General features: G+C 52.2%; 5 protein-coding genes across 11 annotated transcripts; 4 read left to right on the top strand and 1 right to left on the bottom strand.

Annotated features, from left to right (window-relative positions):
- The first annotated feature begins 12,151 nt into the window (after positions 1–12,151).
- Positions 12,152–29,810, top strand: GOLM2 (golgi membrane protein 2). 4 transcript variants are annotated; one of them, XM_021541789.4, is made up of 10 exons: positions 12,152–12,806; positions 18,353–18,407; positions 19,394–19,496; positions 20,532–20,622; positions 21,449–21,593; positions 21,809–21,889; positions 22,228–22,326; positions 22,810–22,983; positions 25,702–25,869; positions 28,599–29,810. In XM_021541789.4, the coding sequence occupies exons 1-10, from the start codon at positions 12,480–12,482 to the stop codon at positions 28,670–28,672; spliced, it is 1,317 nt and encodes a 438-aa protein (XP_021397464.2). In that variant the 5' UTR covers positions 12,152–12,479; the 3' UTR covers positions 28,673–29,810. The 4 variants fall into 4 exon arrangements, with proteins under 4 accessions (XP_021397464.2, XP_021397463.2, XP_021397466.2 ...); XM_021541788.4 differs by having other exon boundaries at positions 21,446–21,593; XM_021541791.4 differs by lacking the exon at positions 25,702–25,869.
- Positions 29,811–34,488: 4,678 nt separating this feature from the next.
- On the top strand, positions 34,489–64,596 carry CTDSPL2 (CTD small phosphatase like 2). The gene is made up of 13 exons (XM_021541787.4): positions 34,489–34,605; positions 51,795–52,003; positions 53,487–53,625; positions 54,550–54,699; positions 55,136–55,348; positions 56,812–56,890; positions 57,168–57,279; positions 57,449–57,535; positions 58,746–58,808; positions 59,421–59,500; positions 61,799–61,925; positions 62,158–62,253; positions 62,699–64,596. The coding sequence occupies exons 2-13, from the start codon at positions 51,812–51,814 to the stop codon at positions 62,762–62,764; spliced, it is 1,404 nt and encodes a 467-aa protein (XP_021397462.3). The 5' UTR covers positions 34,489–34,605; positions 51,795–51,811; the 3' UTR covers positions 62,765–64,596.
- Positions 64,597–67,538: 2,942 nt separating this feature from the next.
- Positions 67,539–75,797, top strand: EIF3J (eukaryotic translation initiation factor 3 subunit J). The gene is made up of 8 exons (XM_077785973.2): positions 67,539–67,584; positions 67,670–67,770; positions 71,556–71,613; positions 71,867–71,958; positions 72,349–72,463; positions 73,276–73,434; positions 74,429–74,502; positions 74,800–75,797. The coding sequence occupies exons 1-8, from the start codon at positions 67,557–67,559 to the stop codon at positions 74,926–74,928; spliced, it is 756 nt and encodes a 251-aa protein (XP_077642099.2). The 5' UTR covers positions 67,539–67,556; the 3' UTR covers positions 74,929–75,797.
- Positions 75,798–76,234: 437 nt separating this feature from the next.
- SPG11 (SPG11 vesicle trafficking associated, spatacsin) lies at positions 76,235–108,755 on the bottom strand. 3 transcript variants are annotated; one of them, XM_085589074.1, is made up of 40 exons: positions 108,451–108,755; positions 106,710–106,894; positions 105,742–105,969; positions 104,663–104,849; positions 103,997–104,134; positions 102,852–103,318; positions 102,531–102,676; positions 101,742–101,874; positions 101,484–101,639; positions 100,854–101,032; positions 100,535–100,711; positions 99,425–99,496; positions 98,444–98,571; positions 97,462–97,634; positions 96,577–96,784; positions 95,910–96,113; positions 95,144–95,250; positions 94,278–94,423; positions 93,807–93,968; positions 93,389–93,455; positions 92,822–92,987; positions 91,062–91,240; positions 90,451–90,559; positions 89,676–89,835; positions 88,688–88,930; positions 88,370–88,570; positions 87,937–88,044; positions 87,419–87,578; positions 87,098–87,312; positions 85,830–86,697; positions 84,564–84,700; positions 83,604–83,802; positions 81,976–82,113; positions 81,364–81,497; positions 80,868–80,909; positions 80,193–80,361; positions 78,542–78,630; positions 77,815–77,970; positions 77,161–77,312; positions 76,235–76,599 (listed from the first exon to the last, which is right to left on the bottom strand). In XM_085589074.1, the coding sequence occupies exons 1-40, from the start codon at positions 108,648–108,650 to the stop codon at positions 76,419–76,421; spliced, it is 7,269 nt and encodes a 2,422-aa protein (XP_085445200.1). In that variant the 5' UTR covers positions 108,651–108,755; the 3' UTR covers positions 76,235–76,418. The 3 variants fall into 3 exon arrangements, with proteins under 3 accessions (XP_085445200.1, XP_077642098.2, XP_085445202.1); XM_077785972.2 differs by having other exon boundaries at positions 80,868–80,975; positions 108,451–108,754; XM_085589076.1 differs by lacking the exon at positions 88,688–88,930 and having other exon boundaries at positions 80,868–80,975; positions 108,451–108,753.
- A 2,158-nt stretch (positions 108,756–110,913) lies between these two features.
- On the top strand, positions 110,914–113,944 carry CIAO2A (cytosolic iron-sulfur assembly component 2A). 2 transcript variants are annotated; one of them, XM_021543438.3, is made up of 5 exons: positions 110,914–111,063; positions 111,332–111,496; positions 112,429–112,478; positions 112,780–112,825; positions 113,518–113,944. In XM_021543438.3, exons 1-5 carry the CDS (start codon positions 110,946–110,948, stop codon positions 113,613–113,615), a joined length of 477 nt encoding a protein of 158 aa, XP_021399113.1. In that variant the 5' UTR covers positions 110,914–110,945; the 3' UTR covers positions 113,616–113,944. The 2 variants fall into 2 exon arrangements, with proteins under 2 accessions (XP_021399113.1, XP_085445199.1); XM_085589073.1 differs by having other exon boundaries at positions 113,474–113,944.
- Positions 113,945–117,105: the final 3,161 nt, after the last annotated feature.

Here is a 117,105-nt window from a genome sequence, read left to right as displayed (position 1 = left end):
TTTTCACGAAGTGAAGCAGAGAAAGGACTGACGGAGCACTCCCTGCCCTGCCCCTGTGCCAACACAGGCCTTCAGAGGAACGCAGCTGGCACCACACTGGGCTGGGCTGGACTCTTAAGTCTCCACAGAGACTGTGCCAAGGGCTGGAACGTGCAGATCCCCAGCTGTCCTCCCCAGCACCCTGCCTGTGGACGAAACGAGTGCCATCGGGCACGAGCAGCCCTTGCTGTGGCTCTGGTCAGGGCAGCCAGGGCCAGCACCCACCCACCCACTGCACAGTGCCCGCAGCTGCTGCCCGGCTGCACGGGCAGGCAGGGGGGCAAAACAGATCCTCTCCCATCCGGGGATGGATCCACTCCACCAGGGACCCACCAGCGAGTGCTGGGCTCACTGAATTACCCACATTTACTCACAGCTTTATGGCTGCGGTTCGCTTTGTTTCCTGCATAACAAACACATTCCCAGAAAGAAGGAAAAAATCCTCTGAGGTAAGGAGCAATAGAGAGATAAGTCTGATTAGGAAGACAACTATTAATAGCAATTATACTTTAATTACTGTGCCTAATCTTTTTGAAGCAGCAGTTTCTAGCATGTCCTCTACCAAACAAGGAACTTAACACTTCTGACTCCATGTTCCATGAGCTGTAGGACGAATGTGTGTGGATGTGCTTCCAGTAGATTCACGAGCAGCTGGATATAAAATGGCTTTGAGGATATTTACATCAACTGGCCTGAGAGCAGATGCTATGAGAAAGGCAGGAGCTGCTCTGTGTGGGCACAACGCTGCACGAGAGCACAAACAACCCCAACGCTGCTCTTGTCTTGAAGGCTGTTTCTCCAGGGCAAGGGAATTATGCTCCCAGGCTGCTGCCATAAAGCTCTGGGCATAAAAAAGGCACTGAGAAGGACATGAAATAGTCTAGACAGAAAGAAGTACTTCAACAGTGCTGGAAGGGAACAGGGCCGTGGCTTGGAGCCATGGCTCAGGCAGCGCTGATGTTCTGCTGCCTGGCAGAGCAGGCACATGGTCCAGTATAGCCCAGTATAGCCCAGTATAGCCCAGCCCAGCCCAGCCCAGTATAGCCTGGCCCAGCCCAGCCTGGCCCAGCCCAGCCCAGCCCAGCCTGGCCCAGCCCAGCCAAGGAGGATGTTCAGCTCCTCTGCACACTGTAAAATTCCCCATTGAGAAATCACATTTTCCTGCATAATTTCATATGTCCAATACCACTTGGGAGCCTTTTCCCCCCTGTCTTTGGAGTAAATAATTTTTAAAGTCAAAGTTTAGTAGTGTTAATTTTTGAAAAATACAAAAGTATAGCAAAAGTAATTTGGTAAAACCTGCCTAATAGTACATGTCAAAGCACATGACAAAGGCTCTGGGAGGGAAGCATGCAGGCAGCCAGATGGTGCGACTGCAACGCTTCATCCTGGGGAAAACTGGGCTAAAAATGTAGATCACTGTAACAGACACAGTCTTGAGGTGCAGGCTTAAGAGGCTGCACTAAAACCATCTGAGGATGACCTTTGTCAAGAGGTCCCCAAGAATAATTACTCCTCTCTGGGCATCTGCTGCTTGCTCCTCCCTTTATCCAGGCAGGTTGATGGCCTTGGTGGCTGCGTTGGCTGAAGACACCTGGAGCTCCTCACAGGACCCTGCACAGCCCTGCCTGCACACAGCCCTGCTGCACATCTTCAACACCCTGACTGCTGGGCTGCTCTGAACTGAAGGGTTTGTTATGAAATCACTCACTCTGCAGTAACTGAATTATCCGAGCTTTAGCTGAACCAATTAACTGATATAATACATGGCTCTTGCTCTCTTAGATGAGGAGAAGCATCTTGCTTTCTGCTCATGCCTCACTGTGAAAGTGATTTTTTTAAACACTTTAATCTAATTAACTTGTTGAGACTGAGAATCTGTGGAAGGCTCTCAGGTGATGAGGATGGGATTGTTGCTGTGTGTGGTGCTAAGCGGGGAGAGAAACCTCAGTGAGAGGGAGGGGGCTTGGAAAAATGATGCTCTTAGGACACAGTTCAAAGTGCAGGAGGGCCTGCTGGCTGACCTGCTGTCCTGTTAAAATGCAGCTGGGAAAGGAAAGCAATCAGGAAGAAGCACTTCCAGAGTGCCCTGGCTGTGGTCTCCTCCAGAGAGCAAAGCTAAATAAAGCTAAATAAAGCTAAATAAAGGGGTGCATGTGACTGGGGCCTCAGAACAGCAGCTGAAACAAGGAAGCCAAGGATGCACATCGATGTGTTCAGCCAGGCCCATCCCTTCCCCACCCCAAACTCTTCCCCATGGAAGTTCAGCGTTCCCTCAGGGGTTTCCCTGCTTTGCAGTGATGCAGCACAAAGCTGTGCTGCCCACACAGGTGATTCATGCTGGAACTGGAACTGGAACGTGCCCAGCGTGCAGCTCGACGCTGCAGAGCCCTGCAGGAGCAGGGAGCAGCACCCTGGGGAGCCTGGCGTGAGCCAGCCCCAAGCAAGGAGCTCGCACTGCTTGGAAATCTCAGCAGTGCGGACACGGAGCAGCTCCCTGGAACCCACCAGCCCCTGGCTCCTGCAGCAGGAGGCCTGGAGGCAGCACTGCACCCAAAAGGGAAGGGACTGTGCTGACCCACCAGGCCAGGTGATAAGGAACATGGTCCAAAGTGGTAAAGAACACCTTGATTGAATGTAAATCATCTTCCAGGGTTTCTGTCTAGAAATGAATCAGAGGGAAGCATCACGGATTAATTCTGGTTGGCCTTTGCAATGCGACTATAAATGTTATACAGGATGAGGTACTATGAATGATACTCTAAATGAAATGAATAAAATATGATACAGATTAAGTTACACATTTGCCACTAATGTTTACAAACATGAACTGAATCTTCCAACCTACGCACTTTGGCTGAGTTTAAAATAGGACAAACTAAAGGTTTTCTTCTTTTCCTTTTTGTGGCATTTGAGCTCCTGTGGCTGCACGACGACACTGGTCGGAGCAGATTGCCTGGAGCAGCCTGGCTGACACTGCTGGTGGGGACAAGGAGCCACTGATGGAGGCCAGCCCAAGGTTTTGGAGGACACACACACACGTGATTCCCCTGAGCACCCATGCTGGAGATACGAACAATCTGAAGTGGATCTGAGGCTCTAAGCCCACAAACCTCCACCACAGCCCACAGAATCATGGAATGGGAAGGGACCTTAAAGCTTATCTCATTCCACCCCCTGCCATGGACAGAGACACCTTCCATGAGATGTGTCCTCAGAGATGACTTCACTCCTGCTCAGTCCTGTCCCACCCAATGCCTTGAAGAGGAGGAGAGGAAAGGAGAGGCATGAGGGGTGGTCACGCCAAATGCAGATGGAATTTTCTCTCCCCTGGGATCTGGAGACACTGTCTGGATGCAGGGATGAGATGAGGACATTGAGGGCAGCTCAGCTGCTGCATAAGCAGATTAACTTAACATGCAGCTGATCCATGGAGAAATGGATCGGCAGGAGTCCCTGACAGAGACAGATTTCTGCCCGACTCACATTCTGCTTGCTCACAGCAAACACACTGCACGATGTTATTTACGTGACCTCTCCTCTCTTCCCTGACTTGCATCACTTCCCTGCTCAACCTCCAGCCTGGGGTGCAGCCATCCCATTAAATGAGGCCCATTTCTGAAGCATCCCTGACAATCACTCCCCTTCCTGCTCTCTCTGTTCCCACAGGAATGCTCTTGATGCCAACCATTATCCTGTGGAGAAAGCATCTAGAAGGCAGGAAAGGAAACCAATTGCTGTGAAAAGCTCCATCACTGTGGTCTGCTTGACAAGGCTGGGGTTGGTCACAGGGTGCGCTCAGTGGTCTTGGAGGTCTTCTCCAACATCAGTGATCCCGGGACTCTGTGACACTGCGATGTCCCATGAGGATGTTCCCTGTGCCCGCCCAGCCTGCTCTTCCTCTCCCAGAGCCCCACGCGACAGCAGAACTGCCAAGGACACCCCGGGATGAGGCAGCCTGGCTGCCTCCCAGCTATCTCCTTCCTCATTCCCATGCAGTGCAGCAGCTCCCGTGGTAATGGACTGTCTTTGGTGCCCTCCTGAAGCTCTGGAGGTTTGAGTCAGCTCCCCCTGAGCTGCCCGGCGGAGCAGGTCTGCCCGGGCTCGTGGAAATGTACTGCAGCATTCCACAGAGCTACTCTGGGCTCGCTCCATGGAAGTGGGAGCACAATTGACCCCCTTGTTCTGCACGTCTTGGCTCCAAGGCCTCAATTAGACTCAACAGAAAAAATCGAGTGATGGGAGGGAAGCAATTTGGCACTTAGGGAACAACAAAAATTCTGTAGTGGGTGTGCAGCAGAGGACAAGGAGCAAAGGGAAGAAAGGGAAGAACCACAGTCAGGGGGACAAGGAAATACAAATTTTCTCTGGAAGCATTGTTTAAATGATTTGTAACTTAATTTAGCACATCAAGGCCTGCTCAGTTTTTGAGTGCCCTGGATGGACACAGTACTTAAGGCCATCTCTGACTTTCAAGGACACAAGTGCTTCCCTGGACTTAATGGAACCATTTGCTCTTGAAAACGTATCCCATTTCTGCCCTATGTCAGCTTTTCCTTAAGCTGGCTCGATATTCTCTTTGCCTTTGTGGGAGCATCTACACAATGTCTGCTTCCATTTCCTTTAAGGTTGGAGCCCAAGGTTTCACTGCAGCGATTCCTGGCTAACAGACCTGGAATGGACTTGGGAATTCACCCAGTCCACATGAAAGTACACTGTCCTGCTGAGGGAGGAGCCAGCACATCCAGGTTCTGGTTTCTGTAAGCCTGACCTGACCCACAGCCAGCACTGGACTGGGACACTGCTCAGGAAGCCTCCTTTCATCCCCCCTGTGCCCTGCACAGGCTGTCTGAGCTCTCAGCATTCTCTAGAAGGTTCCCAGAGAAGTCCCAGGCAAGATGATTCCTGCTGATGTGATGAGCATAATGGGAGTGGGGTTGGGTTCAGCTCTGTTCTGGAGAGCTCATAAATATCCGCTGCTCAATGGCTGCTGTTTCACTGACACCTAAATTGAATTAGAAATGCGCACTTTATATATCATTGAAACGATGCTAATGCACAATGCACACAGAGAGCTCTCCTAGTTCTCAGCTCAATCTGCTGCTTTTCCTACACTGAAATGACAATTCCTCTAGAGCAATAAAGGAAATCTGCCCAAATTGTGACCAGGAGTTTACTAATCAGATCCTGGGATTCTACTCTGAAGGCATAAAAAGACACGGGAGATTCCCAAGTATGATAAAAAATGCTTTTCAACCCCGGTGTTGGAATAATAATTTGTTTTCTTTTTTTTCTTCTTAAAATATACTTGGGAATACAAAAGCATGCTCCAAGCTCCTGTCAGGGTTAACACACCAGTTATCTCTGATACTCAATTTGTGGCTTTCTTAGTGTACAAGAGAAAAAACCAAAAGCCACCTAGGCCAGGAATCATAACTGTGACCGGACCAGTGGGCACAAACAGCAGAAGGAATTGGGCTATTGAGACAGCAGATTCCTGTACTCACATACAGAAATCATCATCACCTGCTTGCAACAAATTACTCGGCCTTTTAGAGCTCTTCCCACAGAATTGCCATTCCCAATTGTCTCCTGGAGCAAACGGCAGCAGCCATTTGTGTGTAAGCTGGGAAAAGCAGAAGAATCAGCTGGGCTCCAGCACCGCTGCTCACGGCCCAGTGAGCTCTCATTGAATCTCTCAATCCTTAATAAGCATTTGGCCTTAATTGCTGATTTTATCGTAGCCCAGTACTTATGCCATAATTGATGAACATTGTTTGCAGCGGAGTTTTATGGCTCTGCCTCGCTCCAGTGCCTCTGCAATTGGATCTGCCATTCCTCACCATGGCACGGCGGTGCCTGGCACCATCTAGTGCTGGGATGCCTGGCTGGGGCACGGCACGGGCACCCTGGCCTCAGATCATGGGATCTCAGGATATCCTGATGTGGAAGGGACCCCAAGGATCAGCAAATCCAGCTCCGAAATCATCTCTGCAGGAAGCAGCCGGTGCAATCAGAGCAGTGCTCAGCATCCAGAGTGAAAAGTCCCCTCCCAACTCCTGTCAAACTGCCCTGGTACAGCACGGGGTCCCTGGGGACAGGAATGTGGGGAGGGGGCCAGGCAAACCTCGCTCCAGCTTGACAGAAGGTTTAGGCTGTAAAATTCAGAATATTGTTTCCTGCAGGCTCCCCGAGGACTCAGCAAGGAGCACCTCTCCCAGGAGAAAAGGCTGACTGGGTGAAGTGCATTTCCCAGCCAGTCCCACTGGCCTGAGCTCTGACCCCACAAATATCCACCCCCTCCTTGTGGAAACATCTCACCCCTGAGGAGCAGAGTCCCTCAGCATGATGAGCTTTGCCTTGTTTCTTTAATGTGAGTTTGGGGGTATTTAATTATTAAAATAAAAACATCAGTTCCCAGCTGTGAATCCAGAGCACAACCAGGTCAAGGTGAGATTTTGTCCTGTGACACTGCCCATAAACCCTTATATATTATGGCAAAACTGTTGGGGTTTTTGGTGGATGGAGCAGAAAATTCCCTCATGGAGCTGGCAATGCTTAAATGCCTTAAAATCTTGGCCTCAAGCTGTTATCAAATTTAGAATAGGCAGCAACATAAAACTGCCACAATCCCTACCAGTTCAGAAATCAATTATTTTAGCAGCACTCACATTATCAAATTAAGGTTTTTAAAAAGACGTTTTGTGCAACCGATTCCCATTTATCAGAAAGTGTATCAGAATAATACCATGCACCAGACACAAATTTTTAAAATAAGGCATGTTTATTGGAGAATTGCCTACTACCAGTTTGACCTATGAAATGTAGTTAACTTAGATCTACTGTAACTGGCATCATGTGGCAGCTGGAGTCTTTATCACAAGGCAGTTTCAGCAACAAGAGTTGAGGAAGGGCTTCATTGTCCTGGGGAGAGTGAAAACACAGAGTATCTGAATGTGTATACTGTGCCCATAATCATCCGAGGAAAATGAGGCCAGACATACATTTTTAAACATTTTCTTTACATTTCAAGGGCATGATCTGCAAATTGTATCATCCTGGACTCCCTCTAATTCTCCCAAATAAATCCAGTAACAATCAGCACCACACAGATATACTTGGTGTGACTTCCAGAGCAATCCTATACACTCCTGGAGGCAATGGCTGTATTTGTGTTGCCTAAAAAAATGTTATAAAAATGCTTCCAACTAAGCTGTTCCAAGAATTTTATTGGCTGTAGTAGAGCCTCTGAAATCTGGCACAGCAACACCCCCTCAAGCTACAGAAGTCTTTTCTTTGTCCCAGGAAATCTCATGTATATTTAGCAGAGTTAAATTTAAATTATTATTTTCATCCTCTGCTTGTGCTCCCCAGCAACAAAGAAACAGTAATTGAGGTGGATGTTTTGTGAAACCACAACACGAGACAACAGAACCTCAACTCCCTGTGTAAAGACACTTTTCTGCACTGTGGCTGAGCTCCTTCCCAGCACACATAACCTTTCCTTCCAGGAGCAGGGAATCACCAAAGCTTCCTGCCCCACTCCGGGGCCATGGCTACCTCGTCTCCAGGGATATTTTTCTTTTTGCCCCACTTCTTGTTCCCCAGGCCCCCTTCTTCAGCAGCTGCTGTGAGGACCTGGCTGCAGCTCTGCTCCTCGGCAGCTCATCTCTTCCCAGGGAAATCCAAAGCAATGTCTTCCCCTTCCTGCAGCCACTCCTGCTGGAGGGAACTGGGAAATTTTCCTTCCCCCATGCCCACCCGGCATTCCCAGCCTGGTTTCATCCCCAGGAGCTCCGTGAGCCCTGAGCTGTCAGCTCCTCTCTGAATCTCAGACAAATCCATTCCCAGAGCACCATTCACTCTTCATTCCCTCACAGATGCTTCCCTGCAAGAATCACTCCAAAATCAATGCTTTGCCTTTTCAGTGATTATCCACAATAACCTATGGGAGCTCCTGCCAGCAGCTGTGGCTTTATCCTTGCTGGAAATGTCATTTGCTGTTACAGGAATTCCACCAGCTCCTCGGAGCTGCTACTAAAAATGAAAACAAACCTTCTTCCGTGGAATACTACTGAGAGAAAGCACCTTTTTTTCCAAAATGCCAGACTGCACTGAGCCTCCCCAGCTGCTGCCCAGGAACAGATGTGCTCCCTGCTCCCGGCCTGGGATGCAGCTTCAAGCCAGTCCCAATTCCCTGGATACAGGTCTGCTCTTCGGGCTGCCATTTGGTGAGCCAATCCCAGATGTGCCGGGCTTTGTTTTCATAACGCAACATGTTCCAAGAGATTGATTCTGATACCTCACTCCAAAGCACTTATTCTCACAAAGATTTGCAAGCCTCGAGTGCCCTCAAATAAACACAACCCCATTTCAGCTCCAAACCCCAGTTCTGATTCCATTCAAGCCCTTCTCCAGCTGCTCAAGAGCCACCTTCAGAGATGGCAAACATTTCGGAGATACAGCAAACATTCTCCTGAGAAGTCAGCGGGCCTTACCTGGCTTCTGCAGCCCAAGTTACATTTTATCAGAGATTGGGAGAGAGATCTCCTCAGAGCACTCAGGGCCACTCGTGGGTACTCATCAAATGTGCTGAAATGAAAAGGAATTATTTTTACCATTCTTCCTGCAAGTGAGCCCCCAGAGTGTTCACAGACACAGCCCTGGGTAAGGAGGTCCTGGACACCCTGCAGGACAACAGCACTTTAGGCATCAACCTCACCCACCAGTGCAACAACACATTCCAATAAAGCCCCTCCAATCCATCCCCCTGCTAGAGCTGTTTTCCCGCTTTAACTGGAGTTTTACAAATCTCCATGGAAATGCTGCTCATTTGGACAGTTGCTTGGCATACCAACAGATGGAGTATGTTAATCAGCTTTTAAGGATATGCTAAAAGTCTGGGATAATTTGAGTTCTGTGTTCAGAATGTTTGTAAAAAACCACAAATTTGTAATGGATTTTAAAAAAAGTTTATTCTGCTACAGTGCAAGGAAACAGAATCATAGAATCTTTAATCAGTGGCTTTTAAAATCACCAATTTTCTGTAATGCTGAATAGATTATTAAATCAGACTGTCTTCTTATCTTTGAGTTAAATTATGCATGAAAAATAAATATGGCTAAATTTATCTTTCATTTAAAAACCTGCTCTGGATTCTGAAGGGATCAAAATACTTGGCTGGAACAACACCTCAGAGTTTTTATTGCTTTAACTGATAGAAGTGCCATGGCAGTAACAATACAGCACTGGTTCTAAAAATACCACATGTGGGGCTCCTAAACTTTCTAATCTCACAGCAGGAAAAGAGAAAAAAAAATGAAGCAAATAATCAGCAATTCCTTTGCAAAGTGGAATGTCTGAATGGAAGAAGAAAATCAAATGTATATATGATGGATTTCATCAGCAAAACCAAGTCAGGAGGATGCCCTGTCCCGGGCTGTAACACTGCAAGGGTTGAAGCAGCAGTTTTTGATGTTCTTTTGCATGTTTTCTCTGCTGATAAAGGCTCTCATGCTGTTGCTGACACTCCTCTGCAGCACCACCAGTCCTGAGCATTCTTCCTTGGAAAACGTGAACACCTTCCAGAACCACTGTAATTTTATATTATCACACCTCTGCACATTTTTATGACATCCTGGTAATGCTAACAGAAAAGTCATTAAATTACATCAATTTTTGTTCTCTGTGATGTAGGAAAAAAGTCCATAAATGCTGGCCGGGTTACTTCTTCTTTATGACATTAGTGGATATAAGAGTATGTTGGTTTATTACTATTTTTGATTAAATTACCTTTGTGTATATTAATCTGGTTGGTGGCAGGCAAATGGAAAAGACCCATGGAAATATCTGGTGTTGTATCTGGTTTTGATACAACACCAAATGAACTTTCTTCTTTGGATCCTTCACTTTCTCCATGATAGGTACAGGGATTAAGGCTTGTTCTTGTGCTTGCCCTGTTTCAGGATGAAACACCGCGAGTGCCCCAGGGAGTGATCTCCCCATTCACACCGGATCGTGGGCAGAGAAGCTGAGGATCAGCCAAGATCCTGTCTGAGGCTGAGCTGAACATGCCATGGGATACATCATTCCAACACACAGAGAAAGCTTACAGCCAGGGAGATGCAGCAGGAACACCTTTTCAACCGGGAAAAGAACAGACTAGGATAGGATCACAGAGTGTGCAACACAGATGAAATGAAACGGCAAATTAACTGGAAAAAGAAAACTCCCTGGCATTGCCTCAGTTCCCAGATACACAAAGGAAATCACAAAAAAAAAAAAAAGTTCAAGGGCAAGTTCTAACCCTGAACTCTGAGGAGTGGGGAAATCAAACAAATTCCGACAGGAAGAGCTGAAACAGGAGAGGGGCCAGAACTACTGAGCACTACGTGGTGAGATTTTTGAGCTGACTCTTACATGTTAGTACAAAACCAAAATGTGTGAAACCTAGGCCTAGATTCAAAAAAATAAACCCAGGTATAGTTCTGAGCTCAAATCTGTCACATTTATATTGTATTTTCATTACTTAGACAAACATTTCCTGGCTTGCCGCGGTCAGGCTGGCACGGACTAAGTACAGCCAGAAGGAACAAGCTGAACAGGGCAGACATAAACCCTGAAACCATCCAGCCTCACAAGGAGGGAAAATCTGCAAGTTGGATTTGGAATGTGAATCTGCACTGCCATCTGCAGAGAGTAGGCTGACAAATTAATGGGCCATCAGCGTAGCAGCAATTAAATTGCCAAAGTGCAAATATTGGTATGTAAAGTATGGAATCAGGTGGGAAGGAGAAAGCTGTGACACCATTGTCACAGCTGACAATTCTGCACAATGTATGCTGTATCTCAGGAAGGTATTTTATACCTTTTTTCTTAAATATTGGTCTTTTTGCTTCTTTTAGGAGGAAAACTGATCCCGTTCTGTTTCTCCCACATCCTCCCCACACCATTTGCAGCTGGAGGTACTGGGATTGTGCCCAGAAACGCACTGTGACCCTCTGCTGCCCTGAGGTGCTTGGTCACAGCAGAACTCCTACTAAATCCCATCACAGGGAGTAAAACCAAGCCCAAAGTCTCTGTGTGGGTGAACACCTGCACACCTGACTTTGCTGGGATCTCTGTCCCCTCACACTGAGCCCTGATTTTGTGGGGATTTCTCTGTCCCCTCACACTGAGCCCTGACTTTGCTGGGATTTCTCTCTCCCCTCACACCAAACCCTGACTTTGCTGGGATTTCTCTCTCCCCTCACACCAAACCCTGACTTTGCTGGGATTTCTCTCCCCTCACACTGAACCCTGACTTTGCGGGGATTTCTCTCTCCCCTCACACCAAACCCTGACTTTCCTGGCCTCTTTCTCCCCTCACCGAGGGAGCGGCTGCAGCCACGGCCAGAGCTGGTTCCATGTTCCAGCCCAGCTGTGTCCCGTTCTCCCCTGTGAGAACCAGCAGCACAGCGACATTAACGGGCGGGAATCCGCCCGGGAATAAATGCGCTGAGTGTTTGTTAGGAAATGAGTGATCCACACCCTCACTTCATTCCGGGGGCACACTTTGCTCCCTCGGCAGACACCTCTCGGCTGTGGGGCTCAGAAGCCCACGATGTTCCTGCCGCAGCGTGCCCTGCCCCGGAGCCAGGGAGAGCCGGCGGTGTTCACCTGGAGAAGGGTCCAGAGACCTCAGAGCCCCTTCAGGAGCCGAGAGGGGCTCCAGAGAGCTGGCAAGGGACTCAGCACAAAGGCCTGGAGGGACAGGACAAGCCAGAAATGCTTCCCACTGCAGGGCTGGATGGGATATCGGGCAGGAACTGTTCCCTGTGAGGGCGGGCAGACCGCGGCACAGGTGCCCAGAGCAGCTGTGGCTGCCCGTGGATCGCTGGCAGTGCCCAAGGCCAGGCTGGACATTGGGGCAGTGATTGTGAAGCGTTTCCCCGCACGCGGCAGGGAAGCTTTTCATCTCATGTCCTTTGCAGCACGGAGGCTTTTCACGCCCTTCAGCCCAACGCCGCCGCGCCCCCTCAGGGCACGCGGCGCCTCAGGGCAGGCGGGACGCGGCTCTCGCGAGCGCTCCGCGGGCTCCTCTCGCGAGAGCCGCAAGGGGCGGGCGGCGGGCGGGGCGCCGCGGTGGCGGCTCGGCCGGTCGGTCCCGCACGGCTCGGCTGGCACCGCCACCGCCACCGGCACAGCCCTGCCGGCCACCGCCCGCTCCCCTCGGGCTCTTCCCTCCCGCCGTTCTCTCCCAGCTCCCCCTCAGCGCCTCTTCCCTTCTCTCAGCCCCCCCACTTCACCCCCCCCCCCATCCCCGCGGACCCCCCAGTTCCCCCCCGCTCATTCCCTCTCCCCCCCTCAGGATTCCCTTTCCCCTCACATTCCCCCGCACCCTCAGGGCTCCCTGAGCGCCTGCCCCGCCGCGCCCGAAGCCGCCGCCCTCGGCCTGCCCCATGGTGGGGTTCGGGGCGAACCGCCGGGGCGGCCGCCTGCCGTCGCTGGTGCTCGTGGCGCTGCTGGCCGTGATCGCCGTGCTGGCCCTGCACTGCTGGAACGCGGCGTCGCGGCAGGCCCTGCTGCGGGAGGAGCTGGCCGAGCTGCAGAGCCAGGCCCAGCGCACCGAGGTGGCGCGGGGCCGCCTGGAGCGCCGCAACTCCGACCTCCTGGGCAAGGTGGACTCGCACAGGAAGCAGCTGGAGCAGAAGGAGGCGGACTACAGCCAGCTGAGCAGCCAGCTGCAGGCCAGGGACGGCCAGGTGAAGAGGTGCGAGGACGGCAAGGTAAGGGCAGGGGGCGGCTCAGCCCGGGGCACTGTCTGTCCTCGCCTGTCCAAGGTGTCCCCGCAGCCTCTGCAGCCCGGGAGCGAACCGAGGCTCAGGTTTGGTGCTGCTGGGACAACTGCAGCGCTCTCTGTTCTCCGAAAACGTCCCTAAAAAGAGCTGGAGATGTCCTGTGAACAATGGAAATCCCGAGAGATCGCTCGTTTCCAGGCTGCTGTTTCAAATTTACTTATTGTTTTTTAGCTTTCTGTCTCTGCTGAGAATATTTGGTCTTTTGTGATCATTCAAGATCATTCAGACGCAAAAAACTACAGTTTCAAGGGAAATGAAACCAGTGTGGTGTTCAGTGGCACCCTGAGCTTGCCTCTTGGAATGCCTGGTACAGCACACTTTGATTTTTATGCTGCCAGCGTGTACTTGAGGGGAAAGAAACCAAACAACCCTGCTGCTGACTAACGTGTCATTTTCCTTGGCTTGGAGAAGCCAAGCTCATTGAAAATTCAATTGGCCCTTTCAGTGGGGGTGGCCTGGGGATTTCTTTTGTTGTGGAAGATGAGCGAGCGGTTCAACTTTCACTGTTGTGCTTTCATAACTGAACTGGGAAGTTCACGGAGCTCAGCGCACAAGTCCTGCTCAGGGGGCGTGTGGGGTGTATTTGCATGCAGGTCATCACTGTGCTCATTCAACAGTGTTCTTACAGTGGGATTTATGGAAATGTCACATCTTCAGGGTTGTTACTGGCTAGGTTTGTTTTCCTGGCCCTTTCTTATTGCACATAGGATGAGCAGCCTCAGAAAATGCACTGAGGTGTCACAGAAAAAGCCGAATATGTACGTCACATTCCAGAGTTAGATTCCCTCAAACTGATTAAGTTTGTATTAATGTTTCCTACTGAATCATTAAAATTAAGCCCTTTGTGTGTTCAGCAAACATATTTTAAATTTTTTTTCTCTTCTTAGACTGCAGTAAAAACTCAAATTGGATATGACATGGACTCCATGATCTTTAAGGTGTTTTTCAGCTTCAGTGATTCTAAGCAGTTGGGGTTTAGCCCAGATACTTCCCCTTCTGTCTGCAAAAGGGCAGTCAGCTTGTTTGGTGTGTTAGTGTCACTGCCTGTGGGTGTAAAACTCCCCTGGCAGGATTCAGGTAAGCTGTCAGGCACTGGAACTGCCCAGGGAGGTTTGGCGTCCCCATCCCTGGAGGTGTCCAGGGAATTCCTGGAGGTGGCACTCAGTGCTCTGGGTGGTGACAAGGTGTGGATCAGGCACAAGTTGGGCTGGATGGTCTGGGAGGGCTTTTCCAGCCTCGGGAATTCTGGGATCAGTTGCTGGGCTGCATGATAAGGGGTGCTTTTAATGCAAGGAGTTGGTATTATTTTGGAAATCTGTGCTGTGTTCCTGTAGGACAGCAGGGGAGGAGGTGTAGGTGTGAGCTGGGCAGTGCAGCTCTGGTTACTGGAACCGTGGGGCACAAACAGCTGCTGCTGGCTGCCCCTGCCTGCCCAGCCCTCTGCTGTTCCCCGAGATCTGCCTGGGCTTCTGATGCTCTGAGTGTGACACTGCACGGGGCAGCAAGAGAAACCTGCCCAGTTAGCCTGCCAGATTAAATTTACTGTTAATTGCCTGCACTGTGTGCCCTGAGTCTTCCTCCTTTGTTCCAGAAGCTGCCAGTTAAGGCTGTGGGAGCTCGTAGCTTTTGAACATCCTCTCTCTTGTGTTCCAAATGTTCAGAGTGCCCTAAGAGGCCAGAAGAGCAGGATTTTATCAAAAACCAGTCGCTGGCCTGTTTTCCTCCCATGTAAGCCACTGTCTTTTCTCAGTGGCAACAGTGCTTAATTTTTTTCTAAAACCCTTTAAGTGACTTTATTTAAGGACTATTGCTTCTCTCAGAGGAGAGAATAAAGCTTTGTTTTAGAGAATTAAAGTCTGTCATAAGGAAACAGTAGTAGATATAAAGTGTCTGACCAAAAAAGGCTTGAATGATAATTTTTTTCCTCTCAAAATTGAATTTGGCAAGTCTGTCTGACCAAACTGATCATCACCTGTGATCTTAGTCTGTTTGTGAAATGCAGGAGCTGAAATAAAACCCCAGTGTTGATATCAAGTGATCACAACAAATTCAGGCTCATTTTAAGGAAAACTCATTTGAAGAGTCTCAGTGTCAGTTCTGCTTTGTGCTCCTTTGTCCTCAGCTGAGGTTCTTTGCCTTGTGGTCACATAAATCAAGTGCCTTTCCCAGTGCTGAGGCAAGTCCAGTTTCTGCAGCAGCCTCCTCTTGGCTCAGGGATTTCTGGAGTCAAGACCAAACCCTTGGCTCTCCCCTCTGTCCCCTGCTTGTGGAATGAGCCCGTCACACTGCACCAGGGTGTTGTTTGTTCTGGTGAGCAAATATGGGAGTGTGACCCAGTGCCTTGTGTTTCAAAAGAAACAGGAAAACATAACTTCTTGGGAATTCTCCCTCCTGTGGTGAGCTCCTGAGGGTCTGTTGGACCTGGAGCAAGCAAGCAGGTCTCTTTTGAAAGAGCCTGTGAGAGGCAAGCAGGGGTAATGCCTACCTTGGAATTTGGGCAGGTGCTGCATGCACAGCTTCCCGAGTATTCCGTGGGTTTTTGGCAGCGTGCCGATGGGTTTTGGGGTTTTTCCGTAGCTTGGTGCATCCGTTTGCCGTAAGCGCAGTGAAACGTGGGACTGGCAGGAGCCCGTGGTGGAGAGGTTCCAGGTGGCAGGCGCCCAGCCTGCAGGGAGCACCTCTCATTGCCTACCTGCTGCTGGCCGTGCCAGGCGTGGAGCACTGCCCTGCCCTTCCTGCTGCCCAGAAATGCTCGGGATGAACTGTTTAGTCAAACATCCCCAGCAGCAGCTGGGTCTGTTCTTTGTTGCCAAAACTTGGTGACTCCCCAGTTTGCAAAGCTGTGGTTTGACAGCAGCTGTGTGGAGTTGTTACATGGCAAGATTCACAACTCGGGGTTCTCTGGAGGGTTGCCACATGACTGTGCATAGGATTTCTGGTGGGTTTTTCCCTGTGCAGGGCTTGTTGGGCTGCAGAGGATTTATGTTCTCCATCCCAAGTGCTTGGAAAGGCCCTGAGGAGCCCCTGAGAGCTCAGCAGTACAAACAGGTCTAGATCAAAGGAGGATGGGGCCCAGGAAGAGCTGGACCTGCGCCATGGCTCATGGATTGTGGGTTTTGCATGTGTGTAGGTGGAACAGATCCCATGAATCATAAAAAAGCTTCCTCCTTTTTTGTCCTTCAGATGAGGGACATTTGCTGTCAGCTGAGCTGGTTTGGATATAAATTCTGTCACTTCTCTTTGAAACTCCAAATCACCAAAGGGAAAGATTGTGTGATAAAAGTGCTGCATGTTCCCATGCAGCTCCTGCTCACAACAGCAGCCCTCCCCCAGCCAGGCACATGGGTTATAGGATAAGCAAGAGCAAATGGGAAGGATTTTTGTGTGAGGAATTCTCATAGATGACGGTCTGAAAACAGACCCCACTACTTCCCAGGATCTCCATTTTTCACAGATTTATTGGGTTCTGGGAAACAACTGCATTAGATTGGAGTACAGGAAAATATGATTATTGCCTGTAGTTTTGCAAAAGAGCGGGAGATACTTGTTCATTCACACAACAAATCTCTGGGTGTGCCTGCTCCCCTGTCCCCTGTGGGAGGGGCAGCTGGCACGGTGGGTGCCCAGTGGATGGAGAGGCTTGGTGGGGACTTGGGTCTCCTGCTTCCCTGTGTGTCCCCGCTGCAGGGCCAGGTGTGCATTTGGAGTGAAGCTCTGCAGGTCCTGCCCAGGCTGGCTCTGATGGGATGTTGCTTTGTGCATCCTGTAAGGGGGCCTTGAATGCCTCAGTGGGCAGAGCAGGAGACAAACGTGGCTCTGACATGCCAGGAGGCTCCTTGAGTGCCCCTGTGAGGAGTAATTTTGTCCCTCTTTCAGAACACTCTGGTCAGAGGGCTCAGGTTACCTAAAGATCACGTTCCTGGGGGAATTAATAAATGCTGACACTTTAGGTGTGAAGCTGGACTTTATGGTTATGTTCCTGGGTCTGGAGGAAATAGGTTCAAGGCTATTCTGTTTATTTTACTGGTTTTTCTGTTCTGTCCCTAGAATTTTCCAGTTCTGCTTGCTTTCTCTTTTTGGGAAAAGCCGTGTGAAGCAGTGTTGTGTCCTGGCATAGGTGGGAGCCATGGTGGTGCCTCTCCAGACCCTAGAACCCTCTTGGCTTTTGTTTTGGGCATGGGTCAGGATCTGCCTGCACCCCGTGTGCCCTGCTCCAGGGACAGCCAGGGTCCTGCAGGCTGGCACAAAAGCCCTGCTGCCCAGGGAACCTCTGCTGTGTGCCCGCAGCTGTGGGATGCTCCGTGTGCACTGTGCTGCAGGAAAGCTGCATCTCTGCATCTCTGCACTTCCTGCAGGGCTGAGGTCCCAAAGCAGGAATGCCTGATCGTACCCACACAGGACAAAGGGATCAGCCTGCTCAGAGTGCCTCTTGCAACAACAAAACCACGATGGGAAACACATTTAAAGAAGGAAGAATTTGATAAAAGGGAAGGCTCAGGTGCAGGGAGGAAGTCCTAAAATCAGGACAGGCAGATGTGTTTTGGGGTTTTCTGACAGGAAACAGAGGTGACTGACACAGACACTTCAGGGACTGTGGGGGGCACTGAAACAGCCCCTGTGTCCAGGTGTGTCCCTGCGTATGTCCCTGCACGTCCTGGCAGAGTGGCTGTGCTGGCGCTGCAGCGTGCTGCTCGAGAGGTGATGCTGACCTTGTCACCCACGTGTGACAGCCTGCTCAGCACCTTCCTGCAGTTACCCTTTGTATCACTGTGGAGCTGCAAGAGAAACAGCCACAGCCCCCGAGGTGCCCGAGGGCAGGCAGGGATTTTTATCTGCTTTTTCAGAATATTCCACACTTAGTCTTTTTCTTTATTCCTGCTGGTCTTTATGTAATGACAGAACAAAGCATCTTTACTTCAGGACTTTGTGTATGTGCATTTCTTACTTATTGTAACTGTTTTTTTTCCTTACTAAACATGCCAAATTAAAAGCTGTTGTTGTTTACTGGTGTGAGATTCCCTCTCAAAATAAAATGTGTGTTAGGATGTTAGATAGCAACATGTAAAAGATCTATTTAAATATAACAATTCTAGTATATCATATATCTTAGGTAAAAATTGGTTTTGCTGTTGATGCTGTATTTATTTTTATCTACCTGTGCTTTGACATTGGCCGTTTACTGTCCCTCTTGCAATATCAGGATGCAGCATGTTTATTTTAGTCGAGGCAATCTAGTTCTTTTGATATAAATATGTTCTGGAATTAAAATTTAAGCCTTTGTTAGCAAAGCCTGAACACAGTGTTTGGTTTGGTGATGTCACTTACACTCACTAAATATACATTTCTTAGATTTACAGGAACTTTGTGCACGTCACTCTGATAATCCTGTACATATGTTGCTTCACCAAACAAACAGACACACCTGAGTCTTCACAGCCCAAATCTGTATTTATCCAACCTTTTCTTCCTTCCAGATGAAGCTGCAGAACAACATCTCGTATCAGATGGCAGACATACATCGGCTAAAGGGTGAGGGCTTCATGGCCAAACTCATTTGGCAGGCTGAAGCTGTGCATTTTAACTGCCCAGTGCTGCAGAATGCAGTATAAATGAAGGATCTGGTGATGCTGGAACTCATAATGTGCATAATTTCTCGTAATGTGAAATCTGACTGTGTTTGTTACCTGGTGTGGGTAAGTGCAAAACTAGCTCTCATTTGCTGCAAGAGAGGATGTGTGTTCTGGCACTGCTGCATTACAAGACAGTAGAATCATTTTCATGGCCAAACATGCAGTTTAGCAGAGTTTGCTCAGAATCACTGTGATGGTTATGCTGGGTTAGAAAAGGTCCAGGACACATCTCTGCAGTTTTGTACAGACATGATTATAATGCCTGGGGTGTTGCTGTATTGAGAGCACTTCAGAGTGAGCGACAACGTGGTGAGGTGTGAACATGCCTGCACACAACACACATGGGTTCTGCCTGTATCTGTGTAGCTGCAGCTGAAAATAGTAGGGAATTTCATAATTCCTAGCCTGAGGGGCAGGGAGAACTTCTAGAGCAGTTGTGAAGACAGGAAATCCGTGTTGGCTTTACGGGTAGGGGGAAGGTGCCTCCTTTTGTACACTCACTACCACAAACAGTGCTTGAGCATCCTGCCTGGAGTAGCCTGGCAGCACTTCCTTGTTACCCAGGGTGACAGGAGTGTTCAGGAAATTATGGAGATTGCCAGCAGAGAAGTGAAGCAGCGTTGTGCAAGGTTTTTGAATGCAAAGGTGCAGAAACGTTTAGGGAGATTGGCATAGTATCAGAGGACTTTGTATCTAATTCGTATGCCATCTGGCATACATGAGTAAAGTGGCATCTTCTTCAAATTGCTTTAAGAATCTTTAATCTATGTCTAGACATGAAACTTGAGCAATTTCTCATACTTAACAATATTGGAAATTATATCTGCCATGGGGCATTTTTTCTTCTCTTTCTGTATTCATGTTGGTTTTGCTTTTTTGGCCTAGAACAACTGGCAGAGCTACGGCAGGAATTCATCCGCCAGGAAGATCAGCTGCATGAGTACAAGAAGAACAACACGTACCTGACAAGGAGGCTGGAATATGACAGGTATGTCCTCAAGAGTGTTGGTAGCTGCAGGTTGGTGTGTGTGAGGGGGACCTGTATTTACTAAAAAGTGCTAATTAATCTCGTGTCTGCTAGTCCTCAAACGCGAGTATGCTCACTTGGTGATGTACCTGAGCTGGCTGTTTGACTTTCAAGTTCTGTGTGGTGTTGTAGTCCTTCCCCCATCGTGAGATAGGAGCTAAGGAAAGTCTTGACTTAGTGGAATCGTTCTGCATTTTTAAGTCAATGTATTTTTTATAACATGGAGATTTAGTTCACTAACACATGAAGGAGTCTAAAGGACACAGTCCTGTGTCACCAGCATTGTTTAATACTGCCTTTCTAGCAGTGTAGTTTCATTTGTTTCAGCTGCAGCTGAAAGCATCTTGTGTAGATTGAAATTTTAAGTTGACTTTAGCCCTTTCAGTTGATGATAGAGAAACAGGGAGGACAAATACTCCTGCTTTGAGTTGGGAGGAAGACTTAACTCTTGAGAAAGTGTTTGAAACTTTTACACACATGAAGTTCTGTGCTGTGCTGGGAGCTTGTGGCACATGGGAGTTTTGGTGATTGGGCTGATGTTGTGGCTTGCTGGGGAAGTGGGGCAGCTGGCTGTGTATTCAGATGGTGTTATTTGAGTTGGGAGCAGTAACTGATAGTGGCACTTGTGCACCTTCTCTGTTGACAGCCAGGAGAGACACGTTGCTTTCCCAGAGGAATTAATATTTGTGGACAGATTAACTGTGGAGCTTGACCTTTTGGTTGCATTCCAGCTTCTGGAGGAAGTATATTCAACACCATTCTATTTATTTTACTGTTTTTTTGGCTCTGTGCCCATTTTTTTCCAGCTCTGCTTTCTAACTGTATTCAGTCTATTCCCACTCCATATACATGCCAGGGCCAGGCTTCTTGGACAGACTATTCTAGTTAGATCTCACATTTGGCTTTTTGTGTCCCTTCATATTTTTCCCCTTATTTTATTTGTGGAAGAGCAGATCCAACTAATGAAATGGAACTAATGGTGTGTTTCTCCTCAAGCCTGCAGTGTGGGCAGCAGATCAAGGAAATGAGAATGCAGCATGAAGAGAGCATCAAGAAATTAATGGACCAGCTTGCACGGGAGCAAAAGGTAATGCCAAAGAAGTTTGTGTTGAATGAGAAGAGCCCAGAGCCTGCTGTTTGCCCCAGAGATGTGGAGGTCTGGGACATTGCTTCCCTGGCTTTGTGTTTGGTATCCCCCTGAGCAGCCCCAAGTGGGTGTTAGTGTAAGAAATCTGCCTGCTGTCTCACCCAGTGGACTGAGCTCAAAGCTGAGGCCAAATTCGTTGCTGTGCTCCAGCACATCCCCATGATGTCATTGCTGAGGATTTCAGCTGTCTGTAACATGGATATCGCTGTTCAGCTCTCCAGGTGGGATCTGTGTTCTCACAGCCTTCCCCAGGTTACTGCAGAGGGAGCCTGAGCTCTGCAAGGCATGAGGTGTTAACGTGATGCAAATCATGTACTGGAATGGTATCAAGGGTGTGATTACATCAAGCAGGCTGCCAGAATTTGGGCCTCTTTCCTGCAAACAGATGCTTAAAATCTTGTTTCCTTACTTCATCTATAAAATAATAGACTGAGAACAAGTTTGTCACATCTTCTCTTACAGTCTAAAATTGTTTCAAGGCTCTGACCTTAAGGCTGATGTTATCTTAACCTGTTTTGCTTAGCACCTGTGTTTGGCAGCAGACATGTCATGTACCTGTGCTGTGTTGAACATTTTCTGTCCAGTTGTGTTTCCAGGTCCCCAGGGTCCAGCTTTTGTGCATAGAGTGCTCTGCTCTTTGTTTTGGTGATCATTGAATTCATAAATGCAGTTTTGCTGACCAAAAGTAATCTTGAATTTGAGGATGTGTTTTTTTTTGTAATTTCCAGGGAAGTGTTTAATGTTGTCTCCTTATTTTTTCTAGCAGGCCACACAAAAAGTTCAGTCTAGTAAAGACACTGCAGTCAGCCCCAGCAATGGTGACCAGGCAGTACCTGAGACTGCTGCAGAGTTGGAAGATAAAGACATAGTGAAAAATGAGGAGCCTTCAGAACATGTTGCAAATGGCAAAGGTATTTCCTTTTTTGGGCATTTGTGATAGAGAATGGGCCAGTTGGGTTGCCAGCCTCCAGACTGTGCTTATCTCTGAAGCAGAAGAAGGAATTGTTTGGCTCAGGTACACTGATTAGCTGCAGTGATTGTTCTAAGTTAGAGCATTCCACAGGAGGGAAATTCACAGTTCAGACTGAAGTGTAGTAAGGCAGAATATCCTTTTCTTCTCTTGCAGAGAAAATCAAACCAGGAGGAGATGCAGGCATGCCTGAAATAGAAGATAATGACCCTGCTAAAGCTGAAGATACTCCCACTGGTTAGGAGAAATACTCTTCATTCTTTCACATTTGGGTCTTGGTGATGTAGATGTTGTGTGTGAACACCATGTGGTTCACAGTGAATGCAGGCTTTTAAAACCCCTCAGTGGTAATAAAATTCAAGTGAGGTGTAAAATCAGATCATTTCTAGTGTTCCTTAGAGATTTGCATTCTCAAAATGGAATGTTTTGGATAATGCCCCTCCTGAAATCTTACCTTTTATATTTTCATTAAGGAAATTATGAAAAAATAGAAGTTTACAGGATTGTTAGAGCAAGAGCGGGTAAATAGTGTGTTTGTTTCATGTTAATGCTTTTGTCCCTGTGTTCTGTTTTAGCTTTAAAGAGGCCACTTATTTCAGCTCCTAAAAGTGAAGGTCACCAGCCTGTTATCAATCTTCCAACTGAGCAGCCCCATGCTCCAAACCTGGCACCAGGTAAAATTTCTGTTAGCAGGTAACGAGGCAATATTTTGGTTACAAGAAGAAAACTAAGGATAAATTTCTGTAGTATCCAAGGCTGTGTAAGATAAGTGCTTCAAGTGGACAGAGTAATTTAAATGAGTGTTTCTCCTTACAGTACTAATTAGGACCGCACCACCCTCTCAGGGGGTGGTTGTTGGTCTCTGGTAGCCACAATCAGATGTTCCTGTCACCTGCTCAGTGTCCTCCTGTCCCTGGGAACATCTCACTCGAGGGTGACACGGGAAATGTTTAGGACATGGGAATGTAAAGTCCTGCAGTGAAAGGGTTTGGAGGAGTTGCAGCTAAAGAGAGACAAACCCAAAGAAAATAAACTCTGTGCTTGGTCGAGTCACTTTAAGGTCCAGAGAATATCAGGTGATGCCTGCACTGCAGGTGGCTTGTTCCAGTCCTGTCCTGCTAAAATTCTGAGTGTAACTTCCCATTTCAATGTTGTAGGTTTGCCCAGTGACAGTGATGGAAACGCTGACATTGCCAAGCAGATCCCTCCAAATTCTCTCCAGCACTTGAATTTTGAAGAAAATGTGGAAGGTCAGAAAGAGCAGAAGATTGAGCCAGACCAGATAAAAATCCCAAAGAGCCGAGTTAGCGACTTGCAGAAGATTAAGCAAAGTAAGTTGGCCAATATCACACGCTTCAATATATTAAAAAAATCCCTTCCTTTTTTATCTCTGTAAGGGCCTGTCTGGAAAATAGGGACCAGTGCAGAGGGTGGCTTTGGAGAGGGAGCCTGAGAAGGAATATAATGTGTTCCTGGGTAAAAGATAGGCTTTAATGTGATTTTTTTTCACATGTACATTCAGTTATTTAAAAAAAAAATGTTTTGTTATTGGAATTTAAGATGTTTTTGGAAATTACTGCACAGTTAAATTGGTTAAGTCAGAACTTTGATACATGCAGGATGCTGAGTTACTCACTTTATTACTTGACTTCAGTACACTTTCTGGACAATGTTGTAGGAATTCAGCCAAAACTGAGAAAACTTTGGTTGTTTTAATATCACTCGTAGAACTTTGTGATGGAGCAGGGACAAGTGTATTACAAATTGTCACAGAACCTGGGCAGGCCTGGCTTTCACTCTGTGTATCCTGAGGTGTGCAAGGCGTGCTATTTTATCAAAGCAGCTTCTGGAAGAAACTTCTGAAGTGAGAAAGCTTCTAATTTCATTTGTTGGATTTGTTAATGGATTGTCTCTTCCCTGGTCACAGATTGAATGATGGGGGGTAGTTGTGCAGGCAGGAGTTGGAAGGAAATGTCTCCATTGTAGGCTGTGAGGGTACCTGAGAGTCAGGAATTGTCCCCAGTTAGTCTCTCCTCTTTGCTCCTTCATATTTGGAATAACTTTAACGGTGCAGTGAGGGAGAGACTTTATCATGGAAGGAAATAGCTAATCCAGGTTTGTGTAAGGGTTTGTCCTGATGTCAGTGGCTGCTCACAGAGGTCCATTGGTGACAAACTCGCCCTGGTATGGAGGAGCCTGGCTGTGGCACAGCTCTGCAGCTCTCACCGTGGGCAGGTGCCTGCCTGGTGTTGGTGACTGAGAGCTGAGAAGCAGAAGGTGCAGAGTGGGACTGTTCAGCCTGGAGGAGAGAAGAGTCTGGGGAGGCCTTAGAGTGCCTAAAGGGGCTCCTAGAGAACTGGAGAGGGGCTGGGACAAGGGATGGAGGGACAGGACACAGGGAATGGCTCCCACTGCCAGAGGGCAGGAATGGATGGGATATTGGGAAGGAATTGTTCCCTGGGAGGTTGACAGGGGCTGGGATAGAATTCCCAGAGCAGCTGTGGCTGCCCCTGGACCCCTGGCAGTGCCCAAGGCCAGGTTGGGCAGGGCCTGGAACAGCCTGGGACAGTGGGAGATGTCCCTGCCGTGGCAGGGGTGGCACAGGATGGGCTCACTGGACTGTGGTCCCTGAGCTCGGTCTGTGGCCTTTGTGGGCCTGCTGCATTTCCTGGGATCTCTTTCTACACTTCAACCTTTCCTTCTGTCAACTTCAGTTCATTCAGTTCTTCTTTATCACAGTGTCTCTGGCTATCCACGGGCTGGTTTTGCTGGAAGTTAGGTATAGGCCCTTGTCTTCCATGGCTCAGTTTGGGTTTAACACATGCAAATCCCACTGTCCTACTTGGGTTTTGTATCTAATGCAGTGTCAAAAATGCCAACAGGATCGCTCCACTCAGACATGAACAGGCAATGAATAATATATGAAACTTTGGATTTCTAAACAGATCATGGGTGTTTTTCTCGCTTGTTTTATGAAAATACCTGTAGCTGGTGTTCCTGTATGTTTGAGCTGTGCTAGGTGTGATTCTGCTGCTTTTCCCCCATACAGAGAAGCAGGATGGTACTGCTTCTGGGCTTTTATATACACATTGTTTTAGAGAATAATTTCACTTTCACATCTGTCCATTTTTAATCCTGATGTTGAAGTCATTCTCCAGTTTTACTTCTCCATTAGTTGTTTACAGCAGGAATCATCAGCTGCCCTGGCAGCCTTGGTGCCCAGTGTGTAAGAACTGTATCACACTTTAATCCCATTTTTCCCATTTATACACAGTCTTCCAGGCCAGTGAGCTCTGCAGACTCAGACTGCTTCCCTCCAGCACTGGGCGGGAGGAGATCTCCCTGTGTCCCATTAAACAGCAGCTCTGAGCTGACATCACACCAGTAATCTCTCACCTGGGTGGTTGCCTGCTCATTCCATACTTCCAGCTAATTCCTGTTTTCCTCATGCCTTGTTTCAGGATCTGAAACCACTCCTAGTTTTTTGCTGGGAGATGAAATACTGGTTTTGGGACATCTTGGAAACAGTTAGAGCTTGCTAGGGAAGCAGAGTGTAAAGGCAGGTAGAGTTTCCAGCTGAGCAGCGAGGGCCGGCCTGTGCTGGGCTCCCTCCTGTGCCAGCAGGGCACCCTCTGCAGGCACTGCTGGGCACCAGGGCAGCACTGGTGGCTCCGGGGTGTGCAAAATGCCAGGCCTCAGCCAAAGGGGCTACTGACCCTTCCAAGGATGAGTGCTCCTGTGCTTTCTGAGAAATCTTGTGTTGGTGCCTGTGGGCAATCCAAGCTGGAGCTGTTTGGGTGCTCACTCAGCCCTTCCCGTGGAGAGGGGAGTGTGGGACAGTCAGGTGTCAGGGTGACACAGAGGTGTCACCTGCATGGAGGTGTCCATGAACCCTGTTCAACCCCTGCCCCAGCCCTCTCCCTTCTCCCCCTTTCTCTCAGCTGGATCTACCACAGACCCTGACTGCCTCCACCTGCGATCTGCTCTCGTGTAGGATCTCCCTGTTTCTTTCCTCTCTGCTGCTGACTTACTCCTTTCCTACTCCACAGGCCGGTTCTTTGATGAGAATGAATCCCCTGTGGACCCGCAGCAGGGTTCTAAACTGGCAGATTATAATGGGGATGATGGGAACGTGGGTGAGTATGAGGCAGACAAACAGGCCGAGCTGGCTTACAATGAGGAAGAGGATGGTGATGGTGGAGAAGAAGACGTCCAAGGTGAGCTTGGGCCTTACCTCCATCCCATTGTGATAAATCCATGCTGAGTTACTTGTTGAATTTGTGTAAAGCCTCTCTGGTTTAGCTGATCACAAATTACTCAGACAGAACAAACAAGCTTGAAATTTGGTCTCGCTCTCTGTGGGACAGCAACGATGCAACAGTCTTGAGAGAGAGAGTTTTGGCACCTTACTGGAGTTGTCTAGAGTTCCTGCTAGGAAAAGCAAGACTCTGAATTCCAGACATGGTTTTCCCCAAACCCCCAGCTCTGGCCCCTGACTAGGAGGGCTTTGGGCCTTGACATTTCTAAATTGTCAAACAGAGGAATGAAGTGGTTCGACTCCTGCTCTTGTCACACCTGCCTGGAGCTCAGGTTATTCCAGGTGGTGAATCCAGGTGTCACTTTTGTGCATTATACACAGATTCAACAGGCTTGTGGTGTTCTGCTAACTCACCTCGGAGCTCCTGACCCAGTGCTGCCTAACACCTGTGTGTGCACGGCCATTCCCTGTCCTGCATGCAGCTCCTGCATCGCCTCCCTCGATGCCTCTGCCTGCCTTGTCTGCCTTCTCCATCCAGCTGTTGGGGATATTTGGGACAGGCCTGCATGTCTGTAGGGTGAGAATGAATGTTGGGTAAACACAGAGAGTATTGCCAGTTAAATGGAAGTGTAAAATAAAGGGGAGGGAAAAAAGTAGGAAATGGGACAAAAATCCTACAGGCCTCCTGATTTTTGACCCTCATAATATAAGTTAATAAGTTTTTAGCTGCAGGTTTTTCAGGCACCATATTTAACTGGCATCTAAGCAGAATAAATGGGCAAAGCCAGTAGAAAGCAGCTGACTGTGTGAGCTCAGTGCAGTGTCAGCAGGCTGGCACTTTGAAACCGGTGCACAAGGGAAGGAATAGGATGGACCAGAACCTGTGGCAATTAATTAACCTGATAATGGACTGCAGTGCCGTTTCCTCTTGTCCTGTCCCTTGTTCCCTGGGACAGGAGCCGGACTGTAGGTGGCTGCCACACGGTGCAGGGACGCAGCTCCCTGTCCCTGTCCCCATGCCACAGAGCTCTCGTTGTCCCTCAGAGCTCTGTGCTGCTCCATCAGCACGAGGTCCTGCCTGTGGGGACCTTCCTGGGGGAGCTGCTGGCTCAGGCAGCAGGGGTGCCATGAACAGCTGCAGCAACAAGGGCAGCATTCCCCAGTGCCACTTGGGGAAGGGTTCAGCTCTAAGTGGTGGGAAAATGTTAAACCCCAGAGACTGGGCTTGTGTAACTTGCAGTGTGAGTGGTTTTTGACGAAACAGCTCTGACTGACAGTGACCCCATCAAACATTTCCCGTCCAGGTGGGGTCCCTGCAAGGTCCCTGCTCTGGTGGCTTGGAATTTGAACTTGATCCTTCTCCTGGTCACCCCCTCTTTGTCTCTGTATAGACAGACTGGATTAAGAGCTGGTAGTTAAGGTTAAAGGGTGACTTCTGGAAGCTTCTTCCTGAGGGATGGTCTGAGCAGAGTGTGTTAATACTTCAAACCACATTTCCCAAGCTTTGTGCTGCTGTTGTTCCTTAATAACTTGTCGTGTTGGCTTGAGCTGTGATTTAAGTGTGGCCAGTGGAGCTTCCAGGGACAGTATTCCAGAAAAAGTGGCTGCTTCAAGCTTTATACTGATTCGTCTGCAGAGCAGGAGAGGGCAGGGTGAAGGGAGGGTGGTTATAATTGTTTGGGGAGGGAAAAAAAGAAATGAGAATTTCTGTCTAAAAACTGTTAAGAAAACATCACCTGGGTCTGCATCAGTCTGAGCAAAGCCTCTGGCATGTGCCACAAAGCCACTGGATTCCATATGGTTTCTCCTGCCTCTAGGAATGTGTGGGCTTTGATTGAAATGATCCAGGGGAAATACCCAATTTGAGGGATGTTCCTTGGGGCAGGGCAGCAACCAGCCTGGTTCTTCCCCTCAGGCACCTGCCGAAGGACAAGGAGATGTTCAAAGGTGGCAGCTTCTAAAATATCTTTTAGTGGTGGCTGGGTGCTGGAGGGGGAGTAACTCCAGGATGTCCAGGTGCTGTGGTGGCACTTCCTTATGGAACAAACCTGTGTCACGCAGGTGAGCTCCAGCCTCCTGCTGCTGGAGCAGCCCCTCAGGCCCCTGCCTGGCTCCCAGGCTGCTGGTGTGAAGGTGTGGAGAGCTCCAGGCAGCTCGGCAGCTCACCTTGGATTTCCTTTGCTGTGAACAAAAGTCTTTCCTGATGTAAAGGAAGAGCTCTGAGGTGCAGGAAAAACTGATTATTTGGAACAAATGGAAGTTTTAGGGTTTTTCACTTTTTGAGGGAAAAGGTATGGAAGGGGTCCCAGTGACTTCCCTGTGCTAGTCCCTGAGGTTCCCACCCTCTGTGAATGGTGTCAGCTCTGGACATGGGACTTTGAGCAAAAGCTGGTTTTAGTGGGGGAGTTTGAAAGCTTGGTAGGCAGTCTAAAGCCCAGCAGCTGGTGTGACAGTGCTGCAGTGTCTGCAGTCAGGCAGTCTGTGAGGTGGGGCTGCCCTGCAGCCAGAGTTCCCCCTGGAGCACTGACAGCTGGGCTGGACACATCCTGTCACCAGCCTCGGTCAGCTCGGGACTGTGCCCTTTAGCAGCATGTCCTGGCAACTGTACTTTGATATTTTTTCAGTGATACCGCATCAGATCTGGTCCGAGCATTTTAATTGTAAGCTAATTACAATCTGTAATTGCAGATGATGAGGAGAGAGACCTGCAGAACGACCTGGGGGACTACAGCAAGTCCCGCCTCAGCGAGGGGGTCCTGTAGGCCCCGCTCACAGAGAGCTCAACCCAGGAGCCTGAGGTGCTGCAAAACTGGACCTGCTTTACTCCAGCGTTTCCTGCTTCCAGGGAAGCTGAGGATCAAGTGCCGAGAGTGCTCAGCAGCAGGAGGAGAGGACCCCCTCTGTACATATGTACATATTTGTACTGTTGCAGGTTGTATTAAACCCACATCTTTGCTGTTACATGGAGCTGGTTACTCAGCCTGGTCCTTACCTGTAATAATCTCTACACTTAAACCCAGTCTATAAACACAGGCTGAACTGTTTCTGCCACTTAGAACACTCGGAACCCGGAGAACTTGTACAGTTTGTACCTGATGTAACAAAGCCACTGTGGAAGCCATGTACAGCCAAGAACTCCTTTTCTACAGTCCCACCTGTGTGGCAGAGCTGCTGCTCCCCAGTGCTGGGGTTTGTACAGCAGTGAGGATGGCATGTCAGAGGGACTGGGAACTGAATGGTTCAGTAACTGCTCCTTCCTCACTGCAACCCAGCACCACATCCCACTGAACTCCTGTACAGTGACCACATCTCATAGCTAGAGCTACAAATCTGTAGTAGGATTTGAATAATTCAATACATCCCAAAAGAGTTGTGCAACTAATAGCTCGATTTAAAAGGTGATACAAATAATTTGCAGCTTGTAGGAAGTCTTTGTGTTAAAGAGGGTGTGTCAGTGAGAGACATGTCCAGCAGCTGTGTCAGCCCCTCGATGGAAGGACCAGCCCTTACCCAGGTAAACACGCTGTGGGTGCTGGTGTGCTGTCCCAGAGTGTCCATCCCAGCTCCAGCCACCCCAGTTCATTCCCAGTTCGATGCCCTGATCCTGAACACCCACCACATCCCACGGTTTGGTTTTCTCCATCAGATCTGTAAGTCAGACCCTTTTCTGTATTCTGTATTCAAGCCCTTTCAGAATTGATGGAGATGATTCCATTGCTCTGCAGCAGTGGGAATGAAGGGGATTGTCCCCCCTGGTCCCCCAAGGGCTCCTGTGGACACAGGCTGTAGGCCCTGATGAGGAACTCATCCCTGTGCTCTGGTGCTGGGCTGAAGTAATCGGTCAGGTTTGCTCCTTGCCAGCTCAGTGAACCTCTTAAATAAAGTTCAATGCTTGTACAATTGTGTTATGGGTTTTTAAGACAGTTTATTATTACTTCAAGTGTCAGTGGCGAAAAAAATTCCCCCCAGTTTCTGCATTTAATAAGTGGAACTCCAGCTCAGCGCTGCGTCCCGGTTCCAGCTGAACCCCACATTCTCCAAAGTCGTGCAGCACCACACGGCACAGCTTGGGGAGACCCCTGAATAGAGCTACTTCTGAAATGTTGAGATTAAACCATTCTGTCCTCACAGCTGCTTTTCCCTTCCCTGCCCATCAGCAGGACCATCCCTCTTGGGCTCTGTGCTGAAGGTGAGTTGCTCCATGTTCCTCCTCTGCCTTTTCTTTTTCTAGCATTCCACGTTTTCTCTTTTTTCCCTCTTTCCACGTGAGTGATTACTCTGCTTCACCCTTGTGTGGCCACCCCTGGAGTATTGTGTTCAGTCCTGGGCTCCACAGCTCAGGAAAGACAGGGGGCTACTGCAGAGGGTCCAGGAGACCACCAGGATGATGAGGGCTCTGGAGCACCTCTCCCAGCAGGAGCTGCGGAGCCGTGGGCTCACAGCTGCCCCTGCAGCCGGGCTGTACAGCACCGAGGGTGACAAACCAGCTCGGGTTTGTTTTGGAAATGCAGCTCAGACATCCCTGTGCTTAGTGCGGAGCCCGCTGCCGTTGCCATGGCAATGGCACACAGACAACGCTGACAGACCTCGAGCAGCTGCTTCCCTCAGCACCCAGCGAGACTGGGAATCCAACCGGCTCTCACATTCCAGGTCTGCAGCAGAAATCCAGCAAAGCCTCTTCCCACCGCACCGCGGCCAGCCCGCATGTGAGCCAGCACGCCCAGGTAGCCCCAGCAGCACACCCACTCCTGGCTCCGAGGCTCCAAATCCCTTTGGATCCATGTGGCAATGCACTTCACACGAGGAGCTGACATTCGGCTGCCAGAGCCGAGGGATGAGCTCAGGCAGTGTCAGAAATGCAGGCACCTCCACCCCGCAGCCAGAGAAACAGCTCCAGTTACTCCAGCCAGTCCTAGCTGCCCGGTTTTGGAGGTTTTCAGCAAACCGACTCTGCCAAAGCTTTCCCGAAGTCACATGGATCCCACAAAAACAAAGAATCGCTGGTGAACCCATTTTAATTTCAAAATGAGGAAAACCAAACTGATGGGCAGGATCTTGCCAAAAGGTCAAACCCAGTTCTGGATGAAACAAACCCCTGTATTTTTCAGCATTTTAATAGCCATGAAGAGCTAAAGATACTTTGAGGTGTCAAGAAACAGATGCGAGATAATGGTTTGTGGATTTTATTAAATGTTATCATTTTACATGTTCATATATGCAAACCCAGCAACAGTGGGAAATCCAAAGCCTGCAGGACAGAAGAGCTGGTGAGTGAGTGTTCTGCAGTAGTATATGCAAGAAGTACAAAATGTTTTCTTCTCTATCAATCTATTTACTGCCCCTGTTTACAGTTTGCACACTGGATTGAACAAGGCTCATTCATGTGGTGGTTTTGGAGGTCCTGAGCTCTCAGCAGCACCCATTTCCCATTTCCTGTACACACACAAACTCTCTATCTGAAAACTTTCTCCTTTATCCCTATTAAGGAGAATTTCCACATGCCATAAATCTGTCAGCTGCAATCCCTGCTCCGGGAGATACAGAGTGCTTTCAGCAACCTGGCAGCCAAGTAGGGAAATTCCAGCTGAAGTAACCTGGGACCCTTCCTTGAGGCTGACCAAAATACTTGATAGGAACAAATCTTGCCGCAATGAACTAGAAAATGTGAGATTAGGCACTTTATAAGGAGGAGCAGTGGCCTGCTGTTCCAGCTGGCTCCAGCACTCAGGAGACCCGATTTCTGTAGTTTAAATAAAACAGGAAAACAAACCCACAAAACCAGCCAGGGCCACCTCTCCCTATTTATGAGAGTGCAGTGGAATTTTCAAGCCAGCCAGAAACACAGTAGTGATACTTATGCCTGAACACTTTTATGCCAATATAGAAACCCTAATACTCCCAATTCCTCAACCTATGAAACCTGTGTAGCCACACTGGGATTACTGGGATGGATAATCTACAGTTCAGCTTCCCAAAGCCCGCTGGTGGCTGTGCATTTCCACCCCTGCAGGAATGTCTCATGCCACTCTCCAGTGCTGCACTGTGCCAGATCAAACACAAGGCTCGTTCCCGGGTGTTTCTGCGGGGACTGGGAGCAGATGAGTGCCTGTTGCTGTCAGCTGGAGTGTCTGCAGGGAGAACAGCAAGTCTGGAGCTGCTCCTGGACAGCCAGATTGGCTCCCAGACCCGGGGATGGAGCAGCAGCACAGCCTGGGAGCTGCTTCTCAACTCTGCTCACCTATCCAATGGAACTGATCCCCTTTGGAAAGGCAACAGGAACAGCAAACACTGGAAATGGGCAACAGCAACATATAAACCCAAAGGAGACTCCTGGATTTGCTGAAGTTGAACTGAAACTGGAGCTGGAATAAACCCCACCCAGCCCTGAGTTGCAGATGCTACAAAAACCTGCTGGTTTATATGATGTATAAACACAGAGCTAAGGGCTCTGCAAGGCTCAGGGGACAGAGCAGGGAAGAAATCCTCAACCCTGAGGAACGGCCTTCGAGGAGCAGTGGGGATCCCACTGCAGGAATGGGCAGTGTTCTGACAAGTGCACATTTCCCTTTCGGTTTCTCTGTGCAGTGAAGCAAACGTGCTCCTCAAATGCCCCAGGAGCCCGGATCCCCGGGCCAGGGAAGCCCAGTGCTGCCAGCTCAGCCTTTTCCTTGGCCCAGACAAACACTGCGAGCTCCCCAGGCTCCGTGTGCCAGCACAGGGTTTTCACACTGCCCACTCGGGGCTGAGGCTGTGCTCCGTGGGGAGCAGGGTACAGAGGGGACCTCTGAGCAGCACAGCAACACCATCAGCAAGATGGTTTTCCATAGTCCCTTTCCTGCAAGTCTCCCTAATTCAGCACCAGGGAACTCGAGCACAAGGCGCTGTGAAAAACAAATTTTGATATCCTGTTACCCAGAAAAGGGCAGTGCTCACTGCCATAAAGATCAGTTTGAATCCTGAGTCACACATTTAATCTCTTGTCAGAGTGTTTTTGGCCGTGCTGGTGCTCACACAAACACCTGCTTGCTTTGAACCTTGCTGGATCAGCTCCTCTGGCCGCTCGTTTCAGTTTAATTACATGGCTTGAGAGAGTATTTCCACCCACCGTTTCCCAAAACTCCCACTTTCTAAGTACCAGTGACTGTCCTTTTGGGGTAACAGTGTGAGACATCACACAGTTATCCTGTCATACAGGTTCCTCCTCAGGGACTGCCAAACCATCTTAATGAGGCTCCAACATGCCCAAACTAACCTTTTTCACAGCTGATCATTCACAAAATATCCACAAGAAATACTTGAATGCTCTAAAGGAATATGGTTCCCTGTTCTGAATGAGTTTCCACTACTTTCGTACTACCTCTTTCCTATGGTAAAATTAGCTTTATAGTGTCTTCTGTTAAAGACAGAGTAGTAGAGTCCTGTGACAGAATTCTAAAACAAATCTTGGCTTCACAGCAGCAGATGTACTTCTCTTTAACAAGCCAATAAATATTTTAGGTGACTAGAGAGCTGGGACTTCTATAATCTGATCCAAGTTCAAAAGCTAAGCAGGGAGTCAACAGGTACCAGGAAACACAACACCCGTGTAGGTTTCTTTACTGCTAAATTAGAGGATGCCAGACACTCCTGTAAAACCTTCCATTCTGGGCAGTACCTTGAGATGTTATCCAGTCATAACACAGGTGAACCTGAGAACTGATTTCTGTTACAAAGACTGGTAAGTAAAAGTGATTACCAAGAGAAAAATTAAGATATCTAAATTCAGTAGCATTGAGACAAGAAAAGTAACGTCACCACATCCTCATACTGCAAGAGGTGGCCAAGCCGCTTCATTAAGCCCTTTAAATAGCAAATCACGCAGCATCCTCAGCATTTCCCACACGAAGAGGCTGCCTAGAAGACAAAAAAAAAAAAAAAAAAAAAAAAACAGAAAGCGGAAATAAAAACTTCACAACCGACTCCACAGGCGACTTAAAAACAGCAACCGAAACCGCAAGCCGGCAGTGCCCTACGCTTCGGGAATGGCACGGAGGGCGAGGCGGCAGGGCCGGGAGCCGGGCAGCGCCCGGGGGAGCGCGGGGAGCGGGCGGCCGGAGCCGCGGCGGGCGGGGCTGCGCTGCCCGTCCGTCCGATCGTCCGTCTGTCCGTCTGTCCGCCTGTCTGCCCGTCCGTCCGCCCGGCCGCGGCGGGTGCTGCCCGGCGCTGCCGCTGCCCGGGGAGCGCGGGCAGGGCCGGTTCTCGCCCGCCGCCGGGACTCGGGCAGGGCCGGTTCTCGCTCGCCCCCGGCCGCTCGCGCCCCGCGGTGCCCTCAGGGCTCCGCTCTCCGCTCTCCCCTCACCTCCCGGAGCGGCGGCGCGGCCCGGCGCCGGGACAGCGGGGCGGCCGCGCCTCCTCCGCCGCTCCCGGCCGCCGGCCCCGCCGCCTGCCAGGCCCCGCTCCGCTCCCTCCTTCCCGGCCTGCCCCGGCCCGGCCCCCTCCCCCGGCCGGGCGCGCCTGCGCGGCGGCCCCGCTGCCATCCGGGTCCCTCGGTGCGGTGCAGCGGGTCGGTAGGCGGGAAATGGCGACTGAGCGCTGAGCGCCGAGCGCCCGGAGCGCGGACCCGCCGCCGCCGCCGCCCGCCCCCTCCGCCCGCCCGCCCGCCCGGCCGCCCGCAGCGCGGCCCCGCGGCGCCGCTCCCCGGCCCCCGCTCCCGCAGGTGAGTGACGCGGCGGAGCCGCGCGGGTCCCAGCCCGGGATCAGGTGGGGGCGCGGGGTGGCCGCTGCGAGTGACCGGCGGGATGTCCCCTCGGGGCCTGCCCGCCGCGGGCCCGCCGCCCGCGGGCACCGCGCGCCCGCCGCGCTCGCCCGCCGCGGCCGCTCGGAGCCCCGGGCGAGCCCCGGCCGCGGCCGTGGCGGGGCGGCCCTGCCGCGGGCAGCGGCGGAGCGGTGTCACCCCGCCTGGCACCCCCCGCGCCCCCCCGGGCCGAGGCCTGCGGCGGGTCCCGCCCGGCCCGTGCGCCCCGGGGCCGGGCCGGAGCCGCGGCGCTGCGGGCCGTGCCCGCGCGGGTCCCGCGCAGGACGCGCCTGTTGCTGGCGCGGCTCGGCGCCGGACGCGCCTGTCAGCGGCCCGGGGGCGGCGGGGCGCCGGCTCCGCGCTGCCCGGGCACGGCTCCGCCGGCGGCTCCGCGGATGTCAGCGCGCCGGGGACGCCAACTTTGTGGCCGGCACCGGCACCGTGCAGGAGCCCCGCCGCCCGGGGCCGTTATTGGCATTCCCGGTCCCTGCTGGGAAGGCGGCGGAAGGAATTAGCGAGCCGCATACCACATTGATTATCTGCTCGCTCGGTGTTACTGGAGAGCACCGCACGAGCCTGTTGCTCAATTTTATGGTACTTAAGAGCGCTCGAGAGGACAAGTCTGGCTGTTTGTGTGAGGCTGTTCGGGTGAGCTCGAGCCTACGTCTGTCCAGGGCACTTCGTTCTCTGCGGTGACAGTTGTGATGCTGTTTCTGGTCCCAAGCCTGTTGTTTCTGGGAGGGATTTTCCATCGCCTTCCAGATGCTCATGGTGCGCTTCTAAAAGTAATTTCGAGTTTGTCGTTTTTGTCTTAGCCTTTGTTGACATGTTTCCACTGTTAAGAGTAGCCCGTGAGGAAGATCTCTAAGTGTAACTACTACTCTGTTGCCTTGGGCAAGCGACAACCTCTTTTGCCGTTTCTCCACGAGTAAAATGGGGATAATAATACCTTGGAGAGTTGTTACAAGAAGTAGTTAATGTTTGTAGAAGACTTAAAAGACCTAAGTGTTATTAATTAAGCCCCATGACACATTAAGGTAAGAGTTAGCGAGCCAGGTTTGCACATGGATGAACTGAGGCAGGAAGAGATTATGATTTAGCCAGAGTAACGTCCTGGATCTGTGACAATAGCAGAAAACAAGTTGTAACTACTTCATGCTGTAGGCACAAGGGAGCCGTTCTGGATAACAGATAGGATTCCAAGATACTTGCCCCTCCCTCGCCCCCCCTCCCAATTTCAGGCTTTTCTACTTTAGGAGGTTCTGCCCGTGTGACTTCCAGTTGACTGGATAGCTCCAAGGACACTTATGGCTTGCCCACTTAAAAGTGTTTCAGCAGTTTTCATAACAAGATATATGTTCTAGGATGCTAGCCAAATCCTGACTGAAATTCCATGAAACATTCTCCTCTTTTCCCCTGAAAACATCGTGTGGAACTCAGTTTTGATCCTGTTCCAGTCAGTGCAGTGTGCAGTAAAGCTGACATTCCTGTTCCATCAAAGTTCTTTATTAAAGAAAAATTCCCCTGTCAGTCTGCCCTGGAGATTGAACGGGACAGTTGGGCCGTTTCTCTACGGATGTAAACATTCCACATATGCTGGGGCCATACATGCATTTCATAATTGAAAGGTGATTTTCCATCCCCAGCCTAGCACCACCAGTGTTGGTGACTCCCTTCCAGGGTGGCAATTCCCCAGCACGAGGATGTGACACTGGCAGAGGCTCAGGAGCATTAAGCAGTTAAAAAACCAGACAAAGTTGTCAGGATTCAAAAGGAAACTGAGGCTTCACCATCCCAAGTTTTACCATACTGCATTGGTTTTTCTTTGATCTCGTGCAATGCCGTGAGGTTGACGCCAACAGAAATCGTGTTTGCAGGAGACTTTGGGAATCACATATGTTCTTTTGACAGATTTCTATGCACATATTTCCCTCCTGTGGAACAAACTTCCACAGGTGTAAGGAGAAGAACAACTTGGGGCACTTGCACATTTTTGTAAAAACCATTCTGAAAGTCAGGCTGAACTATTTTGGCAAGAACTTGCAAGAGAAGCTTGAGCAGGGGGATTGCACAAGAGAAACTCCAGAATTCCCTTCTTACCTCAGCCATTCTGGGAGTCTGTAAAACCATGATGCATGAAGTAGGGCTGGAATTTGACATAAATTTTAAATTCCTGTGTATTTCTAGACGTGTGTATGCTCTGAGAGGAGCTTGAGACTTCCTGCTCTTTGGGACAGTGCCTTGGGGCTCCAGAGCATCACTGTGATCATTTCAGGATCACAGCTGGATAAGTAATCCCAGAACCCTGAAAGTGCCTTTTCCAGGTTATGGGTGTGCAGCTGTGCCCTGTCCAAACCCTGCCCAGGTTCTGCCCCAGCCGTGTGCCTTCAGCCTGCTCTCCCTGGGGAAGCAGTTCTGATGGGTGGTGGGTTTTGGTAGAGTCTCTGCAGGACCACTGAGATGATCCCACATTTAAAGGCTGCCCCTCGCACACGCTCCCTCTGTGGCTGCATCCTTGTTCCCTAATTCCTGGGGAGTGTTCTTCTCCACAAGTGCCTTTCTCATTCCTCACTGACAGTAGATCAGATGTGGTGATCCTTGCTCCTCAGAGCCCAGAAAGTAAAGGACCAAGTCTGAATGAAATCCCTTCATTTGCTGGCCCCTGAGTCGCTGTCACCATCTCCTGTGTATTTTAAAGAGCAGATTGGTTTTTGTCTGTTTTATGTGAAAAGTTCCTGGGGTTCTGCTCACAGCTCTGGGGTTCCCAGCACAGGAGGGACATGGACCTGTTGGAGGGAGTCCAGGGGAGACCACCAAGGTGATCAGGAGGATGGAGCAGCTCTGCTGTGGGGGAAGCCTGGCGGAATTGGGATTGTTCAGCCTGGAGAAGAGAGGCAGCCTTCAGGGTGATGTCACTGTGGCCTTCCAGGACCTGAAGGAGCCGGCCAGAAAGATGGAGAGAGACCCTTTACAAGGGTCTGGAGTGACAGGACACAGGGAATGGCTTCCCACTGCCAGAGGACAGGGTTAGATGGGATATTGGGAAGGAATTCCTCCCTTTGAGGGTGGGCAAACCCTGGCACAGGGTGCCCAGAGCAGCTGTGGCTGCCCCTGGATCCCTGGCAGTGCCCAGGCCAGGCTGGATGGGGATGGAGCAGCCTGGGACAGTGGGAGGTGTCCCTGTCCTGGCAGGGGGTGGAACAGAATCAGCTTTAAGGTCCCTCCCAACCCAAACCATTCTACGATTTTGTGATTTGATGTTCGTACATCCCAGCTAAGTCTTCAGAAAATGCAAATACGCACCACAAGTGCAGAGCTGATTAATCACATCCATGATGGGTTGTGATTTTCAGGGGGCAGACTGTTCAAATGGAATCATTGCTGGCATCCTGGGAGGGAGGAACGAGCTCTCAGCAGCTGGTTTAAGAGGAGCTCTCCCAGCAGGATGTGGCAGTGCCAGCCCTACGGAGGGCTCTGTCCCGGGGGAATTCCCTGGAGTGCCACGGAGCTGCAGTGAGGTGCAGCTCTTCCGATTGCTTCAGAGGAACTCACGTACAGCCGGGTGCTTGAGAGCCTACCTGACATGTTGTTTACATGTTGAGATGCCTAGATGGCCATTATTTAGTGTTTTAGAAAAATAAATATTTGACATTCACAGATGAAGACATTTTCAATAGCACTTGAAAAATTAAGTGGGAAATCATCCACATCTAAAGCAATCAGCTCAGGGGTTGGGTCGGAGCTTCCCAGTTGGCAGTCCTAACTTTTTCTAAATAAATTATTTCCCAATCAGATCAGTTTCAGTAATTACTTTGATTAAGGTGCTCTTAACTTCTTAAATGATAAGTTCTCTCATCATATCCTGCGATCCAAGGAAAACCCTTGTCAGGACAATCTGCTGTAAGAAAACAGGAGCTGAGCATCAGCCTGCAGTGCGCTTCCACCTCTGCCAGCACTGCAGGATCCATGTGGGATCTGAGGAGATACAGCCTTTGCTGCCTCAGTTTCCCTGTCTGATGGGTCAGTGTTTTGGTAATCCCAGGATCTGTGGCCAAGCCCAGGGGGAGGAAATGTGCAGCTGCTGGTGGACAGGATCAGCTCAGCAGCACTTGATCTCTGCTCTGTTGGGACATTCAAAATACAGCTCCCCATTCAGAGTCCAGCCCCATCAGTCAGAGTTCTGTGCATCCTGCTAAAAATAACCCTAAAGCCAACATTTAGGAAGTGCCTGTGCTGCATTAGATCCAGCAAGGATCCACTGCCCACCAAGTGATGCTTCTGCTGGAGTTACATAGGAAAGAGATGATGGAAATAGAAGTTATTCCTAACAGTCCTAACCTGCCTGAATTCAGAATTCGTTTTTGGTGGCTGAGGAGTCTAGTTAGGATGCATGAAACACCTCTAGTTCTGTGTCCATAGTATTTAGTGTAGCAGTATAATTTTAAGTATGATACTGTCATGAAAATAAGTTTAACTAAAAGGAGCTGTTAACTTCACAGCATCTGGAAAATAAGCTATGGATAGTTACTTAAGTATGGACACTTACTTAAAGGAGCAGAGGTACAAAAAATATATCCTGCTAGTCATTGCTAATATTCCAGATATAAGTAGGAGAAAAGAATCTAGGACTCTAAAGCATTTGGATTAGAATTTACCTGTAAATTAATTACCTTATATGTATAAACAAGAGTGTTGTTAGCAGCAGAATAGGGCCAGGCAGCTGATGCTGCAGGGCTCATTAGCATCCTCAAAGCCTCACAGGGAAGGCAGGGATCCTGTCCTTATTTAGGCTGTGTTTGGGAGTAGCTAATTTAAGTTAATAAAGTAGCAGGAACTCTGATCAAATCAGAGCAGTTGTTCTGAGCAGTTTGGCCTGTGCTGCACCAGTTCAGTCTAAATCATAACTCAGTTTACCCTAGGCCATTCTAACCCACGATTGCTTTGATTTACCCTGTACTTTAGGAGGTGCTAATTAGTGGAAGGGAGGTAATTCAATCTCAGGCTGAGGCTGTACCACAAGGGCTTCCCTGGCCCACAGCAGCAGCCTGGTTAGTGGGAGCCCCACACGGGTTCCTTGGCTGCCCGTGCCCTCCGGGAGCCTCTCAGCCTGGCTGGCTTAGTGGGGAGAAGCAGCATTTCCCTTCCCTTCCCTTCCCTTCCCTTCCCTTCCCTTCCCTCCCCTCCCCTTCCCTTCCCTCCCCTTCCCTCCCCTCCCCTTCCCTTCCCTTCCCTTCCCTTCCCTTCCCTTCCCTTCCCTTCCCTTCCCTTCCCTTCCCTTCCCTTCCCTTCCCTTCCCTTCCCTTCCCTTCCCTTCCCTTCCCTTCCCTTCCCTTCCCTTCCCTTCCCTTCCCTTCCCTTCCCTTCCCTTCCCTTCCCTTCCCTCCCCTCCCCTCCCCTCCCCTCCCCTCCCCTCCCCTCTCCCCACAGCCGGGGCTGTCTCGGGGGGCTGCAGGCTTGGACCCAGCCTAGCAGAGCTTTCCTGGCCTAGGCAGAGCTTTGGGCTGCTGTGTGCTGGGCTCGGCACGGGGGGGCTGCAGTGCTGGGGCACAGCTCCGTGTTCCGTGGCCTGAGCTGGGACTGCAGCCAGCCCGTGGCTCCCTCCAGCTCGCCCTTCCCTGCTTCCCTCCGGGCGCTGCTGCGTGTGGAGCGTGCACTGCTCCAGGAAGGAGGGGGATCCTGCCGAGGTGACAGCTAGGACCTGTCCTTCATCCTTGCTTCATCCTCCAGTTCCCCTTCCAGGGGATGTGACACCCCCTGAGCGCTCCTCTTCCCTCCCCATGCTGGAAGCTTCTCTGTTTTACCTCCCTGGGGGAGCTCATGTGGGGCAGGAGGCTTCTTTTTATATGGAACAGTGCTCTGGGCTGCTGGGTGATGCCTGGTACCCAATTCCAGTCCATCACCTGGGAGGGGAATCCTGCAGGTGTGGGATGTGCCCCATCACCTGGAGTGGGAATCCTGCAGGTGTGGGATGTGCCCCATCACCTGGGAGGGGAATCCTACAGGTGTGGGATGTGCCCCATCACCTGGGAGAGGAATCCTACAGGTGTGGGATGTGCCCCATCACCTGGAATGGGAATCCTGCAGGTGTGGGATGTGCCCCATCACCTGGGAGGGGGATCCTGCAGGTGTGGGATGTGCCCCATCACCTGGAATGGGAATCCTGCAGGTGTGGGATGTGCCCCATCACCTGGAGGGGAATCCTGCAGGTGTGGGATGTACCCCATCACCTGGGATGGGAATCCTGCAGGTGTGGGATGTGCCCCATCACCTGGAGGGGAATCCTGCAGGTGTGGGATGTGCCCCATCACCTGGAGGGGAATCCTACAGGTGTGGGATGTGCCCCATCACCTGGAATGGGAATCCTACAGGTGTGGGATGTGCCCCATCACCTGGAGGGGAATCCTACAGGTGTGGGATGTGCCCCATCACCTGGGATGGGAATCCTGCAGGTGTGGGATGTGCCCCATCACCTGGAGGGGAATCCTACAGCTGCAGGCTGAGCTCCTGCTCCAGGCAGTGTGGGATCTGGGATGTGCCCCATCACCTGGAGGGGAATCCTACAGGTGTGGGGTGTGCCCCATCACCTGGAGGGGAATCCTACAGGTGTGGGATGTGCCCCATCACCTGGAATGGGAATCCTACAGGTGTGGGATGTGCCCCATCACCTGGAGGGGAATCCTACAGGTATGGGATGTGCCCCATCACCTGGAGGGGAATCCTACAGCTGCAGGCTGAGCTCCTGCTCCGGGCAGTGTGGGATGTGGGATGTGCCCCAGCCCCGAGCCAGGAGCAGCTGGGGAACCGTGGGTGATGGTCAGGAGCTCAGAAGGGAAAGCAGAGAGGGAGAGGCAGCTCCTTGTGAGCTCCGTGGGCAACACTTCTGGCCTGGGGCTTGCCAAAGCAAGGCAGAGTGTGAACTGAAGGTTTAAGGTTTGTTTTCAGAGGGGGAAAACGGTATGCAAAAAGTAAAGGAAGTGTTTAATAAGTAGCAGGAATATTTACAAGAATGTTCTTGGTACTTGCAGGCATTGTGAATGTGGGATTTAACTACAGTATATTTGATTGAATTACCTACCTCAGTTTGTCTGACACCTTGAGCTCCTGTCAAGACCAAGCAGTTGTAGTTAAATCAATTTAAATACAATTGGAAAAGCTTGTTTATTTTGCTTATCAGGCCAGAAATTATAAAGATTACAGGAGAAAATAAAGTTAGTGTAATCTTGATGCTTTTATGTTCTTAAAGATTTGGAAGAAACTTCTGAGGACTTCATTGTAGCTAAAATAATATTCCTAAAAAACTGTAATTACTGGGTTTAGAGTCCTTTAGTTTTGTGTTGATTAGGGACTATGAAGCTCATTGGTATTTTTAAGAGAAAGGTCTTTGGGAGCTCAGTTGGAAAAATGGGCTGCAGAGATCCAGGTTCAGGTGAAGAGGTGTCAGACTTAATTGTTAGGTGTAATTACCCTGTTGGACTTATTTGAAGATAATTCTCTTTTGATAGTAGATTGGTTTATTATATACCTGAAAAGGTTTGATAATGTTCCATCTCCGAGATTAATAGTTAATATAGAAATATCCTAAGTCAGTTAACGTAAGAGGGTTCCAAACCATGAAATAGTTTAAGGTTAGAAAATAAACATTTGTCTTTGGTGGTATGTGCTTTCCAAAGGAAAAAGCCATTTTGAGAGGGTTTCTCTGCTCTTTGTCACTCGAGGGGTTTCTGTTCCCTGCTGGGGGGGCTGAGGTGTGAGCAGGGTGTGCAGCTGCTGCTGTGCCATTTCCTGGGAATTCCAGAGGCTCCGTGCCTGCTGTTTGGGGGAATTTTGGGCTAAGGGCTCCTTCCTTCCCTAGTTTGGGTTTGGTTGTGCACTGAAGTGGATGTGTGAGAACTCCCCGCTGCTCTCGGGTCCCTCGGGGCACTGTGGGGTCTGAGGTGACCCCAGACCTGAGATGGGGCTGGGGGTGACCCCAGAACTGGGATGGGACTGGAGGTGACCCCAGACCTGGGATGGGACTGGAGGTGACCCCAGACCTGAGATGGGGCTGGAGGTGACCCCAGACCTGGGATGGGGCTGGAGGTGACCCCAGACCTGGGATGGGGCTGGGGTGACCCCAGAACTGGGGATGAGCTGGGGTGACCCCAGACCTGGGATGGGGCTGGGGGTGACCCCAGACCTGGGATGGGGCTGGAGGTGACCCCAGACCTGGGGATGAGCTGGGGTGACCCCAGACCTGGGATGGGGTTGGGGTGACCCCAGACCTGGGATGGGGCTGGAGGTGACCGCAGGCCTGGGATGGGACTGGAGGTGACCCCACAACTGGGATGGGGCTGGAGGTGACCCCAGACCTGGGAGGGGGCTGGAGGTGACCCCAGAACTGGGGATGAGCTGGGGTGACCCCAGACCTGGGATGGGGTTGGGGTGACCCCAGACCTGGGGAGGGGCTGGGGTGACCCCAGAACTGGGATGGGGCTGGAGGTGACCCCAGGCCTGGGATGGGGCTGGAGGTGACCCCAGACCTGAGATGGGGCTGGACGTGACCCCAGACCTGGGATGGGGCTGGAGGTGACCGCAGGCCTGGGATGGGGCTGGAGGTGACCCCAGGCCTGGGATGGGACTGGAGGTGACCCCAGGCCTGGGATGGGGCTGGAGGTGACCTCAGACCTGGGATGGAGCTGGAGGTGACCTCAGACCTGGGATGGAGCTGGAGGTGACCCCAGACCTGGGAGGGGGCTGGAGGTGACCCCAGGCCTGGGATGGGGCTGGAGGTGACCCCAGACCTGAGATGGGGCTGGAGGTGACCCCAGGCCTGGGATGGGGCTGGAGGTGACCCCAGGCCTGGGATGGGACTGGAGGTGACCCCAGACTGGGGTGTCAGAATGGGGTTTCCAGGTGTTGCTCAGCTCTGCTCCCTCCCTGCTCCTGTACTGAGCTCTGCAATGGGTGCTTGTTTAAACTCAGCTGGGTGGCCTTTGCTCACCCTCTGTGCTCAGAGAGAGTTAAACAACACTCATTTCTGGTTTAGAACTTACATGATCCCAAAAGGATGAAGCAAGGAATTTCTTTCCTACTTTAATGTGCCCGTTTTTAAATATTCCAGAGGGGGCTAAGCAAGGAAGCAAGGTGGATGTGTCTGTGTGTAAGGACTGAGCCGTGGCCATCTTCTGCTGACTCAGGATGCTTGAAGGGTCTGTCTTACCTACAGAGGTCTGAATTTTCAGAAACCTTGAGGGAATTGAGTATATTTAAAATTCCTGTTCCTCTGTGACGTTGGGTCGATGCTGGTCCATGGGCCCTGCATTTCCCAGGGAGGACTGACAGACACACAGACAGATGCAATTGGGTAAGCCTCATTTCCTCTAGGGAAAGCTGATCAGTGATGCTGTGCTGAAGGACAGAGCCCATCAGAGAGTGCAGGGAGCAAATGAAGCCCGTGCTGTGAGTGTCCTTTCCCGTGCCAGGAGTTCCAAGTTTTATTCCCGTGTGGAAACACTCCCACCTGAAGTCATGGCTTGCTGGAGGCTCAGGACAAAGGAGCTGCAGGGCTGAGGGGCCTGGAAGGGATGAGGGGAAAGGAGGAATGGGAATGAGAAAACATTCCTTTCACCTCCAGCAAAACATTTCTACTCTCCCACAATTTTGCTGAGTTGTTCCTTCGGCACTGCTGGGGAGAAGTGATGTGTGCTCTGTCATATACCACACGGCACAGAGGTGGCAGCTAACCTTTTTCAAGGGTTTCTTTGATATTTTAGTTAACGTGCATGAAATCTGTTATTTAAATTAACTCAGGTTTCCTCAGTGTCTGGAAAATGTTCCCAAATTCTAGTGTAGCTAGAAATTGTAGGTGCAGGTGCAGAGCCCCCTTTCCCCAGCTCAAAAAGCCCCTCAGACAGAAACTCCCAAAGCAAGGCAGGAGCCAAACACCATCTCCTCACTCAGCAGAGCAATCCCCCGGCCGTTTGCAGAGCCACTGTGCCACTTCACAGCCAGAAAGTTCTCATTTCATTACACATTGTGCACTTCAGAGCGACAGAGATGCATTAGACCAGCCTGGAGGTGATCATCTTGTGAAAGAAATCAGTGAAATTCAGCCTGAAATCTGGAAACATTTCAGTGTGGATGCAGGGCAGGTTTACCCTAAAAATTTCTGTTGTCATTGGTAGCTTGTGCTTATTATACTTTGTATTATTCGAATATTGAGCAGAAACTTCCTATCACTTTCCATTGAGTAGGCAACAAGGTTTGTTGTTTTGGTTTTCTTTTTTTGTTTTTTTCCTTGTGGATTTCTCATCCAAAATAAAACAGGGAGTAAAAAAATAGAATGAAAATAAAATCTATAAAATAGCTTCATTGTGATGGAATCAGACAGGTCCCTGAAATTCATTTCAGGCAAGTTTTTGAGACTGGATAAATTTCAAGTTCATCATGTCTCAATATTATATTTTAAGGGTAAACACATAATATCACTCACAAGTGAGTACAGCTGTTAAACCTTTAGAACTTCTTTTCATGTCAGTTTTAACTCAGGTACATGCACAAATTAATCTCAGATTTGCAATTTTGTAAGAATGAAGTTTTCCATGCAGGAAAGAAGCCAGGATGGGCTGTGAAAGAGTCAGGATTTCAGCATGTATTCATGAGGGAAAATGATTCGTTTAAACTTTGTCTGGACACTGAGTAATATGAATCCTGACTGTGCTGGAATTTTCCCCATTTTAACAACACAGTTGGTTGATTTTTTTTGTTTTAAATCGGGGAAGCCAGGTGCGAGGAGAGCATGGAAGCAGCCCCATGCAAAGGGAGAGCAGAGTTTAACCTCTTGTGAAAGGTTCTGAAGGTGTTTGCCAGGGCAATGAGAATCATATTATCATTTAAAGAGTCTTTATCCTGCAATAAAAATAGTCTGCTATTTTTAAGGCCAAAGGAGCAGCCAGAGCCCTTATCTGTCCCTTTGGAAGATACAACCTGACAGGGTCCTGTGGGATTCGTGATTGTGGCTGTGATCCCCGGGAGGATTCAGGTGGAGTGGAGCAGGATTAGGTTTTCTGAAGTTCAGCAAAAGGCAGCTCTGCTGCTGTGCACACCGTGCAGAAATTCCTAGATTCTCCTCAAAACCCAGGAGTTACTCCACGGCTCCCACAGTCCAGCATAGACTTACTCAAGTTTATTCATCTGCTTGTTTCTGTTGTTTTTTAATGAAAGAGGTAACTGGTGGGGTGACTGGACAATTAGCCCAAGTGACTGCTCGGGATTGTTTTGTGTTCAGAGCACATCCCGGAAGGTCTGCTCAGGAAGCGTTTGCAACCTGGCCGTGCCACGGCCTGGAGCAGGGACTTGACTTCCATAAATAGGCTCCCTGTGTGCCTGGCAGCGTGGATTAAATGTCCAGAGAGCCTGAGGACAGCTGCTCCCTCCCAGATCCCAACAGCAGCCTGCTGGCTCTGGGAATCTGTTCCTGCTCGTCCGAAACTCCGGCACCGCAAACTTCCCTCTCCAGCCTCTCAGTGAGCCCCACAAGGTCTGGAGGTGACTCCTGTGGAGTCTCAGGAGCCCCACAAGGTCTGGAGGTGACTCCTGTGGAGTCTCAGGAGCCCCACAAGGTCTGGAGGTGACTCCTGTGGAGTCTCAGGAGCCCCACAAGGTCTGGAGGTGATTCCTGTGGAGTCTCAGGAGCCCCACAAGGTCTGGAGGTGATTCCTGTGGAGTCTCAGGAGCCCACAAGGTCTGGAGGTGACTCCTGTGGAGTCTCAGGAGCCCACAAGGTCTGGAGGTGACTCCTGTGGAGTCTCAGGAGCCCCACAAGGTCTGGAGGTGACTCCTGTGGAGTCTCAGGAGCCCCACAAGGTCTGGAGGTGATTCCTGTGGAGTCTCAGGAGCCCCACAAGGTCTGGAGGTGATTCCTGTGGAGTCTCAGAAGCCCCACAAGGTCTGGAGATGACTCCTGTGGAGTTGTCACCTTGGCAGCACCAGAGGCTGGAATGGGCTCTTCTTTCTGCAGCAGGTGTTGGGGTTCTGCTCAAGGTTTGCTGTCCCATGCTTACCCCACTTCTCCAAGTTTCCTCCTCCTTTCGTGTGACACAAACTGGAAAGCCTGAATTAATTACCAGCGTGTGCCCTCAGTGCAAAGAGAAAAATATCTTGGCTGGGAGGGAATAAACTTTCAGTTCCAAACGCATTTGGTATAATCAAAACAAAGCCTCACTTGCAAAGCAATGGCAAAACAGAAATATGATGGCTAGAGCAGAAAAATAAAGCAACAAATGATGTATTTTCTGTTGAGGCCAATTGTAAAATGCTGCCATCCTTCTTTGGCAAAATCACCCTAAGGATGGGGTTGTTTTAGGGGCAATACTCAAACTTTGGGAGAATAGAAGTGAGCACAAGGTCCTGAGGGATCAGGGTTTGAACAGGGCAACTGAAGAGCAGGGATTTCAAGCAGGATTTAGTTTCAGATGGAAATTATTTGGTGCCTTGGAAGGTGGGGAGGAGCAGAAAATGGGCTTTCAGTGAAACAGGGAGAATTTAGAGGTGCCTTTGATAGTTGTAATTCCTTGCTGTTGTTTTGATGGAACTCGTGGTTGCTTTATACATTTATCCAGATTTCATAACCCAGCACCAACATCTGAGTAGTACATATTGGGTGATTTGATATTTTAATAAATCGGTGCCTTTTTATTTTGCTTTCACCTGCTCCAGAGTAGCATCACTTCCAGACTGCTTTGAGTCAGGCTTTCCTGGTTTATTGCTCTCTCAGTTCTGCAGTGGCAGAAAAACACGCCTAAAGATTGGAGAAGAGTGACAAGTAGTGCAGTACATTGGAAAATATGGAATACATCTGCTGAGTGACATAAAATGGCTGTAATTTTCTAGGGAAGGAGAAAAAGTTGGTTAAGAATGGCCAAGAGTCACTGAAGGGGCAGAGTCTCTGGATGTTGAGCTAACAAAGAGTATTTTGTTGGGGTGTGTGAAGGGCTTTGGGGGGCACGCCGCGGTGCAGCCCGGGCTGCTGTGTGCCCACAGCCCTGCCCCGTGTCCCCCCTTCCCCTGGGGCCCAGCCCGGGCTCCGGGCCCCTGAAGCATCCCAGCACCCAGGGGTGGATGCCAGCAGCTCTGGAGCACACCTCCTCCTGGGGCTGCTGCTCACCCTGAAATGCGGGTCGCATCGCAGCCTTGAACGTGCTGACAGACACCTCTGGCAGGACTTGTCTGCAGGGAAACTGGGCAAAATATCTGCTCTTGGTTCCTCAGGGGTCTGCCTGGGGATCCAGCAGTGCCTGAGAGAAGCACACACATCTCAGCAGGGAGGTGTGTGCCAGCCGGGCTGGCAGGGACAGGGACACCGACCCTGCCACTCCCTGCGTTCCAAACCCCTCAGCTGTCACAGCTGTGAAATGTGGGGACAGGTCACAGCTTTGTGCAGTTGGTCACGTCTCCATCTTTATTTACACCACGTGTTGGTGCTCAAAATTTATAAATTGTTGAAAAATTGACTTTCTTGGCTTTGCGTAAAAAGTGTTCCAAGAAAAGCCCCAGATAAATAAATAGAAGCTTTTCACCTCCCGAGTTGCTGTCACCAAAGTCACACTCCAGACATGTTCAAATTGTCTGAATGCTCTGGAGCTGCTGTGGTGTGGAGGCTTGGGATAGATTGATTTCTGTGGTGGCAGTTCAGTGTTATTCCTGAGTGCCAAACTGAATGGAGAAATTTTTCAACACCAGAGTTTGGAATTTTCTTGTCACTTATCTCTTCCTATTGTTCTTCACCATTGTTCTTTTACCATCTTCAACCTTTTCCTGTTTCAGAAAACCCTAAACCCTGTAATTAGATGTGCCTCACCTAATTTTCCTTTTAATAGTTTGGGGGACAGTAGAGAAAACAGCAGCGTCATATGTGGTGGGAAATAAACCATCCCTAAGTGCAGATTCCGTGGAGGTGTTCTCTCAGTTTGAAATGTGAGTCATTCATAGGAATTTCTTTCCTGTAAGTACAGTGTGCCTGGGCCACGGAATAACAACAATATTCTCAAGGTAGGGAGCCTGACACTTGGTGTGTGTGGACTCGGGAAAATGGAATTTATGGTAGCCATGGCTCCTTCAGCTGATGCTTTTTAAGAGCTCCTACATTTTCTTTTCCTGTCCCACAAGTTGTTGAGTGGATATTCCTTTTAGTCCTTCTTTGCATGTAATTCTCTCTTGAAGAACAAGGTTTTCCCCTTTTTCCCCCCACTCTTTCTGGGTTCACTGCAAGTGTAGAAGTAACTGGAGGGAGAAGGGGTTTTGGGAGTGGATTTTCCTGAGCCAGGCTCCCTGCCACAGTGGAGGTGGCAGTGCCAACCTGGGCTCAGGTCCTTGGTCAGCCCGTCAGGGGTGGCACGTGCTGGGGAAATCCAAATCCTGCAGCTCTGAGGAAGGAAATTCTCTGACTTGTTTAGACTTGATTATTTTGACTGCGTTAAGTTTTGTAGCCTGGTTCAGGAAAGAAGCACGACTATAATTCAATAAAAGCTCTCCTGCCAACTGGATGCAGGGCTAGGAGAGCAAGCTGCTGTCTCTGAGAGGATTGTAGGTACCTGTTGCTAAGTCCATTAGAGATATTTATAACCCCAGGCTTGATACCCAGCATGTGCAGCGAGCCAAAGGAGTCCCTGGCAGGGCTGCACTGAGGAGCTGAGCGTTTCCCTGCTGCATAAATGTGTACTCACCACTGACAAGTATTTAATTGGTTCATCTTCTGTCTGACTGATAACTTGCTTCAGTTCTAGAAAAATCAGGCAACTTATACTATAGCAAATTTGAAGTAATATATTTTCACTCCCATATTGGAATTTCACTAGTGTCTGTCTCCTTTCCATGTTTTGCAGTTTTAATTCCTTTTTACACACATTTGTCTCGTGGTCAATACAGCAGCGTGGTCATAGGCCCAGGGCACTGCTGGGACACCTCCAGTGCTGGGGAGGGAATGGAGCCCCAGGAGGGGCTGAGGAGCTGGGAAGGGGCTCAGCCTGCAGAAAAGGGGGATCAGGGGGACCCTGTGGCTCTGCACAGCTCCTGGGACGTGGGGCAGCGGTGGCCTTGCAGTGCTGGGGACAGTTGGACTGAGCTGGCCACTGATGGAAGTGCTGAGCATGGACCTGTGCAAAATGACAGCCGCGTTTGCTGGCAGTGAGTATTCCATGCAGTAATTCTGTGTAACATCACGTTCCACCCTTAGCAATACCCACAGAGCACTTTCCTTGCTAAGCCTGACAGCAGTGGCAGTACCTGGGTCATTCCTCGTTAGCTGCAGCTCAGTGTGAGACTGAGGCTTGCCTGGGAGCAAACACAGCTGTGTAACAGGTTTTCAAAAACATGATCAGTATTTCCCTGTCTGTGACTCATCCCAGTGCCACCGTTGCCTTTTCCTGAGCAACATACCTGTTGTGACATTACTTACATGTTAAATGTTGCAGATTGTTTATTCTGTCTCTGCAGCAATCAGATCTACACTAAATGGACTCCAGAAAGGAAACTTTCGTGTTAAATGCTGTATTTATTCTGTCTGTGCAGCAATCAGACCTACACTAAATGGACTCTAGAAAGGCAAGGCACTGATTCCTGTAGTGATAAGCATACAATTTCTTTAAAAACCTGGTTTTTGTCATTACTTCAGCTAGGAAAGGCAAATTACTTTATTTCCAATATTTCTGTGCATTACAGCTCAGATGGATTTCTTGCTACTTCATTTTTCTTCTCTTGATCCAGCATAAGCCTGATTTTAAGCACGAGGAGTCCCCGTCAAAGCAGCCCAGCTCCAGGCAGCTGCAGAGGACACGTCCCCAGCCCAGAGAACAGTGACATTGAGGCTCGGTGTGACAACACCAGCAGCCCACTTGGAGGCTGGAGATAAATGGGATGCATTCCCTGGAATGCTCTTTCACTCTGCTTTAATGAATACTGCCCTTGCATGAGTGTTCCCAAGGTCTGGTGTGATTCCCAGACTCAGCTGCACCAAAGCTCACTTTGGGTTCCTGTCCTCACCCACTCTGGGTGCACAGGCTCCTGCTTCCTTCTGTGGGCACTCGACAGGAATTTAGATTTAGGTCTCATCTCAAGTTTAATGTGGAGACTTGCAGTGAAGCATTTGGAGGAGCAGAGAGAGGAAAGAGCTTCCTGGGTCAGGGGCTGGTGTGATTTGGGGCTGGAGACAACAGGCAGCCTACAATCAGTGCTTTCATCAGGACAGGTGCCACCCTGCTGGTTGACAAGGTGTGATTGTTCTCAGGTTGGACTCGATGACCTGAGAGGTGCTTTCCACCCTAGGTAGCTCTGTCATGCTGAGCAGGATGGGCTTTCCTGCCTGCCCCAGCTGGAGGGCTGAGCCAGGCTCAGTGATGTGCTGGGTGCTGAGCCAGGGACATACAGTGTCTGTGATGTGCTGGGTGCTGTACCCCTGGGTGTGCTGGGTGCTGAGCCAGGCTTAGTGATGTGCTGGGTGCTGTACCCCTGGGTGTGCTGAGTGCTGTACCCCTGGGTGTGCTGGGTGCTGTGCCCTGGGTGTACTGGGTGCTGTACCCCTGGGTGTGCTGGGTGCTGCACCCCTGGGTGTGCTGGGTGCTGCACCCCTGGGTGTACTGCGTGCTGTGCCCTGGGTGTGCTGGGTGCTGTGCCCTGGGTGTACTGGGTGCTGTGCCCTGGGTGTGCTGGGTGCTGTACCCCTGGGGGTGCTGGGTGCTGTACCCCTGGGTGTGCTGGCTGCTGTACCCCTGGGGGTGCTGGGTGCTGTACCCCTGGGGGTGCTGGGTGCTGTACCCCTGGGGGTGCTGGGTGCTGTGCCCTGGGTGTGCTGGGTGCTGGGTGCTGTGCCCTGGGGGTGCTGGGTGCTGTGCCCTGGGGTTGCTGGGTGCTGTGCCCTGGGGGTGCTGGGTGCTGGGTGCTGTGCCCTGGGGGTGCTGGGTGCTGCAGCCATGCCCACGTTCCATGGTTTGTCCCCTGGCAGCGTGGTGCTCTCCCTGAGCACACAGCTCTGTGCTGGAGCGCGCCGGGAGCGCCGCCAGCCGCGCATCCCCCATCAGACTCGGGAGCTGCAGCTGTGGCACGTTTCCTCAGCGAGGGATTGCTGCTTTTCCCTTCAGCTTTCCATGTGGTACCCATGAAGATGAGGCTGAGGACACGGAAAGCCTCCCAGCAGTCCAACCAGCTCCACACGCAGCGGGCGCTGCGGGCCAAGCGGAAACACTCGGAGGTGGAGGAGCCCTTACCTGGCGGCGGGGGAAAGCCACCCAAAAATGAGACGGGCCTCTTGTCTTCGATCAAAAAGTTCATTAAAGGAAGCACACCCAAGGTACGCTGCCTGCAGGCCCCTGCTTTGCTTTCAAGCGGGTCAGAATCACCTCAGGTTTGATTGAAAACCAGTCCTGTTAAGAATTAATCATGTGGTGGAAGCAAAACGTAAAGAGTTGGAAGGCAACAAGTGCCTGTGAGTTGTGTCAGCTAAAGCAGACTTTGAAACCTTCAGGAGTCGATTGTAGGTGTATTTAACAGTCCAATAAGTCACAGGCTTTATTGCCTGGTGTTCCTTTGTGAAAATGTCAAATAAATTCAGTACATTCTTAATTTCTATTTTAAGGATTCCTTGGATCCAGATTCAAGGAATTACCAGTATTAACAACTTACAAAAGCCAGTCTGTAAGCATTAATTTCTTGACTATTTCTGGCAATTTTATTTAAAATTGTTTAGGAGTCATTTAATCAATGAAGGTCAAACCTCACAAATCCAAGTGCCATGGAATTGATGCAACTGCTCAGGGATTCCTGCAGTGAGCACTTCCTTGCTTGGAGCATCACATCCAGATCCAGATTTTGGTGGGGAAAACCATGATATTTCATGTCTTGGTGCAGCTAGAAAGCTGAGCTTTACTGGTCTGCACATGTGAACACCTGTGGCATGTGCTGCATGGACATTTGAAGCTGAAAAAAATATATATACAAACACATACATATATATTAAAAAATATATATATATATATAAACTTTGATAGACTGAATGTAACCTTGGAATTCCTTCAAAAACTGGCTTTTTTTCTCTAGATGGAGGCCAGTTAAAAACCCCACATCATCCATCTCAGCCGTTCAGATACTGCCATTATGTAACTGCAGATTCAAGAGTATCCAGGAAGTCAGAACTAATTTACAATGTATCCCAGATCAGCTCTGTGATAAATAAAAATCTGATAAAATTTCAACATTTTATCGACTTGTCATAGGTGTTTTGGGGGAAAAGGGTAAGAAACCTACCATAAACGTGTGCCTGCACATACAGCCATGCACAGAAGATGTGCAAAACTGTTTGATTCTGTCTCATTCCCATGAGTGCTGCAGTCACTTATTCCCAGGTAAGGAGAATCCTTGGATTTTTCACAGCTCAGTTTTGCCCTGTACTGATACAGATTGTCACACTGGATATTGTTGGGCAGTTCACCTCCTGTGTATTTAGCAGGCAGAGAAACCAAGTTTCAGGTAATTTTAGTTGCTTTGTCTCTGCCTTTCCCAGCCTCTGCAGCACTGGAATATTTATAGATTGGCTGTAAAGGCAATTTTTCTACTACAGCAGCTCCATGTAGAGTTTTTATTCCCCATACTTAGTCTTAGTTTAAACTGATGTAAAATCCCAGCTGGCCAGACACTTGTTGCACGCTCTGCACCTGGAGGTGGAGCAGCAAAGGGATCTTTGGTGAACTTTCTCCAGGAAGTGACACTCTCTGGTCTGCTCCATGGGAAAAGGCGCTGCTCAGCACGTTGGTTTTTCCCCTCTTTTCTGTTTTAAGGAAGAAAGAGAAAATCCCCCCAAGAGGAGTCGGATTGAGCGGGATATCGACAACAACTTGATCACCTCCACCCCGCAGACGGGAGAGAAGCCCAACAAGCAGCTCTCGCGCGTGCGGCGGAAAAGTCAGCTCAACGGAGGTTGGTGATGCCCCCGCTTCCCTGCAGGCTGGGGGGGCTCTGCCATCCCCCAGCCCTGCCTCCCCCAGCCGGGGCTGCAGCAGGGCAGGTCACTGGGCTCTGCCTGGCTTCAGGGCTGATCACAGCAGAACGGGATTTCCAGCGCTGTGGGCAGCACTTCCATCCCCCAGACGCTCCCACTGTGTCTCTGTGAGAGCAGTGTGGGTCAGCAGCAGCTGCTTTGGAGCTAATTTAACTTTTTTTGTTGTTTTTAGTTATTATTCGGAAAGTCCCATAATCATTTGATTTAGCTCTTCTCCCGCTTTCTCACAAATAAAAGGGAAACGTGACCTCCCAGCTCCTGACATTGTGGAAGTAAGCAGGTGTCCTTAGATGCTGAGAGCACTGGTCAGACACAGGCAGGTTTCTGTCAGTTGTGGGATGGGGATTTGAGCTGTGGCATGAGAGATCACCCTTGTTATGTGTCAGCTCTGGAACATGGGTGTTCATTGAATTCTGTCCTTTGTGATAACAGCTGGCAATCCTTTCCCTTCGAGGTGTGTCTGTGCCCCTGTGTGTGTGTGGAGAGGAGCAGGGCTGGGCTCTGGAGCAGCTGAGGCTCAGCCAGGGAGCTGGGACCCTTTCTCGTGCCTCCCTCTAGTGGAGTCCTGGCACTGGCAGCTCCGGGGCTGCCTCCGCCAAATCACAATTTCCACCTGTGTGTTTGTGTGAGCAGATTTCTGTGTGTCTGGAGAGAAGCTTCTGGGCCTGCTGAGAATGGACATTTTGGGTTTATGCTGGTAGAAAGTTACTGACTCTCATGGACCCAGCTGGGCCTTGAACAAGAGTACACCTCTAGAGAGCAAATGCTGACCGTAAAGGAGCATAGGCACCTGAAACCCAGCTGGGTGGGTGGTGTTAAAACTCGTATTTTTTCTTTTCCAGAAGCTGGAAGTTATGAGATGACGAACCAACACGTAAAGCAAAATGGAAAATTGGAAGATAACCCCACCACAGGCAGTCCCCCACGAACAACGTTATTGGGAACCATATTTTCTCCTGTTTTCAATTTTTTTTCACCAGCAAATAAAAATGGTGAGTATTATTCAAAAGGCAAATAGCTTAAAGCTGAGTGTGAAAATAAATTTTTGTATGAAATAGCTGCTTTGAGTGACGGTACACTTTTCATGCTGGTTTACAAACTAAGAGTTACTGCTGCCAGGCAAAAAGGCTTCTTCATTCTTGGGTGGGTTGATGGTTAATGAAAGAAGTTTAGGAGCATTAGAGCATTTCTTTCATAGGTGTATTTAGTGGTGCACTTTTCAGTAAAAAAATAAGGAGAAGGAAAAAAAAAGGGATTACATTTCTTGTCTCAGACATGTTTTAGAGTCATTGTCTTGGCCTTCAGTTTGTTCTTGTTTTTGTGGCACGAATCCGTGCAGATATCTGATTATTCCGAGGCTGTGTGTGGGGCTGGGAAGGAGCCGAGCAGTGGCGGGGCTCAGCCTGAGGGTTTGGAAATGTCCCTCAGGAACGTCGGGCTCCGACTCGCCGGGCCAGGCCGTGGAGGCCGAGGAGATCGTGAAGCAGCTGGACATGGAGCAGGTGGACGAGATCACCACGAGCACGGCCACGTCCACCAACGGCGCCGCCTTCCCCGCGCCCGGCGCGCAGGGCCGGGCCCTCAACAACGGCCTGGGCGACCCTGAGGAGCCGGGCGACCGCGACCTGCCCCCGCTCACGGGTAAGGGACGAGGGACGGGCATCGGGGCATCGGCGGCAGGGAGAGCAGTGGGGCAGCGCCTCAGCTGGGAGTCCTGCCCCCCTTCCCTTGGGTAAGGGATGGGACAGGGAAAGGGTGATATGGGGGCAGCGCCTCAGCTGGGAGTCCTGTCCCCCCTTCCCTTGGGTAAGGGACAGCACAGGGACTGTGTGTGGGACAGGGAAAGGTGGTGTGGGAGCGGCATCACAGCTGGGACTCGTGTTCCACCTTTGGGTGAGGGATGGGACAGGGAAAGGGTGACATGGGGGGCAGCACCTCAGCAGGGACTCGTGTTCCACCTTCCCTTGGGTAAGGGATGGGACAGGGAAAGGGTGATATGGGGGCAGCACCTCAGCTGGGAGTCCTGTCCCCCTTCCCTTGGGTAAGGGATGGGACAGGGAAAGGGTGATATGGGGGCAGCGCCTCAGCTGGGAGTCCTGCCCCCCTTCCCTTGGGTAAGGGACAGCACAGGGACTGTGTGTGGGACAGGGAAAGGTGGTGTGGGAGTGGCATCACAGCTGGGACTCGTGTTCCACCTTTGGGTGAGGGATGGGACAGGGAAAGGGTGACATGGGGGGCAGCACCTCAGCTGGGACTCGTGTTCCACCTTCCCTTGGGTAAGGGACAGGGACTGTGCCAGGGGACAGGGAAAGGTGATCTTGGGGGGCAACATCTCAGCTGAGAGTCCTGTCCCACCTTTGGGTGAGGGACAGCACAGGGACCGTGTGGGGGACAGGGAAAGGTGATATGGGGGCAGCATCTCAGCAGGGACTCCTGTCCCTCCTTTGGGTCAGGGATGGCACAGGGACCATGTGTGGGACAGGGAAAGGCTGATCCCAGGGAATCCAGCTCCTTGGCAGGGTCTCTGATTCCACCTTCCCTTGGGGTGTACAAACGGTGTTAATACTGGATTTATGGTTGGTAGGCAAATCTGGTTTAGGCACCAAAGACACAGTTTTGGCAGGACTTAACTATTCCTGCTAACTCAGGTGGCCTCATAACTCTTCTTCCCATGGAAGCAGAGATTCCAGAGGAAAGAAATTATTATTAACACTGAGCTTGCACACTCTGGACTTGCTGATCTCCAAAGAGAAATTGGCTACATTTTGATGTCTTCTATTAGAACAACATGGTAAATGAGAAACACACAGATCCTCCATTCATTTTCCATATTTTCTTCAGAAGACAACATCTTGTTTTGACAAAAATTCAGCTTCTGTGTGCATGGGCAGCATCAAATCCTGAACTAAGCCCTCCCCAGAGCTCCAGGCTCTGGTGGATGAGCAGCTTTTGAGCAGGGGAGGTGGGGCTGGAGGGAGCTTTGCCACTGTTCTCCTCCCTCGTTCTCGAGTGCAAATTGTCCCTTTAAAGAACTGCACTAATAAGACCAGCTCTTGTGGTTTTTTGTTTTATTTTTTGTTTTGGTCATTTTCGTTGAATTTCAGCACCAGTATCTCCAGACAGTGGCTACTCATCAGCTCACGCAGAAGCCACCTATGAAGAGGACTGGGAAGTCTTTGATCCGTAAGTGCCAGTGTTTCTACTGGAAATAATAAATTAATCATATGGGATGTAAATTAATCATTTGGAATTAAGATGCTTCTATTTAAATTGGATCATTTTCATGTTACGATAATGAACTCCAAAAGCTCTGAGCTTAAAAAAATATGTGTATGCTCATGTGGGGTTTATTTCAGTTTAAAATACTTTTTTGTGCCTTAAATATTTCAAATATTAAGTTGGGCTACAGCATTACACTTCAGTAATGTACGTTTTTACAGCAAAATCTGTATATTTTCAGATACTATTTCATCAAACATGTCCCCCCACTAACAGAAGAGCAGCTGAACAGGAAGCCAGCTCTCCCACTGAAAACCAGAAGCACACCAGAGTTCTCATTAGTTCTAGACTTGGTAAATATCTTTATAAACACAAACCAGAGCAGGGGGATGGAGCATTTCCCTTATTTTGTTCATTGTGGAAATCAGTTGTGCTTGCTTTAAACAGAAACTGTTGAATGTTGAATGTTTTCTACATTGTTTTTCACACGCTTTTCTTTCTTTCATGTAACTTTTTCTCTAGGATGAAACATTAGTGCACTGTAGTCTAAACGAATTAGAAGATGCTGCACTCACTTTTCCAGTTCTTTTTCAAGATGTCATTTACCAGGTAAACAGAGAAAACCCAACTTTTTGATTTTGTTTTGTGGGAATCCTGGCTGTGTGCAGTTGTTCTCAGCTTGTTTGAAGAGGGTGAAGCAGCAGCCTGGCATTTTGCACCTGCCTGGTGATAAACTGCAGGTGTCAGATCTGGCAGGGAATTTTCTGTTCACTGAAGCTGTTCCCTTTGCAGCTCCTCCCCGTGAGCCCAAATCCTCTGCTGGACTCAGAGGGAGGCAGAGCCCTCCTGGCTGGGACCTCCTGTGGCTCCACAGTTCCTTGCAGGGAATGGTTCCTCTGTGTGTGCAGTTCTGTGCGGGTGGTGGTTGAGTTTATTGAAGTATAGAAACAGCTGAGGCCTTTTTTAAATCAGTCTGACATCCCCAGGCTCAGGTAATTGTTAGTGGTTATTAAGAAGAGGATTTATTTCTTGTATCCAGGGCTTGAACTGGTGCTGCCCTGCTGGTGAGAGCCAAGTCAGGGTGTTTGGTCAAATTTAATTTTTAACGTAGAGATTGTCCAATTTCTGCATTTTAGTCACTTTTTCCCTAATTCCATCCATCAGAACGTTGAGGCTGATGTCAGTGTGTTACTGCTCCCTCTGAGCTGCTCAGGCTGGGAGCTGCTGGAGCATTGCTGGGGTGCTGTTACACAGGAGGCTGAGCCCTGCTGTGTGTGTGTGTGTGTGTGTGTCTGTGTGTCTGTGTGTCTGTGTGTCTGTGTGTGTGTCTGTGTGTTGTCTGTGTGTGTGTGTGTCTGTGTGTGTGTGTCTGTGTGTCTGTGTGTGTGCGTGTGTGCTTGTGTGCTGCTGAGCCTGGGTGTGGGCTGCGAGGTGGCAGTGCCCGTGCTGTGCAGTGCCCGTGCCCTTTTGGGGTCTCCCTGTCCCTTTTGGGGTGTCCCTGTCCTTTTGGAATCTCCCTGACACTTTTGGGATATCCCTGACCCTTTTAGGATATCCCTGTCCCTTTGCAGTCCCGGTGCAGTGCCCGTGCTGCTGCAGTGCCCGTGCAGCTGCAATGCCCGTGCTGTGCAGTGCCCACGCTGTGCCCATGCTGTGCAGTGCCCACGCTGTGCCCGTGCAGCTGCAGTGCTGTGCAGTGCCCACGCTGTGCCCATGCTGTGCAGTGCCCACGCTGTGCCCGTGCAGCTGCAGTGCTGTGCAGTGCCCACGCTGTGCCCGTGCAGCTGCAGTGCCCGTTGCTGAGCCCCTCTCTCTGCAGGTGTACGTCCGGCTAAGGCCGTTCTTCCGAGAGTTCCTGGAGCGCATGTCTCAGATCTACGAGGTAAAGCTGCCACAATCCCTTCTCCCTTTGTCACTTTTCTGCTGTCAGACCCTTACTCCTCACACTAAACAGCAGTTTATCAGATCAAACCCTTTTCTAACCCAAAAATAAAACAGCTAAAAAAAACTTTTAAAACTTTTATTCTATTCTCAATCTCATATAAAAAGTAAAAGAATACAAATATAATTCACACCATTACAGTCAAAACTCAACTGTTTCCTAATTACAATAAACTATAAGCATTCCTTAACCTATCAACTTTACCCACACCATGCTATAAATACCTTACAACCAATCATCTAATATTACCCCTCATAAATCTTGTTACAATACATCTTTCATAATTCTGGTTCTCCAAAATATCTAATCTTATTTACAAAGCCACCTTTTAAAACTTATTTCTAATTCCATTTCTCTCTCAACAATATCTATCTTATTGCATAACATTTCTAAGTCAACATTTCTTCATACAAATACACACTATAAGAACCTTCTATCAAAGTTTAATTTTTTTTTTTCTACAAATTCCCACAACCACCTTTGAATTTCATTTTTAAATTGTATCCACTTCCTTGTACCTCCAGTGGTGACTTTTTCCCCTCCAATCCCCAGATCATTCTGTTTACTGCTTCTAAGAAGGTGTATGCAGACAAGTTGTTGAACATCCTGGACCCCAAAAAGCAGCTGGTCAGGTAAAACCAGAACAAATGTCATGAGCAAACTGAGTCCTGTGCCTGCCCACTTGTGCAGTGTGTCCCTGACTGATCCCTTGGGGGTTTGCCTGGGCTAAGAGAGGGAGAAAAATGGCCTGAAGTGATGGAATTGGTGCCTTGTGATAAAATAGCCCCAGACCAAAACCCCTGTTCAGTCTCTCTTAGGTTGGCTCATGGGAAATGACCTCTTGGGGATCAAAAATGTGCTCTGGAATACACACTGCAAAGAAATGAAATTAAATAAGTTCCTGATTACTTTTAAACTTCACTTAATAACTTCAGTTATTTATTATAAATTGTGGCTTGTATAGCTTTTACAATCAGCATGCTTTTCATTCTCATTCAATCACAAACTCATTTGTCTGTTGGTTTTGTATTGGAGCTGGTTTGGTTTTTCATTTCTCAGTAGTGAGCTTTGTTGGGAAGTCTTTGGCCTTTCCAGTTCCTTAGGGCAGAAGGAAATTCAGGGGTGGGATTCTGTCACTCTCACTGGCAGGGGAGTTGTACCTGGCAGTGCTGGCCCCAAATTGGTTTCTGCTCGGGGGTTTCCTGAGGGAAAAGGAAAGCCAGGGAAGCCCTCCCTGGTGGTGCCAGCCCGAGGATGGTGCCCAGGAGGGCACTGGCACTCCAGAACACCCTGTGGGGCTGTGCCCACGTGTCACACCTTCCTCCAGACACCTGCAGAGGTGCAGGGCTGCGACTGCTGCTGGCACAGGGCAGAGCCACGCACAAGCAGCAGGCAGGGGCTGGGACCTGCAGGCTGCTGCTGTGCTGCTGCTGTGCTGCTGCTGTGCTGCTGCTGTGCTGCTGCTGTGCTGCTGCTGTGCTGCTGCTGCTGGCTGGGCCCCGCTCTGCCAGCAGCCCCAGGTGCCTGTCAGGCCCCACTCGTGTGACTCACACTCTATATATAAATGCAGCAGCTCCTTTCCCTCCATGGCAACGTGGGGAGCTCGGCTCCTGCCTGGAATCAGGCACGCTGTGTGCAGCTCGGAGCTCTGCATTTAAACACACAGGCAGCCTGCAAGGGGCTGCTCTGCACCGGGGCGGGCGGCACCAAGTCTGCCTGCTTCACAGTCTGTAGATCTGTGGAGCTGCCAGGAATGGGAGATTTGTTCCTGCTGGGTGTTCAGTCAGAGTCCTTTTAGTCAGTCCGTCCATCCATCCATCCATCCATCCATCCATCCATCCATCCATCATCCATCCATCCATCCATCCATCCATCCATCATCCATCCATCCATCATCCATCCATCCAGCATCCATCCATCCAGCATCCATCCATCATCCATCCATCCATCCATCCATCCATCATCCATCCAGCATCCATCCATCATCCATCCATCATCCATCCATCCATCCATCATCCATCCATCCATCCATCATCCATCCATCCATCCATCCATCATCCATCCATCATCCATCCATCCATCCATCCATCATCCATCCATCCATCATCCATCCATCATCCATCATCCATCCATCATCCATCCATCCATCATCCATCCATCCATCATCCATCCATCCATCCATCCATCATCCATCCATCATCCATCCATCATCCATCCATCCATCCATCCATCATCCATCCATCATCCATCCATCATCCATCCATCCATCATCCATCCATCCATCATCCATCCATCATCCATCCATCATCCATCCATCCATCCATCCATCATCCATCCATCCATCCATCCATCCATCCATCCATCCATCCATTCATCCATTCCTTCTGTCATGAATTACACAGGAGCAGGCTGAAGGTGAGGGAAGGAGCTGGTGGGATATTTTGGCCTTTTTTTTTTGAGGCTTTTTTTTTGAGGTGTAACAACTGAAATAGGTTAATTGCCAGCAGAGGTGTAACAGGAAAGGAAACACTCCTTGTGACACCTCGTGTTCTGGCATGAGGTGGCACGGGGAGGCCCCGTTCTTTATTCTGGGACAGAATAAAGGGATAATAAACCAAATAAACTGGCTCTGTGCAGCACCTGGGGCTTGGCACATCCTTGGGGTGTTCTTGGGTCCCTTTGTTGGCCTGGCTGGGAAAGGGGTCAGAAAGAAGAGCCTGAATAAGTACAGACACCCACCCCTGTGTTAGTGCAAAATCACCTGATCTGGGCATTTTACCCATAAAAAGCTCTAAAGAAAGCAGAAAAGGGGCACAATTCTCTAACAGGAGATGGGAAGAGGAAAAAACTGGATAATGCTTGGCAAAGCTGTGTGCTCCTGGTGCAGTGTGGCTGTTGTCCTTGGTCTCAGTGCTTTCCTTTAATGGCAGGCATCGACTCTTCCGTGAGCATTGTGTGTGTGTACAAGGGAATTACATCAAGGATTTAAACATCCTGGGCAGAGACCTCTCCAAAACCATCATCATCGACAATTCACCGCAAGCCTTTGCTTACCAGGTGAGGGGCTGGGGCAGGAGACACCTCAGGGGGCAGAACTTCCTGAGAGGCACAGGGAAATGTAAATTTGGGACTTTGTATTGAAGCCTGCAAACCAAACTGTGGGAATAATACTCAGGAATCTCTAACTTGGAAACGTTTTTTCCCCCAATTGCTATTTCACAAGTCTTATCTGTAGATAAATTAAATATAAATTGTGTGTTGATGATTTTTTTTCATATTTTAACTTCAGCTTTCCAATGGAATTCCTATAGAAAGCTGGTTCATGGATAAAAATGATAATGAACTCCTAAAGTTGATTCCATTTCTGGAGAAACTAGTAGAGCTGGTAAGTGCTTTCGTGGCTTTTCCCAGAACTGTCAGTGAGTCCCTTTGATATTTTCACCTATTGTCAAGGGTTTCTGAGTCACTGGGGTTGAGGCTGCTGAAGATCCAGGGACGTGCTCGCACGGCAGAAGGGGCTTGTCTCTGCTGAGTGTGCTGAAAACGCAGGGCTGTGGGATTGTGACATCAGTCCTGAGGAAACTGGGATCTCTGAGCCTTTGATGCCACGGTGCCCGTGGCTGGCTGTGCTGTGTTCTTTGTTCCCAAAAGGCCGATAAATCACTCCTCAGCTGCTGTGGGTGCTGTGCAGTTATTTCTGTGAGTCTCTGCAGCGGCATCGCGCGTGGAGATGTCTGTTTGCTGTGCTCAGAGAGGGGTGCTAGGCAAGGAGCCCTGCTGCAGTGGGTCTGGCTGTGTTTCTGCTCCTAAACCTGCCCTTTCCCCCACAGAACGAAGACGTCCGACCTCACATCAGAGACAGATTTCGCTTGCATGATTTGCTACCCCCCGATTAAAGCCTTTGCTCTCGCTGCCGAGGGGAGGAAATGCAGGACCCTGTTGGACTAATACAAAACATTGCCATTACTGTTGAAATTTTGCATTTTTGTACCCCGTCTTGCTTTTCTTATCTTTGGTGCCCAGCAATGATCAAGGGTTACAGAAAGAGACTTTCTGCACCTGAGGTTGCCGCCATCAGTACAATCCAGTACCCGCAGTAGGGAGGCTAGAACAGAAAAGTCTTTAGAACTAGTGCAACTCCAAGGAAATTTTTTATGTACAGGACATCTGCAGTTTATAAAGAAAATTCTGTTTCTGCCACCAGCAGTTTGACCTGTAGAAACACAGGATTTTATGATACAACAGAGATTGAAAATGGACTCGGATTTTCTCTCTGTTTGGTGCTCTAAGTGGGTTTGTAGCCACTTTTCTGTTACTTTTAAGATTCTCATTTCAACAGGAATGGCCAGTAAAAGTTGTTTTATTTTTCCTGTTAAGGTTTATAACCTTTTTACATTTTTGACCTGTATTAGATTAGAATTTCATTATGCATTCCTTTTAGTTGAGGCGCTTCATAGTTTTTCTGGAAATAGCCAAATTTTGTTAGTTTTTTATTAAACAGTTGGCTGGCCGTTTCCCTGCTTTGTCTGCCTGCATCCTGTATATTTGTTTAAAAATATTCTCTAGTTTTAGCCCACGTAAGTTTCATTTAGAAAGAAAAAAAAAAAAAAACCAACAAAAAAACCCCGCATTTATATTTTCTTTCTGTAATATTCTACTGTAGTCGAAACCTTTTCAAAAAAAAATCAAGAGACTGGCTAGATAAGACGAAGATAAGGATTACTAATATTGGGAATATCCTAAAGCAGTGCGCTGGCACGTCCTCTGGACAGAGCACACCTGGCAGCGGCGCCACGATGGACAAGGAATACCTCAGCTCTGCTGTGTGCTCACCTGGCAGGTGTGGCCAGGCTGCTCCCGCTGCCCCGGGCAGGGCTCCCGCGACACTCCCGGTTCCTCTGCGGCCACCCCGGCCCTGGCTCCTAATGCAGCGCCCCGAGGGGACCTTTTCTGGCCGTGGGAGTCGCCTTTCCTGGAGGCTTTCTATGGAAGGTAGCATTTGTACGAGTTAGGAAGCTTTGCCTCTCGACTGCATTACCACGCCACAGGCTCGGACTGGTTTTGTGTAAAAGATGTCACAGAACGGCACTTTTTCTAAAGAGAAGTTTGCTATTTTGTATGCTTGATAAGAAAGTACAGTATTGGAAATTAAAGGTGGACAGCTGATAATTGAGAAGTATGTCAATTAATTTTTTATGTATATTACCTGTTTACTTGTACAATTTTATTGTACAAATTACATGCAGCTTCATTTTCAAATGAGTCCTTAAAATAAGGAAAATCTTTTTAGCAAAACATTTAATTTTTGTATTTTTGATTTTAAAAGGCATGAGTTATGTCAACTTTTTCCAGTGTATTAATGAAGATTTTAACTTTTCATCAGGTTGAGTGTTTTCTTACTATATTATCTGTTGTGTATGTAGCTAGCACATGGTGTCACTGAACTGTTAAAACTTAGCATGTAGAGCAAGCCTGTTTTGTGGAAAATCCTTATTCATTAAAAACAAAGTCATCATGGCAGATTTTCTGCAAAAAAAGTGAAAACGTTTGCAATTCAGAATACTGATTTTTTTTGTATTTAAAGAAAGGTATTTTGCTTGCAGGAAAGAAATACTACAGATTCATTTTAATGAGAATCTTTTAAATGTATTTATCTTTAGGGCATCTGGGCATCTTTACGCTGTTTGTCTTATGTCTTTATTGAAATAAAATGTACAGAACATTACCTTTACATCTGCTTGGTGCAGCCGTGTCCCCTGGTGGAGAGCTGGATGGATGGACCCTGCAAGGGGCAGCTTTGTGCAGCTGCCCCTCGGTTTGCAGCCCTTCCTCACTCGTTCCTCGCCGTGTAAATCTGAGTCCGAGGGGTTTCGCTTCCCTGCTGGAGCTTTGCCTAACGGGGGATTCCTCCCGGTTCCTCCACACCACGGACCTGCTGTAAAATTCACGGATCTGCCAGACGGAGCCCGCCTGTAGCTTGTGGCCTTTTCCAGCCGTGATGGGATGTTCACCTGTTCCAGTAACATCCTTATCCCCAGGTCCTCTGTGGCTCCAGCCCTTCCAAAAGTGCTTCCAGAGCTGAGGAAACCAAAGGCACGCCGCACTTCCCAGCTGTGTGCGTGCTGTGCCTGTCAGATCCGCGAGGGAAGCCCGAATGTAAACGTGGGGACGTAGCTCTGCATCGGTGCACAACGGGACTGACAGGGATTCTTAGTAAACATATTAAATATTCATATTTTCCTGTGCTGCAAGCCTGGTGTTTACCACTGAACTCTGCAGAGCGCTCCTGCCTCCTGCAAACCTTCCTGGTGTGGAGCAGTTTTCATCCACAGGTTTTATTTCTGTCATGCTCATCTCGAGGGGGAGTTCCCTGTTCCCGTGCCGAGCTCTGGGTCAGGTTGTGTCCCCAGCACCACCCCCGTGCCTGGGCAGGCTCAGCCATGCGAGCGTGGCTCGTGCCCCCCGAGCAGGGCACCGTGCAGCTGGATCACCCATCCCTCACGGAATATGGTTTTGTCCTTACGGAAGGCACCGCAACCTATTGCCAAGGTTCTGAATGATTTCCTCTGTGCTCTGTGCTGGGTTGTGGTGGCCTGTTTGCCGTGTCCCCGTGGATTCTGTTCTGTGTTGGAGCCCCTTGGTTCTGGCAGCTCGGTCACACTCCAGCCCTTGGGTGGCAGTTCCTGTTCAAGCTTTTGTTTTCCCTGGGACTGCCCTCGCCTCTGGTCCTGCTTCCCCCACCTCGGATTCACCCACCTGATGATTTCCATGGTTTGAATGTAGCAGGAGCCCGAATGTGCCCGGACTGGATGGGGAATCTCCCAAACCACTGGCGGACGGTGTCGGCGAAGGGACGGATGGCGTTTGGGGAGAGCCCTGAAATGTGGAAGCCACCCTGGCAGGGTGACAGAAGCCCTGCTGTGACAAAAACCCTGCCCAGCATCGTCCCCTGCCCTGCCCTGCCCAGCATCGCAGCGCCAGGGCTGCCCCGGGCAGGAGGGACCCGCGGGAGAGGAGGAGGAGGAGAAGGTTTTGTTCTTGGTACTTGCAAAAATGTCATTGTACTGATGGGGCCGAATCTTGTTAAATATGATGGGAAGAGAAGTCCTGTGCTATGGATTTCTGTTTCTTCTGCAATCATTTCTAGTCTACAGAAGCACAAAGATGTAATTAAACACTTATGCTCTGGATTCTGTTTTTATGATTTTTAGCTGATATCCTTCACTGAGCCTCAGTTTTCTATAAGTCAAGACAGTTTTCAGCCTTGAAGTGGAAGAAGTTGTGTCTGTGTTTTACTATCGAGGAAAAATTTAAACGTTCTGTGTAATTCCTTAGAATTCCAAATTACATATTCCAGTATTAACGTATTCCAAATTACTGCACAATTCCTGGTGATTTTGTGATCACCTGCCACAGCACCCTGAGGCTGTGAAGATGTGTAGACTTGGTGAGGATATAACTTGTGGCATTGTTTGATCCGTAGGTATGGCTCTGTTATTATTTATATTGTCTGGTAAATGGAGAAGAACAGGAAAAGGATGATAATTTTGGAAGTCTCTATTTTTAATTCGTGTTTTTCCTAGACACACGTGTGTGGTTTATATAGACGTATACCGAGATCATTGCTTTGGTTTATGAAAGACACGTTCTAAATTTATTCTCTCCGGACAAAATCTATCCTCCTTTTCCACGTGCGGGGTTCTCAGGGGAGCTGGGACTGGCGGTGAAGAAGCGAACAGCGAGCGGCTCCGCCGTTCCTGTTCGCGTTGCAGGGCACGGGGGGAAGCGGAGCCTGGCGCCGCGGCGTGCGCGGCCCGAGCGTGGCGGGGCCGAGCCGTGCCGGCCGTGCCGGGATGTGCCGGGCCGTGCCGGGCCGTGCCGGGATGTGCCGGGCCGTGCCGGCCGTGCCGGGATGTGCCGGGCCGTGCCGGCCGTGCCGGGCCGTGCCGGGTCGTGCCGGAGCACGGCCGGTCCCGGGCGGCCAGGCTCAGCTCCGCTCCCGGGCGGGCGCGGCCCCGGGACAGACCCGGGCTGCGGCCGGGGCAGCGGGATGCCGGTCCCGGGGCCGATCCGGGTCCGGGTCTAGGTCCCGATCCCGATCCCGATCCCGTTTCCTATCCTGATCCCGGTCCCGTTCCCGATCCCGGTCCCGATCCCGTTCTCGATCCTGATCCCGTTCCCAGCAGCAGTCCCGTTCCCGTTCCCGGTACCGATCCCGATCCTGATCCCAGTCCCGTTCCCGATCCCGGTCCCGTTCCCGTTCCTGGCCCCGATCTCGATCCCGATCCCGGCCCCGATCTCGATCCCGTTTCCCGGTCCCGTTCCCGTTTCGATCCCGGTCCCGCCCCCTCTCCGGCTCCGCCCCCTGCCCGGCCCCGGCCCGGCCCGGCCCCGCCCCTCCCGCCGGCCCCGCCCCTGCCCCGCCCCCTCCGTTCCCGCCCCGTTCCCGGCCCCGCCCCGTTCTCGGTCCCTCCCCTCCCGCCGTTCCCGGCCCCGCCCCGTTCTCGGTCCCTCCCCTCCCGCCGTTCCCGCCCCGTTCCCGGCCCCGCCCCGTTCTCGGTCCCGCCCCTCGCGCCGTCCCCGCCCCGTTCCCGCGCTCGGGCCCCGCCTCCGGGGCGGGCCCGGTCATTCCGCCGCCGTCCCGGCGTGCCCCGCGCGGCGCCGCCCGGCGGCCGCGGTCGGGCCAAGATGGCGGCGGAGGCGGCGGACTCGTGGGGTGGGTGCGGCGGGGCCGGGGCCGGGCCGGGGCCGGCGGGGCCGCCGCGCGCTCCCCGCCGCTCACCGCGCTCCTCTCCCCACAGACGCCGACAGCTTCGAGGTGGTGGAGCCGGTGGCGAAGCGGCTGGTGCCGGGGGTGGCCGGGGACCGCTGGGCCGGCGAGGATGAGGAGGACGACGTGAAGGTGCGGCCGGGCGGGCCCCGCCGCTGGCGGCTCCGGGGGGCGGCGGGGGCGGCCGGGCCGCGGCCGTGTGGCGCCCGAGCGCGGGGCCGCGGGCCCGGCGGGGCGGGCGGCGTGCGCGGCTCCGGGCCGGGCTCGGGCTCGGGGCTCGGCACCGGCGGGGCCGGGACGGACAGCCCGGGGCTCCCGGTGCCGGGGCTCCCGGTGCCGGGGCTCCCGGTGCCGGGGCTCCCGGTGCCGGGGCTCCCGGTGCCGGCGGCTCCCGGTGCCGGGGCTCCCGGTGCCGGGGCTCCCGGTGCCGGCGGCTCCGCCCGCGCGGCAGCGGCTCCGGGCTCGGTCACGGAGCCAAGTCGGAGTGCCAAGAGAAGCCGGCCCTGCCCGCAGCCGCTGTCCCGGGACCTGCGGGGCGGGCTCGGGGCTCGGCACCGGACAGCCCGGGGCTCCCGGTGCCGGCGGCTCCGGGCTCCGTCCCGGTGCCAAGAGAAGCCGGGCCGGCCCTGCCCGGTGCCGGTGCCGCTGTCCCGGGCCCCGCGGGCGGGGAGGGTCGCGCAGACGCTGCCGGAGCGGCACGTCCCGCTCCCCGCGGGATCCACCCGCCGCTCCCCGGCCGCTCCCCGGCTGCTCCCCGGCTTTGGGGCGCTGTCCCCCCGCTGGCTGCAGCCCGTGGAGCTGTTCGGGGCGCTGGCGAGGCGCCGGGACGGGCTGAAGGACGGCAGCGCTGCGTTGGTGCTTCTGCTGCTGGCCGGGAGCGGCTGTGCTCCACCAGGGCGTCTTTTCCTCCTGAGCTTCCACCTCATCCTGCCCCGCTCACCACGAGGTGCGTCCTGCCGGGCTGTCTGCACGGCGGTGGGATAGAACCTGTGCATGATCGCTGCTGGTGCTTCCGAAGGCAGAGCTCCCTCAAACGCTGTTTGCTCCTGCTGGACTCCCCTGGCAGGCTGGTGGTGCCACAGAAACCTCCGGATCCATATGGATAGTGCCAGGGACTGCTCAAGGCCAGGCTGGACAGGGTTTGGAGCAGCCAGGCAGGGTGGAAGATGTCCCGACCCACGGCAGAGGGTGGAGCTGGGTGGTCTCTGAGGCCCCTTCAGACCCAAACCATCCTAGGATTCTGTCAGTGGAATAAGGCAACTACAAAAGTTCTTTTTGTTTCCTCCAGCTCTGGGACATTGTAGCGCTGGGTGAGGACTCAGGGTTGGTTTTGAGGACACTGTTACCAGGATCTCTGAAAAGCACCACGAGATTTTCTTGGGGCTCAGGTGGAGTTCTTCCCATAAACGGTACAGGAAAAGAAGTTAATCTTTTAAAAACCCTGAAGATACACACAGAATCACAGAAATTTGGTAACTTCCCTTCTTTAACTCAGTAGCAGCCCCAGCCCAGTGTCCTGGTGTCAGGTTAGAGCAGCAGGACAAGGACGGTGTGTGCACAGCAGCTCCGGGCACTGGGAAAGAGTGTGGGAGTGACACAGGTGTGTGTGACTGACCCCTCTGTGACTGACAGGTGTGCACAGACACCTGTAGCTCAGACTGTGACATTTGCCTTTCCTCCTTCCTTAGAAAGTGAGCAGCATTCCTGCTGGATGGGATGTGCCCAGGAGAACTGCACCAGAGTGCTTCTCTTGGAGTCACCTGAGGGGTCTGTGTTTAATAAAGGAACAAATGTTCCCCACATGTCATCCCAGAATGGTTTGGGGTGGAAGGGACCTTAAATCCCATCCTGTCCCACCCCTGCCATGGCAGGGACGCCTCCCACTGCTCCAAGCCCTGTCCAGCCTGGCCTGGGACATTCCAGGGATCCAGGGGCAGCCACAGCTGCTCTGGGAGTTCCATCCCACACCCTGCCCACCCTCCCAGGAACAATCCCTCCCAGTATCCCATCCATCCCTGCCCCTGGCAGTGGGAAGACATTTTACATCTTATGTGTCGTGAGGATGCAGCTGCTTGACTATTTCTGAGGGATGATGGGTTTGGTGCCAGAGCTGCGTCTAGAGAGGATCCAGCAAAGAAAGGTGGTTTATTTTGGTTTATTTCCCTTTGATCTGCTCTTCCTGCCAGACTCCTGCTCAGCTCTGGATCCCTCGGTGCCAGGCCCCACATGGGGAAATCCCCACGTGAGGGATGATGTGGTCTAAAGTGGCAGCACAAAGTTTTCTGGCCACGGCTTTCCTAAGGCACCTCACATTGAGGAGTGTGCTTTGTATCTGCAGATCTGTGTTTTGGAAGGGTTTTTGGTAATGAGTTTGCAGTAACTGTTAATTTGGGAAACGTCAGCTTCCCGGGTTTAAAATTAGCACCTTTGGTAACAAAACTCCTCGCAGTGTTCCCCAGCACACGTTCCCCAGAAGTCAGGCCTGCTGCCAGGGGATTTTCATCCATTGACTCAGGGCTGGCACAGGGCAGTGCCTGCTCCATCCCGAGCTGGGCTGGAGCTGGGAGCCAGGGCCCAGTCCCTGCCACCTCCCAGCTGCTGGGAGGATGTTCCTGGGCTGCTGGAGGACACAGAAACAGTGTTGAAATACTGGGCAATGAATGTGTTCTCTGGGAATTACTGTATCACTGCAAGGACACAGCATGAGGCAGCTGGCTCTTCCTCCCAGAGAGCTCCCTGGGTTTATAAACCAGGCAAGGCTGGCAGGACTCGGAATTCCCTGGGTTTATAAACCAGGCAAGGCTGGCAGGACTCGAAATTCCCTGGATTTATAAACCAGGCCTGGCTGGCAGGACTCGGAATTCCCTGGATTTATAAACCAGGCAAGGCTGGCAGGACTTGGAATTCCCTGGATTTATAAACCAGGCCTGGCTGGCAGGACTCGGAATTCCCTGGGTTTATAAACCAGGCAAGGCTGGCAGGACTTGGAATTCCCTGGATTTATAAACCAGGCCTGGCTGGCAGGACTCGGAATTCCCTGGGTTTATAAACCAGGCCTGGCTGGCAGGACTTGGAATTCCCTGGGTTTATAAACCCAGCCTGGCTGGCAGGATGGGGTTGAGGCACGTCTCATGGCATGGAGTCCTTGCCCAGGTGCCCTCCCAGATATCCCAGTGCCATGGATGGATCCCTCATGGCCAGGCTGCCCTTCCTCTGCAGTTTGCATCTGACTCCCAGGCTGGGGCTGAGGCAGCTCCTCAGTGCTGAGTGGAGCTATTTAAGCAGTGGGTGTAGCAAACTTAATTAGATGTGAGCTAAAATAATGCTGCTCCAAACTCAAGTCAGGCCTGTGGAACGTGGAAGGGAAGCCGAGTCCCCTGCAGGTGCCAATTATCCAGGTGAGCTGGTGGAAGGACTCGGTGCCTCCTTGCTTGGATCAGCACATCCTGGGCAGCGTGGGGCTCTGCAGCACTGCCCTGGTGCAGCCTCCCAGAAAATCCCTGCAGCTCTGGGGAGGCTTTCCCAGCCCAGGAGAGGGGCCCTGGTGTGGGACAGAACAGCCTGTGCTGGCCTGACGTGGTTTCAGCCAGGCTGGGGGTTTCCAGTGGGCCGTGCTGCACCCATCCCTCAGTGCTGTTCTGTCTCTCAAAACACCAGAAATGAGAATAACGTCCTGTTTGTGTCAGTGGTGGTTGGCTGTTTGTGATCTGGCTGTTGTAATTACTGACACAAGCTGGTTTCTTGACTAAAACCTGCCTTTTTCATGGTAAGAACTGGCCTCAGCCAGCATGGACAGCTCCAAAAAGCCCTGAGGTACAGCTCCCATGGCTCCCTCACTCTGATACCAGATCTCAGTGGGTCTCTGGGCTTTGGAAGAGGTTCCAGATATCTGTAAAAGAATCTTCACTGTTTTGCAGGATAACTGGGATGATGAGGAGGAAGAGGAGGAGGTGAAGGAGACAGAGGTAAAACAAGGTGAGGCTTTAAGATAACCCCTGGCTCTGTATCAGCATGGGAACAGACCCTGCTTGTGTCTGGGGTGTGTGAGGATCAAACCTGAGTGGGGCTGGCGCTGGGTTTAACAGAAATGTCTTTAACTCTGTCAGAAATGTCTTTTTAACTGTGCTCAGGAGCTGAGCTTGGTGGCTTCCAGTGTTTTTGTGGTTGTGTGGGGGAAAAAACATCATCAGACTTCTGAGAGCTGTGTTTGTTGTTCCACCCTTTACAGAACCGAAAGTTTCAGAAAAAAAGAAAATAGCAGAAAAAATCAAAGAAAAAGAAAAGCTACAGAAGAAAAAGCAAGAGGAGCTTAAAAAAAGGGTAACTCCTGATTTCTTCTGTGTCACAAAATTCAGAGGGTGGGTTTGATTTGGTTTTTTGGAGGTCTAGCAAGATCTGAGAAGGTCTTGATTCATCTGATAAACCTAAGTTAGGTCTTGTACAGGATCCCATCTGGGGCTGGGAGCTTTAATTCCTGCATAGCTGAACCAGTGCTTGGATCAGTGTTATCCCAGGTCCTGTGTGTGCAGCACGTGATGGAGCAGGCAGGAGTGGGAGTTTGGTGTTTCTTCCCATTCCCTGTGAGATGAACAATCTATGGAGACTGCAGGGATGGCTTCCAGGTTTTCCACGTGCCCTGAGTCGAGGCAGCAGTGGGTGATGCAGGGTGATGTCTTTAACTGCCACCTTCTCCCTGTGTGCTCCCTGCAGTTAGAGGCACCCGAGGAACAGAAGGAGCTCACACCAGAAGAACAGTTGGCAGACAAACTACGGCTAAAGAAGTTGCAAGAGGAGTCAGACCTGGAGTTGGCAAAGGAAACCTTCGGTGAGTTACGGCAGCAGGAAATAAATAAACCCCTGGGACCCTGCAAAGCATGAGCAGGGTTTGGCTGTCAGCACACGGAGTTGTGGCACTGAGAACAAAGAAGTAGCAAAGATGCTGATGCACAGCAGCATTCCTCAAACGTGGAAGAGTTTCCTTAATTATAATGAATGATTCAGCTCATTGCTCAGGGGAGGCTGTCACAGAGCTTGGGGGGTGTGCACAGCTGCAAAGAACCAGCTGAGTTCTGCACTCAGGAGGTTGAGGCAGGAATGGTTTATTTGAGGAAAAAGGGGCTTCCTGGTGCAGGTTGTCCAGAGAACAGGAATAGCTGGGTCAGACTGCTGAGCTTGACTCAGCTTCAAAACTTGTTGGACAGAGACTTCGGACAAGGGCGTGGAGTGACAGAACAAGAGGGAATGGCTTCCTACTGCCAGAGGGCAGGGATGGATGGGATATTGGGCCAGAATTGTTCCTTGTGAGAGTGGGGAGGCCCTGGCACAGGGTGCCCAGAGAAGCTGTGACTGCCTCTGGACCCCTGAAGTGCCCAAGATCAGGTTGGATGGACTTGGAGCAACCTGGGACAGTGGAAGGTGTCCCTGCCCTGCCAGGATGGCACTGGTTGGGCTTTAACCCTTCCAACCCAGACCATTCAGGGATTCTATGAAATTACTGAGTTTTGCAGTAAACTTCCTTCCTGTGAGGCCAGAGATGGGCCCTGGCTGAGGGGGGAGCAGAGCTCAGGGAGGTGGGAGCTGGGTCCCCTCTAAGGGCTCACAGCTCATGTTCTCTAACAGCCCTGCCTGTCCCTGCAGGTGTAAATAGCACTTGTGGAATAGATGCCATGAATCCCTCTTCAAAAGACGACTTCACGGAATTTGGGAAGCTGCTGAAGGAGAAGATCACACAGTACGAGAAGTCCTTACATTACGCCGGGTTTTTGGAAGTGCTGCTTCGGGACGTCTGCATCTCCTGTAAGTGCAGCCAGCCCCAGCTGTGCTGCAGAGCTGTGCTGCAGAGCTGTGCTGCAGAGCTGTGCTGCAGCTGAGGTGGACATGGTGCTGGGACAGTGCTCGGAGGGGATTGCTCTGGTGCTTTGTGCTAAATGAGGCACTGGCCTGATTCCATTCCAAAAACTCCACTAAGGATCCTCTCCTCGTGCAAGGGTTGCTCTTTCTGCACGGTGGTTAGAGACAGGTCTCTAAAAAATGTGAATTCTTATCCTCATCTAAAACCTGCATGTTTTTCTTGAAGCCATTTCTGAAATAATACTAATAGAGTAGATTCTCCGAGGCAGATAATTTGAGTACCTCATTTGGAGGGAAAATACTACAAAATCGAGTTCATGTAATTCTGGAACTGCAGATTAACTGTTCTGGAATTCAGCATGTAACTATACAGAGATGAAGTAATTGAAACTCCTTTTCCCAATGCCCTGGTGGCTGGAGCAGTGCTGGGCTGGTTCCCTGTCCTCTACCCAGTTGTCCTTCAGTGAGGGGTAACTTGATCCCAGGAGAAGCTGGGTACATCCATCATCCCAGCTGGCAGCTTCCATCTCAGGGATTCAGAGCTCCTAACTGGAGGGACTCCCAGCCTCTTGCACCATTTATTGACAAACATAATCATTTATTGGTAATCCAGTGCTCCTTTTGATACATTTTACTGTGTTTTACTATCTCCATATTTTACTGCACAAATGTTTCAGTAAGACTCTTGTGTTCAGTAACTTTATTTGCAAATTTTACCTTCTACAAGGCTCAGGCTTCCAAGGAACCAGCTAGAATTCTTGTTGGGATTGTAAGGCCCAGAACCACCCACTCTGTGTTCTGCTGATTTAAATCAAGTAATTGCCCATAGTTACACTAATGCTTATTTCTAGTTTTAGAGACTGTGGATGTTACTTAACTGCCTTATAAGAACAACACTGATCAGGAATCTTTTTTTTTTCCTTTTCCTTCCCTGATGCAGTGGAGGTGGATGATTTGAAAAAGATCACAAACACTCTGACAGTATTATGCAGTGAAAAACAAAAACAAGAGAAGGTAAGACTGGGGCTGTTCCTCAGGGATCACGGCCCCTGCTTGGGACTCCCCTGCATTTATTAATTACTTGTTGAGAGTCCAGGGGAAATAGGATGAAAGGCAAAGGGGGACAGGGCTGTGGTGCAGGGAGCTGGGGACACCTGGAACTGTCACAGCTTTCCTAGGAAAACGTGTGGGGTGGAAACCACGGGCAGGGCCACAGGGGCTGTGACTGCTCAGTGCCACTGGGCTGAGCCTGGCTGGGCTAATGACAGAGCTCTGGGCCTGTCCAATAACCAGCCTCATCCTCTTGCACAGAATAAAGCCAAAAAGAAGAAAAAAGGGGTTGTGCCTGGCGGGGGGCTGAAGGCGACGATGAAAGACGACCTGGCTGACTACGGCGGCTACGACGGCGAGTACGTACAAGACTTTGAAGACTTTATGTGACATTTATCTCCCTTCTGTTGTCTTTCTGTTGCCCATAATCCCTTAAACATGTAGCACAACCTTTCTTCCTCTAAATTCTGCCAAATGCTACAATCAGAATTGCAGTATCTGTGTGCTGGGGGCTGGAGGTGCCGGGTCCGGGCGGAAGCTCCGGGCAGGGGTAGAATGGAAAAGGTCTGTAAATTGCAGTTAAAAACCCAAAATCCTGCTAATGGGCACTGCTGCTATTCATAGCAACAGCCACTAAATCGGGAAGGAATTGGAACAAGGTGAAGGATTATAACCAGCACAGCTCCATGACATGGCCTTAACTGTCCCTGCTCCAGGGCCGGGGCTGAGCAAGAGCAGTTTGCAGCAAGGGCAGGGTGTGCACATAGAGTTCCAGTCGCTTTGTCTTGACTTAAGAGCTTGAGGATTTCAGTATTTTGGGAGGGGAACTGCTAACTTCAGTGTGGAATACTGCACCTGGGAGCCTGTCCCCCGGGACAGCCGCTGCTCCAGAGCCTGACACCTGCACAGCACCTGGTGGGGCAGAGCAAGGCAAAACCCACTTGTGTCTCAAGGATGAAGTTTATTTAGTTCCATTCATTTAAATTTCTACTAATGCAGCTGTCTGGGTTGGGTGTTCTTTAACAGTTAATTAAGGGGTTAAGTGTAAAAGAAAAAACCAAGCCACATGACTTCCTTGGGGCTCTCCTGGGTTGTGGTGGGTCTCTCACGACTCAGCCGTTTTCTTTCATTAAAAACCAAACTTGCTTAGCAAACTGCAGCAGTTCCTACAGTTGGGCAAATTGTTATGTTAACAATTACAACATCTGCAATGTTTTATAAAGCAACTAATTTAATAAAAATCACTATTGAGGACTTCACCAGGCTGGCCTTGGAGCATTTTGGGCCCTGACAGGAAAAATACCTGAAGAGGGAGAATTGCAAAGCTGAGCTGTGCTGGGAGTGTGCCCATGGCCTGGGCCTGAAAAGGAATTCATATTTAATAACTGTAAAAATATATTTGCACTTGATTATTTCTTTGACTCCAAGACAGCAGAATTAGGAATGGGCTGTTTAAGGCTGTAGAAGATTTTAGAGATCAGACTGGACTCAAAGAAGACATTATTGTGTTGGGTACCTGAAACCTGCAGTGATCCTGCTTATTCCACTGCCTTTGCCTGCACATTCTGCACCTGTTTCAGCCTCTGGATACAATTCCTGGGCTGCTCCCTCCCTCTTGCCCCTAAGTTAGAGGGCTGCTGGATCTCTGCTTTACCCCCCACCTGGGCAAGTCAGTGTTTGCTGGTGACTCGAGTAATTTAGAAACAGTAAGATTTATTATACAAAACACGTTAGGTTGCCACAGTCAGCATTTAACTACTTACAACCTTGTGCAGTTTTCTGGAGTAATTTTTACAGAGCAGCAGAGCCCTGTGAGCAGGCCATGGATCAAATCTGTGTAAATCAGCAGTGACCCTGCAGTCTGTGCTCTGGGCTGGAACTCAGGTGGATAAGAGGTCGTTGAGGCAGCAGCCAGTCTGAGGGTCCTTCAGCAGGGAGTTCACCACATCATAGAACTTGTGCTCGTAGGCCAGCCTGTAGTAGGTGTAGATGTCCTCACAGTGGGTGAGGAACCGCTTCAGGTTCCTCAGGGCAGCATCAGCCGGGGGCTGCTGTTTGACCCTGCAACAGAGGCACGTGGAACTGAGACACAGAACTGAGACACAGGAGCTTCCCAGGGCCCTGAGACTCTTGCTCTGGGCCTGCAGGAATGACATTTCAACAGGAGGTCGTACTCAGCACCTACACGTGAATCTCCTGGTTCTTTATTTGCTCTGATTCATTTCAAGGATTTGCTCTGCCCAGCCCCGAGCTCCCTCCTTGTCCAGCTCAAGGACAAGGCTGGATCAGAGCGACTTCCATGCTGTGCCAAGAACCAAGGCTACCAACAAATCCTTCCCTGGGAGGGGGTGAGGCCCTGGCACAGGTGCCCAGAGCAGCTGGGGCTGCCCCTGGATCCCTGGCAGTGCCCAGGGCCAGGCTGGACAGGGCTTGGGGCAGCCTGGGACAGTGGGAGGTGTCCCTGCCATGGCAACGGTGGCACCGGATGGGCTTTAAGGTCCCTTCCCACCCAAACCCTTCTAGAATTCCATCTCAAGCCCCCAATACAGGCTGAACAGTTTAACCCTTTGCTGCTGCCCCTCTCAGGGCCCTGTGCAGCTGAAGCTGCAGAGCCCCACTCACTTCTTGGCCACCTCCTCGAACAGGCCGGGCTGCAGCGGCCGCTGCTGCCTGAACTCCTCCAGGTACACGAAGTCACCCCTGGTGATCACCTGCTGGAACAGAACCTCGGCCCAGTCCGGCAGGAACTCGTAGGCCTCGGCCACGATGGCTGCCTGCAGGGAGAGCAGGGTCAGGGAGAGGGGATGGCACACGACATTCCACACTGAGAACTCATTGCACACAACATTGCACACCCAGAACTCACTACTGTTCGACCCACCCCTTGCTGCTGTTCTTGAGAGCAGCTGTGAAATACAGGGTAGCAAAGCACTGTGAACAACCTTCCTCAGCCCCTAAACAGGTACACTTCCACCAGCCCAGTCTGCCCCATCCAGCCTGGCCTTGGGCACTGCCAGGGATCCAGGGGCAGCCACAGCTGCTCTGGGCACCTGTGCCGGGGCTCCACCACCCTCCCAGGAGCAATTCCTGATTCCCAGTTTCCCATCCATCCCTGCCCTCTGGCAGTGGGAGCCATTCCCTGGGTCCTGTCCCTCCATCCCATGTATCCCACAGGATATAAGGTCAGGCTAACAGCCACAGGGTCTGAGGCCGGGAGAAGGAGCTGCAGTGCCCAAGTTGTTCCCGACAGGAGGGCCCCGAGGGAGCCCAGCTCACCTGGTAGAACCTGGGCAAGGCCAGGATGGCCCCTGGCAGGTCCTGCCTGCCCAGGTTGATGATCCTGGTGCTCTGCCCCGAGCCCAGGAAGTGCAGCTGGAGCGTGATGAGCCGTGTCAGGCGGCGGCAGCGCAGCGCCTGCCGCACGCACGAGTCCTGCAACAGAGCAGCTGAGAGCTTCCAGGGAAACCTGGGAGCATCCCTGAGAGCCCAGAGCCCTGCAGTGCCTGAGAGCAGTGCCAGAGCAGCTGAGAGCTTCCAGGGAAACCTGGGAGCATCCCTGAGAGCCCAGAGCCCTGCAGTGCCTGAGAGCAGTGCCAGAGCAGCTGAGAGCTTCCAGGGAAACCTGGGAGCATCCCTGAGAGCCCAGAGCTCTGCAGTGCCTGAGAGCAGTGCCAGAGCACTGCAGCTGCACATTCACCATATTCCATCGGCATTAAGCAGAGCTTCATTCCCACAAACACTTGCACCATAATTAGGCTTGGGTTTAAACAGTGTAATTGTTCTGTCCTTGCTCATTAAGCTCTGCTCTCTGTAACCCGGGTTTGTTAAAGCCAGCAGAGCACACTCGGAGCCAGCCATGCCGCTGGTGCCACTGGGCTGCAGAGACACAGCTCCCTCCTGCACTGGGCCTGCACACCCTGCCCAGGGCAGCTCCAGCCCAGGAGATTCTCCCAGCCCAGGGAGCACTAGGGAGCACTCCACCCCCCATTCCACCTCCCTTTACCTTGGAGTAACTTTCTGCTGCATCAATGAAGAGAGTCACAGCTTTCAGCAGCAGCTTCTTTAAATTTGGAACATCCTGAAGAGACTCCTCTGAAACAGGAAAAAGGAAGGAATAACCAATTATTTCTAAAGGTGACAAAGTAAGTCACAAAACTCCCTCCCAGTGCCGAGTCTGTCCCTGGTGTTGTCCCATAAAGCACCAACAAACTAAACCAAAATTTACATATTAAAAAAGCAGGAACACACTGCCCGTTCAGTTAATGGACCAAAGCTTTGCTGGAGCCTGCTCGAGTGGTTGGAGGCTGAAAAGAAACCCCAGCCACACGTTTGTGGCACAGGCCAGCACTGCCAGATGCACTCAGAAATCCCTGGGCACAGTTCCTGGTGTCGCTGCTCTCCCAGCGCTGCCTGCCCACGCTGCAGAGCTCACCCAGCAGGCACAGACACAAAGCCAGCACTTCACAGAGCCCTCAAAGCCATCCTGGGCTGAGGGACACTGGCTGTGCCCCTGCAGAGCCATCCTGGGCTGAGGGAAACTTGGTGTGCCCCTGCAGAGCCATCCTGGGCTGAGGGACACTGGCTGTGCCCCTGCAGAGCCATCCTGGGCTGAGGGACACTGGCTGTGCCCCTGCAGAGCCATCCTGGGCTGAGGGACACTGGCTGTGTCCCTGCAGAGCCATCCTGGGCTGAGGGACACTGGCTGTGCCCCTGCAGAGCCATCCTGGGCTGAGGGACACTGGCTGTGCCCCTGCAGAGCCATCCTGGGCTGAGGGAAGCCCGGCTGTGCCCCTGCAGAGCCATCCTGGGCTGAGGGACACCCGGCTGTGCCCCTGCAGAGCCATCCTGGGCTGAGGGACACCCAGCTGTGTTCCTGCAGAGCCATCCTGGGCTGAGGGAAACTTGGTGTGTCCCTGCAGAGCCATCCTGGGCTGAGGGAAACTTGGTGTGTCCCTGCAGAGCCATCCTGGGCTGAGGAACACTGGCTGTGCCCCTGCAGAGCCATCCTGGGCTGAGGAACACCCGGCTGTGGCCCTGCAGAGCCATCCTGGGCTGAGGAACACTGGCTGTGCTCCTGCAGAGCCATCCTGGGCTGAGGGAAACTTGGTGTGCCCCTGCAGAGCCATCCTGGGCTGAGGGACACTGGCTGTGTTCCTGCAGAGCCATCCTGGGCTGAGGGACACCCAGCTGTGTTCCTGCAGAGCCATCCTGGGCTGAGGGACACCCGGCTGTGTTCCTGCAGAGCCATCCTGGGCTGAGGGACACCCGGCTGTGTTCCTGCAGAGCCATCCTGGGCTGAGGGACACTTGGTGTGCCCCTGCAGAGCCATCCTGGGCTGAGGGAAGCCCGGCTGTGCCCCTGCAGAGCCATCCTGGGCTGAGGGAAGCCCGGCTGTGCCCCTGCAGAGCCATCCTGGGGCCAAGGGACACCCGGCTGTGCCCTTGCAGAGCCATCCTGGGCTGAGGGACACCCAGCTGTGCCCCTGCAGAGCCATCCTGGGCTGAGGGAAGCCTGGCTGTGTCTGTAGCTGCCCCAGGGAATGTCACACCAGGAGAGCCCTGAGCACCAGAGCGCTCCGAGGATGCGCAGGACGCTGCTCGGGGAGCTCAGGGACCCCGGCCCAGCAGGGACCCCCGTGCCCGTCCCTTGCTCACCCCAGGGCTGGCACTCGATGAGTTTGAGCTGGGTGCAGGCGGCAGCCTCGTGGTTCTGGCCGATCTCCCTGCACATGCTGAAGCACAGCGCGATCATGTTGTGCTTCTCGCTGTCGCCGGGCCGGCAGCGCTTGGTGTAGTCCAGCAGCGCCGCCTTCAGCGTCCCGCCCTGGGCACAGAGGGCACCTGAGCACCGGGCCACCCCTGCCCCACAAACCAGCCCAAAAGGGACCCCTGCACCCCAAAAACCGACAGCAGCCCCGCGGCCGCGCCGAAACCCCGGCACCTGTGCCCTTCCTTACACACCAATGCCAGCGTGTGCCACTTCCTTGGGCTTGCTTCAAACAAAGCTGGGAATAGCTCTGACTTCTAAACCCCCCATGAAACTTTAACTGCAAATAAAAGCACAGCTGGACGTGAAGACTCTGGCAATGCCAAGTTTAAGTTTCAATGCTGCTCTCATTGCAGCCCTCACTTTTTCTCTAATCAGGAAAAAATGGTTCAACTAAAATAAGACTAAACCCCAGCATTAATTTATTTCTATGAAACCTGACTCTAGATTCAGGAAGTAAATTTTCCTCAGGAATTAAAATGCCCAGATAATTTCACCCAGTGTGAACTGGGTGTAAATCCCTGATGCAGCCACGGCTCCCTGCAGGTTTGTCCCTCACGTACCGGGTCCAGTTTCTTCCTCATGAGCACCTCGAAGTAATGTTTCTGGTGCAGCAGATCGAAGATGTAGGTCATCTCGTTGTACCTGCCAATGCCCGTCAGCAGGCGCACCTGGGGACACCCAGGGGACAGCAGGAGCTCCAGGGCAGTGCCACCGTGCCCTGCCAGGGCAGCCCGGGCACTCCTGGCTGCACATGTTCCTCTGGAGCCATGGGGCACTCCTAAACCAACCCAAACTGAAGGGGCATGGCTTTATCCCATCAAAATGGGCAGTGAAGCTTTTAGGACTGACACCCTCCCACTGGGCACGTCCCAGGCTCCAGGAGATCCCTCAAGGCAGCAATTAAAGATGCCCAGTGCCACCAAGCAGCACATTTCCCCAGCAGCTGAATCGCCACTGGGCAGGCCTGGGGAGCCCTGGAACAGCCCCAGCACAGCCCTGGCACAGCCCTGGCAGCCCTGGCACAGCCCTGGCCCAGCCCTGCCCAGGGACACTCACCACCAGCCCGTACTCCTCCCTGGGAGCCAGGTGCTCCTCGGTGAGCAGCCGAGCTGCCTGCAGCACGCGTGTGATCCCCTCCATGTGGCACGTCAGGCTGAAGCAGCTGTGGGCCAGGATCAGCAGCTCTGTAACTGCGGGCAGAAGCATCCTGGTACTTCAGTCAAAGGGCTGAGGAAGGCAATTACTGCCTCTCTCCAGGAAACACAAAACACACAGAACCCCCGGCTCCTCCCGCAGAGGCTGACAAACGTGTAACACGCCATCCCTGCACTGCCTGCCAGCCCTGCCTTGCAAAAGGAAGGGCACCAGTTTTGCATTTGGCTTGGAAACATTCCGTTTCTAACTGTGAAGAGTGCCCCTTCTGGAACAAACCACCTCGACAGCTCATGGCACTCCCTGGCTGCATTTCCCACCTCTTGTTTAGCACGAAAATCTGAATTTTGTTTGGAAAATAAACCCTTAAGCAACACCCCGTGCACATCCTCAGCCCAGCTAACTGAATATCAAACTCGAGATCAGCAGCAGCACCTCCCCTCTGAGCTGTGAGTTCCAGCCAACACCCTGTTACTTACACACAGGTTACACCAGACAGGATTTGCATTTACTCACTGCACGACAGCTCCCCACGGGGGACAGAGGAGATTTTATCCAGTAACTGCATCCCAACCAAGGTGTGATCCTGGCACAGCTTGGCAAGCTCCAGGAGCTCCTGGCTCTCCACTGCAGGGTTCCAAACCTGCTTCTGTCCTGGGGCCAGAGAGAGACTCCTGTCACCACTATGCAGGAGAGATCTCCTATTTATCCTTAATTAACAAACCCCAAACAAACCAACCTGATATCAACCAGACTGACTGAGGACTTGGGACTACAATCCTAAAGACACTTTGGGTGTTATTGCTTAAATTTAACAATCAGAAACTACTTTTTTGCAGTTCAACCCAACAAAATCCTAGTGGACAACCACAGAGCTGCCCCTTACTCCCCCAAAGGAAAAAAGAAAGGGGAGAACCTTTGTCAAGGGGAATGAACATGATATTCCCAAGCCAGATGATGTAGGGCAGCACAGACCAAGGTTAAAGCCCCCTTTTTAAAAAAATATTAAATTGATGTCCATAAAAATACAACCTTAACTACTGGGACACCACACGGGACACAGGAGTAACTAGAAATGCACGTCTGTATAGAACGTTAACAAAGGAGACAATTCTCACACAGCAGAGCTGTGCTGAGCCCTCAGGGACTGGGTGCAGGGGCTGCTCTGGGACACACATTTTCCCCCAGAGACCAAGGCTGGCCTGTCCCTGCTCCTTGTGCACAGCCCAAGGCCCAACACAGCCCAGGTGTGTTCCCTGTGCCCCAGCACAGCCCAGGTGTGTCCCCAGCACAGCCCAGGTGTGTCCCCTGTGCCCCAGCACATCCCAGGTGTGCTCCCTGTGTCCCAGCACAGCCCAGGTGTGTCCCCAGCACAGCCCCAGGTGTGTTCCCTGTGCCCCAGCACAGCCCAGGTGTGTCCCCAGCACAGCCCAGGTGTGTCCCCTGTGCCCCAGCACATCCCAGGTGTGCTCCCTGTGTCCCAGCACAGCCCAGGTGTGTCCCCAGCACAGCCCCAGGTGTGTTCCCTGTGCCCCAGCACAGCCCAGGTGTGTCCCCAGCACAGCCCAGGTGTGTCCCCTGTGCCCCAGCACATCCCAGGTGTGCTCCCTGTGTCCCAGCACAGCCCAGGTGTGTCCCCTGTGCCCCAGCACAGCCCCAGGTGTGTCCCCAGCACAGCCCAGGTGTGTCCCCTGTGCCCCAGCACAGCCCAGGTGTGTCCCCTGTGCACAGCCCAGGTGTGCTCCCTATGCCCCAGCACAGCCCCAGGTGTGTTCCCTGTGCCCCAGCACAGCCCCAGGTGTGTTCCCTGTGCCCCAGCACAGCCCAGGTGTGTCCCCTGTGCACAGCCCAGGTGTGCTCCCTATGCCCCAGCACAGCCCAGGTGTGTCCCCAGCACAGCCCAGGTGTGCTCCCTGTGCCCCAGCACAGCCAGGTGTGCTCCCTGTGCCCCAGCACAGCCAGGTGTGTCCCCTGTGCCCCAGCACAGCCCAGGTGTTTCCCCTGTGCACAGCCAGGTGTGTCCCCTGTGCCCCAGCACAGCCAGGTGTGTCCCCTGTGCACAGCCCAGGTGTGTCCCCTGTGCACAGCCCAGGGGTGCTCCCTGCTCCCACACCCAGCCCCAGCCACCCACCAGCCGTGCCCACCTTTGCCCTGGGCCGATGCCAGCAGCTCCTGGGTGACCTGCAGTGCCAGCAGCGGGGCCACGGCGGCCGGGGGCAGCCCCTGGCAGGCGATGAAGGCCTGGGCCCTGCGGCCGCGCCCCGGCCCCCGCCGCGCCAGGATGGCGGCCAGCACCTCCCGCGGCTCCCGCGCCGCCAGCTCCGCGAAGGAGCAGCCCAGGTCCTGGGAGCACCAAAATCAGTCAGACTCCCTGACCTCCCCACCAAACCTGTCAGAGACTCCCTGACCTCCCCACCAAACCTGTCAGAATGTGTGTGACCTCCCACAGGAGCAGCCCAGGTCCTGGGAGCACCAAAATCAGTCAGACTCCCTGACCTCCCCACCAAACCTGTCAGAATGTCTGTGACCTCCCATAGGAGCAGCCCAGGTCCTGGGAGCACCAAAATCAGTCAGACTCCCTGACCTCCCCACCAAACCTGTCAGAGCATCCCTGACCTCTCCACAGGAGCAGCCCAGGTCCTGGGAGCACCAAAATCCTGTCAGAGACTCCCTGACCTCCCCACCAAACCTGTCAGAGCATCCCTGACCCATGACACCTCCCATTAAGCCTTAAGCTTTCCCATTTTCCAGACTCTGCACTGCATTAGTTGATAACTCTGAACTCCTAAGCAAGCTCCCTCGCAGCTCACTCACACAGAACAATCCCTTTCCAGCCCAGAACCAGACACTGCTGCAGCTTCAGCCCAAAAAGTGCAAGCAGGGAAGTGAGGAGAGCAGCCCGGAGGGTGGGACAGCACCTGGAGCTGAACTCCAGCTGTGCCCAAGCTCATCTCAGCACTCATGCCCAGGAAGCCTCTGGCCTTTTCCCACACAAAGGGCTGGAATTCCACCCTCTGCAGCTCCTTGAGGGCACCTGCCAAGCTCTTCCTCCCCTCACCTGCCCTCCCCAGCCCCAGCAGGGCTGGACAAGGGCCTGGGCTCACCTTGGAGAGCTCGTAGAGGCACAGGACCTGCCTGCAGTAGCCCCTGCCGTGGACACATTCCTCTGCCAGGGCCTTCAGCGCCGCCACCACGGCATCGTCCCCACACCCCAGAGGGGTCCAGTCCTCCAGGCTGGATGCTGGGAACAAAAGAACATCAATTCCTACCTCATAAAGGCAGACAACTCCCTTACACCCGGGGGGCAGGGCTCCCAAAACCTGCAGCAATTCCACAACACTTCCTCAGCCTTTGAAAACTGAGCTCTTGGCACCTGTGATTTTTAAATATTACATTTGTTTCAGGGTGCAAACAATGTAACAGAGCACAAATATCCCCGATAACACCTCAGATATAAAATTTCTAAGACTAAGAAGGGTTCTGCAGCCTTCCTGATGGGTTAGGATTCATTTATGCTCTTCTGTGTCTATTCAGCTTTACACATCACTATTAGAAAGGGATGCTCCAGCTGAAACTTGCTCAGACTCCACAGATATAAAGAGAACTTTACATAAACATTCCCAGCCTTAGCCTTGCTACTAAGCAAGAAACTCCAAACCCTTCATAATGCACAAAGGAGTCAGGAAAATGTATTAATTAAGGCATTCCCTTGCTTCAGCTACAGAAAAAAAAATTAGCGGAGTATTTTCTAAAAGCAGCAAGAGGGGTAAAGCCCAGTGCTGCTTCACTGGGCCAGAACAGAGAGCTGTGACAGATGAAAGGTTCAGGATCTATGGAAACTGTACACAGAGCCAGAGCACCGTGCACAGCAAGGCCACAGATTCCTTCCAGGAGAGCATTGCTGCAGCAGGGAGGGAAGGCAGGAGCTGCTGCAGCAGGGAGAGAAGGCAGGAGCTGCTGCAGCAGGGAGAGAAGGCAGGAGATGCTGCAGCAGGCAGAGCAGGCAGGAGCTGCTGCAGCAGGCAGAGCAGGCAGGAGCTGCTGCAGCAGGGAGAGAAGGCAGGAGCTGCTGCAGCAGGGAGAGCAGGCAGGAGCTGCTGCAGCAGGGAGAGCAGGCAGGAGCTGCTGCAGCAGGGAGAGCAGGCAGGAGCTGCTGCAGCAGGGAGAGCAGGCAGGAGCTGCTGCAGCAGGGAGAGCAGGCAGGAGCTGCTGCAGCAGGGAGAGAAGGCAGGAGCTGCTGCAGCAGGCAGAGCAGGCAGGAGCTGCTGCAGCAGGCAGAGCAGGCAGGAGCTGCTGCAGCAGGGAGAGCAGGCAAGCAGGCAGGAGCTGCTGCAGGGGGGCAGAGGCAGGGCAGGGCTGGGGTCACTCACTGCCCGGGGCTGTGCTGGCCGTGTCCGTCAGCGGGGCCGGCACCTCGGGCTCGGGCCGGGCCTCGCCCAGCGCCAGGGCTCGGCAGCGCAGCGCCAGCGCCACGTCCCGGTGCCACAGCTGGAAGTAGCGGCACACGCGGGCGGCCTCCTGCACGCTGCCCTGGTCCAGCAGGGCGCCCAGCAGCGCGGCCAGCGCCGCCCGCTCCGCGGGGCCCAGCTGGGGCTGCTGCTCGGTGCCCGGTGCTGCTGTGCCCAGTGCTGCCCGTTCCATCGTGCCCAGCTGGGGCTGCTCCTCAGTGCCCAGCTGGGGCTGCTCCTCGGTGCCTGGTGCTGCTGTGCCCAGTGCTGCCCGTTCCATCGTGCCCAGCTGGGGCTGCTCCTCGGTGCCCAGCTCCTCGGTGCCCGGCGCCGCCCGGGGCTCCCCGCGGGCCGGGGCGCTCAGCCCGTGGCACCCGGCCGCGGTCAGGGCCGGCAGCCCGGCGAAGGAGAAGTGCCGTGCCAGGCTGGCGAGGGTCGCGGTGCCGGGGCACGGCCCCGCGGCCTCGGCCGGCAGCGCGCGCTCGGCCACGCGGCACAGCCAGATCTGCTTCTCCAGCTCCTCCAGCTCCTGCACGGGCAGCCCGGGCTCCTTGGCCAGCCAGTGCCCCGCCAGGGTCAGCAGCAGCTCCCTCTCCACCAGGGCAGCTCTCTCCTCCTGCCCCCAGGACTCCCTCGCGCCGTCGGCCTGGCGGAGGAAGAACTCCGCGGCGGCGCGGCTGCGGATGCCATGTTTAGTGAAGGTGTCGTTGCACTTCTTCCAGAACTCGGCTCTTGTCTGGGTTTGATGCCACTGTCCAGTGTCTCTTAAATGATGGAGATCCCTCAGAACCTGTAAAATCCACAGTTTATCACAGTTCCTTTCCAAGGAAGAAAACTCCAACTCGCACGTGATGGTCAGCACTGAAATACTGGATTTAGGGAAGTGCCCCAATATGAAACAAGTCACAGAACTGGTTTAGGTTGGAAGGGACCTTAAAGATCATCTCATTCCACCCCCTGATGGAAAAACCCATCTATTTTTCTCCTCAAATAAAACTGACTGAATACAAATAAAAACAGAAAGAGAATGAGGACAGCTGTACCCTGCAGCTCAGCACTTAGAGCCAGTGTGTTTGGTGCACTTGCATTTAAAATAAAACATTTCTTAACAAAAAAACAATGCTTCAGGAAGGCTGGGAAGCTGCATCCTCACTCCTGGCAGCAGCAGGAAGAGGTGAGTGTCACTGTACCTCGTGTGTGACCACACCGTCCACGGGCAGCTCAGCCAGGGCCGCCACCTCCCGAGCCAGGCTGAACATCCCTCTCTCCTGCAGCTGCTCCAGAATGGAGCTGCACTCCCCCTGGAACGCCTCCAGGCTGCAGGAGCTCAGGATGGAGCGGCTGATGGAGATGGAGGAGTCCCTCAGGGCCTCGCTGAGGGCACAGAGCCTCTTCAGGTGGGGGCCTGGGTCAGAGAGAGAGAAGAGCTCAGAGAGCCAGGGCCGAGCCCAGCGAAGGCTGAGCTCCCCCCGGAGCCAGCTCTGCCACGGGGGGACTCAGGCTGTGCTCACCGTCCAGCAGCGGGGTCTCTGCTGCAGCAAAGAGCTGCAGGAGCTTGCCCAGCTCGTAGTCGGTGTGGCACTGCTGCAGCATCAGCTCCAGGAGGAACAGCGCCTGCGAGCGCAGCCAGGGCAGCGGCAGCGCGGGGGCCGCTCCCCCTGCGGCCCCGGGCTGCGGGAAACGAGGGGTTAATTTGGGATGGTGTGCCTCTGTCAGCCCCGGGACATTCCAAGCAGGTGGCATTCCACAGGTGAGAGCCTGAGCAGGCCCAGCAAGGGCCAGGGGAGGTCATGGTTACACCAACAGCCCTGCCACTGCTGGGGAAGGGCCCTGAGCTGCCTGAACACCCAGGAAGGAAAAGCATTAGTGACAGGGAATGTCACCATGTGCAGGGAGCCAGACACCGGCACGGAAAGGAAAGAACTGTTAAAGCATCTGCACTGAGAGACAAAGAGCTTTCACACACTGCTCCTCTTGGCCCAGCCGCCCAATCCCAGCAGTGACACTTAGAGAAAATTGATTTCCTTACGTTTGTGAGGCTTTCCTGAAATTTGTGCAGTTTGGTTTTAGCTTCGTTGTACTTTTTACAGTTCATGCACAGCTCATACATCTCCAGGATGTGCAGCAAAGGGGAGTCCTTTAAGACACAAAAATAGATGCCAATAAATTCCCAAAAGTACCTCAATAAATAAACCCTACTTTTAAAAATCATCTATTATTTAATTCAATAAATGTAGAATTTGTCTCCCTCAGCAGCAGAACAATGAAGCTTTAATTTATTAAAATTGCATGCAAGGTTGATGTAGGACGTAAAGATCTGTGATAATTGGAAGAACTTCCAATTTGACTGGGAATTTCAGTGGATAGCCAGGCTATCCTTGGCACACAGCAAGACGGAGGGGGCTTACAGGCCCAGAAGGGTGAAACACATCAAACATACCCCTGAAACCACATTCCCTCACCTTTAAAAAGAGCCGGAAGCCATTCAGAAGCGTTTTACTCTTCTGCTTCCTCAAGAAGACTTTCCAGATGGCAGCGAGGTCCTGCAGGTCCCACCGGGCCCCCTCTGCCCAGCCCTGGGTGTGGGCGGTGGCCTCAGCCCTGGTGGCATCATCCACGGAGGTGAGGATCCAAACGCAGAGGCAGGAGATGAGGTTGGCACCCTGCAAAGGCCAGCAGGACGGGTTCCAGCCGACCTCCCCGGAGAAGGGGCACGCTGGGCACAGCCAGCGGGGCAGGGCAGCAGAGCGGGTGCGACACGGGGCAGGAGCTGCACTCACGGGGCAGCAGGCTGCCAGCACGCTGAGGATGGGCGCCTGGGCCCGCAGCCCCTCGGCCAGCAGGCAGCAGCAGGGGCTGGGCTGCTCCTGGCACCGCAGCAGCACCCGGAACACGCTCCCGGCTCGGGCACTGCCCGCGGCTCCTCGGGCACTGCCTGCAGCTCCGGGCCCCAGCAGCTTCCCCAGGGCCAGCTCCAGGTGGTCCCGCAGCACGGCGGGGAACTCCTGCAGCAGGGGCAGCACCTGGGGGGACACAGCAGCACAGCCTTGTCGGGCTCCAGGATGGACACACCCAACAGCCACGCAGAACACTCCAAATCCCGCGTTAGAAAAACATCAGAGACCCGGAGAGGAAAAGGGTGCTGCAGGTGTGAATCACTCTAGTGAAAGCTCAGCCTTTTCCTCAAAGCTCAAATGTCTCCTAGGGAGCCTCAGTTCTGTCCTCTCCTGCAGAGCATCCCTGACCTCCCCAAAGGAGCTCCCCAAAGGAGCAGAGCATAAACAGGGTCTACTTGGGTGTTTTTGTGGAGTTACGGATTCTTCAACACAACAAGGAGATCCGAAATAAAATCCTAGGCCTGCTGAATCTCCCACTTAGCTTTCCTCATATGACTTTTCCCAATTGCTTTTACTGGAGTATTTTATTCATTTTTAAATCACGTTCAAAACCAAAAGGCGGAAAATTTGGATTCTCGAAAGTTTAAGTATCTTTGCCAAAAAAATCAATTTGAGTTTTGAAAGCAAAGATGAGTGGCTTTATTATAACTTACACTGAACATCTGGCAACTCTCCAATTAAAAAAAAAAAAAGAAGTGACTACTTGAGTTTAAATTAAATTTACAAGTGTAACTGCAAGGGAAGGGCTACCACAGTCCCAGGGTATGGACATCCCGAGAGAACCAAAGCCCAGGAACTGGTGAGGCTCCTGCTGTCTGCACACTGGGACACTATCTTGCTCCAAGACCAGTTTAATGCACAGGCTGCTCACCTGGGCTGGCTGGTGGCCGTGGAGCTGGCTCTGGATGAGGAACTGCAGCCACTCGTTGGATTTGGCACATTCCCTCAGGAAGGACGTGCTCAGTTCCAGGTTATGGAGTTTGCAGAACTGGATGACCAAGGACCACTGCCTTCTGGAGTCACTGGATGTCCTGCAAGGAATTCAGAGAGCTGCGGAGGCCAAGAGCTGCAATACTGGGAGCAGATGCTCAGGTCTGAGGTGAGCCTGACTATGACAGGCACATTCTTCTTTGTCTCTTAGATTTTTTTCATAGAGGAGTAGGGAGAGAAGAAAGAGAAAACAATTTCTATTTCTGCTCCTTGTTTTTCCCATGTGGAATGTGTTTGGAGAATTTTTTACCCAGGGTTATTGCTTGGTTGGATTCTGGTGAGGTTTGTTTGAGCCTGATGGCCAATCCAACCCACCTGGGGCTGGACTCTTAGAGAGGGGCACGAGTTGTGAGTTAGAAAAAGTAGGTGTGTAGTTTTAGTATCTCCTTTAAATGGTATGTTAATGTATATTAGTATAGTTATAATAAAGAAATCATTCAGCCTTCTGAACTGCAGACATCAGCATTTCTGCCCAGCGGGGCCCCCTGCATTTCCAATAGCTGTGACTGCCTGCAGGCAGCAACAGGGCATGCCAGGGGCCACTGCAGCCAGGTCACTGTCCTGCCCTGCCCCTCTGCTGTTATCTGACACACAGGTAACAGCGGGCACCTCAGCCCCCATCTCCCAGGGAACCCCTCAGCGCAGGCTGCTCTCACCTCTTTATTCCTTGCTGCTCAATGGCATCCCAGAAGGCCTCCTCCAAGGAGGTCAGAAGTGCTGCTGCTGCTGCTTTTTCACCATCAGCCAACTTTGTTAACTTCTCAACTGTTTAAAAGAACACATTCCTGAGGTGCTGTCTGGGATCAGAGCCAGGGCAGCATTTTCAGGAGCACCAGTATCCTCCTGGCTGGGAAAGCTGACACCTGTGGCCCTGGAGTTAGACATTCAACTATCTGAAGTTATTTCTAGGATAAATTTAATTTCCCTACAGCTCTGAACACCTGATCTCCCTGCAGGTATATGATAAGAAGGAGAAAGGAAATTTGGCAATGGACTTTGTTTAACTCTCTGTAATGTTACTACCACTGAACCTCACCAATATCAGTCCTAGGCTGGACAGTGTCTGTTAGACCCTGATAGAGGCTCTATCAGTCTGCCTGACTTATTTGACACTGGGGGATTAAAATGCACCTTTCAAAATTAGTAAAAAAAAACCAGGAACAAGAGAACAACCAAGTTTTACTGCGCTGCTGAGCCCCCAGGCAGCAGCTGTGCATGCCTGCCTGCCCCCAGAGCAGGCAGCGTGGGGCAGAGGAGGGAGCCTTACCCAGGGAGTCCCTGGAGGGGCCGTGGCGGGCGATGAGGCTGGCGGCGCGCAGCCCCACGCGCAGCCCCAGGCTGTCCTGCCCCAGCAGCTCCAGGAAGCACACGCAGGCTGCAGCCACCCCAGGCACGCCGAAGGAGCACAGAGCCAGCAGCCGTGCCTCCCGTGCTGCCCGCTGGATCCTGCAACGAGCCAGCCGCACGGGGGCTGCACCTCTGCCAGCACCGGGCAGTGCTCAGCCCCCCCTGGTAACCCAAAACCTGCTCAGCCCCAAACCTGCTCAGCCCCCCCAGTTAACCCCCAAACCTGCTCAGCCCCCCCCAGGTGACCCCCAAACCTGCTCAGCCCCCTGCCAAGTAACCCAAAACCTGCTCAGCCCCAAACCTGCTCAGCGCCCCCCAGGTAACCCAAAACCTGCTCAGCCCCCTGCCAGGTAACCCAAAACCTGCTCAGCCCCCTGCCAGGTAACCCCCAAACCTGCTCAGCCCCACCTTCCCAGGTAGCCCCAGGTAATTAGGAGCCAAAAGTTCCACATTTGTAAAAAACGTGTGTATGAGAATGGAGGCTCACACGTGATAAGCAGAGTTTGCAACTTAATACGCTCATCAAAAACTGAAGGCAGTGGAATTGTGTGGCATTCCTGTTCTCTGGACAGAGAGACATAATTCTGTCTCTCAGAAACATAGAGAGAAGAAGAGAAAACAACCTTTATCTCTGCTCCTTTCTTTCCCCCATGTAGAATTTAGCATAGAGATCGTTTACCTGAAGTGATGACTTAATTAGATTCTAGTGAAAGTTATTTAGGTTCAATGACCAATCAGATCCAGCTGTGTCTCAGACTCTCAGCAGAGAAGTCAGAGTTTGTGAGTTAAGTAAGAAAGAAGTATGTATGTAAAATAAGATATTCTCTAAGTAGTATATTAATGTCATGTAGCATAAAGCTATCCTTCAGCCTTCTGATCTGGAGCCAGACATCATCATTTGTTCCCTGAGTCGGGGTCGCCTTTTTTAGGATAGAATTGGTGTTACAATTAACAGAAACCCCCTCAGCAGCTGAGGGCAGCAAGAGCCTTTGCAGAGTTTACAGCCCACTGCAGCACCAGGAACACCAGTCTGACCTGCAGATGGTGCTAAGAGAAAAATGCACCCAAAGAGGTTTTCCACAGCAGTCACTGAAAACATCCTGCATCCCTGACTCTGTTAAACTTCACAATAATGTACGGTTCCCTTTTTGCCCTAGTTTTCCCTGTTTACACCAGAGAAACTGCTCTGTGTGGAAACAACGGAGAGAAAACCAGTGACTAATACACAAACCAGACATTCCAGGTGCAAAGTGATTTGTTCTAATTGCCACACTAAACAGCAAATTTCACGCATTCAAGCAAGATGTGTCACCCTTCTGAACACCTGATTTTGAAGCTTCGGCCAGAACATTTAATTCCATCAACCTCCAGTGCATTTTTGCCTTACTAATTAAACTGAAGAAGTGCCACCATTAGGAAATGTCACAGAAAAGGGGCATCATTTTCCTACAAAGCCACCTAGGGGCTCAGGCTCCTAAAGCAGAGCCCACCCACGTTTGATCTGACTGGAATATTCCCTCACTTCCCTGGTGCAGATGTTACTGAGGTGGCTCCAAGCAAAGCTCACCTCCTTTCAGGTGCTATGTGCTTTCCAGCCCTTAGGACAGCCCAGTCCCAGTGCCCAGCACGCTGTGCTGCTGGGGAGGGGGGATGGATGCCCTCCCTGCTGGGGACACTCACAGCTGCCTGGGGGCTTTGCTCCGGGCCAGCTGCTGCCCCAGGAAGGTGCCGAAGGCGAAGGCAGGGCGGCCCTGCAGCAGGTAGAAGAGGAAGTCCAAGCTCTCCAGCACGGCGTGCCTGCTCACCAGCTGGGGGCTGGAGAAGTGGGGCAGCTCGCTCCAGGCATCTGGGGACACAGAGCAGCACTGTCAGGGACACGCTGGGCTCCAGCAGCACCTGGGGTGACAGCCAGGTGTGCTCCTCATTCACATCCTGGCACTAGAAATCCACACTGAAATCCCACCCCTCGCTGGGAAAGCACAGCTCTGCCCCACCTCGGCTTGCTTGTAAAGGAAACCATTGGTTTGCAAGTTTATATTTAGAGAATTTTTGATATTTAGCAAAAGCTCTGCCTGTGAAGAGCATTAAAGTGAAAATCTAGAATTCTAGTTCAAAACAGGATTTTAGTAAATTACACTATTTTTCTTGCTTTATGAGTAAATTTACCTGCTAAGTAATTCCCCTGGAAAGTAACTTATTTTAGGTGCTCAAGCTAGTAAAACATGTAAACCTTGGCAAGGGACATACCTGACGCAGCAAGAGTGTTTGTTGACTGCCAGCCAAATAATTTCCTGGGATCAAAGGGCATTAATGACTGAAAGATCAGAAACAAAATTAATTGAGGCAGCTTAAGAATTTCACGTCACTGTCCTGTAACTCTCAATTTCTAACTCCCTTACAGTTGCAAACATTTAAAAATTTAAATATTGCAATTTCTGCAGGGTTAAACACCTTGCCCACTGAACACTGTGAGAACATCCCTCTCTGACATGCCAGCACTGCAAACTCTCAGGGTGCAGACACCACTTGAAAAAGCAGCTCAGGATGAAGCTGTGAGCTTCAGCTCCACACCAAGGATCCCAAAAAACAACCCCTGGCCCCCACCCCCAGCCTTAGCTGCAAACAAACTCCTCTGCCCCCGTGCCCTGCCAAAAGCACTCTGTACCTGCAGAAGGTGGTAGAGAGAGATGTCAGGGGGCAGAATTCCATGAGCAGTGCAGGAGGGAAAGAGAGCAGCCTTGAGCTTGGGGTAAGGGCCCAAGGCCATTTTTAACAGCTGTGGATCAACTTTCTTCAGAGGTTTTTCTGCATCTTCGTTCTGAAGGACCTACATTGCAAGCAAGCAAAATTAATGAGGAGGAAACTGCACTCAATACCAACAAAACAATTTTGGGGTGTGCCGATCTACCCCATGGGAATTTGAGATGCAGAACACAGAAAGTATCATCTTTTTTCCTGTAAAATGCTTTTAAAGCGGTATCAGAGCCATCTTCCCCAGCACCTGGTGTTGCAGGGGACTGTGCTGTGGATAGAGACACTCTGCTCATCCCCCCATTTTTCTGTCACAGCCATGAGTGCAGCACAGGGGAGCAGCAGGACAGGGGATCAGGGGGGACCAGGGGGCATCAGGCAGTACCTGGTCGATGCCCCCAGGCCCATAGACTGTGGTGGCCAGGGCCAGCAGGGTCCTGCCCTCCAGCAGGATGCTGTTCACACCCCCCTGGCTGCTGGGAATCAGCATCTGAGCATTGGCCAGACTCGTCTGGAAAATCATCTTGGGATCTTCAAAGGGAAAAAAGTGACATTTAATTCCATGTAAAAGCAGCATTAAGCCATCAATCACGCATTACAGATGTCCTCTGACTGTGAAAAATGCTGAATTTTCTACTTTTTGCTGTCCATACTGGTTTCCCTCACTTTGTCTATAAACACAGAGAGGATGAGCTAAGGTTTACCAAGCTTTGCCCACACAGATGGACTGGGCTTGAGTCTCACACTTAGTTTAGCACTGGAGTGGGTCAATTCTTTATCCTACACTGACCATGCTTTCTAAAAAAAGCTTCACTTGGGATCAGTTTTGTCTTTTGTTGATATGTGACTGCAGAAGATGAAATGTTTAAAAGTGCAGTGAGTTGGGGGCACAAATTCTACTGGTTTTCAGTAAAGCAAACACACAATCCAAGGGCAGAGAAATCAAAATGCACCACAGGGACTAGAGGAAGGTTTAATTTTAATGGGATGTGTGTTTTCTTATGAATTCTCCTTCTCAACCTGTTGGGAATGTAACTGAACTGGAGGTGAGGATGATTACACACAGAGTGATTCTCACTTCTGTGCAGCCTCCAGATCTTTAAGCACAGTTCAAGCAGGAATTACAATCCAGATTTCAGAGATGAGGAAGTGATGGACAGGGGTTTTTTGCAGCAGAGCAGATGTTTAACCCAGCTGTGCCCAGCCCTGGGCTAGGGCAGGAGCACCAGCCCCCTCTGCAGTGATTCCTACCTCGGGGATTGCTGGCAACCCCCCGGCACTGCACCAGGAACTCAAACCAGGGATGTGCTTCCTGCAGCTCCTTGTTATCCAGGACAGGGCAGTTTGAAGGGGTCAAACTGCAATAAATGAGTAGCAGAGTGAAAATGCAGCATTGGTAACCACTGATGTAACACAGCATTAAAGATTGGAGCATCTCATGGGTGTTGAAGCCAAATACAAGTGGTTGGACAGAAAATCATGTACTGACTTTTTCTGGTCCACTTCTACATCTCTGGTGATTCCAGTGTTAGACTGGAGCTAGAGCCCAGAAATTTCAATTGCCAAGCATCCGTTAAGTGGGAAGTATTCATATAGCTCCAATAGCTAATACTGGTACCACCTTCAAACCCCAACTAACCCTAGATTAGGTGGAAACCAGCAATTTCCTTATCTGTGAACACATCAGGAGTCAACTCACACTTGCGCTCAAGAGAGTTTCTGAATTCTGTAAATTGAGTTTCTGAAGAGCAACTTGTCTTGGCTCATTTAGGATTGTATTGCTTACAGCATTATACTAATTACAGTTGTAATTGTTTCCTTTCATGACTCGCACATAAATTAAGACAGTCTGAATAAAGCTTCAAAATACAGCTTAAAATCTCACACTATCCCAGAGTTTCTGATAAATGACACTGCCAGGGCTGAGGAAAACTGTCCCCAACAAGTGTTCAAATTGTGTTTCCTTCTTTAAATCTGGGACCCCTCGTGGGGTTTGAGGGATGGGAAGCATTCCTACCTGTAATAGTCCAGGTAAGTGTACAGCAGGTACTGCAGGCTGTGCTGCAGGCAGTGCAGGACAAACTGAGCATGGAAGTCCAGGCCACTGGCAGTGCTGTATTTTGGAACAGGGTGAGGATTCTGCAGGACTCCCCCCAGGCACGACAACCTCTGGAGCAGCAGCTCAAAATCTTCCAGCTCAGAACGGACAAAAATTCCCTTTCTGTCCGAAAAAAAAGCACAGACACTGACCACACAGCTCTCTCTGACAAGTTCTGATGGGTGTTTCCAGCTCAGAATTAGAGCAGACCTTTCCCCCTCAGGGATTAATTCCCTACTGAGGCAAACACAGCGTGCCCAAATCCATCTGCCCGTGCCCCAACAACACTGTGGTTACTGCAGGCCACTGCCCAGAGCGAGCTGAGAGCACTGAAATGCTCAGCATTTCCTCCCTGGCACTAAGGTGGGCACAGCAGGAATACAGCCCCTGGGAAACAGCCAAAGGCTGAGGGAGGAGTGCTCCTGCACTCGTGACTCTTACTGTTTTTGGATAACCAAAATCACATTTACCAACGGATTCATGCTGTTTCCAAAAAGAGCAGTATAAAAATCAACATGCACCGAGGATTTTATGTCTGATTTTGGTTTCACACAGGAAGGAGAGCGTGAAGCCTTGGGGGCCCTACCTGGCCAGCTTGTTGAGGATGTCCTGTCTCATGTAGGGGCTGCACAGAGTGCTCCTGTCCACGATGTCAGGGCTCAGGGGGGGCCAGGCAGCCAGGTCTCGTGGAGCCTGGCTGGGCTCTGACTCCTCAATCCAGGAGCAAACACTCAGCCAGTCGTGCTGGGCTGTCAGGTGCATCCAGAGCACCTCAGGACTGCAGCTCTTGAGTTCTGCGTTTCAAAAAGGCAAACGGATGAAGCCTGCACACACAAACACTGCTGAGGGAAATACTGGTATTTTCTTACAGGGAATTGTGGATTGGTTTGGGCTGGGAGCTTAAAGAGCATCCAGTTCCTTGGGCAGGGACACCTCCCACTGTCCCAGGCTGCTCCAAGTCCATCCAGCATGGATTTGGGCACTGCCAGGGATCAGGGACAGCCACAGCTGCTCCGGGCACCTGTGCCAGGGCCTGCCCACCCTCCCTGGGAACAATTCCCAATTCCCAATATCCCACCAGCCCTGCCCCCTGGCAGTGGGAGCCATTCCCTGGCTCCTGTCCCTCCAGGTACCTGTATTTAATGAACACTTGCCAATAGGATGGTGAGATCAAGGGAATCGCTCCAGCTTTTGGAGCCTCACGTTGGCAGAGCTGGCAGCAGCTCCCCAGGGCAGGGGATGGGACAGGGGATGGGACAGGATGTGGCAGAGGGTGGCATTCACATGAGCCAAGTCCCTTCCAGCCACTTCCAAACCCCTCTCCACGGGAAGAGCCCAGCCCCAGGATGGAACAGGGTGGAGCCCACGGTCACCCAGCTGGAGTGACAAACACGGTGACCCCCGTGGCTGTGCCCACGCCACTCCCACAGAGCCCAGTGGCCAGCTGAGCCCCCGGGGGCACAGTACTTGCCTTGTCGTGCTCTCCGGGGCAGCAGAAGCAGCTCCTGCAGCAGCTGGTCCCAGCACAGAGCCCAGCTGAGGGTCAGGGTGAGCCGGGGGGCGGCGGGGCTGCCCCAGCCCAGCTGCGAGCCCAGCACCGCCCGGGGCCCCGAGAGATCCTGCTGCCTCCTCCAGCGGCTGCACCTGCAACGGGCAGGGCTCGGGGGGCTCAGGGGGCTCGGGGGGATCAGGGGGCTCGGGGGGATCAGGGGGCTCAGGGAGCTTGGGGGGCTCGAGGGGGGGGCTCAGGAGGGGATCAGGAGGGGCTTGGAGGGGATCAGGAGGGGCTTGGAGGGGATCAGGAGGGGACTCAGGGGGGACTCAAGGGGGGACTCACTCATGGGGGGGCTCAGGTAGGACTCAGGAGGCTTGGGGAAGCTCGGGGGGCTCAGGGGGACTTATCACAGCCCACAGCACCCGTGCCAGGCTCAGCACAGCTGCCAGTGCCAGTGCCACAGGCACTGACCTCAGCCCCAGGCTTCAGAAGTGAAGAGCTGCCTCGTTTTTCCAAAGCTGACACAACAAATCATGAGTATCATAGCGGCCTTACCGTTATTTAACTGTAAAATTGTTTTCCAGGTTATTTAGTTTGCTGCATTGCAGGCAGCAGAGATCAAAACCAGAGCGAACATCTGAACACGAATAATTGAGTAGTAATTCTAATATTATTATTAAAAGTGCTTTGTTTGAAGCAGAAGAGCTGTGTCACCCTCACAATAAGTTTGTCATGACTCACACAAGTTTGTCATGAGAGAACATGACAGTAACTGGTACAGTAATGAAAAAATTACCCAGTGCCCACACTGATTTCTGCAAATGAAGACCAGTGTGAAGTTAATGAAATTAAAGACTGTATTTGTTAGTACAGTAAATCTCACTGAATATAGAATCCAGCACATTTTAAACCCTATTAATGCTATTAATTGTTAATTAAAATAAATAACCCATATTACCTGGAAAGAGACAGAGTGTCTTCATTTTCCTGGAAGGATTCTGAGTACAAGCTTTCAACTTGATGCACAAAGTCAATAATTTTCTTCTCTTCTTCAGAAAAATAATTTTCTTCTTGTAAGACTTTCACCTTTAATTCAAATTAAAGCGTTACCTCCACCTGTTAAAACATTACCTCCAACGGCCCCCAGTTTTTATCTATCTTTAATATATTCCAGTTGTAAATGATCCTGCAATAACCAGCAGTAAACAATTCTGGAAGCAGAGGGCAATGCACTTAAATGACAAGAGGACTCCAGAGTATGAAAGAGCACCAGATCAGAGCCATAAATGCCACTGCAACAGCTCTGTCCTTCAGCTGCAGATGCAAAGGGACAGGGATGCTGCAGTAATGGAGGGTGCAGCCACCAGCCCTGGCTGCTCTGCTCTCAGGGCCAGTCCAGTCAGGGGTTTCTTGCTGAACTAAGCTTTCTTCTGACCCAGAGATGGGGCAACTGAGAGGTATTTAAAAACTTTTATTCCATTTTCAGTCTCATGTGAAGGGTGAGACAATGCAGGTGTTATAATTCACACCACCACAACCAGAAGCCAACTATTTCCTAATTACAAGACATTTTACCTGTTTCTTGGTCCATCAGCCTTAGCCACACCATGCTGTAAATGCCTTAAAGCCAATCATCTAAAATTACCCCTTCTAGGTCCTACTGCAATACATCTTTCATAGTTCTGTTTCTCTAAAGTATCCAGTCTTATTTGTAAGGCCATCCTTTGAAAGTTATTTCTAGTTCCATTTCTCTCTCAATGTCTGTCCTGTTCCACAACATTTCTAAGTCAGCATCTCTTATCTCAAAGTTTACATACAGATACACACTCCGTGAGCCTTCTATCAGACTCTGGAAGTTCTCTGTAGACCCACTTCCCCCAGTTTCCCTCGGCACACACAGGGCTCAGCCCTGCACCCGGGCAGCCTCTGCTGCACTCACCAGGAGCTCCCTGACGTGCCTGTCCTGCGTGTGGAGGCAGATCTTGTGCAGCTCCTGCTTCACGTCCAGGCCCTGGCACAGAGAGACGCTGGCTGTGAAGTGTGCCCACAGAGCAGACTGAAAAACTGCACACAGCCTGAACACTGCTGCCTTCCTGCCAGAGTGTGGGAACTCAAAATGTCCCTCAGACATTTTTAGAGGTTCCAGGCCTTGGTCGGAAGCATTTTAGAGCCTGGCAGGCAGCTGGAAACAGCTGTGATTTTGAGTTTGAGCCATGGAATGAGTTACCAACTTTGGAGGTGGAACAAGCAGTCACAAAGGGTTAGATGGGATAGTAAAAGTAGTTACAAAGCAGAGGGGAGATTTTTTTAGTATTGTACAGGGGGGTTTTAGCACCTGTACAGGGGGGTTGTTATTTTGTACATGGGGGTCAGAAGTTCTAAGATGGAGGAAAATGGGCTGAATCTGTCCTCCCTCCTTCTTCTTCCTTGCCTCCATGTTCTTGGTGATGTTGGCACTCACAGATTGGTTTAGAGTAGAAAAGCACTTTGTAATGTAGGTAGTAGGTATGGGGGGAAAACTATAAACATGTAATATGTAATATATCATATAAAAGATAGCAGCAGCCCTGGGTGGGGAGAGAAGAAGACAGCAGACAGAGAGGGTGTCAGGGTGTGTGTGTGCCTCTGCCCGGGCCACTGACCAAAGGGCTGCAGCCCGAGAGGAAAATCTTTTAGATAACTGGCAATAAACTGCCTTGAGACCGAACAGCAAAAGCCTGCAGAGTTTTTCTTTGGACGCACGGGCTGGAGGAGAGACTTTACCACCACACGAGACCCCAAACCAAACCCGGGGTTCTCACACCAGAGCACACAGCCCCGACACACAGACCCTGCACAGCTCCTGCGGGGATGTCCCCGGTGTCCCCAAACCCTGCCCCTGCTGCCCAGCTCAGCTCCTCACACAGCCACAGCAGGCTCCCCCAGACCAGCCCGTCACCCCCACTGAATCCCAGCTGCTCCCATGGAACCAACCCAGCCCAGGAGCCCCCGTGTGCCCGCCGTGCCCTGCAGGGTCCCGGAGCAGTGGGACACCCCCAGCAGCTCTCACCATGTTCCTCAGCAGCTCCGAGGCCTCCCTGGGGCTGCCCTTCAGCAGGCGGGCGTAGACCAGGCTCAGACCCGTCTGGATCAGCTCCTGCAGGCTCTCGGCAGGATGCTGCTGCCTCCGGAAGAACATCTGGGCCTCTGGGATTTTGTTGCTGAGGATGGCATCAGCAATGACTTCCTGAAGGGAGAAACAGGGAACAAACTGCCCTGGATCATCCCTAGGTTGATTTTCTTCCCCAGTACTTTAAGCTATCTCCACATAAGTGATCTCCTTATATAAACTTCAGCACAGTAATAAAAACTGGGTCATTCACTGTCACCTCTGGTGTCAGTTTTTCCCACTCTTTGCTCTCTTCTATCTCAGGCAGGTCTTCATCCAGCTCAGCTCCCGTGTGCTCTGGGGCCATCACTGGGTGAGGGTATTTCCTCAGGAATTTCCTCAGTTTAATGATGTAATCAGTTAAAATATCTGCAGCCTTCTGCAGGAACTCATCAGGTTCTGCCAAAAGCATCCAAGAGATCGGTTAAATGGGCATGAACAGACAGGATTTTAATGTTTAGCAGTGCTGAATTAATAAATGTGCTGATGAATAAACAGACACCCCTCAGAGGGAAGAGCACATCAGCTCTGTCCCCTGTGCAGGCAGTGACAGCCGAGCACTCCCAGCACCCTGTCAGGACACAGCCACAGCCCCACAGAGCTCCCTGCCCTCACTGAGGGGTTTTCCTGCCCAGGGACAGTAAAGGAGAACTGAAATGTTGTATTAATCACACCAATTATTAGTCAGGTAAGTCCAATCTAAAACACAGGGATGAACATCTTTCACTCACTTAATTCTAGTATTTTTATGTTAATCCCAGGCAAATTTAAGCGTCTAATTAAAAGAATTAGCAGTTCTTACTTAAATGATCAGAGATTACTCAGTATGACCCAGCAGGGGTGATCTTACCCTCTGTGTGCACAAAGATTTCCTCCAGCTGCTTGGTGAGGAAAGTCAGGGTGAGGTTCAGGAGCTGCTCAGAGAAGTGTTTGCTGTGAGGCTCCAGATCATTGTCCCGGATTGCTGAGCAGAGCAAGTTTAGAGCTGGCCTGAGCTCCTCCAAATCTGCAAAGGTCCCAGAAACAGTTCACACCTCTGCATCCTGCACTCAGCCACGGGGAGAGAGGGCTGCAAAAGCCTCTGAGCAGCTGCAGGTTCCTCACTTACTTCTCAGGTAGGACTGGGAGGCAGCACCCCCAGGCTGCTCAGGCCTAGGGCAGGCTGCAGACAGACTGAGAACACTTTCTTTGCTTTTCAAAAACAAGTCCACCGTGTCCAGCTGGCGATTCTCCAAACCTGCCTAGGTAAATGTGAAATGGAACAATCAAACCTGGATTTACACCCATACACTGCGCCCTTCCTGCTGGATTCTTCCTCCATTCCCAGTGACAGAGCACACACACAGAAAAGCAGGGGGGGTGGAAACTCTGTGTGCAGCTGGAGTGACAAGGGGACCTGCACAGAGCCTGCCAGGCCTCTCTGCCAGGCTCTGCTCCAGCCCTGCCCCGGATCTTCACTCACTAAATGTCATTGCAGCAACATGCAGCAAAACCTGAGAATCAGGACTCTCAACAACCCCACAGCAATTTTATAAGAACAGCACAATAAACACAGAAATCTAGTTCCAAACATTTCTTTTCACATTTAACATTTTGCAAGGGCAAAAATTGCTACAGAAACTGATGAAATTGCTTTTGGGCCCAATTAAGATGGAATTTTGAGCACTGCTTTGCTCTCTTTTATTAATGTGCATTCACTTTGCTGCTGTATTTCTTCCTTTGGGTTACTCATCTGCTTGGGGTTTTACTGTTTATTTAAGAACTAAACCACCTCTTTTTGCCCCTAGGTCTGAGGCACTTTTAATTGTGCCTAAACCCACACTGGCATTGCTAAACTGCATTCAATACTTGAAATAGAGAGTTTGCTATTTGCAAGACATGAGGCAGCCTTCCTCACCTCGAGGGCGTGGATGGGGATGGAGCACCTCTCCCAGCCATTGAGGTGACACACGGAATCCACCACCCCGGCGCTGCCAAACGTCAGCAGCCTGCTCAGGAACTCCTCCCGAGTCACCCCAAACAGCACCAGGGACAGACCACGCTCTGAAGGACACAACCAAGCCACCACTAAAGCCAGAGCAGCCACTTTTTGGGCAGCAGCGTTTCTACCCACCGCTGCTTCCAGAAGAGCCAGGCAAAGGTAGTTACCCAACAGCAGCCAGGTAAAACACCAAAAACCCCTGCAGCAGCTGTCTCAGGACAGCCTGTGAGCCCTCACCTGTCAGCAGCAGACACAGTGGCACCTCTGCACTGCACTCCACATAGACACTGCTCCTGCCAAAGTGGGAACACGTCACGTCCTGGGACTCAAAATCCCAGAGCGCCAGAGACAGCCCCGTGTCCTGTGCCTGCAGCACAAACACGGCCTTGGCTCCAGTCACCAGCTTGCACTCCAGTTTCACCATTTCCTGGCCTGCTCCCACGGGGATCTGTGCCCACTGCTGTGCTGCTGCCCCCGGGGCTGCAGCCTGCCTTTGGAGCGCTGGGGAAGCTGCCCGGGTGACAGCCCGGGGGACAAAGGCCACCATCCTCTCTGGATCCTCACAAACTTCAGGATCGTGATCTTCCAGATGGGTAAAAAACTGATACCAGGGCAAATTCAAGTCGGTCACCAAATCTGGAGAGCCTTGTGTTCTTCTTCTCCTCACTCTGTCCCACAGAGAGGAGAGGTGTGCCTTCCAGGACCTGCCGAGGGGACAGTCACCTATAACAGCTGGCATTACTCCGAGAACAAGGCAGCTAAAGCTTTCTCAGTTCAATAAAATGCACTTAGAGCTGATAAAATCCACCCAGCACACTGCATTTCAACCTTACCATGGCCTCTTTATTTGCATCTAAATACTCCCTGCAGCTAAGCTGAGTGACCACAGCTGGATCAGCTGACAACGTCCATGTTCAGCATTTTTAATGAAAAGTTTTCTTTTCCTCACAGAAAGTGCCAAGTAAAAAATAGTAGAACACAGAGATTTAGATAATTATATATAAATTATAGTTATAGATAGTTATATACAAATGCTCTATTATTTTTGATTGATAACAAAGTTATCAATTAAAAAACCGTAGACTGGAACTAACTCCAGAACTGAACCTTTCTCATCTATACATCAAGTTATAACTAACATGCTTTATTAGTATCAATACTCTGAGACTCAGAGGCAACCCCTAAGCAGCAATTCCTCTTTGGAAGCTGTCCAATGCCATACCTAAAGCTGTCCTGGTCCACCCCAAATTCAAAACATTTACAGCAGAATGGCTGATTTTACCTGTCACAGCTACAACTGAAAGAACAAATCAGCAGTTTATTGTCAGTGATCCAGAGGAGGCAAAGGCCAGCCTGTGGCAGCAGCTCCCTCCCTCCTGTACCTGTCTGTGCGGAAGGGCAGCGACAGCAGCTCCATGCTGTGCTCAGAACTGGCCAGGTCATCCTCGTCCAGCCCCTCTGCAGGCTTCACTGGAAGATTTTCAGGATCTCTCTTACAGAGCAAATGTTCAGGGAACTGTCTGTAAAGAAATAAATATGAAATTCCACCTTGCTCAGATGATTTAAGATGTTTTCTTCATGTTTAAGTCCTCCAGGAGCTCTGGGTGCAGTTTTCTCTCAGGGTAGCAGGTGAGCCATCAAAACCTGATGCTCCTTCCTTTGAGGTGGACACCACCTCTTAATTACCACCTGGCCCTAATTTATCAAGCTAAATCAGCACAGCTGTACCAGTACTGTTTGATAATTCCATACCCCACAGTACTTCTAAAAGGTGCTACCCTGGCACGGAGAGCACCTCATCTCCCTGGCAAAAACTGAAGGGCAAGGCAAGGTCTATCTGCTTGTTAATAGACAGATTTAAATGAAGAGGTGTTGCAGATAACAGTTTCCTTTGTGAAAGTGGCAGAGAATAAAGCAGAGCAAGAATGCAATCTTTACACAAAGAGGGAATTTCTGCTCTAGCACAGAAGTCAGAGTGAAAAGCTGCCAGCACCCTGGGAGTGCTGGCCCAAGCCTGGGCAGCCCAAAGCGTCCCCTGGGAGCTGTACCTGAAGTAGGTGTTGAGCTGCACAGCCAGGGCACGCTGGCAGCTGTCGGTCACCACGGCTGTGCTGAGGTCAGGGGACACTGCCAGGGCAGCCAGGGGGGACACGGGGGCTGGGCCCTGCCCCTGCCCAGCACCCAGGGCCACGCCGACCTTCCCCAGGGTGGCACCGTCAGAGCAGTCAAATATGTCTGCAAAGAGCATCAAGGAAAAGCCCAGGCCTGGAGTGAGCAGCACAGCAGTTACACGTTGCCCTGATTTTTAAAAGTGTTTTCTTTTATAGTTCTTTTGAAAGTTTTAAAGTTCTTTTAAAAGTTTGCTATGCCTTCTGATGTTTACATATTTCTACTGGAGTTCTCACACACTGTTGATGTAAATAATGATTGTTTTGCATTCTTCTGTGTGGGAGGAGAGAATTGATGGGCTGTTGGTTTGGCCAGTGTGGTTGGAGAGGTGGCAATTCCATCCTCCAATCCACTGTCACTTTTGGAATTCTATATATTGTGAGGTCAGAAATAAAATTGGCTCTTTTTCTCTTTTGAACTTACCAAGCTTGTGTGTACTCATTTTGTGTCCAATAGCGACAGTTACACACCAGGGGAAGGTGCTGAAATTTGGCTCCAGGAGGAGGGAAAGGCAGCCTTTAAAAAGCACATTAAAGCACATTTATTGTGCTTTCATGTGCCAGAGGAGATCAGCAGCAACAGGTTAAAGGCAGCAGCTGGTGGAGCTGCCAGGCCTGAGCCCCTGCTCATCCCAACACAAAGCTGCCTCCCAAGCTCCCTGTGTGCCTGCAGATCATTTCTGTTTTAATTAAGCCATGAGCTGGCAGCAGGAGCCAGCCTGTTACACACAGAGCCATGAATCAAACCCCTCAAGGAAAGCCATAAATGCAGACCTGCAGCGGGGTGCTGGGAAACCCTGTGCACACAACTTCCCTACAATAACCAGGATTTGGCTGCACAACCTTCCCTGCACGCACCACTGAAATGTCTGTAAAGAAATTTCTGCTCAGCCCTGGGAGCAGAGAAAAGCAACTTTGCTCTTCCAGATGATCTGTCCCAAACTCTCCTGCAAGGATACAAATCCAGCCAGCAGGGTCCAGCAGGAACAGGATCCCCCTGCAGAACTGGGAGTCTGTTATTCTCCCCACAGCTCCTGCAGGCACAGCCAGGGGGAAGCAGCCACACGTCTCTGGGGGCGAGTCCTCCCCAGGAAAGGTCAGGTGCACGAGGATAAACTGGCTGAGCAGAAGTTTGCACTTGTTTTTTCCAAATGACAGAATCTTCACAGAGAAAATTGAAGGCAGACCTATAAATGTAAAGATACTTAAATTTTGGATTACAGCCAGCTGGGGCTTTTGATTTGTAAAGGAATCCCAAGAAAATGACAGCTCAAATTCATTGCCCCAGTTACCATCCTAACAGAAGCTGGGATTGTGAGTTGGGGTGGCTGGTTTTCAATCTCACTTTCTGTACCACGGGCATTGACTCTAGAACAATTTCCCAAACTTTTTATGTGGCTTTTTCAGTGGACAATACTATGAAGAACATTAAAAAAAATCAGCACAAAATAGGATTTCAGTCAGCACTGAGAAGAAAAGCTATGAACTTCGGAAATAAAATATTTTAGGAAAATAAAATATTTTACAAACATGTAAAACACCAAAGGGTCATTTTAACTGCACACCCTGTTTCCTAATCATAAAATACAAGGTTAAATGTTTAATTAGTCTTTGCAAGGTTATTGATAAGCCCTGTCTCCCTTTTCTTCCCATCAGTCCCAATATTAAAGTCAAAACTTGAGACAGAAGGGTTGCATGTATATTACTAGAATTAATTTTTAACTTTGTATCACTCAAACATGACCCTACAAGAGTTTAATTCTAACAATGTCCCCTTTGACCACAGAAATGTCCCCATTATTTTTGAAGCCCATGAATGCTGCTGATCCATTGGAGCAGTGTGGGGGTAGCTGTAATTCCCTAGTGCTGCATCCCACCCGGAGCAGCAGAAGCAGACCTGCAGTATTTCACACACAGATTTACTCACTAATGCTTTTAGCTTCAAGGAGCTTTGTCAGCGTCTGTGCCTTGCAACTGTGCAGGGGATTCGGGTTGTGTTTTCCATCTTCTACACTGAATTCGTAGACAAACAGGTCATGGCTTTGAGCAAGAGCCAGGAGTTTTATCTTGTGGGATTGCAAACCATCCTCTTCGGAGCTGTCCCACACGAAGCTGAAGATGAAACGTTCAGGGAGGTTATTTATTCCCTCTCCCCATCTCCCACGCTGAGCACTCTGGGTGTGCACTGATGGGGGACAACACCTTCCCTCCAGCAGAAACCCCTGCCCTGGCCCTCCCAGCACTGAGCTGCTTCACCCCGGGCAGGACAGAGCCTGAGGAACCGCAGCTCCTCCTCCTCCTCCTCCTCTCCAGGACAAAGGCTTCCATCCTCTGCGTTTTCCCTTTGGGCACCCAGGACAGCAGGGATGCCCTGCTCCAGGAGAGCACCAGCCCTGCCAGCAAGGAGAGCAGAGCGTTCTCCATTTCCAGCCTCCTCCCTGCTTTTTGGGCCCAGAACCTCTCCAGGTGTGTCACACCTGCCGGGGAGGGGACAGAGAGCACCAGCTGAGCACGGGGAGGGCAAAGCAGAGAGCAGAGCCCTGGCACAGCTCTGAAACACTGCCCAGCCCGGAATGCCCCGGGCCAGGCTGGGCACTGGGGCTGGAGCAGCTGGGACATGGCAGCGTCCCTGCCACGGCTGGGTGGCACTGGGGGGTCCGAGGTCCCTCCGAAGCAGAAGCACCTGGGGTGAGTCTGAGCAGCGCTGCCGGACCCTGCAGCTGCTCACTCACACCTGGCGAGGTTTGGGCTCGGCACGGGAGCTGCCAGAGCAGAGGGCAGAGCCACCACGTGCCAAAGCCACCACGTGCCAAAGCCACCACGTGCCAAAGCCACCGTGTGACCGGCCAGTGCCACCCCGGGCTGGCCCCGGGCACAGCTCAGGGCTCTGCGGTGTGAAGCCAACATGCCAAGAGACAAACCTTCCTTGTTTGCTCTGGCATCTGCTGCCGTGAGCACCCCCAGCCGGACAGACAGACAGACAGGGCACAGCCGGACAGACAGACAGGAACCAGACAGACAGGACACAGCCGGACAGACAGACAGGAACCAGACAGACAGGGCAGAGCGGGACAGACAGACAGGACCCAGACAGACAGACAGACAGAGCACAGCCGGACAGACAGACAGGGCACAACTGGACAGACAGATAGAACCCAGCCGGACAGACAGACAGGGCACAACTGGATAGACAGACAGGGCACAGCCAGACAGACAGACAGGGCACAGCCGGCCAGACAGACAGGGCACAGCTGGACAGACAGACAGGAACCAGACAGACAGGGCACAGCCGGACAGACAGACAGGAACCAGACAGACAGGGCACAGCCGGACAGACAGACAGGGCACAGCCGGATGGACAGACAGGAACCAGACAGACAGGGCAGAGTGGGACAGACAGACAGGACCCAGACAGACAGACAGACAGAGCACAGCAGGACAGACAGATAGAACCCAGCCGGACAGACAGACAGGGCACAGCTGGATAGACAGACACGGCACAACTGGATAGACAGGGCACAGCTGGACAGACAGACAGGAGCCGGACAGACAGACAGGGCACAGCCGGACAGACAGACAGATGTGACGCAGCCGGACAGACAGACCTCCCCAGCCCCGCCCGGCTCCGGCACGCTCCCGCCGCGGGGCCCGGCCCGTGCCGCACTCACTCGGCCCAGGCTCCCGGCAGGACGCTGCCCGCGGCCCGCCCGGGCCCGCCGGGCCCCAGCGCCTCCAGGCGGATCCCGCCGCCGCGCAGCACGGTGCCCAGGGCGTGCCGGGCCCTGCTCAGCCGCGCCCGCAACGCCTCCCGCGCCTGCCCCGAGCCGGGCGCCAGCAGCACCCGCAGCTCGGCCCGGGCCGCCGCCATCCTCCGGGCCCCGCAGCCACCGGGCCGCGCTCAGCGCCGCCCGCCCCGCGCCGCCGCCACCGCGCCGGGCCGGCCCCGTTCCGGTCAGCCGGGCGCCGCCGGGCCGCGACTACAACTCCCAGCGCGCACCGCGGCGCCGCAAGGCGCGCCGGGAGCTGTAGTCCCCGCCGCACGCCGCTCCGGCGGGGCTTTCCTGAAGTGGGATGCTCTGCGTCTTTTCTCTGATCCCTGCTGCGGGTGGATCCCCGTGGCGTTTCTGCGTCCCCGCTCTGGGGCGGGGACTGTCCCGGGGCACCTCCGTGTCCCCCGGTTGTCTCGGGGTCTTCTCTGTGTCCGAGGGCTATCCCGGGGGTCCCTCCATGTCCCCGTGTCCCTCCATGTCCCTCCATGTCCCGGGGGTCCCTACGTGTCCCCTCTCCGTGTCCCTGTGTTCCTCCATGTCCCGGTGTCCATCCATGTCCCGGTGTCCCCCCAAGTCCCTCCGTGTCCCGGGATCTCTCCGTATCCCTCCGTGTCGCCCCGTGTCCCGGGGGTCTCTCCGTGTCCCCCCGTGTCCTGTCCCGGGGTCTCTCCGTGTCCCGGGGGTCTCTCCGTGTCCCCCCGTGTCCCGGGGATCTCTCCGTGTCCCCCCGTGTCCCGGGATCTCTCCGTGTCCCGGGGGTCTCTCCGTGTCCCCCCGTGTCCTGTCCCGGGGTCTCTCCGTGTCCCGGGGGTCTCTCCGTGTCCCCCCGTGTCCCGGGGATCTCTCCGTGTCCGCCCGTGTCCCGGGATCTCTCCGTGTCCCGGGGGTCTCTCCGTGTCCCCCCGTGTCCTGTCCCGGGGTCTCTCCGTATCCCGGGGGTCTCTCCGTGTCCCCCCGTGTCCCGGGGATCTCTCCGTGTCCCGGGATCTCTCCGTGTCCCGGGGGTCTCTCCGTGTCCCCCCGTGTCCTGTCCCGGGATCTCTCCGTGTCCCGGGGATCTCTCCGTGTCCGCCCGTGTCCCGGGATCTCTCCGTATCCCTCCGTGTCGCCCCGTGTCCCGGGGGTCTCTCCGTGTCCCCCCGTGTCCTGTCCCGGGGTCTCTCCGTGTCCCGGGGGTCTCTCCGTGTCCCCCCGTGTCCTGTCCCGGGATCTCTCCGTGTCCCGGGGGTCTCTTCGTGTCCCCCCGTGTCCTGTCCCGGGGTCTCTCCGTGTCCCGGGATCTCTCCGTGTCCTCCCGTGTCCCGGGGATCTCTCCGTGTCCCGGGGTCTCTCCGTGTCCCGGGATCTCTCCGGGTCTCTCCGTGTCCCGGGATCTCTCCGGGTCTCTCCGTGTCCTGTCCCGGGGATCTCTCCGTGTCCCGGGATCTCTCCGGGTCCCCCCGTGTCCCGGGGATCTCTCCGTGTCCCGGGATCTCTCCGGGTCTCTCCGTGTCCCGGGATCTCTCCGTGTCCCGGGGATCTCTCCGGGTCTCTCCGTGTCCCGGGATCTCTCCGTGTCCCCCCGTGTCCCGGGGTCTCTCCGTGTCCCGGGATCTCTCCGTGTCCGCCCGTGTCCCGGGATCTCTCCGTGTCCCGGGGTCTCTCCGTGTTCCGGGATCTCTCCGTGTCCCCCCGTGTCCCGGGATCTCTCCGGGTCCCCCCGTGTCCCGGGGATCTCTCCGTGTCCCGGGATCTCTCCGGGTCTCTCCGTGTCCCGGGATCTCTCCGTGTCCCGGGATCTCTCCGTGTCCCGGGATCTCTCCGGGTCTTTCCGTGTCCCGGGGTCTCTCCGTGTCCCGGGATCTCTCCGTGTCCCCCCGTGTCCCGGGATCTCTCCGTGTCCCGGGATCTCTCCGTGTCCCGGGATCTCTCCGGGTCTCTCCGTGTCCCGGGATCTCTCCGGGTCTCTCCGTGTCCTCCCTTTCCCGGGATCTCTCCGTGTCCCGGGGATCTCTCCGTGTCCCGGGATCTCTCCGTGTCCCGGGATCTCTCCGTGTCCCGGGGTCTCTCCGTGTCCGCCCGTGTCCCGGGGATCTCTCCGTGTCCCGGGATCTCTCCGGGTCTCTCCGTGTCCCCCCATGTCCCGGGGATCTCTCCGTGTCCCGGGATCTCTCCGTGTCCCGGGATCTCTCCGGGTCTCTCCGTGTCCCGGGGATCTCTCCGTGTCCCGGGATCTCTCCGGGTCTCTCCGTGTCCTTCCCCGTCGCGTCCCCACCCCGCCTAGTCCCCGCCCCATGTGGGCGTGGCCCCGTCTCTGCGCTCCCATTGGCCGGGCTCGGCCCCGCCCCGCCGCCCATTGGCTGGCGGCGGCCCCGCCCCGCCGGGCGGCGGCGGGCCGATGGCGGCGCGCGGCCATGGCGCTGGCGCTGCTGCGGCAGGCGCTGGGCCGGCTGTGGCGGAGCCCCGCCGCTAGCGCCCGCCATGCGCCCCCGAGCCGCGCCATGGAGCACGACAGGGCCATCGAGGTCTACGGTGACTGCCGCGGCGCGCGGGGGCCGCGGGGCGAGCCCCGGCCGCGGTCCCGGTTTGCCCTTGGCGGGCTGAGGGGGGAACACGCCGGGTCCTGAGGGGCTCGGGGCGGGGAGGGGGTCCCGAGGGGCCGGGCAGGGAGACACGGCCGTGCTTGGCTCCTTGGGCTGGCTCGGTGTGGCTTCCAGAGAGCAGCAACATCAGCGGTGTGGGGAACGGGGTGCTGCTGCAAATCCCTCTGTGAAATCCTCATTGTGCTCGCTTGTCTCAGACATAATCCGCACGATCCGCGACCCGGAGAAGCCCAACACTTTGGAAGAACTGGAAGTGGTGACAGAGAACTGCGTGGAAGTGCAGGAGATAGGGGAGGATGAATATCTGGTCATCATCAGGTTTACACCCACAGTACCTCATTGCTCCTTGGCCACTCTGATCGGTGAGATCCCCTTGACCAGGTCACAAACAAAGGGCACAGGGCTCATTTCAGCCTGGCTGGATGCTCATTGCTCCTTGGCCACTCTGATCGGTGAGATCCCTCTGACCAGGTCACAAACAAAGCACGGGGCTCATTTCAGCCTGGCTGGATGCTCATTGCCACTCTGATCAGTGAGATCCCCTTGACCAGGTCACAAACAAAGGGCACAGGGCTCATTTCAGCCTGGCTGGATGCTCATTGCCACTCTGATCAGTGAGATCTCTCTGACCAGGTCACAAACAAAGGGCACAGGGCTCATTTCAGCCTGGCTGGATGCTCATTGCCACTCTGATCAGTGAGATCCCTCTGACCAGGTCACAAACAAAGGGCACAGGGCTCATTTCAGCCTGGCTGGATGCTCATTGCCACTCTGATCAGTGAGATCTCTCTCACCAGGTCACAAACAAAGGGCACAGGGCTCATTTCAGCCTGGCTGGATGCCATCAGTCCCAGTGCACATTCAGCCTTGCCTGGCTGTGTTGGTTTGACCAGGAATTGCAGCTTGAGAACCCAACCACCAATGCAACCAAACCAAAAACCAGACCAAACCGAGCACAAAAAAACCCCAAATCCAGAGAAAGGGGGACACCCATGTGTTTGTGTCATGTTAGGGAATCTCTTCAAAGAGAACCTCTCAAAACTCTGCTGGGAAGTGTACAGAATTCCTTCTTTGCATTCTCCAAGTTACTCCATTAATGTTATTAATTGACAACTTGTCAGCTCTTAAATTTAAAAGAAAAAGACAATTTTCTGCTTGTCCCTTTTCGCTCTGTGGCTTGTGCTGCTCAGAGTACAAAAGGACATTGTCAGTTACTGTTAAACATGGATTCTGTGAAAATGCTCCTCAGACCTTGACTTTTACAGAAAATCTCTTTTGTGTTCTCTTTTAACAGGCCTTTGTTTAAGAATCAAACTTCAGAGATGTTTGCCTTTTAGACACAAGGTAAAGTGCCTCGTTTGAAGCCTGTTTTAAATTCCATGAATGAATGGCAGCCTCCCTAAATTAAACACAGACCTTTGGAGACTTGTTAAGAAACACGTTAATTACCTGAGGATCCCTGGAGCTGATTTTTGGGTTCTGTAGCTGCCACCTCCTCGCTCCCAGCTGGGCACTGCCAAGGGAGCTCTGGGCAGCATTCCCCTCCTGTGGCAGCACCCTGTGTGTGTGGGGGACAGGGTTTTCCTGCAAGGGGGAAGGTTTTGCACTGCTGTGGAGCCCCTAACGCTGCTGATCTCTCCTGCAGCTGGAAATCTACATTTCTGAGGGCACACATTCCACGGAGGAGGACAGTGAGTAGAGCCTGTGCATGCTGCTGCTTCAGCCCCTGTGCTCTGCCCTCTGCTGCCCTGCCTCCCAGAGATGAATCCCCTGCCCGAGCCTGAAGACCCAGTGGCATCCAGGTGTTCCCAGAGCTGGGGTGACTCTGTGCCCACCTCCTGGTTTGGTTTTGTAACAAAACCCCCCCGGCTCTGGCTGGCGTTGGTAACAAAAGTTGAGTAATGGACACGAGGAGCTGCCTCAGCTGTTGGTCCCACTGTCCTGAGCTCCCCACTCCAAAACTGGACGTTTCTCAGGCAGGTTTTGCAGCAAAGCTAGCAGGACCTGGATGTTCTGCCCAGCCAGAGCCAGGCCCTGCCTCAGCAGCAGCCGTGGAGTCCCAGCAGTGCCCTGGGCTTGAGCGTTCAGTGCCTGCCAAAAATGGGATATTGTGGTTAAAGAGCTGCAAACTGGACCTGGAGAACCTGGGCTGCTCATTTACCCTGAATTGCACTCTTGATTTTGGGACACGCCACTGGAACACCCTAAATCCTTTCCCTGAGCTAGAAAAGCGACGGGAATTCTTATTTGTCGTGACTGCGCTTGCATCTGCCTCGTTCCCCCTTTCCCAGTCCCCCCTCGAATGTCCTTTCCTGCTGAGCCCCTGGTGTCCCTGGCAGCTCCTGAGCCCTGTCCTGGCTCTCTGTCCCGGGCTCTTTTGCAGTCAACAAGCAGATCAACGACAAGGAGAGGGTGGCAGCAGCCATGGAGAACCCGAACCTGCGGGAGATCGTGGAGCAGTGCGTGACTGAGCCCGACTAGACCCCAGCCCTGCTGCAAGCTGAGGAAATAATAACAACCAAGGCCTTGGCGTTAATACTTGACTTGTTTTTATCTTCTGTGTGTTTTTTTTAAAGAGAAATTGTTTATAAGATAGATTTAAATTATGGGGAATCAGTCTCTAAAGAAAGCCCGGTGTATAGTGCTGGAGGTTTGTAATTTTTGGTGTCCAGAGGAATATTTTGTGATTCAAAGCAACATTTGCTTTGCCTTCTGAGAGACGTTGTGATACAAATTCAGTTTTGCAAGTTGAATTTCTACATTGTTTCAATCACTGCACTGTAAAAATAAGACAGATTCTTGTACTGAAATGCTGCTTCCTGCGTCCTGAATTTGATCTGTTTTTTTTTCTTAAGGATCAAGTTTAGAGTTATATTATAGAATTAATTTCATTCAGCTTCTTCGGTGTTGATAAACATTAAAGCTGAAATTAATTCAGAAAAAGAATTTGGAGCTGAGGGACTGGACTAGAACAAGGAGATTTTTACTGGAACACAATTCCTGCTAAATCCTCGAGCTCCTTTCCCTGTTAATGTCACACATTTCTGATTCTGGAGGCTTTGCTTTGTAACCACCCTGAGGGTGAAATTTCCCTGTGGACCAGAACTTGATCCTGCTTTTCCTTCCAACTTTCCTGCAGTGTGGGAGGTGACAGCATCCCCCAGCCCCTCCTGCTGCTGGCTGCCACTGTCCTGCTGCTTGTCACTGCTCCATGTCACTGCTCCCTCATTGACCTACCTGGAGCATCCAGAACATTCCAGCTGCCCCACCTTTCCCACTGGGGACATGGATTTCCCTTTCCCTGGGGCTTAGTCCCTTTCCCTGGGGCTCGGGCAGTTCCTCTGCTCCTCGCAGGGCAGCAGGAGGATCTGTCCAGGATCTGCTGCAGGTTTGGGGAGCTGCTCCTCCCTGGAGCACTCCCTGGTTGGTGGCTGCTTCCAGGGTGAGAGATCCTTGGGGCACAGTGCAAATATCTGTGGGGATTTCAGGGATTTATGGCCGTTTTAATAAACCTCTTAGAGCTTCCCTGAGGGCATGGAAGCATGGAGTGGGCTCAGCATCACAAACAGGGAATGTTCCCTTGGCACACCAGTGAACTGCTCCATGGCACTGCAAGGCCCCTCCCCTCAAGTGCCAAATCAGCTGAAAAAAATAAAGGGGGAGAGGAACAATCCCCTTTTTTTCCACAGGTTCGTGCAGCTGTGAGAAAACACTTCTCAACTCCAGTTACTCAGCTTCAGTTAAATTTCAGACTCCTTTGTAGCCCCATGGACACGTGCCAGCACAGGGGACACGTCCTGTGTCCCACCCCACTGCTGGGGAGGGCTCCAGGCAGCTCACCCTGCAGGCTGGGCCCAGGCAGCCTCAGCTGCCATTATCTGCTGGCTCCTTTCCTGGAATTTGCTTGGGTTTTGCCCTCCAGCAGGAGGGTTGATATTTTCTTTTCAGAATGCAGCTATCTCTGCCAGCAGGAGGTTCTGTGGATCCTGGGGCACGAGATAGCTGCTCCTGTCCCTGGCTCCTGGGGCTCTGTGAGCCTGCTGGCCCCTCACAGCTCGCTGCCACCACCCCAGCTGCGTTCCCAGCTCTGACTAAAGCTTGGAGGACAGGGAATGGTGGCACTAAGGTGACTCTCCTGGTTCCTGCAGGGCCCTGGGCTCCTTAGCTCTGAGGGCTTTATGCTGGGGGCACAGAGGGTGAAAGTTCTCCAGAGCAACAGCTCGGGAAAAGGAGTCAGATCCCAAAATCTGGCAGTAGGAATGTTCCCAGTTCCTCGGGCAGTGGCTCATTGCTGGGGCACTGGGGGTGACTCCCAGGAGCTGCTGCACTTCCCAGCATTTCCATTTTTACTGGGCTTGGGATCTTTGTCCATCCCCGCCGCCGCTGCCCCAGGACCGGGGTGGGCAGAGGCCTTTGGGGACACTGAGGTGACAGAGGAACAGCCAGGGAGCAGGAGACACCGGGGAGGACACGGGGGACGGGGACAGCTCCAGGGGGATCCCATCGGGCAGGATCTGGGGTGCTGGGGGAACTCGGGATGTTCCCGGAGGAACCCGGGATGCTCCTCCAAGCCAGGGAAGAAACACACGGGCCTCACCTGGGGCAGAAAGTGCTAAAATCGTTCCCTCGGATTACGGATCCTTTGCATTTACAGCGGGGAGGGACAACTGCAGAGGGCAGCAGCGACCCACGGCAGCGCTGAGCCGGGAGCAGCCCCCGGCTGCCCCATGCCCGGGGGGATCTCGGAGCTGGGGGATCTCCGAGCTGGGGGATCTCCGAGCTGGGGGATCTCCGAGCTGGAGTGAATCTCCGAGCCGGGGGGATCTCCGAGCCGGGGGGATCTCCGAGCTGGGGGGATCTCCGAGCCGGGGGGATCTCCGAGCTGGGGGATCTCCGAGCCGGGGGGATCTCGGAGCTGGGGGATCTCCGAGCTGGGGGATCTCGGAGCCGGGGGATCTCGGAGCCGGGGGATCTCGGAGCTGGGGGATCTCGGAGCTGGGGGATCTCCGAGCTGGGGGATCTCGGAGCCGGGGGATCTCCGAGCTGGGGGATCTCCGAGCTGGAGTGAATCTCGGAGCTGGGGGATCTCCGAGCCGGGGGATCTCCGAGCCGGGGGGATCTCCGAGCTGGGGGATCTCCGAGCTGGAGTGAATCTCCGAGCTGGAGTGAATCTCGGAGCTGGGGGATCTCGGAGCTGGGGGATCTCGGAGCTGGGGGATCTCGGAGCCGGGGGATCTCCGAGCCGGGGGATCTCCGAGCTGGGGGATCTCGGAGCTGGGGGATCTCCGAGCCGGGGGATCTCCGAGCCGGGGGATCTCCGAGCCGGGGGATCTCCGAGCTGGGGGATCTCCGAGCTGGAGTGAATCTCGGAGCTGGAGTGAATCTCCGAGCCGGGGGATCTCCGAGCTGGGGGATCTCCGAGCTGGAGTGAATCTCCGAGCCGGGGGATCTCGGAGCTGGGGGATCTCCGAGCTGGGGGATCTCGGAGCTGGGGGATTTCCGAGCTGGGGGATCTCGGAGCCGGGGGATCTCGGAGCCGAAGGGGCCGGGCTCCCTGCAGGTACCCCGGCAGGATGCTGCCCTCCTGGGCTTACACCTCCGCAGGGGCTCAGAGCAGCCCGGGAGGGACGTGGAGGAGCAGAGAGCTCAGCAAACCCCCCAAACCTCGGAGCCGGGGGGATTCGGCCAGGGCAGCTGCTGGCGGGCACCTTCCCTCCCACCGGCTCGCCCTTGAGCAGGAGGAGCAGCCCGAGCCCAGGCTGAGCTCCTGCCGCGGCGCAAAGCCCAGCACAGCAGAGACCCCTCCCCACCTCTGCCCCCCATCCTGCCGCCCCTTTGCCAGAGCCCGACACACCGGGCGATTTCCAGCAGCCTCTGCATTCCAGCTGCCCTTTCCCGGTCCGAAATCCCGTTTCCATCCCGGAGCTCCAGGCTGGAGGAGGAAGAGGGCCGGGGGGGGGGGGCTCGAATT

This window comes from Lonchura striata, chromosome 10, assembly GCF_050655825.1.
Source record: "Lonchura striata isolate lonStrDom1 chromosome 10, ASM5065582v1, whole genome shotgun sequence".
In the NCBI taxonomy this organism is placed as follows: Eukaryota; Metazoa; Chordata; class Aves; order Passeriformes; family Estrildidae; genus Lonchura; species Lonchura striata.
This window is presented reverse-complemented; position numbering and strand designations above follow the sequence as displayed.

What these genes read in the sequence shown, in the direction of transcription:
- EIF3J (XM_077785973.2), top strand. Translation starts at nt 67,557, where the DNA reads ATGGCGGCGGAGGCGGCGGACTCGTGGG. An exon ending in ATGAGGAGGACGACGTGAAG is followed by an intron (nt 67,771 to 71,555) that starts GTGCGGCCGGGC and finishes ACTGTTTTGCAG; the next exon opens with GATAACTGGGATGATGAGGA. An exon ending in AAGAGGAGCTTAAAAAAAGG is followed by an intron (nt 71,959 to 72,348) that starts GTAACTCCTGAT and finishes TGCTCCCTGCAG; the next exon opens with TTAGAGGCACCCGAGGAACA.
- CTDSPL2 (XM_021541787.4), top strand. Translation starts at nt 51,812, where the DNA reads ATGAAGATGAGGCTGAGGACACGGAAAGCCTCCCAGCAGTCCAACCAG. An exon ending in CGACCTGCCCCCGCTCACGG is followed by an intron (nt 55,349 to 56,811) that starts GTAAGGGACGAG and finishes GTTGAATTTCAG; the next exon opens with CACCAGTATCTCCAGACAGT. An exon ending in CCCAAAAAGCAGCTGGTCAG is followed by an intron (nt 59,501 to 61,798) that starts GTAAAACCAGAA and finishes CTTTAATGGCAG; the next exon opens with GCATCGACTCTTCCGTGAGC.
- CIAO2A (XM_085589073.1), top strand. Translation starts at nt 110,946, where the DNA reads ATGGCGCTGGCGCTGCTGCGGCAGGCGCTGGGCCGGCTGTGGCGGAGC. An exon ending in CTCCTTGGCCACTCTGATCG is followed by an intron (nt 111,497 to 112,428) that starts GTGAGATCCCCT and finishes CTCTTTTAACAG; the next exon opens with GCCTTTGTTTAAGAATCAAA. An exon ending in ACATTCCACGGAGGAGGACA is followed by an intron (nt 112,826 to 113,473) that starts GTGAGTAGAGCC and finishes TGTCCCTGGCAG; the next exon opens with CTCCTGAGCCCTGTCCTGGC.
- SPG11 (XM_077785972.2), bottom strand. Translation starts at nt 108,650, where the DNA reads ATGGCGGCGGCCCGGGCCGAGCTGCGGGTGCTGCTGGCGCCCGGCTCG. An exon ending in AATCTTTGTGCACACAGAGG is followed by an intron (nt 101,033 to 101,483) that starts GTAAGATCACCC and finishes TGCTTTTGGCAG; the next exon opens with AACCTGATGAGTTCCTGCAG. An exon ending in AGCAAAGCCCCCAGGCAGCT is followed by an intron (nt 91,241 to 92,821) that starts GTGAGTGTCCCC and finishes GGCTCGTTGCAG; the next exon opens with GATCCAGCGGGCAGCACGGG.
- GOLM2 (XM_021541788.4), top strand. Translation starts at nt 12,480, where the DNA reads ATGGTGGGGTTCGGGGCGAACCGCCGGGGCGGCCGCCTGCCGTCGCTG. An exon ending in AGCTTGCACGGGAGCAAAAG is followed by an intron (nt 20,623 to 21,445) that starts GTAATGCCAAAG and finishes TATTTTTTCTAG; the next exon opens with CAGGCCACACAAAAAGTTCA. An exon ending in CTTGCAGAAGATTAAGCAAA is followed by an intron (nt 22,984 to 25,701) that starts GTAAGTTGGCCA and finishes CCTACTCCACAG; the next exon opens with GCCGGTTCTTTGATGAGAAT.